This window comes from Camelus dromedarius, unplaced genomic scaffold (genome assembly GCF_036321535.1).
Source record: "Camelus dromedarius isolate mCamDro1 unplaced genomic scaffold, mCamDro1.pat HAP1_SCAFFOLD_185, whole genome shotgun sequence".
NCBI classification, from domain to species: Eukaryota; Metazoa; Chordata; class Mammalia; order Artiodactyla; family Camelidae; genus Camelus; species Camelus dromedarius.
Window position 1 is genome coordinate 3,781,472 of NW_026989816.1, and position 137,403 is coordinate 3,918,874.

The 137,403-nt window shown below is 41.5% G+C and overlaps 1 protein-coding gene and 1 long non-coding RNA gene across 2 annotated transcripts; one reads left to right on the top strand and one right to left on the bottom strand.

Moving 5' to 3' along the window:
• The first annotated feature begins 11,575 nt into the window (after positions 1–11,575).
• On the top strand, positions 11,576–73,740 carry LOC116151314 (trafficking protein particle complex subunit 9-like). Its single transcript, XM_064483899.1, has 11 exons — positions 11,576–11,757; positions 16,083–16,317; positions 16,450–16,655; positions 18,039–18,208; positions 38,449–38,634; positions 41,105–41,329; positions 44,363–44,534; positions 46,526–46,709; positions 47,466–47,665; positions 47,968–48,091; positions 71,688–73,740. The coding sequence occupies exons 2-4, from the start codon at positions 16,093–16,095 to the stop codon at positions 18,046–18,048; spliced, it is 441 nt and encodes a 146-aa protein (XP_064339969.1). The 5' UTR covers positions 11,576–11,757; positions 16,083–16,092; the 3' UTR covers positions 18,049–18,208; positions 38,449–38,634; positions 41,105–41,329; positions 44,363–44,534; positions 46,526–46,709; positions 47,466–47,665; positions 47,968–48,091; positions 71,688–73,740.
• A 36,923-nt stretch (positions 73,741–110,663) lies between these two features.
• LOC135320834 (uncharacterized) lies at positions 110,664–117,972 on the bottom strand. The gene is made up of 3 exons (XR_010380182.1): positions 117,495–117,972; positions 113,517–113,760; positions 110,664–110,878 (listed from the first exon to the last, which is right to left on the bottom strand). It is a non-coding gene; the product is annotated as an uncharacterized LOC135320834 (long non-coding RNA).
• Between the last annotated feature and the right edge of the window lie 19,431 nt (positions 117,973–137,403).

A 137,403-nucleotide genomic window follows, 5' to 3' on the forward strand; every position in this document is an offset into this window, starting at 1 on the left:
TGAAAGGCAAGAGAAAGGCCACGAGTTGTGGGGTTCGGGTGCTCAGATTAAAAGTAGGTACACACTCCACAGACAGAGTGTGGGCCTTCTCGGAAGAGGGAGAGAGAGTGGTGACCGCGAGGTGGCGCTGTGTTGCTCGTTTTCTTGGGCTTGGTTGTTTCATATGCTAATAAGTAGACTGAGCAGCCTAAGGGCAAGGGGCTGGGATTCCCAGGGAGTTGGCCATTTCCCACCCTGTGACCTTTTGTGGCTAGCCTTGGGATGGCCATGGTGCCTTGGGGCATGTAAATTCACCATGTTACTATTACAATGGGTGTATAATGAAGCTCAAGCTCTGCTAGAAGTTATATCTCTTCATCTTGAGCCTCAAGGCCTATTGGGGATTGAATCCTTCACCATTTTGATGTTAATTGTTGTGGCCTTCCTTGAATGGCTGTGCTCTGCCCCCTTCCATCCTGTCTCACTGTGATGACACAGAGAGAGCAAAGGCCGGGCCCTACCCGTGCTCCTGTATTTAACAGGGGGAGGGGTGGTGTGGGCTGAGGATGACTCTGAGTGGTGAGAAGGATGTTTCAGATTTTCCCACGTGGGACATGGGTACCTGCCAGCAGCCACTGCAGATTTATCTCACGGGCATTATCGCTTGTGTCACTCATCGTTTCTATTTTTCTTTTATTGTTTTCTAGTATTTAATCTAAATTTAGTATCAGGTTTTTTTAGTAAAGAAATTTCTCTTTTTCTTTTCCTTGGGGATCTTTAGGGGGTAGGTAATTAGGTGTATTTATCTGTTCGTGGAGGCCCTGGCACTTGAACCCAGGAAACCTTGCACGCTAAGCACACGCTCTACCACTGAGCTCTACCACCAGTCCCATCATCTTTTACTTTTTGCTTTAGCTGCCAAGAATCTTACAGCTGAATTTCTAGTCGGCCTTTAACACTTACCCTAAATTCATGGCATTCATTTTTATGAATTTACCTTCCCCTGGTTTCATTTAAGTATTCAATCTCCATTTTGTCTTCACTCTCACTTTTGTCTTTTTGTTGTTATGGTTGTTAAGCCGTGTTTAAAAAAATTGTTTAATTTCTCTTTTAGCAGGAGGCTGAAAGTAAATAAATATGTAAACAAACTTATCACACTTAAATATTTTATACTTTCTAAGCTGTTTAGTAGTTACTTAAAAACCGAATTGAATACTAAAGTGATAAAATTTTTAAATTATTTTTTAATTTTTTATAAAGGTATAGCTGATTTACAATATGATATAAGTTTCAGGTGTACAATAGTTGCACAATTTTTATTTTTATGTTCCATTTATAGTTATTGTAAAACATTGGCTATATTCCCTGTGTTGTAAGATCCATCCCTGTAGCTTGTTTATGTTAGATGGAGCAGTTTGTATAAGAAAGCTGGGTAACGCAGAGTCTGGGGAGTGGCTCTGTCTAACCCATGTTCATGGTCAACCTTCCTGTCAGAGCCCAGGCCCTCACTCCTCTCTGCAGGGCAGCGAGTGGAGGCAGCCCTCATCAGCGCTGGCACCACCCTCTGAGTGGCAGTGACAACACTGACTCTCTGTGACATGCAAATTGTTGTTCCAGGATCTTTACATGCATTTCTGCATTTAATAATTAAAGCCCTCCTGTGAGGAATCATTTTATGTTTTTAATGAATAATACATTTTATTTTGATTTTGATAGACTTCAAACCTCCAGAAAATGTACTGGAATAGTACAATAAAAGCTTAGAGACAGTTCACCTAAAAGGGCACTATTTGCCCTTTTGTGTGTGGCTTATTTTAGTATAAACTTTCAAGGTCCATCCATGTTGTAGCCTCAATCAGTAATTTATTCTTTTGATTTGATAGTATCTTTTTTCTTTTTCTCGTTTTTGTCTATTTAAAAATATTTTCATTGAATTCTAGTCAGTTTATAATGTTGCATCAGTTTCTTGTGTACAGCACAACACTTCATTTATATAGAAACCTACCTGTATTCATTTTCATATTCTTTTTCAACATAAGTTACTATAAGATACTAAATATATTCTCCTGTGCTATACAGTATAAACTTGCTGTTTACTCTATACATACTATCTGCAAATCTTGAACTCCCAATTTATTCCTTCCCACACCCTCTCCCCTCTGGTAACCATAGTTTGGTTTCGATGTCTCTGTGTCTGTTTCTGTTCTGTAGATAAGTTTATCTTTTTGTTTTGTTGTTTTTTCATTTTTTGTTTTTTTTTTAGATTCCAAATGTGAGCGATCTCATATGGTATTTTTCTCCCTCTTTCTGGGTTACTTCAATTAGAATGACATTCTCCAGGTCCATTCATGTTGCTACAAATGGCATTATTTTATTATTATTTTTTATGGTGAAAAGTAGTCTATTGTACAAATATACTACAACCTCTTTATCCAGTCATCTGTCAGTGGACATTTAGGTTGTTTCCATGTCTTGCTATTGTAAATAGTGCTGCTGTGAACATTGGGGTGTAGGTGTCTTTTTGAATTAGGGTTCCTTCTGGATATGTGCCTAGGAGTGGGATTGCTGGGTCATATGGGAAGTCAATTTTTTGTCTTTTGAGGAACCTCTATACTGTTTTCCACAATGGCTCCACCAAACTGCATTCCCACCACAGTGTAGGAGGGTTCCCTATTCTCCACAGACTCTCCAGCATTTATTGTTTGTGAACTTCTGAATGATGGCTATTCGGACTGGCGAGATGTGATATTTGATTGCAGTTTTGATTTGCATTTCTCTGATAATGATATTGAGCATTTTTTCATGTGCCTATCGGCCATTTGTATGTCTTCATTGGAGAAAAGTCTCTTTAGGTCTTCTGCCCATTTTTGGATTGAGTTGTTTGTTTTTCTTTCTTATGAAGTGTAAAAGCTGTTTATATATTCTGGGAATTAAGCCCTTGTCAGTCTCATTTATTGCAAATATTTTCTCTCATTCCATAGGTTGTCTTTTTGTTTTGCTTACTGTTTCCTTTGCTGTGAAAAAGCTTGTAAGTTTAATTACATCCCACTTGTATATTTTTGCTTGTATTTCTATTGCTTGAGTAGACTGCTCTAGGAGAACATTTCTGAGATGTATGACAGATGTTTTGCCTATGTTTTCTTCTAAGAGGTTTATAGTGTCTTGTCTACATGTTTAAGTCTTTAAGCCATTTTGAATTTATTTTTGTGTATGCTGTGAGGGAGTAGTCTAACTTCATTGATTTACATGCAGCTGTCCAGTTTTCCCTACACCATTTTCTGAAGAGGCTGTCTTTATTCCATTGTATGTTCTCACCTCCTTTGTCAAAGATTCAATGACCAAAAGTTTGTGGGCCTATTCTTGGTAATTTTGTTTATCCGTTCATTGATGGATGGATATTGTTTGTAACCTTTGGCTACTCTGAATGATACTGCCATGAATATTGATGTGCAAGTTTTTGTGAGAATATGTTTTCATTCTGTTGGCTGTACAGTTGGCCCGCCATATCTGCAGTTTCCACTTCATGGATCCAGATGGCTGATTGTAAAGGGACTCGAACATCCTTGGATAATGGAATCCAGGATGGGGGGTTCCTGAAACCAACCCCTCGAGGATACTAAGGGATGACTCTACATGTAGGAGTGAAATTGCTGAGCCATATAACTCTAACCTTTTGAGGAAACAACAGACTTCTCCAAAGAAGCTGCACCATTGTCTCTTTCCACTGGCCGCATATGAGGTATCTCTGCTTCCTGAACAACACTTGTTATTGTGCATGTTTTGATTATAACCATCCTGGTGGTTGTAAAATAAGATCTCATTTTCATTTTGATATGGCTAGTGATGCTGAGCTTCTTTTCATATGCTTATTGGCCATTTGTGTATTTTTTTAAATCCTTGGAAATTTTAAAAATTGGATCGATTTTCTTTGTATTGTTCAGGTGTAAGCATTTGTTATATATCCTGAATACTAGTCTCTTATTAGATACATGCTTTGTAAAATTTTTCTCCTATTCTGCAGATTGTGCTTTCACTTTAGTTCTTTTAAACATTAAAACAATTTCTTTACAGGTGAGGTAATTAGATGTATTGATTTATTTTATTTTTCTTGCTAAGCACGCCCTCTATCAGTTGAGATACCCCCTTCCCCTGTCATTTCCCTTTCTTGATGATGTCCTCTGTAACAAAAAGGTTTTAATTTTGATGAAGTCCAGTTTATCTGCTTTTTTCTTCTATCACTTGTGCTCTTCGTATTGTATCTAGGAAACCAAAGCCTATCCTAGGACCTCAAAGATTTATACTGTGTCTTCTTTTAGAAAGTTTATAGGTTTACTTTTTACGTTTCTGTCTCTGATCCATTTTGAATTAATTTTTATTTGTTATATAAAATATGGGGGTCCAGATTCCAGATTCATTCTTTTGCCTGCAGATACCCAGCTTTCCCTGCACCATTTGTTGAATAGACAATTCTTTCCATGGAGTGTTGTTGGCACCCTTGTGGAAAACTGACTGTAAATGTAAGTTTTTTCCCCCTGGGATTTTATTGTGTCTCATAGATTTATTTATCCAAACTTATGCCAGTACCATACTGACTTAGTACTATAGCTTTTTAGTACACTTTAAAGTGAGTCATCCCACTTTGCTCTGCTTCTTCAAGATTGCTTTGGCTGTCCTGGGCCCCTTGCACTTCCATATGAATTTTGGGATAAGTTTTTCAATTTTTGCAAAGAAGTCAGCTGGAATTTTGATAGGGATTTCACTGAATTTGTAAATCACTTTGGGGAGTCTTAACATTTTTTAACAATATTGTCTACCATTCCATCAACATGAGATATCTTCCATATATGTAGATCTTTTAAAATGTTTTGGTGATACTTCAAAATATTCAATGTACAAATCTTGTAAATTTTTGTTAAATGTATCTCTCATTTAATTTTTAATGCTGTTGTAAATGGAAAGTCTGAGCTTCTTGAGGTAGGACTATATATCTATTTGTTTATTTCTAGGATTTCTACGCAGCAACTACCCTAGGTTTATATTTGCAACATAAATCTATCCACAACTCTTCCCACCCCCATGTTATAAGAAACCAAGACCCAGGTTAAGCTACCTGAACACCTATGTGGAAGTGAGAAATGAGACCCTTGGGTGGGGCTTTGTGAAGATGATACTGAGAGCTTATTTAGGATGGCTTCATCTTAATTTCTTTTAAACAATACTTTCGGTGAAGTCAGATATATTAAGAACATGCCCTTTTGATGTGCAGAGGAGGTAAGACTATTATCAAATAATTTCTAGAGAGAGTGTTGTACTTGAAATCTAATTTGCATCAATCTTTGAAGATTTATGTTTCAGGAGCTTTGACTGAAGAACACCTGTCTTTATTCATTAGTGACAATTAAATGCTCAAGCAACATGTAATAGTCTGAGAAACTGCCCCCGCCCCATAGTGCTGGGTGGCTGCAGCTGTAACCGGAGTCAGCGCTTACCTTTCCCAGTATGCTTGTGCTGATCCGCTCAAAGCGGTTCGTCCAACAGTGTGTCTGTAGTCTGTTGGACATAGCCATAAAACATTGAGTTAAGGTTGCTGGAATGCATTATATTCTTATTAATAATAAGTAAGCACATATTGAATGCTTACTGTATGTTGGGAATTGTCCCTCAGCCTCACATGAATATTATTTCTCTTAAAACCTCACATATTTTCTTGTTATTCTCACTTTACAGATAAGGAGACTGAGAATTAAGTCTTCTCTCTTTGGGTGGAGCTCATTATCAATGACGGGAAGTTGTAAGGAAAAAGATATTGATTCATCCTGAGAAAACATTTTTCTGAGAGTCAGCAGTGAAGAAGGTGGACACTGAAGAAGGTGATCATTGTTCGATTGAGACGAGCCCCGGGTTGTACGGAGTCAGCATCCCTGTCCTGGACACAGCCAGTGTAGAGCTGTGTGGTGGGTGAGGCGGCGATGCCGCGCAGGGAACGCAGATGCCGGGCCATTGGGCTGTGCTCAGGCCCGGTGGGGCTTTCTCCTAAGGGCAGTGGACAGTCATTGACAGATTTTAAGTAGGGGAGTGGGGTGCTCTCGTAGATCTCTTTTGTCTTGTAGAATGCTTAGAAACATTTAGAAGGCTCAGCTGGAGGTGATGTGATGAGTCAGATTAGGGTGGCTGCCAGGTGTAGGAGTGTAGAATTTTCAAGTGGTTTTCAGTCCCAGTTTTGTGGCTCAGTAGCCGTGTCACTTTGGATGATGCACTCAAGGAAGAGAAACAATTTATCTAATCAATAAATGCAGTGATGTACCGACCTCCCAGGACTGCTGTGGAGATCCAGTGAGATAACGTGTCCACAGTGTGCAGCATGGTACCCAGCACAGAGTCAGTGCTGAGTGAGTGCCAGTGAGTATCTGGTAGGACAGGTGTGGGTGGTTGGACTCGGTGACTGAGGAAATCTGGGCCCTGAAGGAGGGGTCCAGTCACACCTGTGAGTGATGGGCCTGAGCTCGGAGAGGCAGAGACACCTTGCCCCCCGACCAGGGGCCCTAGGCAGGACGGCTATGAGAGGAGCATCATGAAGTCAGCTCTTTGCAGGTGGAGTTGGAGTTGCCCTTGCGACATCTAAGTGCAGTGTCACGAGCTCAAAGAGGAGGTCTGGGCCCAGGCTGTGAATTTTCCTATAATCTTAATCCCTGAGGACGCTGAGGTAGTGATCACTGAATGTGAAGACATACTTTACAGGACAAGTGAATAGTAGTATCATCTCTGTCATCAAAGCTCACGTCTCTATATTCATCACCCACTTTGCTAATTGGGTACTTACAGAGCTCACTTCACCGTCCTCCCATGGGCTCAGGCTCCACAGTAAAGAGCTGGTGAGCCTCACTCCTTTCCAGAATACAACACATTTTGCTGGTAGCCTTCTGTACCTCGCCAGACTTAGAATTTTAGTTTGTTGATTTAATTCTATTTTCTATTAGCCATCTCCTGACAAGGGAGACCTTTTACCTCATGGTCATATTTCAAATAGCTGTTACTGAGAATTGCTGATCTGATCCATAGAGTAAGTATTATATTAACCTTGTAGAGTACTTATCATTTTTCTGTCTTTGCCCTTTAATTTTGTATGCCCTTTCTCTATCCTATTTGGGGCCTTAATTTTTTTTAATTAAAAGATGTCTGTTTGCAGTTAAGAAAACAAAAGAAAAAATACACATGATAGCTAAACATAGAAAATATCTAGTGTGTTTTCTGTCTCGGCAATGGAGGGATGTAGAAACTTGTGAAAACCTTCATTACACAAGTTTCTTAAAATGCGGATTAAGAAATAAAACCTTCCTTCCTCATCTTTCAAGCTGCACAGCTAATTGTCAAGAAACTGAGGGGAAATCCTCAGAAGCCAAGACAAACCAGAAAGCAGGGATTCTGGGTGATACATGAGACTTAGAAGCACTGGGGTGTCTGTTGGCTCCTGTACTGAGTTTCAGTTGCCTTGACAGTAGGGCAGGAGGTGAGCCCGAAGCCTCTCACACTGGGAGTTTAATGACTGATCATATGTAAGGCCAAGCCCATTCCGAGAAGCATGGTTTACTTAAGGGTGAACTAGGAAAAAAAAATTCCTCAAGGCAAGACAGTAAGGAAAGTCAATTTTGTTGGAAGAGGGGAAAAATTACAAATCCAAAGTAAGGATATAGTTTAAAGCTCTTCTGGCATGAGAGTGACCACAAACTCCTGGCAGAGAAGCACAGCTACTCCTGGAATGAGAAGCTGTGGTTTGAATGAATCAGTGAGCAGCCATTCCGAAAAAGGCCTCCAGAGTCTTATGGATCAAGATACTGGACGGCAAACACCTCTCTTCCAAGGTCTCATTCAAATAACTGGAAATGTTTTAAAGGAAAGAAGACATAATCATAGTTCTATTTATTAACATTACTATATGCTAGGAATTCAGAGGTGACTATGGAGTTGACTCCTCATTTATGGACCTTACTTTCTCTTTGGGGAGAAAAACTGACATAGTTGGGGAGCTTGGTAGAGGGAGGTGTTAGTCTGTTGCAATTAGCCAGGAGAGGAGATTAAGAAAGCAGTGAAGGGTGGGTGAACGTTTTAGCTGAGGACAGACAGTCTTGTTCAGTTGGCTTTTAATTGCAGGCTCAATGAGTTGTCACTGGAGGGAATAGATATTTCGGAGGATGGACTTAGCTCAGGCCTCTTTAGAATGGACACGTGAAACTGGAGAAAGACAGTCAAATCTGTGCAGACATTAAAGTTCACTTGAACATGCTCCATCCCTGAGCCAAAAATAGGACAAATATGCAGCACTTCTTAAGGACAGAGGAGCGGTTTCTAAGATTCTCCAAGAATGAATCCCAGGGAACCGGGATGGCCAGTTGTCAAACTGTGACTTTGCTCTTTGGACGGTGTACCCACCAAGGGTATTGGACTTTTATAAGTTTCCATTTCTCTTTAATACACGTCAGGTAATTAGGACGTGGGCACAAGTATTTGACACCTTGTCGAGGCGACTTTGGTTACCTGCCTAGAAGCACGGGCACTGCTATGGCTGCGTCATACATCTTGCCGCCCATCCCGTTCCCCGGCTCAGTGATCACGGCAGAGTGGTCCCTTGTTGACCTGTCCGTCTCCTCTGTGACATCATAACCCATGAAAAGACCGGAGCGTATTAACGTGGTTTTCTTAAATTCAAAGGAACAGATCAAATATGGAGTCAGATTTGTTTTTTCCTACTTCAGTAGTGCCATGGAGAAGGCAGTTTGGGCAGCTTTTTGTAGGGCCCTAGAGGCTTTCTCTCTCAGACTCTGGGCACCTTTATTGAAAACCCTTCATAGCTGTCTGGAGTGCTGTAAAACCACTCCGCCTGTTTTGTCCTGAAGATGTGTTCAGTTTATAACTCATCTCTACTCCTTGGAAAACAACTCAATAAAAACTCAGTTGGTTTCCCACCAGCCATGGGCAGGGGTTGGGGATACCGTGTTATTATTTCATAAAATAAAAATAACAATAATATTAATAATAGTAATAATAATAATAAATAATAATAATAAAAGAATTCTTAAAAAAGCACTGGGCACATTGGAGAGAGTCAATAAATGCTTCCTGGCTTAAGTCAAAAGTGATGACTCAGTGATTCCATGGCTGCTGTATTTGCTGAGCTAATTACTCTTTTGCCCCATTACACATTTTTTTAACTGAAAAAGAAATACATGCAAATGGTTAAAAAATATTCAGAGCACAAAACTACACAAGTGAAAGAAGTTTACCCTCATCCTCTGTTCTTCCAGCCCTCCCTGGAGATGCCACTGTTTACTATCCTTTGGATGCTTTTCCAGATATGGTATGCACATTCCCAAATATGTATGTAAATTCCTTTAAAGTTTTATTTATTTTTAACTTAAAGGGATTTAAATCCTCAAGTGGCTTCTGCCCGGGTAATAGAACAGAACAAATCTGACTGCATATTAGATCTTTTCATTTGACTTAAACCCTATGCTCTGTCTCCTAGGCTTCATCTTGCTTGTAAAACAATGTTGCTTAGAGCCTGAAATATACAGGAGAGCCTATTCTGAAGGCTCTGACCTTTAAGGATATTTAAAACTTTTTCATTCATAAAAAGATAACAAATTACAGAATAGAAAATAACGTTTGTTTTGTTGGAGGTTTACAGAGATTTGACCCAGGCAGATAGCTGCAAGAAATAAGGATTCTAACAACAAGGAATTCCTACACCAGGAAGATTGCAACAACCAAGCACGTAGGAAAGGAGCCTGAATTCTGACTTGGGGAGATGCTTTTTCAGGACATTAGTTTGCCATCTAGGTCTACAGAGACTTGCTATTCCTTGCCCCAACACCTGGTCTCCCAACTTATTGGCCTGTCCTGCACTGAGGAGAATGAATTTGGACTCGGTAACACTCCTATCTACCTAGCAAGCAGGGCACTGGAACTGAGTGTTATGGAAACAACAGGCCAGCCAAGAAACAAGCACCACTGGGAGGGTTGGAGTACTCAGATTTATTATGCCGGCGGGCTCAGAGGGGCTTCTGCTCCGAAGTTCTGAGCAACTCCAAGACATGCACATGAGGTTTTAAAGGGTTAATTACAAGTAAGGGGTATTAGCCAATAAGGCTCAAACAACATAAAGCAAGGAATCAGTACACTGGAGCTTATCAACTTGTAATAGATCACGTTACTGACACCTGTTGAGGTTGGATTTACGAGTTAGCTTGTTAGCCCAGTAAACTGACACTAAACTTCAGATTTACGAGTTAGCCCAGCAGAATTTAGATCAGTAAACCGACACTTATCACACTTAGATTTGTGACTTAGCTTGTTAGCCCAGCTGGGCTTTTCCTTTACATGAGGATAGCTCTCCCACACCCAGGGAACTACTGTGAGCCCTTGATGGTTCCACTAGTGTGGGGTGTGGTTTACCCAGGAGGGATGGGGACTGTGCACCAACACTCAGGCAGTCTGCTCTGTCTGGGGCTCTGATCTTGTACCACCACGCTCCCCGCCAGCCCAACACCTGGGAGAGTGGAACTAAGGCAGAGATCATGCCTGCCTGTTTCCCAGCGTGTAAAAGGGGAATAGGTACTCTTCCCAAGGTAGTTCTGAGCGACAACACCTGCGGGTGCTTGGTTCCCAGAGCAACAGAAAACCCAGCTCCGCGTGGGGGCAACGGGTGTGATACCCATAGGGGTTCTGCAGAAGCATCGGATGGAGGGCTGGATCCGAGAGGTAAAACATGAGCTGCGGGCCTTGAAGTGTAACAGAATGGTACAGAGGCAAGACTGCCGCCTCCTTCGGGGTGCCCCCAGAGGTAAATATTTTTCTCTCCATCTCCGCTACGACCCTCCCCTCTCCAGATCCATCCCTTTTCTCTGCTCTTCCGGTCCATCTGTCTCCCTCCACTTTTCCCCTCCTCTCCTCCCCCTCCCATCTTCTCCCTCCCTCGCTGCCCCACCTTCTCTCGCAGAACCCAGAGTGGATCGCTGGCCCTCCTGCGCATGGGCAGTCGGTGCCAGCTGGACCGCGGGTTGGAAGCTCCAGCTCCGAGCCGGGGATAGGCCCCAAAGGCTTCTCAGCTCTGTCGACCGGTAGGCCTTTAGCTCCTGCCCGGGGCCGGGGCCTCTGGCTGTGGAAGTGCAAGGTGGGGGGCTCCCGGGAAAGGGGTCAGGCGGCTGCAGGAGGGCGGTCGGCATGTCATAGCCCCCCAGGGCGCCAGTCAGCCTGTGTTCAGCTGAATTGCTCTGGCCAGACCCCTCTGCCCGCGCCACCTACCCCGGCGCCCCGGCCACACCTTTCCATGGCCAGGTGTGCACCTGCAGCCTCTCACCCAGCCGGGCTCCCCTCAGTCCGTGGCTGGCGTCCCCTTCCCCTCTCCCGCCCGCGAGTCCTTTCCTCCCGGGCTGCCTCTCCTCGGCCGCCGGCCCGTCCCCGCCCCTGGGCGGGCTGTGTCCCGGGCGGGTGGGGTCTGCGGACCCGAACGGGGGCAGGCGGCTGGGGCTGGGGCTGGGGCTGGCCTCCGAGCGGGGCTGCAGCCCGCGTTTCCACCAACCCCCACCCCGCTTTCCCTGCACCGCGACCCCGGGGCTGCCCTGCTCTTCCTTTCCTGCACCCTGAGGACAAGCTCAGCGGCGTGGGCGCTGCTCCCTGGGCTGAGAGCCTCCGGCTGTAAAGCGCAGCCTCTGGTGGAGTCGGGAAAGTGGATCCTCAGTGCTGAGCGAGCTTCTGTCTCCTCCCTCAGTGTTTCTGCCCCAGGTAAGTACCTTGAACACTTTCAGGTGTAATGATGGCAGTGCTTGTTGATGTCACGTGTTTTTATAGTGCCAGGGATTACAGTGTTGAAAGCAGGGCTTGGTTCAGTTAAAAACGAGCTGAAGGCATGAGGCTGTGACATGCTCCTTCCTTCCTACTCCCAGGGTGAAACGTGTAATCGTCGATTTTAAAAAGATAGTTACAGTCCCTAACTAGCCCAGCCCAGCTAGGGTGCGTTAACAGGAACAGCACCACCAGAGGCGTTGGAGACCCAGGGACATTGAAGCCCTAAAGAGCTCCTGCCACAGTTTGGTTTGTTTTGGTTTTTTGTTTTTATTAAATCGTGGGGCAGACTACTAGTATAGAGGGAAAAATAATTGTCAGGAAATATTTTTTCATATTAAAGCTTTATTGTGATATTGTTCACACACCATGAAGTTCATCCATTTAAATCGTACAATTCAGCAACTTTTAGCATACTCACAGTTGTGCAACAATTATTATTCCAGAACGTTTTCATCACAACAGAAAGACCACTGGAAATGAGTGACATACCCACCCCTCCCCAGTGGTGTTTCTAAAGAAGTTTCATGACTATTCCTGACCATAAATTAACTTGTTACATTCCATGAAATATCTGGTAGGAATTCTAATCAGAATTGCAATGAATCTGTGTATCAAAACAGGAAGAATTAATGTCTTTATGGCATAAATTTCTTCTACCCATGAATATATCTGGGACCGTATTTTTTCATCTCTCCAGAGCCTGGCCCATGGAAGTCCTCACTAAATGTTGGGCTTGTGAATGATGAGATTCTATACATCGTTAGTTGCTACTGTAGCCTTTCACAGAAGAGAAAAGTAACCTCAGTGAAGCCAAGTGACTGTCTGATGGTCAGAAAGAGTGACAGCCAGTGCTGGAGTGATCCAGTGGACTTGGTGCTTGCAACCAGGATTCTCCAGCACCTACAGCTAAGAGGATTACAGTATTCTTTTTTTTTTCTTAATGGCGTTGCTTTTATTTTTACTTAATTTTTTAATTTATTTTTTATTGAAGTGTAGTCAATTTACAATGTTAGTTTCAGGTGTACAGCAGAGATTCAGTTATCAACATATGCATATGTATATACATATGTTTTAGATTGTTTTTAGTAGAACTCATTACAAGAAATTGAATATAGTTCCCTGTGCTATATAGTAGGTCCTTGTCATTTATTTTATATTTATTAACGTGTATCTGTTAATCCCCCCTTTCCTGCCTGCTAAGCACAGTTTGCTTTCTATGTCCATGTGTCCATTTCTAGCAGCACCGTTTTTCCTAGTAATATATGCTCTTTGGCTGCTTTCAGTTACAGTAATTCCATGTTATCTGTGAGCGCTTTTCTTCTGGTGGCCTTTATGTGGTTTGCACACGTGGTAATAGAGATCTGTATTTGGGAGAACTCCAGGCTTAGTGTAGTCCCTGGTACAGAGTGCCCACTGAGTTGATGCTTGAACTGGGAAAAAAACAGTAAATGTTGGAATTTCCACTATGGTTGAGACTTCCAGGTTTTTGTAACCAGTTTACCCCACCTAATTATTGGCTGCCCCCATACTGGTTAATTTGGTGGAAATTCATTTTATGGTGGTGTAGAGACAGGGCCTTGTATGCTTCTTCTCTTTCCGTTTTCTAAGGCTCATTCTCCTGGGCCTTCCACATCCTCCCCCAGCAGTGCCCAGTGTTGGCTTGGTGCTGCGCTGAGGCAATATTTGTTAATAAGGCCCTTTCCTCATCTCTTCTGACCCTCCGTTTCTTTCTCTGCACAATGAGGGCTTAGACTAGATAAGTGCTTTTCAGTTTCTTTTAAGACATGTTTCCTTTGAGAAACAGAAAATGCAAATCTCTCCTCCCATCCCAACACTTTAGATTTTGTTAATTCCTGCAAGGAGGGACATAGCTCTTTGTGGAATATTGATGTGATTGTGATTCCAGGTGGCACAGAAAAGACTCTTCAGAGATTTATTGCATGGAGAGGGCAGAAAAGGGGCAGTATGTCACACTTTCTAGTGTGAGCACTGGAGCAGGGCCTTGGATTTAAATATGGTGTCTGTCGTGGCCTCTCTTTAATCTTGCACAATGTGACAAACCTCTCTACCTCAGTTTCTTGATGTGTCAATTTGGGGTGATAATATTTTAAGGCTTTTGTGAAACATTATACACATAATCTATTTGTGTCTCAGTAGAAACAAGACCTGCAAGGGATTCAGGGATTTAAAAAAAAAAAATCTTGCCCATAGCACTATGTCGCTGTGCATTTTAAATTTCCTGGAGGGTGATGGTTGAGTCTAAAGTCCATCGTGGGACAGGTGGCCCATAGTTTCCTATGCCCCAGATTGCCCCCTCCTCCCCAGTCCTCTTCCTCAGTCCAGGATGAAGTTCCCTATTAGATTTACACAGAGGTCTTTTGGAAATGGCTTTTCATTTTTTTGTTTCACCAAGAAGGGCTGCCATCATGATCTCTGTGGTCAGGTTTTGAAGGGCTGCCATCATGATGTGTAGTCAGGTGAAGTCTATGCAATTGGGAGTTTCTATTTAATAAAAAGGAAAAAAATTACAAATAGAAAATTAGAACAAGGGTGGTGACAGGGGCTCTTGTAATTGAGCACCATTAGCTTTGTTAGCTTCAGATGCAGTGGCCTCTTGCCACGAGGACCCATCCTCTTGCTCTGAAGTTCGAGGGACCACTGGGTTCAGTGGGAATTTTAACTCAGTGTATCTCATGTGCTGGGCATTTTCCTATTTTTTCTGTGTGTTCCTTTTTTGAGACAGTGAGCAAATTTAACCTCAATAGCTTCTTTAAAAAAGTAGAAATTTTATTTTGAGATATAATTTAGATTCCCATGTAGTTGTAAGTGATAATATGGAGAGGGCCTATGGAGGTAAGGACCTGCTATGTGTCCCCAACTATGCACCAAAGAAGCCAGAAGACACAGCATTCCCACTCAGTGAATTTATAGCTTGGACTGTGAGCAGCTCTTCAGAGGAAGAAACAGTGCCTAGTTTATCTCTGTGACCCATAGTAGGGACTAGCAGAAATTCAGTGCTCAAAGTTTTATCTGATTCAGCTGTTTGCCTACAACTGCCTCTGACACCCCCCACCAACGCCGCCCCCAGAGGCTGCTAAGAAAATTTTCCCAGTTTTCCTTAATGGTTCCATCTTTCAAAGTTGGGGTACGATTCATTACTGACTCACTAAAAATTTGAGGTTTGTGTTATTGCCATCATTTCTATTCACGATTAAACTGGGGCTTAGAGAAGCACACACGCCTGCCCAGGTCACCCACATGATTAGTGTAGAGACGGGTGGAACGTGGGCTTGGGATTTCCAAGCAGTACCATTATGATGGTCTGTGGCAGGGAGCAGCATTCACTTTGCTTGTTTATTCATTCATTCAACAAACATTTATTGAGTAACCTCTTTGGGTCAGATGCTTTCATAGGGTTATCTGATTCTTCAGCAGTACTGAGAATCATGTAATGTTTACTTTTTTTTAAATCTGAGAAAATTAGCTCTGAGAGGTTATAACCCCCCCGAAGGAAATATAGCTCATAAAGTAGGGATAGTAAATTTGTAGTCACCCCTTTTTATGCAGGTGGTACCCTAGGCATTTTACATTTGCAAACTTCCATAATCCAGATATATTCTTGTAAGGCAAGGATTTTTTTTTTAATTGAAGTATAGTCAAGTTTACAATGTTGTGTAAATTGCAAGGTGGTTTTTGAATTTTGAATTAAAAAGTATTTTTTGAGAAGGGTAATTAGGTTTCTTTATTTGTTTCATTTATTAAAATGAGGTACTGGGACCTCTTACATGATAAGCATGTGCTCTACCACTGAACTGTACCCTCCTCCACAAGGCAAGTTTTCTTATCCATTATTCTGCAGCTTAGGGGTTCAAATAAATTGGAATTGAAATCCAGATCTTTTGCTCCTACTATTGTACTTTTCTTTATATTCTGCTGAAGGGGGTGGCGGAAAGCAGTTCCTTTTTTCATTTCTTTATTACGCATTTTTGAGCAGTGACTTTGCATCAGGGCCTTGCTAGGTGCTTTGAAACAGAAAACAAGAAATGACCCTTCTCTGCAGGGGCAGGAAGCCTAGACCAAAAGCTGGGTAAAGTGATCCGAGCTACGGTAGCCATGTGCAGGCTCTGAAGGACAAACTGTACCCCTGGATTTGCTTGGGCTTCCCCTGCCTTCTGGCTGGTACACACCAGGTCACCGCAACCCAGAGGCGCCCGCAGCCCACAGCACAATATTTACCTCGATCTCCTCTCCCCTCTCGGCAGGGCCTGCAACATGAGCATCCCTGACTACGTGCAGTGTGCTGAGGACTATGAGACTATTCCCGTGGTGGTCAAACCAGTGGGGATCATCTCAGAGGAGAATTTCTTTTGCATCTATAAGCGAATCTCTTTGGTGAGCCAGATCAGCCCGTGCAGCTCCCAGGGCACACTCTGTATGCACTACAGGCACCACTATGCGCCCAAGAATGGATGGAGCGGCTTCCAGACCCATCTCAAGGTTGTGGGCCTTGCCACCATTACCGACTGCCTCTCGGCCAAGGCCTTTGAGAAGCTCCACGTGCAGAGGAGCTGTATGGCACCATGCTTAATGACTCTCATCTCTTTGTCTTTGTGCTGCATGGGGAGGTAGCTGAGCAGCCGCGCACCAACGTGGCCTTCAATCTACGAGGACTGCAGGGTGGTGGAGAAGAGGATTGAGGACTTCACTGAGTCACTCTTCATCTTGCTCAAGTCTAAGTGGCTGGATGTGGCCCCCGACAACTCTGGGGACAAGATCCCACTCCTCTGCATCCTGTTTGAGAAGGAGGACTTCATAGGATTGGACACAGACAGCAGGTAATTTACCTGGCGGCCCGTCCGCCCTGGTTCTGTGCCAGGTTGCTTCCCTACATCCAGAAAGGGATCAGCAAGGAAGAGGGCTGTCTAGTAGCCAAGGGTGGAGGGAAGTGCAGCCCACCATTTTAGAGACATTTAAAAGTGAATCTGCCTTTGTTTCAGAGAGATCCTTTTAGTGATAGTGTTAGAGCACTTACTCCTGCTTTTCAGCCAGGACCCTGGTGGGACCCCTGGAGTTGCTGTTCAATAGAGTAGCCACAGCCACTGATGCTAGGAGCACTGGGGAGGAGGCTGGTCTGAGCTGAGATGTGCTGTAGTTCAAATGCACATGAGACGCTGAGGCTTGTCTACTAAAAGCATATAAACTATCTTGTTACTTCCTCTATTGATTACATGTCAAAATGTTAGTATTTTACATACAGTAGATTATGTAAGATATGTTCTTAAAATCAGTTTCTAGTACTTGTTTTTTGTTTGTTGGTTTGTTTCTTTGTTTACCGTTTTAAATGTGGCAACTGGGAAACTTTCTTTACATGGCTCTCATTTCATTTCTGTTGGGCAGCCTTTCCTGGGACAGTCTCATCCCTTTGCTTATAGATGAGATGCTGAATCCCGAGAGGCAGAACGAGGCGCTGGTTTAGCTGGCTTGGAGCCAGTGTCTCCTGCCTCCCAGGCTCAGCACCTGTTCGGCTCAGGCACTCTCTTCCTGCCCGACAGCCAGCATGCCATGTTAGGACATCAGAAACACTGCCAGGGACCTCCGAATGAACTCCTTATGCAGGGAAAGGCGTATCACGGAGTATGGGAAAGAGCAGAGAAATCTTCATCCTCACTTTGTCCCTGTGATTAAGTCAACGGCCCCACTTTGCCACGGAATTATAGACGAGCTCTTCTGGGCTGCCTAACCCCGCAACATCTGCTCTGTTTCCCCGTGTATCTATTGTGCTGTCCCTCGGGCAGAAGAGGGTGAGATGCCTTTGCCGAGAGTTGGTCCCCCTTTGCTGGGGAGAGTGACGGAATCTGTGTACCCCTGGCCTACGGCCTCGGGCCTTGAGTCTGGAGAGGGCTCATGGCGGACCCACAGGTGATGGTCGGACGACCTGGCACATGCTGCCGGGCCCGCTGTGGGGGCGGTGCTCTGTGATTCTTGAACTTAACTAAGATCAGATTCTACTTTCTGGTTGTTGGTAAGTTGGAGGAGAAGATGCCAGAGAATTGATAAAAAGAATATCCAAAACAGCCCTGTGAATGATGGGCAAGAGGACCCGAGACCCACCTGCATGAGGTGCCTAGCGGGCTCTGGATGAATTTTCTGTTCCTCCCGGACATGCTTAAAGAAGGGGAAAGGCATGTCGTGGCCATGATCTGTTCTTGTCCTCACAGGGCCCTGTGATCTACATGCCGGCGCTCCCCATCTGCTCCTTGGAGATGAGGTGTCATGTTTAGGAGCCTGGGCACTGCTGAGGGCACAGCAGGCAGCACCGTGCTACACCGAGGCTGGCTCCGTTCACCTCACATGTCACCTCCTGCTGATCCCCCAGGCGTCAGTCAAGGTAGGTGCATCTGTGCAACGTAAGCAGGGACCATGTTCTCCCCCTGGACAGACTGGTGGGTGAGCAGTGGAAGCCTGGAGCCCTGCCCCAGCCCCCAGGCCAGTGCCTCCTCTTTTGTCACAGGAGGCACTGGTGAAAGTTTTGCTCAGCAACTGCTTGGCTCTGAGTCTGAGGACCCACCAGAGAATTCCTGCTTGTTTTTGCCTTTTGAAGTCTGCCCTTGGGATTTGGCGGAGTAGCTGGATATGTTCTTAGCCCATAGTGGTTGACACAGTCACCATTGTTTACCCAGAACCTCGTGTACCAGGCATGCCTCCCGGCATCAAAATATAGCAGCGCATTAAACCTCCCTCCTGGTGCGTCTGTCTGTTTTGGTACCGTAAGGTCTCAGCCAGCATCTTAACGTCAGTGAGATAACTCGGCCAGTGAGCTCGGGTCAAGCAAGTTCTCCTCCTGTCACTTTTAGTGCATTGTTGCTTTTACTATTCCACAGTCATTAATTTTTAAAACAATGCTTTGGTGCAGGAGCAGAGACTAATTCTCTCCTGCTACTCTTGGTGGAAGTGCGTAAAACTGTCCAGCCTGAAATGTGACCACAATTTGTAGCTTAAGACCTGCCTAGACCCATGTATATGGAGTTTTGGTTAGGAGCGCTGACCATGTTGGTGTCCCCCGGCAGCGCCGCTCCCCTCAGGCCCCTGCTTTCCCTGGAGCAGGAGGTGAGGTTGGGTCTCACCATCCCCGCGTCCCTGGCCTCACACACTCACGTAAATTCTTGTACGCGCTGTCAAAGTCATTTTTGTTCTTGTGTGTTTCTAATTTTCTCTTGTTCCTCTTTTCCTTTTTCTTTATTCCTTTTTCCCTTGTACTGCCCTGTGAGCATGTTGTTGCGTCTGAAATTGTGGGCTGTGCACACCGTGCATTGGAAATAGCTAGATCGCCCTCCGTGCAGTCTCCATCGCTTTAAAAAGCAAAAACTTAACAGCTGCCTTGATCCATGTATTATCCTTGTCATCTTTTTATTTTCTAATTTTTTTTAGCACATCACCCACTGGTGTTTGATACCTCTTAAAATCCTTGCTTTAAGGAACCAGGTTGGTCCTCCTTATATTTGGTGACAAATGCGCCCTTATTAAAATTCTTTGATTGTTTTGAAGAAGTGAGATGCGAATTCATGTATGCGGCTGCTGAGGGATGATTTTCATGGAGTATTTAAACTTGTAAAGTCAAATTCTGCAGCATCTTGCTCGATTCCTGCTTTTACACAAACGTGCTTGGCACTCGGTTCTTGGCTGTCGCTGTGTGACGTGCGTGACGGCGCTGCCTGGCTGGTGGTCACTGGTGAGGAATTGGCAGGCTCGGGGGTGAGCAGCTGTTGGAGGAAGCAGTCACCGTTTTGTTAATTAATTTTTTCTTTTTTTTGCATTTTACTTCCCGTGCCATTTACTTTACTTTGCCTTCATAAAGGGGCAGAAGTGGGTCTAAAATCCATGCCACTCTTTTCTTCCCTTTACGAGGCTAGTTTTTCTGAGTATCATGACAAAATGCCCTTCTCCTAAGTAGCTGGCTCACCTGGATCTGGTGGACATAGGGACTGCTAAAAGGGACCGTAGCTTCCACACGGCTCCAGCCAGTAGGCATTCAGAGCCGGGTCTGTGGTTTGCCTCAGCAGCCGTGCAGGCCTCACTGCACCGGCCTTTACTTTTAACCCATGTTGGCAGTAAATATCTGACTCCGTGTCTGTTGCAGCTGACGTCCACCACTGTCTGCCTTGTCGTTAGTTTGCGGGAGTGAGTCTCCAACACCCCAGTCAACTGTGAAGGAAAATGCTTTGGCCGACCTAGGACCTTGGATTCTCACCCCCACCATGGTACATCTCACCCGGTGGAAGTGTTTGGCCACCACCATCATGCTGAACATGAGGCCTTGTTTCTCTTTTCATGCTCTGGTCCAAATGTAGACACTTCATTTTTCACTGAATTTGTCTCGCTTGAGACAGGAGAGAATATCTGAATGAGTCCATCACATTGTGGGTCGGGAACAGATCAGAAGTAAATGTCGCAAGTAGAAGGAGTCTAGTCTGTCCGGGTTGGCAAATGCAGGCTGGGATCTGTGATGCCCGGGCTATGCTTTGGACACAGGCCTTTACCGTGGCTCCCGAGGGCCCAGGGGTCGGAGTGAGAACAGCCTTGCCTGGGTTCCTTCATCTTCGTCTGCTTACTGGCAAGTGTGTCTGCTAATTAGGAGCTCCCCCACACCTCGGGCCTTTCAAAACTCAGACCACGGGAGAACCTTGAGTCCCTTCTCCTGGGCCTCTTTTGTGAGAATACAGTGCCTTCTGAGGTGACCAGTGGCAGGAGATGCCTCCCCCTCCAGGGAGCACCCTTTGGAGGACTGTGACTCAGTGCACCATGCTCTGAGCTTGTGGGGTTCCGGCCGTGGTCCCTGCAGAACCAGACTTGAGATACGCTTAGCGATGGATATAACAGAACTGATTCCAGGGCAGGGCTTGGGGGAGGGAACAGTGGAAATTGAATGTGAGCTCAAACACATAGGTGGGTGCTGGGACTGTTACGAAAATGGGGTGTCTGGGAGGTACCTGCCAGGAATCAAATTCCAGAGTAAATGGCGGACATGAGGCATTTTTAAGATGCCATTTGTCATCCAAGTTAGGACTTCAAAGAGGCACTCGGGTCTATGGCCCTGGGGCTCAGGTGAAGGAGCCGGACTAGAGATACAGGTTGGGAGTCATTATTCTTAGCTCGTGTTCACAGCCACGCATGTGAATTAGATCATCTTGAGAGCTGCAGACTGAGGCTGAGGCGGGGCAGGGCTGTGCCTGGGTTGGAGGAAAGCCCAGACCATGCAGCTTTGGTGTGTCAGTCTGCGGCATTTGCGATTTTCAGACTAATGCCATTTATCCTTAAGGGGCCGGGGATTGGGCAGGGCCAGCCAGGAAGAAATCTGAAAGAAGGGTCGTGGCCACGTGTGTGTCTTGGGAAGATGCAGAGTCTGCAGGGTCCGGGAGGGTAGACTACTAAGAAGCTGGAGTTGGAGTAGGGAGAAAGTAGTCACACTTACCTGTGAGGGAGGGAGGAAGTCCTTGGGAGCCGCCACCCTACTGGACTCGCTTTCCAATGAACAGAAGTCAATCAGACAGAGGATCTGAGGTGAGAAGGGATGGGCGCTGGGAGGGGAGCCAACCTGGAGAATGGTGCTTGCAAAGTTCTGGAATAGTCTCCCTGAAAAATTGAGTTAAAAATACCCAGACTCTTAAGAACATTGATAGTGACTGGGGAGGAGGCAGTTGTTTTTCTGGCCTCCTAAGTTTAATGCATGTATTCAGGGATACACAGAAGATTCAGGCAGTCTTTTCCACTGGTTTGATCCTTACCAGGGGGACCAGTGCAAGTTTAAAGGGGGAGAAGGGCAGCGGAGGGAAGCTAGTCAGGCCCCGTGTCAGGTACCAGTCGGCAGCCCTACTTGCGTGTTGCGTTCTCATCCATGCCTCCCAGGTGGGCGGTGGCAGCCCCCTTTTGCGGATTGGGAAGCCTTCTCAGAGGGGTTAAGGAATTGGTCCGTTTAGCGGCTAGTCAATGCTGTAGCAGGATTCAAGCAGAGCCTTGTCAGACTTCAAGGGCATGTTCTCTCTACTAACTCCGGTACCTCCCTGTTGTACCTGGATTGGTGAATTGGGTCAGTTTTGGAGCCTTTCACAAAAAATACGATTTAAGTGCCTCAGGACAGTTTCACAAAGCTCAGTGTTCTTTGATGTTTCAGAAGCACCGCAGTGATTTTCGCCCCACAGAGGTAAGGTCTTACTCCTTGACGATGACGTGGTTGCAAATGACGTACAGGTGCAAAACCAGACTTAGCAGCTTCTGAAGGGAAACTCTCCAGTTCTCCCTTGATCGGCTTTCTTCCACGGGATGTAACTGCTGCAACGTAGGCCTGAGCTTTCCATATTGAGTGAGGGTTTGATATCCAAAGTTAGCATAAAACGGTCAGATGAAGAAAATCGACGTTGACAATTTATTTTTGGGTTACATTAGTGAAGATATTCTATCAGTTAATGACCCATATATCGAATGAAATTGAGTACAGATCATTGTATTTCTTACTTTCTATTTAGATTTCTCTTACAGAGTAAGGTTGCCTGCTTTGGAACATCAGCTCCACCACCACGGCACCTATCAGTGTTTTGGTGTGATTGCATTTACGCAGTGAATGTAATCTGGGCTTCCTCAGCCCCAAACACTCCAGTGCAGAATCACGGTCTGTAGCCATCTCTTAGTCACGCAAATACTTCTAAAATTATATGATGCCAGAAAAGAAAGTGGAGGGAGAGAGAGATTGCCTTTATCAAAGTTCCTTTCTATTCTAACTGCAAACTGTTGTTGAACAGCTCTGGTTTCCTTTGGATATGAATATATACATTTCTTTGCATGTAATCTGGGATTTGGACTAGAACACCAAGCTCTTGCTGTCCACAAGCCACAAAAATAGTAGCCAAATTTCACACGTGTGAAATATTTTATAATTTTTTCTGAGAAAGAATCCTTGAATTTGGGACTTGGGCTGTGATTTTTGCTTTTTGCTTCCCCCACCCCTCTTGTAATCTCTCACTCCTTCCCACATGGCCCCCAAGAGTTCGTGGTTTCAAAGGAGTGGGCAAACACACAGTTGGTCACCATGTACTGTTGCTATAGATGGAGCCCTGCCAAGACCTAAAGGACATTATCAGAGAGGACTTCCTGGAAGAAATGGGCTCTACATTCAATCGTGGGGACAGAGTAAGGGTCAGCCAGGAGAAGGAGTCAAGAGTGTGGCTCAGGTGGCAGGTGCAGCCCGGGCAGAGGCCTGGAGGCTTGTGGGGTGGGGACCTGGGGAGAGTGCCCTGTGTGGTCCAGGGTGGAGTGTTCCCCTGCTGGGGAGGAACCTGGAGAGAGCCTGGGGTGAAGGGCTTTGGAAGACGTTGGGTTTAATTTGAACAGACACTGGAGGCAGTGAAGGGTGTCAGCAGGAAGAGACCCTCAGGAAAGGTACTTCTGGTTTTGCTTCTGATATTCTACAGACAGAAGGGTCGGGACGGGCGAGAGCAGATCTGTCTGTCCCTTTGAGACCCACCCCGTCATTCATTTATTCATAACACGTGCACTTCTGTGTGTCTAGGGGAGAGAGTGTGGACCCACATTAGTAAGCAAAATGTATTTGCTTCTTGTGACCTTAGCAGTGTCAGAAGTTGACTTAGCCTAGAATGTTCTAGGAATAGAGGAACAAGTTGCGGAGGTTGGAGGGAGGGAAGTCTTCCTTGAAAATCAGTCAAAATGAGCCTGGAGGCAAGTGGGAATTAGGAGCAGGACAGGGGGGACCTGGGAACTGGGGTGAGGCTGGGTAAGCAGTGTCGGGGGCGGGGGAAGAATTCCACCAGGGAGCCTCTGAAGGGTTTGAAGTGTGGGTAATGTAATCAAGTTTGTGCTTTGGGAAGCCTGCCGTTGCCCTATGTGTGTGTGTGTGTGTAGCGGGGAAGAGGGGGAGGGTGCCACCAACTTGGGGGGCAACTAGAAGACCATTCACAGGCTGGGAGAGGGGCGTCAGGGCTGCTTGGGGATGGCAGGGGCAGTGTGGATGCCGGATTTCCTTATGGGGAGGGCTTGTTATCGGGGTCGCCCGAGAGGCGACTTTTGGCTGGAAGTAAAGAGATGGAGGCTGCCAGGTGGACTTTCCTCTTCTCTCCTTCCCTGCCTTGTGTGATGATCTTAGCTCAGCCAACTTTTGGAACTGAAGAGCTAAGTTCCAGGGTAGCCCAGGACTTTGTTGAGCTCGTTCGAATGAGATCTGATAGGATTTAGATTTCTGTTCAGATCGGCATGTTCACTTAGCTAGAAACCTCCCGTCATTTCGATTTCCATGGGGTATTTATTCTTGATAAAGATTGCTTTCTTGGTGAGAGGAAATTTAACACAGCTGTTGTCTTTCTCAAAAAAAATCATATATTATTAAGAAATTTAATATTCCAAAGAATAGCAAAATTTAAAAATGATAAAGTAAGGCTTTCGTGTAGTTTCTTTGGTTTCTGAGCTAATGTGGAGTTAGAGCCTTTGCATTACTTAATAGCACATCCTTGTCAGTATTTAAAGAGCTGTTAGTGAGCACCCCAGGCCCCAACTCTCAAAACATCATTAATGTTTGCTCTGAAATAGTGATGTCATAAAGGTCTTGTTTGCAGAATTCAAACAGTTTGTTGATATTATGCAGCATAGCTCCATTTATAAAATAATAATAAGTTCAAAATTAAGAAATTGGAAGATAATTGATTTTTTTAAAGCTGAAACATAAACTTTCTTGTGCTAATGTTGCAACTGGAAATTTTGAAAAGAAAAATCCTACTGTAGTATCATCTACGTGGAATACATATATGACTTCCACATTTGAAAAGTAACGGCGCAGTGTTTTTAGAAGTCAGGAGCATTCCAGCTCAGATACTGGCATTGATGGTTGCTGGCTTTCAATGGAAGAGCCTAAATTTGCCTTCTTAGCGTTTTTTGTTGTTGTTGTTGTTGGTTTATTTTTGTAGTGAGAGGGCTGAGTATTGCTTTGCCAGCATGATTTTGGGGGAATTTGAGGGCAGATGTCGTGTACCAGCAGTGAGATATTTCCATGCGTTTAATTTTCCGGACATCACCAGGGCACATGTGGGGTTTGTGCATGCAGGCTGGGATGCTGCAGGACTCCCTAATCCATCACCGTTATGTCCTGGAGCTGCTCCGGTTAGTGAATAATTTTCTGTGCCTTGGAGGTAAAGTGGTCTGATGCAGATGATCAGATATATACTTAAAGGGCTATTACTTGAAATAAGAGAAACCTAGAAACATGGCTCTAACAATACAGGATGAGGGAGGAGAATTGGCTGAGCTGCGTGCAGTGGGGAGTCTTCTCAGGTGACTCCCACGCCGTGATATCTGGCAATATCCGTCCCAGCCCTGCACGGTTGTCCTGCCGAAGCAAGCATGAACTTTGCTCAGAAACACACTGAATTTCCTTGCGCCTCTGTTTGTTGGCATTTTTTTTGAAAGCACATCTTGCCCTTTGCTTAAATGTCATCCCTGCAAGTCGCCTCTTACACTCAACCTTATGGACCTCGTCCATACATAGTTGCTGAATGGATGAACAGAATGTAGAATCTCCATTTAGTGAAACATTATTCAGACGTAAGAGTGAATAAAAAAGTAAAAGAGGAAAATGAAAAAGACCACCTTTTCTGGGAAGTCCACTCTGACTGCTCAACCCGCCCTTTTCCCTTTGAAACACAATCACTTATGCTCCACTCTACTCTTTTTGATATTACTTACAACCCTCTAATAAACTTTAACGTTTTCAAAAAAAAAGGGAGAGATGCTGATACCATTTCAACATGGACGATCCTTGACAACAGCATGTTAAATGAAAGGAAGCAGACACAAACGGCCAGATATTGTTGACTTCAGTGATCTGAAATGCCCAGAATAGGCACATGCAGAGGCGGAGAGCAGGTGAAGGTTGCAAAGGGCTAGGTGGAGGGGGGTTAGGGAGTGACTGCTAGTGACAGGGGTATTGTTTTGGGGTGATGAAGTGTTCTGGAAATAGATGGTGGTGAGGGCTGCACAACCGTGAGTGTGCAGAAGACGGCTGAGCTCTGTCTCTGGGAGTGCCTGTGGTTGGGGGCGGCTTTATTTTCTTCTCACCCTGCACTCTGAATAGTCATCTTGTTCAGTGGCCTTTTTACTAGTGTGAGTGGTGAGACTCAGAGACTTTGCAGAGTCTTGTTTCTTTTTCCCCCCCTGCTGAGTGTAGGCAAAATAAGTTTAAGCCTGAGAAAGTGCTCCATCTGCAGAAATGTCTTTCAGTTTTTCATGGTGTAAAAATCTTGAGAGATTTTTAATTGTTGAAGGCAGTCTGTGGGGAGAAATAGCCCGTGAAGCCTTGGGGAGACCTGGAAAACCGCGCTTCCCTCCCTGACACGGGTGGAGTATTCACCCCCGTTCAGGCAGTGAAGGGCCCAGACCCGTGAGCGGAGTTGACAATCGTGAATATTTACGTGTATCCGCTGCTTCATCTTGGATATTAATTTCAAGCTGAGTCAGTTTGTGGCGGCAGCCTCATCCTACATCAGGAATTTATAGTATCTGCTCTTGAGGTGAAGAACTGACAGACTTTATTATTTAACAGTCTCCCTTGAATTGATATCTCAGATTCCTTTGTCAAAAGCAAAACAGCAGAAATACAGACGTCCTTTAATGCCAATATGACCTGGAAAGGGTTTAGTCTCTCTGCCTCAGTGGCCTTATCTGCGGGTGGGGAAGATGATAACAGTGTTTCCCTCAGAGGGGCTGGTGAAGGGAGAGTGAGGAGCACAAAGGGAGGACTTACACGAGATGCTCATGAATGACCGAAATTAGTGCTCTGAGCCTGGTGAGGCCTCAGGGGCAGAGATGTCAGAACAGAGCATTCCTAGGCAGAGCTAGATCCGTGTTGGCAGCTGTTATGATCAGTATCACAACTGTGGGTTATCAGGTAGATTTAAGACTTGGTAATATGAATTCATGAATAATGTTCGAAGACTAGACATCCCAGATTCAGTTTACATAGTTCTCAAGATTTCCTCTGAGAAATGGATGGTTTTTTCCCCATCTTAAATCTGAGATGAGTCTCTAAAAAATTCTGTATTCCTCCATCTTTTTGCTTTAATTCTCCATTTCTTAAAAAAATGTTTTTAAATTGATTTAGTGGGGACTGAACTGAGGGCCTCATGCATGCTAAGCACATACTCTCCCAAATGAGGTATAATCTCCCTCCTGATTTTTTTTAAACTTTTCTTTCTTAGTATTCAGAGGTTAGAGGCCTCTAATTCTTTTTCTGGAGACTTGTCCATGAACCTGTAAATCTATTATTAATGAACAAAACTTTGTTTTTTAAAAAAATTAATAGAATATTCTGCAATCCATCCAAAAGGAAATGCTCATTGGCTTAAAATGTTTCTCCTTTAAGGTGATTTCTCCTTTTTGGTCTAGCTCAATTTATTAACAGACATCCTCATCATCATAATGACCAAACTCGCTCTGAGTGGACACATACCTAAGGCTAAAATGTTTTCCTCATGTTTTACTTCATAGCAGGTGTTTGACGGTAGGTATCAGTGTCTCCTTTTTTGCAGCTGAGGAATTGATAGATGGAACAGCTTGTCCCAAATCACACGCAGCTGGCGGTGGCTAGCTCGGTGCTGGAACCCAGGCTGCACAGGATGCATTCTTAATTGCTCCTCTAATCAGCCTCCCATTGAGTGGTTACCCGAACGCCTGTGACTCCATAAATGGCCGATTTTAGCGATCTCAGCCTGATGAGGGCTTCAAAGGGGAGACACCAGTGAGAATGTGAGACAGAGTGGCATAAATTAAAACTGTACATTTTCACAGATGTTTAATTCTCAGGTAGTTGCATAAAAAGTTATTTTTTATGTATTTTAGGGCTCTGTAAGTACTAAAAACAAAACATTAATAATAATTATAGTGCAAAAGAGAAGGGGGCTTTGAAAATCCAACCACTGCTGATGATGTTACTTGTTTTTCTCTAGTGGCCCTTATTGACAGAAATACTTACAAAGACTGAATTGGTTTTATGTAGTCTTAATATGGAAGAAAAGATTGTCAGCGAATATTTTAAGAAAATCTTTATTCTTTTCTTTCCTGATGATGTATATATAAGTTGTTTTCATGGCTTAAGTACATTTCCTGTTTTGAGAAATTTGAGTAATATCGTTTAACTTGTCTGACTGTGAGAGTTAGTAGCCTTGTATACAAAGAACCCAAGAGGTGCTTAGTAAAAATGTGCTGTCACAATGACAGATATTTTAGAAGGATCAACTCTGAATACTAAAGAGGGTGGCTTATTACTGATGCATATTTAATATGTATGTATATGATATATATGAATATGGCTTAAAGTAACAAGGATTCATTTATTTTTTAGTGCACTATGAAGTTTTAATGAACTCTGTATCATTTTAGTGAGACAGGGACTAGTTAAATTGCCTTAAGCAGACGACCTTGAAGATTATTTACACAGAATGTGTATTGTTAGAACTCAGATGTCATGTTGCCGTGTAACCATCCACTCAGACATTTAAATTCGTTGGATTCTGACCAGATTCATTAAATTTAGAAAAATCCACATTGATAATTTTCAGGGAATAAGCTTCTCTCTTTTGTGATTAAAGAAAATTTTGATCTTTTTTCCTGCACTCTTAACAGGTTTAAAATATCAAAACACTGATTTGACATGTAACTTTTTTAATAGAGAGAATAAAGCTCATGCTGTTTTATTATGTAAATAAATGTTTTTGTATTTCAACAAACATATGATTTCCTGGCTTTTTGAGAAGTATGTTGCAAGATACTTAGATAAACTACTTTCGGAAAAATACAGGCGCGACTTTTATGAATATAGGCCTAGTACAGATCTGTTCGTTTTTGCTATAGTGCAAGACATGTGGCCTAGGAGAGATTTGCTACCGATTGCAAGGAGGAGAGATCCCATGTCTCAGTCTCCCCTCCTGTAAAATGAAGTGGCAAGACTGGAATCTTTTCTCTTCAAAGATGAGTTTCCATGAGCCTGTGTCTTTTGTTCATATTCAGGAGTATTAGCAATATCAGATTAAATACTGAGTTACCCTCCCTTCCCCCGAAGCAAAGTGCAGTATGTGCTACAGAAGCTTTTAGTTATCTGATTCTCGTTTCTGATCCTATAGGCAATTTTTGTGTTGCATGCTTCTTGGCGACCTGGAAGGTCTTTTTAGCCATAGGTGGCGCTTGTTGCACCTTCTTACCGTCTTAATTTTCCTGTTTGTTAAAGAAGCCTTAAACAACGTTATTTTGTTTTGATATCTTTGCTTGATGCTTCAGAATAGCACAATGTCCATTATGTCTGTCTACATGGAAAAATTGTTCTGCTTATATCTTCGTTTTATTCTGTCATCTCGCTGTGAACATCTCAGACTTGCTGTGTAAACAATGGCAAAATCGGACTTTTCTTCCAGTGTTAGAAAACAGTGAGCCGGGAATTTATAAAACAGCTAGTAGCGGCCTCTGGAGCACATTAAAGCTGAAAAGTGTACTGAGTTCCCTGAGTATTGACCCCACCGCTGTGTGTTAATTGGTGGTAGGAGATTTGGTACATATACGTAGGGGTGTAGTGTTTTGAATTGGGTTTGCGTGCACGCGCTGCAACTGAGCCACGTGAGCCTGAGTCAGTTCGTTCTGAGTTTTTCCCTCGTCTGTGAGATTGGGACGTTGGTATCTGCTTTGTAGAATTGTGAGAATTAGAAATTATGTAAAGTGTTTACCACAGTGGGTATGTCAAGAGGGCTCATAAACTTTAGCTGCTGTTTGGTGTGAAGCCATCATTTTATAGTCTTTGGCAATTACTAAGAAACAGGAAAATAAGGAAAGCTGGTTTTATGCTGAAAGTTATTTGAGGAGGTTCCATAGTTCCTATAACCATAATTAAGCATCAGCAGAGTCAGAACTGTTACACAGTCGCCCTGAACCAACGTTAAGCCAAAGAATTTTTTGTTACTTCATATATGTTGGGGCCTAAGGGGATCCAATACTTATATGCATGTTGTCTCCAGCAGCCAACTGAGAGATGACACAAAAGAGTAGGCAGGCAACAAATGTCTTCTTTGTTACTGATGAAGCCACGTTCTCCATGAACTTCAGGGCTGTGGGAAAATGCGTGTCATGATACTGTGTCCCAGAATTAGAGACTCACTCTGTCCCAGGTAGCTCTGTGTCACAGCGAGCCTTCCCTTGAGAGGATCTGCCCCATCATGCACAGTGCTGTCCTGCCATGGAGCTGAGCATCCCGTGTGCTTCCCAAGTGTGGCCAGCACTGGAAGGAAAGGAACGGTTTCACATACCCTGCTTGTCTCTCTGGCCTCACACCTCACTCTGTTAGTGTGATAAAGGCTAGCTGTGGGCCATGGGTCTGTGGTGTGGAGAAGCACTCTCCGTGGCCAAGAGGAGTGGGGAGGAGGCATCCCCTCCCTCAGTTTAAACAGGTGGTTGTATGGAACAGAAGGTTGCTCCCCAAGTGTTTATAAAAGGAGAAATAATGATTTTCTTTGGGACTTAGTCTAGCCAGGAAATATAGAAGATGATTAGAAAGGAGACTTGTAAATCACTTTAATATTAAGTTGACATTTGTTGAGCACCAATAATTTGCTACATTCTTTTCTGAGAGTTTTACAGAAATGAATCCTTCAATCTTCTCAACAATTGAGTAAGGAATGTTTGATTTTTATCCCAGTTTTACAGTGTGGAAATTGAGGCACACAGAGGGTAAGTAAGTTGGCCAAGGTCACAGAGCTAGTAAGTGGCAGAGCTGGTATTTAAACCCTGGCTGTCTGGTTTTGAGGCTCCCAGGGATGGGCTTTGGGTGTTTAGAGGTATCTGCATCCCTGGATCTCTGTACCTCTGTGCATCAGTTTGCCCAATAAGGACAGGGAAAGGAGATTTACACAGGTGCTCACAGTCGTGTCTCAGCCACTGTCCACGAAGAGTGCACCGTGATTAGCGTTAATTGTTTTCCAGGCAGTAGATCTGTTGGGATAACAGAAATTTAGTCCTTTGAATTAATCTAGAAACCATTCCTGTTCTGCTTTGTCCATGGTTGCCATGTCACTGCCTGCCCATGATTAGGCCGTGGATGAGAAACCGTACTCATGGTTGAACTCTGATATTTCAGTCTTGTTGATAGTTTCACATATTCTGTTACATTAATAAGTTAAGTTTCTGGTTTTCTTGCATCAGTGTCTCGTGAGTTTGGTTAATGTGAAACCAGTCCATGGGAGGCCAGGGGTGCTGACGGTATAATTTCTGAGCACGTTGTGGCACTTCTACACTTGCAGTCCTGACGAGGATGTCCGCCTTCCTCACTGATTTCTCCCAAGAGCAGTGTCCTCTCCCACCCCAGTATGTGAGGCTGTCAGCTCTCTGAGTAGGCCAGTCAGAGGCCAAGTCCACCAATCAGAAAATGATGAAGTACCCGGAAGTGGGTTTAATAGAAGAAAAGGGCTTCCAGGTAGTCCGTTGGGCTGTTCGAGTCCATTTGGTGTAAGGCTGTTCACTGTCTGTGGTTTAGCTGATTCATTGCTGTTGAAAAGTCTGGATTAGATGAAGGGATTTTAAAAGCAGAAAGGAGTGATTTCAGGTGGTATGTCCACACCGGTGAGAAGTGATGGATGACCGCCTGTGTGAGGCATAGACAGAGTCTTACAACCTTCATAAAACAGCTTTAAAAGCTCTTCCATCTGAGTGCACTTCATAAGGTGTCCAGATCATCACTGGTCATGCTGAGAGGGCAAATAACTGATGACGGCATAAAGGACACGGAGGCATCAAAAAGATCTCAGTCATGTTCCCTGTTTAAAGGATGTGGCACAGTGTAATATATTTGAGCTGGTTTTTCACTGAACAATTTTTCGTGTTTTCTGGGACTCCCAGCTCCCGAAGTTTCCACGCAGCTGCATGTCCCCTCAATGCAGCTCTGTCAGCACTTGTCCTGGGCTGACGTGGTGTCATGTGGAGCAGGATGGTCAGTGTCCCTGGCTCCTCCGAGCTCCGTCTCCTCATCCGCTGTGCTGGGCTTCTCATCCGTGTCTACTTAGAAGGGTTGCTGAGAACCACACGTGATGGTTGTCAGGGGTGATTTGTCATTGTCCCTGTGTTTGACATATAGTCAGTATTCGATAGAAACACATGTTTTTTATTATAGTTCTGGCTTCTACATTGCAGTGGTTTTTAGTCTGCATTTTTTTTATAACTTTTTTCTTATTTTTAAATAAGCACTATTTGGGGGGGGGGATTACTGGGGATTGAAGCCAGCACAATTTGTGCATGCTAAGCAGGTGCTCTACAACTGAGTAATACCCACCCTCCTTGTCTGCACTTAAAAATAAATATTGCAATACACAAAATAGCTCTTAAACACCATCATGGGACCTATTTTCTGTATAGACAATTGAATACATATGCTATTTCAATAAGAATAAACGTTGGGACATACCTTTCTGAATCTGTTTACTTGTTTAAAAATGATCATATCTAGTGATAAACACGAGTCTTTGATCCAGTACTTCTTAGGGTCTGCTTTGACATCATTGGAAATTACATTCTACAGAGAAGGCAAATTGGGTCTCGTTGATATTTGGATGATTTAGCAGATGATCAATTCTTTCAAAACTTGACAGTTTTGTATTTTAAACTAACTGCAAAGTTATCTTCTAGAAGTTGGAATTCCAAAGCTTGTGATGTGCTCAATAATTCAGTGTGTATGTGTTTGTGTCTGTGTGAACGTGTTTGTGTGTGATTTCAGGAAGGTAGAAATAAGTTCCATGTAGCCCTCTGATACCTTCTTCCTCCAGTTCAAGATGTAGGCATATATTTACACAAGTAAATTGATATTCTTTAGACATTTGACATATTGGTGGGAATACGAGGTCCTCACACTTGTTTCAGAAGTGTTGGGGAGCATCAGGTTTGAAAACAGGAGGGGAAAGAGGCAGGGAGGCCCTTCACACTTTGTGCAAGATTTGAGAAACAGTAGCTTTTCTTTTTTCTTCTAAAGCAAACTGGCGCTGAATTGTAACATACTATTAATCAGAATTGCTTTTCTGATCAGATACAAGTGCCTCAGAGTTTTCAAGGCAACATGAATGATAAAATCCGTTTTAGGAGTTATCTTTAAAGTAGTGTTAATTTTCAAGTAAAAGGCTATAGCCTGTTCTTTCTTCGAAGGGTAAAAGACGTTCTCATTGATCCAAGTGCATGATCAATGTGCTTAGTTTCTTTGGGGTTTTTTTCTTTTTTCTTAAGTGCTTGTTTCATTGTGGTTTGAATGAATGTTTAAAATTTCTGAATTTTGTTCTTTAGAACATGCTGATTTATCAGAACTGTTAAAAACCTGATTGATCTTTCGTCTTTGTTTGGAGGGGCACCCTTTTGATTTCTGTTGTCTGTTAAAGAGGGAAATTCTTCCTCTAGCCTACAGATCATTAAGTGAATGGCTTGCAGTGTGCCTTTAAAATTCTTTGAATGCTTTGAGCATGCTTGTCTAGTGAATTTTGAATTGACTCATAGTATTGACTTTGCTTTGATTCTGTGGCTTTTGCTCCTCTCCACAAGAATTTGAATTCCTGTTGCATTTTGTATACGTGTTCTTAACAGGGGAAGAAATTTTACATTTTTTACAAAGGTGGGTTTTCCTATCCCCTCTGAATGCCTTCTGTAATTGATACAGCGAAAATCTGTTATTGCAGTGCTTAATTATTTCATAAACAAATTTTTGGCTTAATCAGAATCAATGAGAAAGAGTGATAATAAAAAATATGAAAACCTTCCTTCCTTTGGAGAATAGAAATCAGGTGGTCAGGCTCACGCATGTTTTGTGCTTGACACACTTAATTTCATATCATTGTGTATCATGATTCCGAGATGGAGTTGCTTCAGGTTTTACAGATTTTTGTTTTAACATTTTTGTTGAATTCTTTCTCCAGGCTGATGTTTCCTGTTGGGTTTGTGGAAAGCGTAGAAGGGAAACAAATTCTTTGTTTTAATTTCAGGAGGCCTGAGTTGCTGATGAGAAAAGAGTTGAGGGTGGGCTGAGGAAAAGAATGACACGCCCTCTCCTCCTGGCTGAAACTGATGAACAATGAAATCAATTAAGTGTATCAGTATTTGAACAATAGAATTCAGTGAGCCCAAACTGGCAAGTTATGCCCAATGGAAAGTACTGAATTCACCTGCAGAATTAGGTGCTTTGCCAATTAGAAGCAGCTTAGAGCAATCAGAAAAATTAGTTCATAGGATGAGATATAAAAGAATGTAATATCTTCTACTTCTGAAACTTTTCTTTGTTAAGTTGTGTAGAGCTAAAATTAAGTTTCAAGCGCCAGGATTTAAGAGTCTGGGTGGTTCTGTGGGATCGTTATTCAGGGATGTGTCTAGATCCTGCTAGAGTGTCTGAAGCTGGCAGGAAAAGACACAGAGCTAGGATTTGTTATCCTAGGGTGTCCTCCATAATGGTTCCATATTGGTTACATGTGGGAGCCCAAGATTAGGTTAACAAATTGTAACAGACCACAGCAGCATGTCAATGTCCAGAAGAAAAATGTGTGCTTAGTAACTGCTTTGCAAGCAGGAGCATGTGCATCCTCACTCTTGTCTCCTTGCCTTAAAAAGCAGAGACAATGCTTTGCTTGCATAGTTGATGCTTTAGATAGCACTCTGCTCATTTCAAAGCAAGGACCCAGGCCCTCAGCTATAAAAGCTGGGCTTGTGTGCTTTTAGATAGTCTATTATCCCCAAAACAAGGACCTGGCTGGTCTCGTGGTCTGCTTTGTAATTCACATATCTAAAGAATGTATCTTATTCCCCTCACCCCATGACTTCCGTAAAGATACACTAAGCCTTTGTACTCATTGTGGATTCTACAATCTCTGTCTCCTCCCGTCTTTCCTCAAGTTCCTACTTACTTTCACACAACTGTTAATGACTTTTTACTTTCGTTATACACAGTAAATATAGGAGTATTTGAGAGGCTCGTGGACTTGGCTCCCTACTCCTTCTCTTTTTCTGGACTTTTCCCACAGAGTCTTGAATAATCATTCCGTGTCGGTACGACTTCTGCCAGCCATAACCCACAGTTCCAGGTGAGAATGATGCAGGTTTATCTCTCCTACCCAAGGGAGAGAGAGAAGAGAATTGAGATCTGCTCCCTTGTGGTCCCTTCCTTCCACAGGGCCACTCCAGTTCACCTGCAGCCTTCTGGCCTCTGCTGTCAGGGCCTCTGTCCCAGGACTGACTGCAGCCATTTTTTCCCTTGCCAACATTTCCTCTGCCTTTCAGAAGTTGGTCTCTTCTCTGCAATTCAACCCTGGCAGATGTGATGGTGGTCAGCGTGCTGGTGGGCAGTCACCTGGGGACTCCCAGGAGCCATGCTGATTCTCCTGAGTCTCTCATTCGGGGTTACAGAACTGTCGAGCACCGGAGGAAGCCCATTCAAGCGAGGGCAGCGCAGCATTGCATCACTTTCATTTTATTTTTGGAATTTCAGTGGAGAAATTATTTGTAGCAAACTGTTCCAGTTTTTTGGATGACTGCTTTCCTCACTACCATTTCCTTGTTGGATGTGGTACTTGTTTTAAGAACCAGGTTTCTTCTCTGGTTATTTCTAGCAGGTGGGCTTGCCGAATCCTTGATCTGCATTTGAAGCAGAATGCTTCATCTTGATGTCAAACTGATTTTCTTCATTCTGAATATTTCGTATACACTCAGCAACTGTTTCAAGTGAACTGCTCTTGTCCAATTTCGGTTAACTCACATTTGCTGATCTCCTGCTTTCATGCTGAGGGCAGTTTCTTCTTCCTGTAATAAAAGTTAGCAATTTGCATCTTCTATGGGAAGGTACTGGCCCGAGGTACTTTTGTTCTTAACAGTTTTAATACAATTCACCAATTAAAATTTACACCGGTTTTTACTCTATGCCAAGAATTGTGCATCCCAGTCAATCTTAGAATATTTTCATCCTCCTAACAGGAAACCCCGTATGCATAAGCACTCATTCCCATCTTCCCCATCCTCCCCCAGCCCCAGGGAGCCACTCTTCTCTCTCTGTGGATTTGCCTGTGCTGGACATTTCATGTAAATCGAGTCAATTCTTGTAAATGGAACCATCTATTGTGACTGACTTCTTTTCACACTGAGTAACGTTTTCAATGTTTCTCCACGTTGTTGCCTGGGTCAGTACTCCATGCTTTGCTATTGCTGAATAATATTCCACTGTATGGCTGGGCCCCTCTGTTAACCCATTCATCAGGTGATAGGCATTTTGGTTGTTTCTTCTTTTTGGCTGTGATGAATAATGGCTCCGTGAACATTCCTTTAGGAGTTTTTATGTGGACATTAGTTTTCAGTTCTCTTACGTGTGTGCCCACAGAGCAGAATTGCTGGGTCATTCAGAAACCAACTGTTCAACACTCTGAGGTCCTGCCAGGCTGTTTTCCAAAGTAGCCACGCAGCGTTACATCTCACCAGCAAGGGCTGCTATCTCTGATTCCTGTGTGTCCTCATTAGTTCTTGTTATTCTTTTTTTAAATATAACCTAATGTAGTGAGTGTGAAGCGGTTTCTCCTAGTGGTTTTGAAATGATTTCCCTTACAGCTAATGATTTTGAACATCGTTTCATTGTGCTTATTGGCCATTTGTATATTTTCCTTGAAAAATACCGTTTCGGATCCTTTATTCATTTTTTAATTTAGTTGTCTTTTTTGTTGAATTGTAGGAGCTCTTTTTTATTTGGAGATACAAATTCCTAATCAGATAAATTATTTGAAAATATTTTCTCCTGAGTGTTGTTTTTTTCACTTTCTGGATGGTGTCCTTTGAAGCAAAGTTTTAAATTTGATGAACTCAAATTTATCTCTGTTTTCATTTTCCTTGTGCTTTTGGGGCAATATTTAAAATCTGAGGTATTTTATTTAAAATTTACATATAAAATATCTTAATTTTTAGGACCGTCCTAGGAGACGGGTGCTGTTGTTATACCCAGTCTATGGATAGGAGGCTGAGATGCAGAAAATTTCACTGACTTATGAGTGTCAAAGCTACCCAGTGCTGTGGGAGTTCAGAGCCTCATGATTGTCCCCAAGCATCTGTGCTCTTCACCACCATGCTCCACTACTGCCTGGAATCGTTAATGAAAAAGTCTTTCATTTTTTGGTTTCTTGTTTGTTTGTTTTCTCATTGGGAACCTCATCTCCTCATTTTCCTTTCGGATATCAGTGTAGGTTTATTTTAGGTCTCATGTAGGCAGAAGAATTGCTATCATTTAACTTCTTTATTACTCACTCTCCGGTGATGATTGTTGCTATTTGACCTAATCAAGTCATGCTTAAGTCTTTCCTGCTCATGACACTGAAGAGTCATGACTTACAGAATGCTCAGAGAAGAAAATAATTGATTGATTTTATTTTGCTACCCAATCAAACCAATCAAATAAAAACCCCGGTGTTGACGCAGACGGTAAGCCCTCCAGAATAGGGTCACTGTCTTCCTTGTGTTTCGTTTGTTTGGTCACAGTGTCTGGATAGTGACTTGCTGTCCAGCAATTTTGTGAGGATACGGTGTTCGTGAATCATTGTAAGGACAGAATTTTGACAACAGACTGTATTGGTCATTTCACGAGGGAAAAGATAATATAGAAATACTGCTCAGATCTATTTTAAAATTAAGTTTGGAATGTTGAGAAGAGTTCAAGAAACCATACAAAGATCTTTTTCACTTATTTTAGATCTATCTTAGGCATATTATGATTACATAGCAGAGTAACTTATCAACTAGATTTGACAAGAGGGGTGTATTATTGATTATTTGTTTTAGTTGAAATATTCTACCTGGGAAAAAGTAATCAGTGCCCATAAATGAACAAATATGTTTGTATTTCTATGTAACATGGGAGCAGACTTCATATGTTTCTATATAATATATATGACTGTGTGTTTTAATCTGTCTGTCAGTGTATTTATAGTTTTTCAGCAATGTTCTAACTTTAGAATTCTTCTAAGAAAGTCACCCCCAATTCTAGCGCAGTTTGTACTATGTATCCTGTCTTATGCATGGGATTCCACTGTCTCCTCAGGGAGGAATTTCCTCCCCTACTGAGGTAGTAGCAGAGTTAAAGGAACTGTGATTTCTAGGCCTTTGCTCTCCATGTGTTTGCATTTGGCTGTCAATCGCGAATTTCCATTTCTTGAGTTTTCATTGTTCAATTAGAATTTTTGAAAATAAGTGTTAATATGTTGTATTTGTCTCCCTAGAAACTTGATGTGTTTGTGCTTTTCAGTTTTCAATTTCTTAAAAATGTAAATGCACTCTTGTTTTTAAGTAGTCCTTTTTCACTAGATATTTGTTTACCTCTTTATAGTTAAAATACATTTTTTCCAATGAATTAATCGGTGTGCATGTTTTAAAAGATACCTTACTTTTTATTTTCCTTATTATAACAATTATATTCATTCTAGAGAATTTAGAAAATAAGGATAAACACAGTAATAACTTAAAAATGGCCTTTAATCTCACCTAGAGATACAGTTGTAAAATTTCAAATTGAGAATTACAAGTCCTCTCATGTTGTTCTTCTTTTTCAAGATCGTTTTGGTTACTGAGACCCTCGAATTCCCATATGAATTATAACAGCAGCTAATCAGTTTTTGCAGAGGAGACCGCTGGGATTGTGATCGAGACCACGCAGAATATACGGAACACTCTGGGGAGCACTGCCATTCCAAGAGCACTGTCTTCTGATCCAGGAATGTACGTGGAGTGTCTGTCCAGGTATTTAGGTCTTCTTTAATTTTTTTTCAGCAATGCTTTGAGTTTACAGAATATTATTTTACTTTTTTTCTTTGCCTTTATACTGAGGACAAGTGTGCAAGGTACCGGGATCAGAAGTGTATTTTAGCCCCTCCCGTTGCTGCCAACATGGTCGCTGCGCTCTTGCTTTGCCTTGTGTACAATCTTGCACAAAATAGGACCTCAGTAACTCTCTCTTGAATGAATGATTATATGATTGTAGGATGATGCTTGAGAGTCCTTGTGATTTTTTCCTCCAGCCTTTCCCCAATTCTTAACTATGCCCTTTCTCTTCCTATACTCCAGCCTGGGTTTCAGCCTGCCTGTGGCATTGATTTTCCCTATCTGTAGACTCTTCCTTTCACTGGTTCACGATAATGTTACATGTGGGCTGTGGAAACTTGTCAAGAAAGAACAAATCTATTGCATGCTAGTATTTTTACAGTGTGGTATTTTTTGTCGATTGAAATTAAATCAGGCTCACCCCCTGAGCCCTCCCGTGAGCTCTTTTCACTTTCCTACATCTGATACTGCTCTGGGTGCTACATATGCCCTTCCCCCAGCCTTGGTTTTTGGGTTGAGTAAGTCATCATCAGTGGAGCCCTCTCTTTAAAAGATGAAGAGAACATTGTCTCCTTCTCCCTGGTTGGGGACTTGGATGAGATGAGATACCAGATAAAGAATGGAGCTCCACCTCATTCTGACCCCCGCTCTTTCCGTTCCGTTCTCCAGAGGAAAATAGTACAACTCAACAGTATAAAGATTGATTGTGAGCTAATGAGATAGACAAGACAACCGATCATTTATTAAATATTCTTTCATGCCAGAAACAAATGTATTATACACACAAAAATCACACAAAGCATGATAATATCGTGCTTACAGACGTGTGTCCGAGTTCGAGTCCTGCTCTGGAGTGACCAGTACTGTGAGATGGAGAACTGGTAGGACGGCTTAGGCTCTCCAGGACTGGTTTTCTGTCCTGCAGTGATGGGGCTCGCTAGGCTTCCCTCCCCCGTAGAGGTGCTGTGGGGTGTAACTGTCACGCGTGCACAACTGCTCGTTCCTCCTAAGTGCAGGAGAGCATAGCTTTTGCGGTGATGGCTTTATAACAGCCCCGTGTAGACTCTCAGTGCTCCGAAGGGATGCCTTGTGGTTTGGAGATGGGATTCTCATTTCTGTAAATACCCAAGGATTGTGGTATTGAGCCCTGCTGATTTGAATCTATTCTTTAGAAAGTACATATTGTAGATATATTTTTCAAGCATGTGTGCTTTTTTTCTTTTATTATTTATAGTTCTACCCTCTCATCACTTGGTGTGACTTTTCATGGAATCCAGGAAACAGTCCTAAGCTACCTGCCTCTTCACTCTTCTCCGTGGTGGTTTCCTTCCCTGACTAGAAGAGGGTTTTGCACAGGAACTTTTATTTGTTCCCCTTTTCTTGGAGTCTCTCTTTCGGTCTGCCCATCTCTCATCTGTCCATCTGTCCATTTATCTACCCACTCATTCTTCTGACTTGTTCCAAAAAGCATTATAGGCAGCTTACAGAAGAACAGATACCAAATAAACAGGTAAGAAAATGGGGCCAAGTTCAAAGTGTGAGGCTAGGAGGCGAGCCTGTGTGAGGGTTGCAGCCGTGAGACACACGCCTCTGCCCTGTGACTTATAAGATCGACAGCAAGAGTGTACATGATGCTCCCAGCAGACACAGGCTAACAGGGTTTGTGGGAGATGCTCACTGGCTGTGAAATAAATAAGTGGCTCAGGAGAAGCCCAACCTTTCCAGCTACAAAGGCTTAGGAGAATATTTTGAGTGTCTTCCAAAATCAGGGTATTGCATTGTTTCTTTTGTCAGAGTTCTATGTATAGTTGGTTACATTCTATACCTGGAAATTTCTCCAGAACTCCTTACCAAGTGAGTGCCATTGCTCGGGAATGGGGTGGTTCTGCTCATTGACGGGGGTTGGCCAGAAACCGAAAATGACAGCTTCAAAGGAGCCTGGGATTTGTCAGTTATGTTTTGTCAGTGCTGTAGATTTCAGGAAATGCTTTCACACTTTCTCTCCATCTGAGGCGGCAGCGTGCTCTCTTAGCAGCATCAGGAGCTCAGAGCCACGGGATGTTGGGGGATGACTGCACTGCCTTCAAGACAGCCAAGCTAGTCACTGCAGGCGTGGTCCTTTCACATAGTACATTTCATGTTCTTTAGTAGAAGGTTTCAACAGGGAGTTAATTAACTGAGTTAATTAACATTTAATAAATATGAAGCTTTGATGAAAAGACGGTTATAGGCGGAGTATAAGTTGTGAACACTTTGAAAACGGTTTCATTACTGAAATTTCAGTAGGGAAGATACACAGTTTATCTTATTTATGCCTCTCTTTTAAAGTAACAAAGAAACAAGACAGAAAAGGCAGAGGATGATTTCTGTTCTTCCTCTCGGCTTGCAGGTGCCCTCACATCCAGTGGCATCCATCCAGACACCAACAGTGACACTGGCCATGCTCAGAACTGCCTCAGCCCTAAAGACACAAGTGACAAATAGAAGGGGTCTGCGCCCTGTTACATCAGGTTCTCTCACTTTTTGGGTCCTTATGTAACTGCGCGGTGTTAATCAGGATCGCCCGTTCTACATTGTGTGGCGCTGCTGCGGTGTTTCCTAGTTATTTGTTTCTGTAAGTACTCGTGTATTATTCTCCAATGTGTGGTACTACACATCTAAAAATGCTTTTTTCAGATGAAAAATAATGTATATTTAATATAATATGTCTGAAAAAAGGGACAAAAACGGCTATCCAGTTCCCACTACTCAGAAATAATAATTAAAACTTTAACATCTTCTTTCTGTTCTTTTCATCAGTGTGTATCAGCTCTGTCATAAAAACCAGTGAGCACTCTGTGCCTGTTTACTGTGTGGAGACCTCCATTTTCCATTCGGCTTATTACATGTTTTTCTACAATATTCTATCTCCCCTGGCATGATTTTTAATGACCAGTATAGCATTATGTCTTGTGGAGGCATCGTCCATTTTACTTCGGGCTTAAATAAACTTTTAAATTCCAAGTGTACTTAACTGAAATACTGAAAAGAGACCTGTGGTGGTACCGAAAGAGCCCTACCTCCCTTCCCCTTATTTCCTGAGTGTAAAAGCTGTTGCCAATGTGGTGTATATATTTCATGACCTTTATGCCTATGACATATATATATACCCATACATACATACATACATATAAGAAATCTATGTATATGTGTGTATATATGCTTTTTTGAAACATAAGGCCATACTATATGTTTTCTGCAGCTCGCTTTATTCACTCAGGGGTATATCATAGACGTCCTCCCACTCCAGACTCACCCGGTCCTTTCAGATAGACTGGAGGGGTCTCCTGATATGCAGGTGTGGTCTCTTGTGCAAGGACACCTTTGGTGGGAGAGTGCTGTGGACAAGGCCCTGGGCCACGGGGAAACGCCGGCCCCCTCAGTGCCCACAACTCGCCGTGATTTACCGCATCATTGTCTTGAGGGTGGACACTTAAGTTTTCTCCAATTTCCACTGTCAGAAAGGATGTTTTACTGGCATCTTTCTTTAACAGACATTCCTGTGATCTTGTATGAGCATGCCTTTAGTTAATTCTTCTGGAAATTTAGTCCCTGGATGTGACATTTACGTTCATCACAGGCTACTTTCAAGTGACTAGAAATTCCTTCTCCAATGTGGAATGAAAAATGTAGAATTACTTATGTAACCAATTCTCTATTGCTGGATATGATTTCACTTCAGCTTTTCTTCCCACCAGTGTAAACAGTACATTTATTTGAACTGATTTTTTTTCTAAACGAAACGATTCCTAGAAGTGGGGTTGAATCAGTGTGTACACACGTTTTTCAGAGTTTACATATCCATTGACATGTCATCCTCCAAAAAGGTCGCTCACAGTTTTTCTCCCACAGATGGACACTAGCTACAATATCTTTTAAAAATATTTACCAATAAGATGAGCAAAAGTGCTTTTTCATTGTTTTAGTTTGCATTTGATGACCAGTGAGGTATTGAGCATTTTTCACTGATTAGCCATCTGACTTTTGAAAAGTGAATGATCCATTTTGTCCTTTGCACAAATTTAAGTGAGGAAGCTTCTTTTTGCTTTGTGACAGCTCTTTGTATGTTATGAACATTAATCCCTTGTCTTCATCAACATCTATCACAGAGTTTTTCCTTGTCATTTCTTTCGTTTCATTTTGTTCAGTAGGTTTATTTTTGTTGTGGCTCAAAATATTCTTAAGATAGTAAATGTCTTCCTTTTGGGTTTTATCTTTGTTATTATTCTTAGAAATACTTTCTTATAATGGTATAAATCTCTTATGTAGGTTTATTTAATGTCTAAGATGGAGATGATAATAGTACTTGTTATAGTGAGGGGAAGTTGAATTAATGTGAGCAAAGAGTTGTATTTGCTGTTACTAGTATTTTAATATTTACATCACTATCTGTAATTTTTTTTGTGGTCATTATGACAGGAATAGAATTTGTTCTTTCCAGGTGATTCTCTGATTGTCCCAGGACAATTATCGAATTCATACTTTGCTCTTTGATTTGAAATCCCACATGTATAAAATACTTATGTAGAATAGAGTCTCTTTTTGAGCTCATGCTTTATTTCTGTCAATCTTACTTCCTTACTCCAATGCTATATTTTACATATTGTAAAAATTAATTTTTATCTGACAGTGCGATTTTTTTTTTGTTCTTTTCTTCCATCCCAAACTTTCTTGGCTATTATTATGACTTTATTATTCCTGAAGAATTCTAAAATATACTGTTCAAGTTAAAAAAAAAAGTCTGATAAGAGTATTCATGGGAATTTTATTAAGTTTTGAATTATTTTTAGGAGAACTTCCATATTTACAAAACTGTTTTCCTCCATGCAATATGTTGATGTCTCTACATTCACAACTCTTATTTACCCCTCAGTACAGTCCTGTAGTTTTCTCCATGTACAACATGGGCATTAATTTTGAGTTTTTTCCAGATTATTGTTGATGTTTTTGTTAATTTTTTAAGTGAGAATTTTTTGCTATTATATTTTTTAACTGTTTAAACTGACACCTAGGAAGGCAGATTCGGTTTGTAAATACTCACTTTGTAACAAATCATTTAAAATTGTAAGTATTAAGTAATTGTTCCAGGATCCTTTCTTTTGTGTTTTTAAAAATTTGTTTCCAATATTATCAAAATGGTCATAGCTAAGAAGTATAGGTGTGGAGACAGATGGAGAGAGGTAGTGTGGTTCATGTACAAACTGTGAGCACTTTCATGGCTGCCTTTAGGCTGGAGAAGCCCCAGAAGAGCCCAGGTTAGACCAGGGGTGGCTTTGTATGCACTTGAAAGCCAGCTTTCCTACCTGTATGGTGAAGCCTGGTAGGCGTGGCAGGTAGATGATCAAGGTCTGATCAAGGTCATTGGCTGCACAGAGCGCTGTGTCTGTGAGAACTGGAGTCCATCGCCATGGGAAATGCTTGGTGCCAGGAACACTGCAGGGGAGCTGGGGAGTCTGTGTGTTAATGATTTTCCAGTCCTGGGAGTGGGAAGATCAGACTCTGCATTCAGATCTGAGTTTGAATTCATCCTCTCTTATTTACTGGTCCTCTGACTTTTGACAAGTTATCTACCCTCTTTGAACTCCTATTTTCTTGTCTCTCAAAATAGGAGAATTACGGCCTGCTGCTAGAGTGTTTGATCAGGATAAATGATTTGTTTCTATAAGATGCCACGTACAGTCACAATCTCAGTGAGAAATGGGCTGTCACCTCTTCATCTGCAACTCAGTGCTCGACAGGACATCGGGGCAAAGCCAGTCCGTAATTTGTTTGTGATGCAAGTAGGAACAAAATTAATGTCTTGCCTTTCCCCTGCAGTATTCTTACTCCTTTGCTTCATTTACTTCTTTCCTCCTTTCCTTTCCCCTCCTCAACCAAAAGATCCAGAGACTCTCTCAGAACGCTAGATTCAAATTACTTTAAAGGGTGTCTCATCCTCATGAAATGACAGTAACTTAAAAAAAATCTGTACAGATCCCAGACGTCATTGTATTTGATTTACACACACACACGCACACCCACCCACACACACAGTCAGCCTACCTACAACTTGCTGAGGGAGAAGGACCAATTTTTCTGAGTTTTCATTCACTGAGAGTGAGAGCAAAGTCTCTTATGCAGACTTTCACCTTGCTTAGTGCATGGTGTTTTTAATTGGATTTCTGCTTTGTGGCCATAGAACTATTCTTATAGAAGAGAGGATGTGGAGATATAGACATTCTGCTGAGATATTGGTGTCAACATATTTGAGTTGGAAAGGACTTAGGACAGCATAGAATCGTAACTTTTTATGGGTGAGAATCCATGATGGTGTAACTTGGACAAGAACCCGGGTCTTCTGTCTTCGTGTCCACTTGGATGAAGAGGCAACAGGGCGGGAGATGGCAGGGATCCTTCTTGCTTGAGTTCCAGGGTCTTGCTAGTTTTCACTGCTCAGCTGCCTTTAGTTTAGGTCCATGTGGCCTCTCATGGGAAGGTCACTCTGTCCTGAAAGACTGAGTTTCTAATCAGCAAAAAGCCCTGGACCCATTCATATTTCCCAGAGTTTTTCTGCTGTCCTGCTGACAGTTTATATAAATGATACCTAAGAAACTACTGGATATAAAATCCTTATTGTTATCATTTGCCCTCAAGTTCCATAGGAATGGGGTGCTGTCTCAGGCTGTCTAAGGCTAGATCTGAACAAAGATAGGGTGATAGGCTGTGCTGCTGGACCCTCCCCAGTCGAAAGGGATTTCCACCTTAGTTTTTAGAATCAGACAGATGAGTTCAAATCTTGCCTTTACCAGTTATTAGCTTTGTGAACTTGGGGAAGAAACTGTACTTGTTTGTGTCCAATTTTCTATATCTGTAAATAAGTTCAGTATTTATTTTAGGGTTTTTGTTTTAGAATTGAATGAGCTAATTCCCTCATTTATACCTAAAATACTGATCGCGTGGTTCTATGCTGGTGCCTTGGTAGAAGATTACTGAGGGACTCAGCAGTGAGAATGCAGGTGGGGGACCCCTGGATCATAGAGCTTATATTCCAGGATATGCTTGTAAAAGATTGGATGTGCAGTGGATTTTTAGTAAATGTACATTCTTTCCTTATCCACATTGATTGTGTATATATCTTTGTACAATATATGAACAATTTTTTATTGCAATTTAAATATCTTTGTAGTATTTAAATTATGTAGCTATAAGAAAATACGTGAAATAAAATGATTTGTCTTTTATTTTCTTTTCAACATGCAAAACAAAATAAAATAGATAAGAAAAAAAGGTTTTGAAGGAGTAGAAATAATTTTATTTCTGTGGAATCAATTCCCTATGTTAGGTTTTTTAGTTGTGTTGTTAAACAGCATATAAAATTGATAGGTTTTGACTTCAGTGTTGATAGCTAGGTGAGTGTAGTTTTTTTTGTGGTTGTCTTTGATGAATTATTTGCACTAGATCATAAATGATGTGCATGTTACATATTGGAAACGAGGAAAGAGTGGAGACATACTACCTCCAATGCATTCATCTTGTTACCAAGTCGAAACTCGTACTGCTTGCTGTATGACAGGCCAATAAATCAGGAGATTGAGGTGTTGGAGCAAGGAATAGTGACTTTATTTGAAAAGCTGGCAGACCCAGAAAATGGCTGAATGACATACTGGAGAACCATCTCACCCAAGTCAGAAATCAGTCCGCTTTTATACTAAAAAGGGGCGGGGATGTGGTTGGTTGTTGCAAACTTCTTGCGGTACGAATTGTTTCTCCTTGGAATTCTTTGTTCTTGCAGCTGTCCACGTGGGTCAAATCATGGTGCCACTCTAAAACCTCCAAAAAAAACCAAAGTTGATTTTCTATTTTGCAACTTGCCATCTCAACATAAGTGCAGAAGAGTTAACATCGTGAAAGCTCAGAGCCCGGAGAATAGGCTTTCCTGGATATTTCATGCTAAAGGCAACTTTCTCTTACAAAAGGTACAGAGATACCAAGTCTGAGCCTAGAAAACAGCAAAGGTTTAAAGCCAAAGGAACAGATCTAACATGCAGTCAAATTTATTCTTTTCTATTATAATTTCTTTTTCCACCACATAAATAATTTTAGTAAGAAACATGAGCAATTTTTTTACTTTTGCTTCTTAGTAACGGATAAGTGGGCCAAATACATTTATGAGAGCAGGGATGCTGTGCGGGCATTGGGGTCACAGCAAACTCTTGTTGGGGTGGTCGACTCTGCAACATGTCTGATGCCCCGTGGGTGTTGGTGAGGGACCCCATAACCAGGGGCTCTCTTCAGGAACCAGCATATGGGCATTGACATCTGGAGACCTCTTTTTCAGCTGCCGGAAATTTTTTCAGATACTGTGACTGAAAAACCACTACAGCTGGTGATAATTAGGGAATAAAGGAAGAGGAAAAGGGCTTGGATTAGATTAGAAGAGAAGGACAGAATATCAGGGAACCTGGGGGCTTGGCAGTGGGTCCTTGGGAGAGAGGGGAGCAGAGGTGGGGAAAGGCACGGCTCTGGAACCAGCTCCTGCACCTGTCCCAGGGCCCAAGTCACACAGCTTTTAATTGGCCCAGGACGCTCTCCTGTCTGGATGTCACCCTGGGCAGAACCTTGAGAATCGAAGGTAAGGGGTGGGCAGCACTCACCTAGGGGATCACTGAGGACTTCGTTCAAGTCCACGGTGCCTTTACTGGTCATGTGTCTTCACTTGCCCTTTATCTTAGGATCTGAGGAGCAGGAGCAAGGAACGCAGGGAGAGATCCAGGAAGACATCTGACTGTGTTAAGAGACGACAGTCACAGCCACACGGGGAGCGATGACACTTGCAGCAAAGTAAAACGACTTCACAACTATTGCATCAGAGCTGCCGGTGTGAGAGAGCCTAAGCCTGTCTCAGAGTGCAGGGGACAAGTGGAAAGGAATGGTAAATTTCCACTGACAGTTGAAATTGTGTTAAATAGCCTGCTACTGTTGCTTGTATCACTTGAATGAATGCAGGCATATTTCTATGGGCATTTATATGTTTACTCAAACCCACCAGCCACTCTTGCCCCCATCGGGGATGGGCTTTCTCAAGCACAGTGCACCTCCTGGTTGGGTGGGCCATGCTGCGGGTCCTCGCCTGGGGCCGGGCTGCTGCAGGGCAATGAGTCCCCGAGGCACGGCCTGCGAGACACGACAGGAACACCTCTGCTCTTGACTGAGGGCCTCCGTTTCCCCCTGCAGTGTAAGAATGCTGGTGACTGAGTTAGAAGCACGCTTCAAAGCTGTCCATGTCCTTGCCATCCAGAAGCGGAGCCTGGGAGCTTCAGAATTTCTCCAGAATGCGGTTTACTTTCATCTTCGACAGGTGAGTTTATGTCCTTTTACAAGTGGAGGAATTACTGCAGTTTTCCTGGAACTTACTCACCACTAGTCCATCTGAATTTTCTGTGCTTGGATTCAATATGGCATGCTAAAAATTCTGGAGTCAGATCTTGAATCCCTGATGAAGAGGATTATTTTATTTCTTTATACGATAGTATTTTACTTTCAAAATTCAGAGTTTTCGGTTCTTTCAAAAATTTTTTGGGGGGTTGGAGAAACAACTTTGCTCTTACCATCTTTGTGACCTGTTGCTATATGCCTCTCACCTGTCTTCTGTCACTTGTGAGGCGGTTCCTTTTGTGACCCTGTCAGCATTGTTCATGGTATAAAACATAAAGTCTGTAAAAGTACAGTCCCTTTTACTCCAAAGACATTCCACAAATACTACTTAAATCTGGGTGTGGTTTTAAGAAGACAGAATCATTAGAACATGTACTTGCAGGTTGCTAGTGCAAAATCCCCAAATCAATAGTCTATCTCAACATCTAAAATCTTTCTAATCTACCTTGGATTTGTATGGATAAGTGAAGCAGTTTGCTAAGAACTCAAGACCAGGGTTAGAATACAGGCTGGTGTAGCTCAGCAGGTCCTCCCATGCTGATGCTCTGCCAGAGGGCTGGTCCTAGGGGAGAGGGCGTGTCCTCCCCTCCCTGAGCTGACAATTTGATGGCAAAGACCTTCATCAGGTGAAGACCTTGACGTTCTTCTAAAAACAGTGGGTTTGAAATCAGTCCTAAAAGCGTGGGAGTGACAGAATCCCATTTGTCTCAAGTAGGGGAGAGTGGCTTTGGGGCCACTTGGGAGACTCGTGAGTCCATGTGGGCAGTGTTGGTGGCTTCCACTTGACCGTTTGGACGGTCAGTGTGTAAAAGCGAACAGATTGAAGGCATGTTTAGATGGTAAAAAGGAAAGGATGAATGCTGTCTGTGAAGGTAGGATGGAGGAAGGAACAGGTTTCTGGGTGGATTAATGAGGTAAATTATGGTCCTGATGTGCTCTGAGGAGGGAAAGCTGTAGAGGGATTTCTGGGGGATTACTGATGAGTACAGCTGTGGGTAAAGTGAAAGGCTGTTATATGTGTGGTTTGGAAGCTCAGGTGAGAGCCAGTAGTGAGTAGGGGGAGGGGAGAGAGACTTTCAAATCAGTTTGTCTTGTGAACATACAAATAAGGATGAGTAATGACACACTTAAAACCTCTATATTCTGTATTTAAAGCCCAGTAACATTTTGCTATATTGACTGCAGAGGTTCTTAATTTTTTTTTAATAGAAATAAAATAAATAGAAACAAAATAGTGGAGATAATGAACATCATAGAGTTGATGTGTGTTCTTGTATGTATTTTCATACCTCATCTGTTTATAACCATAATCTACAAATAGATCGCTTGCTTAGCATAAGAGTTAAACAGAGGGACGTGACACACAGTGTTGGGGCTTGAAGCTGATCTTCTCGGGCAAATTAAGTCACCTCTCTGTGCCTTAGTTGCATCTTCTGTGACTTCCCCCCGGCCCCTCATCACAGCTGATTTCCTAGACTAGATGTTGGGAGGGAGGCTGCTGAAGGGAATAAGAAGTGGCAACTTCTAGGGATATTGAAGAGAGAGACAAAAACAGATTAAAGCCGATAAACTGAGTAAAAATACCCTCAAAAGAGAAAGATTCCCGCAGTGTTTTGAGCCCGTTAGCGTAAGGGAAACAAAATCAGGTAGACCCAAATCTCTTGAGCATGTGAGTATTGTGAGTGGGAGGGTGTCATCAGAAAAGTGTTAAGAAAAGGCCTTTTGGTTTCCCTAGACGTTTCCAGTAAGGATGGGGAGCAGAAGAGAAAACCCCCTGCTTCACAGTGGAAGCTGCTGTTTTTTGCAAAACTGACCAAAGTTTGGAGACCATTCATCAGCGGTGCTGGCAAATGAAGAGACTTCGGGATTGGGTGGGGCACTTGCTGTGACTTCCAGGTGACCTGCTGGCTGGGGGCTGTGAGGCGGGCAGTAGGTTTGCAGGGTGACCCGGGCATAATCCCTGGCTCTGAGGCTGCTGGTCTGACTAGCAAACCTGGGCACCCGCAGTCCTAATGGGGCAGCTCGGGATGTGGCCTGGGACACCTGCTGAGCTGAGGGTGAGAAGAGGGCTTCCCTGAGGGGATGTCATGCGGAGAGTGGAAACGTCCTCCTGCAGGGGAGGAAGAGCCTCTGAGCAGGGTGCTGGATGCACAGGCAAGACCAGCCTGAGCACGGAGGCTTCTGGGAGCCAGAAGTCATACAATGGCCCGAACCGCTTGTTCCTGCAAGACTGCAGGGAAAAGATGCTGAAAAATTAGGCTAGGGTCAGACCCTGTGGTGTTTTATGAATGCCAGTAAAGGACTGGTCAGGCAGGCATGAGAGAACCCTGTGGGCGTCCCAGCTGGGGCGTCACGCCGGAGGGAAGAACAGAGTTATAGACTTTGCCACTTATTAGCTGTGTGACTTTGAGCAAGATCACCCCGCCTCTCTCTATATATATATCTTCATCTGTAAAGTGACAGAGTGACAAGCTCGTGTCATCAGAAGGCTTAGTTTCGCTCTGATCCTCTTTGTCCAGTCCTGTCAGTGCTGCCCTGTGAGGTTCTGCAGCGGCTGCTCTTACCCTGAGAAGGGAGGGCGTAGAGGGACATTGTAGTGCCCGAGGGCAGGAAGGGGTTGCTTTAAAAGCTGACATGTTGCCGCCTGCAGCTGCAGGCCTGCAGGCAGTTTGGTTGAAGGTCCTGCAGGGGACTATGGAGGCCTTAGGTCGTGGAGAGTACTTTGGATGCCTTAGCTTCGTCTTAAGTCTTGTTTTCCCTTGCGGACCGGATTTGCCTTTCCAGATTGATGCTGAAGATTTGGGCTTCTAGTAAAGCTGTTTTCAGAGATGGGTATATACGTAAAATATCGTATAAAATAAAATGATTTATTTAACTTGTGGGACTTCGCAGCTGTTGGGAACAGCTCTGTTGTCCTGGTCTTCACGGAGGACACCAAGGGTCAGCAGAGCATGCGGGAGTGCAGGTAGCCTGCAGTGCTGCTGCGGGGTGTTCTCCCGAGTAAAGCACTCTGCTGAGTTGACTCTTCTCTGAGTTTGGTTGCCAGATGAGCAGACAGCAAATTAATGAGTTCTGGTGGGATTGTATAATGACAGGAAGAAAGAGGAAACCGTAGTTTTTCCATACTAAAACACGCTTTTGTTTCCTGATCCAGTGTGTTCCATTACAGAATTGATGAGTTGTGTCTATTCTGGGACTTCATTGAAATAAACGTTCAGCCTAAATGTTAAGAGTTATATTTTATTTGGCTGGAGGACTCGAGCCGGTATGGCAACCTCTCAGATCACTCTGAGGGACTGCTCCCAAGAGGTAGGGGAGGAGCTAGGATATATAGAAGTTTTACAATAAAGACCAGGTAGTTGGAACAATAAAATATTGCTTGTTATCTAAAGAAAACCAGATATCTCAAGATCAAGTATTTAGTGCTTTTCTGTGTATGGGAGTAAGCAAACATTTGTGTCATTGAATTCATCCCTTTGGCAAGTACCTAGCTATCTAAGGCCAGTATCCTGTCCTTTCTTACTCTGATTCCGCTCAGAGGGCACCACTGTGAGTGGCTGAGAGGCTGGGCTGCAGGCATGCACTCGCTGGGGGTGGCAGCAGCAGCTGATGACTTGGTTTCAGCATTCTTTGTTTACTGACATGGTTGCAGTATTTTCATTCACAGTGCTCCCCCTTGGTCCTAAATTCTGCCAATATTTTGAGAGACATTTCATGACCAATTTTGTCCCATGGTGCTAGGATGGCTCAATCCTAGTTCAGGTGAAGAATCTTCTGAATTGCCATTCAAGGTGTTAGTTTTTTATCAGGCCCTGTTGATACTAAAAATTCTCTGGATCACCTGTCTTACTTGTTTGTTATTATCCAGGAAGTGTTTTCCCTTCATTGCTCATTCCCATACCTAGAATCACACTATTACAATTACTTTATTCAGGGTTATAAATTTTATCTATTTCTTCAAGATGTTTAGCCATCATCAATTTTGTAGGCCTAGTTACACTTTGGGAAATGTAACAGACAATTCTATAAAATAGACAGGATATAAGTAATACAGCTAGTAACGTTAATAAAGTCACGATTAAGAATTTAATAGTCGGGAAGTTGTATTTTGGGGTTAAAATTTTGCTTGTGTTTCTGACTGAGTTTGAGTGATCTTATGAGAAAGTTCATATTTATGGTCAGTCTCAGAGCAGGTATTAATTGGTCAGGTGAGGTCTCCCACCTTGTAAGATCAACAGAGGCCTAAACAGAACTATAATTTCTTTTTAGAATAACGTTTCTGAGGGCTATAAAGTTAGAGCTTGGAGTAGGGAAACCCACCAAGGTAACACAGAAGAACTAGAGATAGGTAATTTACCATAAACTTAACAATTGGAGTAGTTCATAATCAAAGGTAGGAGAAATTATCACAGTAATTTTTATGCAGCCCTGGTACGGTGTCTTGGGTCAGCTGTCTACCTCAGATATCGTCTTCTTCTCATCCTGGCCTGGTAGCTTTTTCTCCATTTGGGCATTGTTTTAAGGTGAGCAGTGCTCTATAGGCCAGTGCATTGCAGTGGCTATTTCTGATAGGAAATGAACCCGAAAGTCCGTTTCCTTCAGCTTTGGTGTGTATGGTCTATTTAAGAGTACCTGATAAAGGGTCCTTCCATTCAGGTTGGAGACAGTTCTTTAAGTCATGCCTGTTCCAGTTTGTATAATCCCCTGGCTGCAGGTCATGGGGCATTGGAACTTTACCCAAGGATAAATTAGTAAGCTTCAGAAACAAAGGTAGAGTATCCTATTAATAATTCAGTTAAACTGTACAGCAATGTGACATAACAGCAAGGAATGATTGGGAAGTGTGTTAGTAAATACGGACGTCAATTAACAAAACTAGAATTTAATATCCACTAAAATATAATCTTTTTTCTCTCTAAAGTTACCCTCATTTTTCTCAAATAAAGCCATGTCAAGATTAATTTATTTACATGTTGTCTGATTAATTGATCATATAGGCTTTTTTAAATTGGCTGTGTTGGAACTTTTAATTAGGAGTCTCAGGGTAGAATGTTAATAATGTTTGCTAAGGCCAGGAAAGCCCCGTCAACGGCTTGTCATGGATTTCTGCCTTACAAATTTAGGTAAATTCTTTTCTCTTTAAAATCCTTAAAATACCTTGAGATTCCTATATCTGTTAGGAGATGATCTTCCTCATTTGTCTGATAGAGCCACTGGGGACCTAAGAGTTTTTAGTCTATTGAGGGATCAGGTAGAGAGAAAAGATAACTGTTCCAAGTCTGATTACATAGGTATAATTTATCAAATTGCTGTGAATCATAGCTAGCTTAAAGAGAAGAGATTCTTTATGTCTGGGAAACAGGTTAAAAGACAGTAGTATTTTAAACAAAATCAAAAATTATAACCATATTCACCAGTTTACTCAGTCCCATGTAACTAATTCTTTTAATCACAGTTTTCATTGGAAATTTAAAATTTCTTACCCAGTTTAGTTCACTGCTATAGTTTGAAATTTATTAGAAATCAGTAAATCTCCTTGAAGAGCAAGCATTTTGCAAAACCATCAGAAGACAACCATTAACTGTCTATAAATGACAAAAGATTTAAAATCATGGTTAAACACCGTTACACTATAATCGATAAAGAAACCTGGTCACTATACCCAGAATTATCACTGGTAACATTTCAGATATACCAGAATTTTAGGGAGTCCATATAATTTCTACAATATCTATATTAATAATATTTTCTCATACAATATAACCTTAGAAGTTTTATTATTCATTTGACAATACCGTGTTATTTAACATGCCAAATGAAATTTACTAGATTAAAATTTCTCTTTGGGATGTTTCAGGGGCCCTCTGTAGCATCCCAAACTTAACTGGAGATTAAAAGAACTTTAATTAGAAATTGATATTTGGGGAACTTGTTAAAGGTTTTCAGAACACTTGGTCAGATAAACATATAGATCACTGTAACGTAGTACTAATTCATTAACAAGAAAATGCGTCAAAGGTAATGGCAGAACAGATCAGTTAAGTGGTATAAGAAGCTTTACAATCTGTTACTGAAGGTGGATTAACATTTTAAGAAAAATTTTTCCTCTTAACAGCGAGAAAACCAAATCTAGTCTTGTACCTGCTTACTTCTAAGATTCATTTACTTTGCCCAAGTTGATTCTAAACTTAGCCAATTCCGACCACGTATGAAACTTTCCTCAGGGTTCCTCTTCCACAAGACTTCCATAGCTTTCTCTACTCATATTAGTGTGTCCCTTATTTTCTCTTCCATTCAGAAGTAACCAGCTTCAGGAGAAATTCACTATTTTTCATTAACAAAATATAATTCCATTCTTATATCTTCCTTTGCACATTTATCTTACTTTCCTAGGATACTGAGATCATTCCCTTAATAATAGAGACTGTTTCAGGGTGGCATCATCCATTTATTAGTAATTCTAAACACCTTTATTTTCTCTGTAAGAGGAAGTTACATGTTAATAATTCATATTTCAATCTTATTTTATCTGAAAATGGCATAGCTATTTAATAAAATCCTATCATTTGACTTAATTTAGCACAACTCTAGAATTTAAAGATACCAAACATTTAGAGATTATCTTAAGCATACATTTTAAAAATATATTTTAAAAATTTACCCAAAGCTCTCATCTCATTTGCATTTAATTTACTTAAAATTTTACCACACCACATTACTGTTTTTTTTTCTTGACAAATCTGCAACAGATATAACAGGATCTTATTTGACTTTCGTTAAACCTAGGTACAGTAAAAGCATTATACTTAATATTGATGTCTTTAAAGATGTCTATATTAATTAGAACATTCTTAAACTAAACAATATCAAATATTATCTTAATATTGAATATTTTCCAGTTCACGTGACACTGAAAATCAATTTGTTCAGTTTTTATTTTAAAAATACTTAATTTTCAAGCTCTTATTTTTTACGTCAATTAAGCAGATCTCTTTGACTTTGATTTTTTTTTTTTAGCTGTAGAAATATCTCACATCAATAATGTGTACACAGTCTTATAAACAGACAAAAGCTAGAGATCTCATAGCTTCACTTTAAAACTTACTTATAAGATAGGTATAATAATAGTTGGAGTAAAGTGAATTTGCTTGCTCAAATCACTAAGGCTTGCTATTTATGAAACAGACATTTAAGATTTCTTGACAAAGTCTGAAGGACACGTCAGAGTTCTGAGTTCTAAAATGCCAAAAATTTCTTGGGCTTAAGTTTTATTTCGTTGAGCTAATTAGTCTCAGTCCTAGGTCACTGTTTGCTGTATTTCCATTTCTGATCTGCAAGACAAAGACACAATCTTCCAATTCCCCAGAGAACTGCTCTGTCACCCAGACCCAATTATCTCTCCTTAATTGGCATTTTTTTTTATCAGTGAGAAGAGCTGTAAACAAAGAATTCCGTGTTTTAAAACCTTAAGGTTTAATTTATCATGTTTTCCAAAGCTTGCATAAGGCATTTAGTAAGGTCTCTTTTCCTTGAGTTATAAGTTAAACCCAGGGTAAACCTCTTATTATATTTTTTTATTAGCCACTGAATATTAGTTTTTTGTTTTACGTTATACTGGACGGCTCATGTAACTCTGTTGGTTTCTTTTACTTTGTTCAATTAATATTTTCTGAGGGACAGATTTGTGCCCAGAATTATAACACCAAGAAGGGGAAGCGTTTTTCCATTGAAACGTATCTATCCCACAACATAATTAAGCAAAACTTTTATATAAAGACCATTTAAATATACCAATTTTACAGACTTTTATCTCAATTTTATTAAATCTTATACCTTTAATTTTTATATTTATGTTTTAATCAATAATTCTTATTTCTAGAAGTAGTGCCAGAAGCCTTTTTTTTTTTTTTTTGGTGCATTGTATCTAATTTTATAGAAAAGTCTCTAGGATGCCCAAGTTTCAGCCAAAGAGCTTAGACCCTTCTCAATTTTTAATTTGATTAATTGGTCTGTTGTCCCAATCATTGATCAAGTATTTCAGTCTATATATACATATATTTTAAACTGCGGCAAATAAAACGGACTTGTTTGAACTTTAATGTTGGGGGGCAGTAGGTGATCTCTTTGGCCCTTTTTTTTACTTTATGTAGTGTAGTATCAAAACCTTGTACCTAAATCCAAAAATGTCCATTTTATTTATCTCATTCAAAATAACCATATAAAAATATTTATCCACTTGGGATAAGCCCCTTATCTTTTATTTTTTGACCTTTTAACAATCCTTTTTCCAGTTATTCAACCTAATTAACATTAATTATTCTAAGTTTTTATTAGCATCCCTAGAACCATTTATCGGAAAGGAAAAACACAAATGTAGCTTTTCAAACCAGTTTTATTTTTTTCACTAAGTTCTTAGCTTAACCATTAGATATATTTTTCTACCTTTAAAATTGATTTTAATAGATACCAATAAAACAGCTGTTTATAATGAGATCTCTTTCAACTTTCACCAATTTAAAAGTTTTTCCAAATTAAAGGATCCATCATATGGCCATCAATTTATATATATATATATATATATATATATAATAATATATATATTATTATATATATATATATAGTGATTTTAAACCAATAAGATGAAGAGGCTCTTCCACATGAGAGTGGGGGTGTTGCCTAAATAAAATTCAAAGGTTTACTCTTCAAAAGCTAAAGGCCTTTGTGGTCCAGGCTGATGAAACAAAGTTTAAGATGGCAAAATATCTGACAATTGGTACAAAGAATTGCTTAGAATCCCAATTTATTTGCGTGGCCACCATATGTACACAATACTTGAACCTTTTGTATGGCAGAGTCCAAGGTTTCCTTAAAAAAAAAAATAAACTTATATATACATACATACACACACTTAAAACACCCAGAGAAAGATAAAACGTTTACATTTCAAGGACACAGGAAGAGAAATCCAAGTTCCCCCTAACGGGGATTTTGTTTTTATAAGTTCAGAATTCCAAAAAATGTTTTTTATCAGGCCTGGTTAGTTAATTTCATAGTGAGTTTTTTTTTTTTCTAACTCCCAATTAATGCTGTAAGTTTTGTACGTACATAAACCTGGCTGGGGTAATAGTTGGAGGCTGGCAATCTGTCATTTTTTCTTTTCTTTTCTGTTTTTTATTTTTTTTTTTGAAAGTTCTATGCCACATTGTAAGGTCGGGTTCTCAGAATAAATTTGCTAGTAAGATTTCCCTCAGGGACAACTCTATGGCATGAAGTCTTTGCCTCTACCACTCCTGCAAGATTCTCTGTCACCAGAGAAAGCTGTTACCAGCCAGGATGAGGATCCCATTTTTGGAGTTGAAAGGTTACTCATAAGAGTTTTACTTTTATCCTGAAAAATTCAATGGAGGTAACCAAATTGAGGAAAACATTAGAACAACCTCTTACCTAACCACTCAGCCCTGAACCCAGTGTCCTTCAACTTGGACACACTCGGGACGTCTCCACTGGGTGAGTATTTTCCTGGTATGTTTCCACCAGCCCCACTTCGGACGTCTCCGCAAGGTGGGTATTTCCCGTTATCTTTCAACCAGGCCCCACCCAGTATGTCTCCACTGGGTGGGTAATTCACCCCAGTATCTTTCAACTGGAGGGCCAGTTACCTGGAAACACCACCAAATAAAACTCAGGATCATCAAACAATATGTGATTTCCGAGAACCAAGAGAGACTCACCCAAATTCATCTGGACTCCCCGAGGAGGCAGATGGGCACAAAGGGCCACTTATGGTACCAAGGTTCCAGATACTTGGAGAGTTCAGGTGGAGAAAGTCTGCTCTGGGTCCCTTCATGGTGTCCAAAACTGTTGACTGAAATACATGTGCAGCCTAAAGGTTAAGAGTTATGTTTTATTTGGCAGGACGACTCGAGCCGTGATGACAGCCTCTCAGATCTCTCTGAGGGACTGCTCCCAAGAGGTTGAGGAGGAGCTAGGATATATAGGAGCTTTACAACAAAGACCAGGTTGTTGGAACAGTAAAAGATTGCTTGTTATCTAAAGAAAGCCAGGTATCTCAAGTTCAAGAATTTAGTGCTTTTCTATGTATGGGAGGAAGCAAATATTTTGGACTCCCTGAATTCATTCTTTAAACAAGCACCTAGCTACCTAGGGCCAGTATCCTGTCCTTTCTTATTCTGAGTCTGCTCAGAGGGCACCATTGTGAGTTGCTGCAGCTGCTGGGCTGCAGGCCTGTCCTCGCTGGGGGTTGGCGGCAGCCGCTAATGACTTGGTTTCAGCACTCTTTGTTTACTGACATGGTTGCAGTATTTTCATTCACATTGTAGTATTTTCATTCAAGGACTGATTATGGATAATCTGCAACCTTGGAAAGCAACCGAGATGGAATTACTGCAGGTACCTTCTTCTTTAATAAGCCGTGTGCAAACATAAACATGGAAGAAGCATACATTTGGATTTGGTGGTGTAGGGAAGGGTTTCTGCACATTACAGGAGATCGCAATGCAGAATTCCTTAAGTCCACCTTTCTTTTCTGTAGTGGTCTCTGAGAACAGTTTATGGTAATTAACCAACAATGACAAATGGTGGCACACATTGCATTTAAGAGCTGGCCGGCTGCAAACTTGTGTATTGGACAGGTGGAGTTCATAGGCAAATTGTCAGGTGGATGGGAGAGAGATGGAGCCTAGGCCTGGGCCCAGATTCCAGTTTAAATAGCCATTTCCTCACCATACGGCTTTGGACTAGAATGCAACCTCTCTTAACCTGTTGGTGAATCTGTGAAATGGGCATGATAATACTCGTTTCTTCCTGGGATTGTTGTAAGTTCTAAAGAGTATTGTAGCACTCATGAAGCACTTAACACACTGGCACTTAGCAGTGTTCACAGTGTGCGGCCGCCCCGCTTGGCGTGTGTCAGAGCCGTAAAGGCAGCATTTGTCTGTTGAGGGCGCACTGGTAGCCCCTTGAATAGGTTGTGAATTTGGTGATTCCCTTTAATCTTGGTAACTCTGTGAGCCATGGTAAGTTATTTTCATGGACAGATGAGGAATCTCCGGGTAAAGAAGACTGTGTAATTTGCCCAAAGTCAGACCATAATTTTGGGTGCAGGGGCCTTGGTTCAGCATGGGCCCCAGGGCCTTCTGCCCTCTCCGATCAGCACCAGAGCCAGATGTGTGGTCGGCTGATTCCCAGCCCAGAATATCGGGCAGGCCGCAAGACACACCTGGCCCTGCACTGCTTGAGCAAAAACTCCGGAGGAGAGGAAGTTACAAAAGGGATAAACATAAAAACAGATGACAGCAAACTGTGACCAGCACTGAGAAGGAAAAAACACGCCTCGTAATGCAGAGCTGCGAGGTTTCCCGTCGGGGCTGCTCTGGGGGCTTTCATCTCAGCTAAACAAACTCTGCTGCTCCACCAAGGCAGGAAGGCATGGAGCGTGTGGCCAGGTAGACAGGGCCTTGTTAATCATACTCATTCCCCATTAAGCTGCAGCTGTCACGGGCACTTACCTAGTAAACAGATGTCTTCCATAATCATCACGCACTTTTCTTGGTAGTTTTATTGCCCCACCTTTGAGATGAGTTCATTGAAGCTGGGGAGTTTGCTGCATGCCCGTAATCACCATGGAAATAACCCCACTGGTCTTTCAACCTAGACTGGTGTGGCTGTCATGTCCCAGCCCTGTGAAAGGCATCGTGTTGCTTCTCCCAAGTGGCCCAAATGACTGTCATTGATATTCTTAAATCGTAGGAAATGGTATGTGACAATAGGGGAAAAAGGTAGTAAGTATTTGTTTGGAAAACTAGAACAAAATCCAATTCTTCCCCAGTTGGGGGAGCGTACCCTGTGTCACTCACCCCACTCACTGCGTGTCACGTCCTCCCTGCCGCCTCCGCATTCAGAAGCCAATCTGAGCCTTTGAAGAACATTTTGCCTCATGACACTGTTGACTAGGACCTGCGACTTCTCTGTCCCTGGTTATCTCTCTCTTCAAAGCCATTTAAATTTTTGCAGTCTCCTCCGCTCAGATGTAAGAATATCCTCTTTCAACTTCTTGATGAAGCTCCTTAATGAAGATCTCGTGAAGGAAACTTAGTCAAAACCTGGGAGGTATGCACACAGTGACTGCAACCTCAGCACTTTATGAAGTTCAGAATCAGATTTGTGGGTGACTCAGGAAAGGCTTTTTTATGGTAACAAGGGGAAAGTGAAAGGATGCAGGCTGTGTGAGACTGAAACATCTCGGTCCCAGCCAGCAAGGCACCTGCGTTCAGGATGGTGTGTGGGGAGTGCAGAGTTCTCACAAAGAAAGAAGTGTTGGGATGGGAGGGAGGACAGTTAGGTACTTTACTGTGGAGGGAAATAGTGGGTTAAGCATTTCCTGGTTGAAAAAGAGGACTGTGACATGATGTGCTTGTATTTTGGGGAGAAGGGTTTTGTGGAGACAGGCCTAGGGAGAACGCTCTGTGGCTGGGGAGTCAGCACAACAGAGAAACACAGAGAACCGTGCAGACCCCAAGGCCCCTGTTGGGAAGAGGCTGCCCACCAATTCGAGCCCTGGGGGCAGCTTCTGTCCCTTAGCTGGGGCCTCAGAGCTCCCTTCACAACCCAGTCCTGTTGATACAAGGAAAAAAACGTGAGGCATGAGAAGGGCTGTGTCCCAGGCTTTGGTTGAGCCCCTGGGATGTGTCCCACCAGATTTTGTTCCTTGGCTTTGTGCAGTAAAGTATTCAAGAGCAAGCCAGTGTTGAGGAAAGGTAGATTTATTCACAGAGACACATTGAAAGGCAAGAGAAAGGCCACGAGGTGTGGGGTTTGAGTGCTCAGATTAAAAGTAGGTACACACTCCACAGAGTGTGGGCTTTCTCCGAAGAGGGAGAGAGAGGGGTGACCGCGAGGTGGCGCTGTGTTGCTCGTTTTCTTGGGCTTGGGGTTTCATTTGCTAATATATAGAAGGACCAGCCTAAGGGCAAGGGGCTGGGATTCCCAGGGAGTTGGCCATTTCCCACCCTTTGACCTTTTGTGGCTAGCCTTGGGACTGCCATGGTGCCTTGGGTCATGTTATTCACCATGTTACTATTACAATGGGTGTATGATGAAGCTCAAACTCTGCTAGAAGTTAAATCTCTTCATCCTGAGCCTCAAGGCCTACTGGGGGTTGAATCCTTCACCATTTTGATGTTAATTGCTGTGGCCTTCCTTGAATGGCTGTGCTCTGCCTCTTCCATCCTGTCTCACTATGATGACACAGAGAGAGCAAAGGCATGGCCCTGCCTGTGCTCCTGCATTTAACAGCAGGATGTGTGGAGTGGGCTTATGATGACTCTGAGTGGTGAGAAAGGTGTTTCAGATTTTGCCACGTGAGACATGGGGACCTGCCAGCAGCCATCACAGATTTATCTCAAGGGCATTATCGCTTGTGTTGTTACGGAAACAACAGGCCAGCCAAGAAACATGAACTGAGATTTATTACGCCGGCTGGCTCAGAGGGGCTTCTGTTCCGAAGCTCTGAGCACCTCCAAGACCTGCACATGAGGTTCTATAGGGTTAGTTACAAGTAAGGGGCTATTAGCCAATAAGGCTCAAACAACAAAAAGCAAGGAATCAGTACACTGAAGCTTATGAATTTGGAACAGATCACTTTACTGACAATTGTTGACCTTGGATTTACGAGTTAGCTTATTAGCCCAGTCAACTGACACTAAACTTCAGATTTACGAGTTAGCCCAGCAATACTTAGATCAGTAAACCGACATTTATCACACTTAGATTTGTGACTTATCTCGTTAGCCCAGCTGGGCTTTTCCTTCACAGTGTCATTCATCTTTTCTATATTTCTTTTTTTTTTTTAAGTATTTAATTGAAATTTAATATCAGGTTTTTTTGGAAAGAAATTTCTCTTTTTCTTTTCTTTGGGACTCTTTTGGGGGGGTAGGTAATTAGGTGTATTTATCTGTTAGTGGAAGCCCTGGGGCTTGAACCCGGGACCCCGTGCACGCTAAGCACACCCTCTACCACCCCCCCATGATCTTTTCTTTTTGCTTTAGCTGCCAAGAATCTTACAGCTGAATTTCTAGTCGGCCTTTAACACTTGCCCTGACTCCAGGGAATCCATTTTTATGACTTTACCTCCCCCAGGTTTCATTTAAGTATTGAATCTCCAATTTCTCTTCACTCTCAGTTTTGCCTTTTTGTTGTTATGGTTGTTAAGGTGTGTTTAAAAAATTGTTTAATTTCTCTTTTAGCAGGAGGCTGAAAGTAAATAAATATGTAAACAAACAGCACACTTAAATGCTTTTATACATTCTAAGCTGTTTAGTAGTTACTTAAAAACCGAATTGAATATTAAAGTGATAACATTTTTAAGTTATTTTTTAATTTTTTACAAAGATATAGCTGATTTAAAATATGATATGTTTCAGGTGTACAATAGATGCTCCATTTATAGTTACTGTAAACATTGGCTGTATTCCCTGTGTTGTAAGATACATCCCTGTAGCGTGTTTACATAACTTGTTGCAGTTTGTATAAGAAAGTTGGGTAACGCAGAGTCTGGGGCATGGCTGTGTCTGACCCAGGGTCACGCTCACCCTGCCTGTCAGAGCCCAGGCCCTCACTCCTGTCTGCAGGGCAGCGAGTGGAGGCAGCCCTCATCAGCGCTGGCACCACCCTCTGAGCGGCAGTGACAGCAGTGTCTGTGTGTGGACGTGCAAAGTGTTTTTCCAGGAACTTTACATGCATTTCTGCATTTAATAATTAAAGCCCTCCTGTGAGGAAGCGTTTTATGATTTTAATGAATAATACATTTTATTTTGATATTGATAGACTTCAAACCTCCGGAAAATTTACAGAAGTAGTACAGTAAACGCTTAGATACAGTTCACTTTAAAGGGCACTATTTGTTCTTTTGTGTCTGGCTTATTTTCGCATGAAGTTTCAAGGTTCATCCATATTGTAGCCTGAGTCAGTACTTTATTCTTTTGGTTTCATAATATCCTTTTTCTTTTTTTTCGTTTTTGGTCTATTTAAAAATATTTTCATTGAAGTCTAGTCAGTTTATAATGTTGTGTCAGTTTCTTGTGTACAGCACAACAATTCAGTTAAATAGGAACATACCTGTATTCATTTTCATATTCTTTTAAACATAAGTTACTATAAGATATTAAATATATTATCCTGTGCTATACAGTATAAACATGTGGTTTATTCTATACATAGAATCTGCAAATCTTGAACTCCCAATATATTCCTTCCCACACCCTCTCCACTCTGGTAACCATAGTTTGGTTTCTATGTCTCTGTGTCTGTTTCTGGTCTGTAGATAAGTTTATCTTTTTGTGTCTTTGTTTTTTGATTTTTTTTTTTTTAAGATTCCACATGTGAGCGATCTCATATGGTATTTTTCTTTCTCTTTCTGGCTTACTTTTCTTTGAATGACATTCTCCAGGTCCATTCATGTTGCTGCAAATGGCATTACTTTATTATTATTTTATGGCTGAATAGTAGTCTATTGGAGAAATATACTACATTCTCCATATCCAGTCATCTTTCAGTGGACATTTAGGTTGTTTCCATGTCTTGCTATTGTAAATAGTGCTGCTGTGAACATTGGGGTGAAAGTGTCTTTCTGAGTTAGGGTTCCTTCTGGATATATGTCCAGGAGTGGGATTGCAGGGTCATATGGGAAGTCAATTTTTTGTCTTTTGAGGAACCTCTATACAGTTTTCCACAATGGCTCCACCAAACTGCATTCCCACCACAGTGCAGGAGGGTTCCCAATTCTCCGTAGCCTCTCCAGCATTTACTGTCTGTGAACTTCTGAATGATGGCTATTCGGACTGGTGAGAGGTGAGTCTTGATTGCAGTTTTGATTTGCATTTCTCTGATAATGATATTGAGCATTTTTTTCATGTGCCTATTGGCCATTTGTATGTCTTCATTGGAGAAAAGTTTCTTTAGGACTTCTGCCCATTTTTGAATTGAATTGTTTGTTTTTCTTTCTTATTAAGTGTAAAAGCTGTTTACATATTCTGGGAATTAAGCCCTTGTCAGTTTCATTTATTGCAACTATTTTCTCTCATTCCATAGATTGTCTTTTTGTTTCCTTTTCTGTGCAAAAGCTTGTAAGTTTAATTAGATCCTACTTGTATTATTTTGCTTGAATTTCTATTGCTTGAGTAGACTGCTCTAGGAAAACATTGTTGAGATGTATGTCAGATGTTTTGCCTATGTTTTCTTCTAAGAGGTTTATAGTGTCTTGTCTACATGTTTAAGTCTTTAAGCCATTTTAATTTATTTTTGTGTATGCTGTGAGGGAGTGGCCTAACTTCATTGATTTACATTCAGCTGTCCACTTTTCCCTACACCATTTTCTGAAGAGGCTGTCTACTCCATTGTATGTTCTCACCTCCTTTGTCAAAGATTTAATGACCAAAAGTTTGTGGGACTATTCTTGGTAATTTTGTTTATCCGTTCATTGATGGATGGATATTGTTTGTAACCTTTGGCTACTCTGAATGATACTGCCATGAATATTGATGTGCAAGTTTTTGTGAGAATATATTTTCATTCTGTTGGCTGTACAGTTGGCCCGCCATATCTGTAGTTTCCACTTCATGGATCCAGATGGCTGGTTGTAAAGGGACTCGAACATCCTTGGATTATGGTATCCAGGGTGGGAGGTTCCTGAAACGAACCCCCCGAGGATACTGAGGGATGACTCTATATGTAGGAGTGGAATTGCTGTGCCATATAATTCTAACCTTTTGAGGATACACCAGGCTTTTCCAAAGAAGCTGCACCATTGCCCCTTTCCAATGGCTGCGTATTGAGGGTTCCCATTTCTCTGCCTCCTGACCAACACTTGTTATTGTCCATGTTTTGATTATAACCATACTAGTGAGTGTAAAATCAGATATCATTTTGATGTTGATTTCGCTAGTGATGCTGAGCATCTTTTCATATGCTTATTGGCCAATTGTGTATCTATTTAAATACTTGGCATATTTAAAAATTGGTTCGATTTTCTTTGTATTGGTCAGTTGTAAGCATTTGTTTTATATCCTGGATACTAGTCTCTTATTAGATATATGCTTTGCAAAATTTTTCTCCTATTCTGCAGATTGTCGTTTCACTTTAGTTTTTTTAAACATTAAAACAATTTCTTTCTAGGGGAGGTAATTAGATTTATTCATTTTATTTTTCTTGCTAAGCACGCACTCTATCACTTGAGCTACCCCCTTCCCCTTCATTTCACTTTCTTGATGATGTCCTTTGTAACAAATGGTTTTAATTTTGATGAAGTCCATTTTATCTTTCTTGTTTTTCACTTGTGCTCTTGGTATTGTATCTAGGAAGCCATAGCATATCCTTGAACCACAAATATTTAAACTATGTCTTCTTTTAGAAAGTTTATACATTTAGTTTTTACGTTTCCGTCTATGATCCATTTTGAATTAATATTTTACTTGTTATATAAAATACAGTGGTCCAGATTCCAGATTCATTGTTTTGTCTTCAGATACCCAGGTGTCTCTGCACCATTTGTTGAATAGACTATTCTTTCAATGGAGTTTTGTTGGCACATTTCTGGAAAAATGACTGTAAATGTAAGTTTCCCCCCTGGATTTTTTATTGTGTCTCATAGATTTATGCATCCAAACTTATGCCAGTACCATAATGCCTTGAGTACTATAGATTTGTAGTAACCTTTGAGTGAGTCCTCCAACTTTGCTCTTCTTTTTCAAGATTGTTTTGGCTGACCTGGGTCCCTTGCACTTCCATATGAATTTTGGCATCAGTCCTTCAATTTTTGCAAAGAAGTCAGCTGGAATTTTGATAGGGATTCCATTAAATTTGTAGATCACTTTCGGGAGTCTTAACATTTTTAACAATATTGTCTACCATTCCATGAACATGGGATACCTTCCATATATGTAGATCTTTTAATTTTTTTTTGGTGATACTTCAAAATGTTCAATGTGCAAATCTTGTAAAATTTTGTTAAATGTATCTCTCATTTTATTTTTAATGCTGTTGTAATTGGAAAGGCTGAGCTTCCTAAGGGTGGGACTATATATCAATTTATTTATTTCTAGGAATCCTACACAGCAAATACCCTAGATTTATATTTGCTACATAAATCTATCCACAATTCTTCCCACCCCCGTGTCATAAGAAACCAAGACCCAGGTTAAGCTACCTGAACACCTATGTGGAAGTGAGAAGTGAGACCCTTGGTTGGGGCATTGTGCAGATTATACTGAAAGCTTATTCATTATGGCTTCATCTTAAATTCTTTTAAACAATCCTTTCAGTGTTTATAGTCAGATACATTAAGAAAATGCCCTTTAGATGTGTGGAGTAGCTAAGACTATAATTTTCAAATAATTTCTAGTGAGAGTGTTGTACTTGAAACTAATTTGCATCAATCTTTGAAGATTTATGTTTCAGGAGCTTTGACTATATAATACCTGTCTTTATTCAATAACTACAACTAAATGCTCAAACTACATGTAAGAGTTTGAGCAAACTGCCCCCGCCCCGTAGTGCTGGTTGGCTGCAGCTATAACTGGAGTCAAGTCTTACCTATCCCAGTACGCTTGGGTGGATCTGCTCAAAGGGGTTCGTCCAATAGTTTGTCGGTAGTCTTTTGGACAAAGCCATAAAGCATTGATTTAAGGTTGCTGGAATGGAATCTATTTTATTAATATTAAGTAAGCACATATTGAGTGCTTACTGTATGTTGGGAATTGTCCCTTAGCTTCACATGAATATTATTTCGCTTAAAACCTCTCATATTTCCTTGTTATTCACACTTTACAGATAAGGAGTCTGAGTATTAGGTTTTCTCTCTTTTGGGGGGAGCTCATTATCAATGATGGGAAGTTGTAAGGAAAAAGATACTGATTCATCCAGAGAAAACATTTTTCTGAGAGTCAGCACTGAAGAGGGTGATCATTGTTTGAGTGAGAAGAGCCCCGGGTTGTACGGAGTCAGCATCCCTGTCCTGGACACGGCACGTGTAGCGCTGCGTGGTGGGTGAGGTGGCGCGGCCGCGCAGGGAACGCAGATGCCGGGCCGTTGGGCTGTACTCAGGCCGGTGGGGCTTTCTCTTAAGGGAAGTTGAACGTCATTGTCAGATTTTAAGTAGGGGAGAGGGGTGCTCTCATAGATCACTTTTGTCTTGTAGAATGCTTAGAAACATTTAGAAGTCTCAGCAGGAGGTGATGTGATGAGTCAGAGTAGGGTGGCTGGGAGGTGTAGCAGTGTTCAATTTTCAAGTGGTTTTCAGTCCCAGGTTTGTGGCTCAGTAGCCGTGTCACTTTGGATGATGCACTCAAGGAAGTGAAACAATTTATCTTATTAATTGAAGCAGTGATATACCGACTTCCCAGGATTTCTGTGGAGATCCAGTGAGATAACGTGTGCACAATGTGCAGCATGGCCCCCAGCACAGAGTCAGTGCTGAGGGAGTGCCAGTGAGAACCTGGTAGTTGAGGTGTGGGTGGTGTGACTCGTTGACTGAGGAAATTGGGCCCTGAAGGAGGGGTCCAGTCACATCTGTGAGTGATGGGACTGAGCTGGGAGAGGCAGACAGACCTTGCCCCCCGACAAGGGGCCCTGGGCAGGACGGCTATGGGAGGAGCACCGTGAAGTCAGCTATTTGCAGGTGGAGTTGGAGGTGCCCTTGAAACATCTAAGTGCAGTGCCACAATCACAGAGGAGGTCTAGGCCCGGGCTGTGCATTTTCCTATAATCTCAATCCCTGAGGACGCCAAGGTATTGATCATTGAACGTGAAGACATACTTACAGGACAAGTGAATAGTAGCATCATCTCTGTCATCAAAGCTCACGTCTCTTTATTCATCAGTCACTTTGCTAATTGGGTACTTACAGAGCTCACTTCACCATCCTCACCTGGGCTCAGGCTCCACAGGAAAGATCTTGTGAGTCTCCCTCTTTACCAGAAGAAAACACATTTAGCTGGTAGAATTCTCTACCTCGCCAGACTTAGAATTTTAGTTTGTTGATTTAATTCTGTTTTCTGTTGGCCGTCGCCTGACAGGAGAGACATTTTACCTCATGGTCAGGTTTCAATTAGCTGTTACTGAGAACTGCTGATCTGATCTATAGTGTATTCTTTCTATTAACTTTGTAGAGTACTTATCATTTTTCTGTCTTTGCCCTTTAATTTTGTTTCCTCTTCAATGTTCTATCCTATTTGGGGCCTTATTTTATTTTTTAATTAAAAAATGTCTGTTAGCAGTTTAGAAAACAAAAGCAAATAAAAAATGCACATGATAGCTAGATTTAGAATATATCTAGTGTGTTTTCTGTCTCGGCAATGGAGGGTTCTAGAAACTCTTGAAAACCTTCATTACATAAGTTCCTTAAAATGCTGATTAAGAAATAAGACCTTCCTTCCTCATCTTTCAAGCTGCACAGCTAATTGTCAAGAAAGTGAGGGGAAATCCTCAGAAGCCAAGTCAAACCAGAAAGCAGGGATTCTGGGAGATACGTGACCCTTAGAAGCCCTGGGGGCCAGTTGGCTCCTGATTGTGTTTCAGTTGCCTTGACAGGAGGGTAGGAGGTGAGCCCCAGGCCTCTCACACTGGGAGTTGGATGGCTGTTCTTATGTAAGGCCAAGCACATCCTGAGAATACTGCTTTATAAATTGTGAATTAGAAAGAAAAGTAAAAAAGCATTCCTCAAGGCAAGGAAGTAAGGAAAGTCAATTTTTTTGGAAGCGGGGAAAAATAACATATCCAATGTAAGTATTTAGTTTAATTCTGTTCTGGCATGAGAGTGACAACAAACTCCTGGCAGAAAATCACAGCTCCTGCCGGAAAGAGAAGTTGTGTTTTGAATGAATCAGTGGGCAGCCATTCCGAAAAAGGTCTCCAGAGTTTTCTGGATCAAGATACTGGACCCAAACACCTCCCTTCCATGGTCTCATTTAAATAACCAGAAAGGTTTTAAAGGAAAGCCATAATCATAGTTCTATTTATTGACATTAATATATGCTAGGAATTCAGAGGTGACTATGGAGTTGTCTCCTCTTTTATGGACCTTACATTCTATTTGACATAGTTGGGGAACTTGGTGGAGGGTGGTGTTAGTCTGTTGCAATTAGCCAGGACAGGAGATTAAGGAAGCAGTGAAGGGTGGGTGACATTTTTAGCTGAGGACAGTCCTGTTCAGTTGGTTTGTAATTGCAGGCTCGTTGAGTTGTCACTGGAGGGAATTGATCTTATGGAATTTGGACTTAACTCAGGCCTCTTCAGAATGGACAAGTGAACCTGGAGAAAGACAGTCAAATCTGTGCAGACATTAAAGTCCACGTGAACGTGCTGTATCCCTGAGCCAAAGATAGGACAAGTAGGCAGCACTTCTTGAGGACAGAGGAGTGGTTTTTAAGGTTCTCGAATAATGAAGCCCAGGGAAAAGGGATGACCAGTTGTCAAACTGTGACGTTGCTCTTTGGACGGTGTACCCACCGAGGTTATTGGCCGTTTATAGGTTTCCATTTCTCTTTAATGCATGACAGGTGATGAGGACGTTAACATACACTTTTGACACCTTGTCGAAGTGACTGGGTACCTGCCTAGAAGCGCGGGCACAGCTATGGCTGCACCTTACATCTTGCCGCCCATCCCGCTCCCTGGCTCCGTGATCACGGCAGAGTGGTTCCTTGATGACCTGTCCGTCTCCTCTGTGACATCGTAACCCAACAAAATACCGGAGCGTATTAGCTTGGCTTTGTTCTTTTCCATCCTTCCCTTCAAATGATGATGACTGATAATGGACCCAGTTACTTTTGCAGATGATTTACACGTAGGGCTTTCAGTACAAACCTCGTAATCCCTACTGTGTGATCTAGAGAAGAAAGTTACATTCTTTCCAAATTGTTTTGATGCACTTATGTGGGAAAATGATGTATGTTTGAATATGTATTTCCTCTCTGAATCATCATGGCTACAGATGAATATTTGTAGACATGGAATGAGTTTACTGTATTTGAACTGTATGGTCCCCTAAATTCTCCCCAGCTTTTTAAAGTCATCACTGGAGTGCTACCTCCAGAGTGTCCCAAAGCATCCACCACTGCCTGTTCTTCGGACACTGTGAGTTTCCAAGTTGGAGAAGGCTGCTGGCTGTTGAGGCATTCTCTGGCACATCTCTGGCTGGCTGATGTGAGCTTAGCACACAAGATTTGGCAGACAGTATCTAACCATGGTCACGTCCATTTCTGGAACACTCATTTAGGATTTTACACCTATGCTAGGGGCATACGTTATTTCATTTAGTTTTCCCAACAATCATAATTAGATTTTATCACCAGTATTAATAAGGAAACTGTCAAAGCGAGTGATGTGCAGACTTTGGACTGGAACACTGGTCTTTCTGATCCCTATCTCTGTTCCCTCCCCAGCCTATCCTTCCAAATGGCCAGGAGACTCTTCCTCAGTCTTGAGTTTCCCGCTGATGTTACCACTGTCTTTGTTTCTGGAGAGGAAAACAAGTCTAAACTTACTTTCCAGTTGGAAATGGAATGGAGAGTTAACGTTGGAAGCCGGGAGAGTCTGTCCTGTGATGAAGCGGTCTCCGAGCCACTTCCATAGGGACGTCACGTCACTGTCTGGGCACCTTGCACAGCCTGTGCACAGGTGATAAGCCAGATGTGCCGAGCAGTCCTACCGGACAGGGAAGTGCGTTGGAAATCAGTTAGGGTATTTGGTTTCATTACATAGGTTCCTGAGGGCCTTGGCCTGGCACTTCAAGTGGGACCACTCCCTGTCCCACTGACTCATGCTCTGGGCCCGTGCAGACCTAACGTGGCCTCAGCCTGAGGCTCAGGGCCCGTGGTGATGAGGAGCATTTTAGTCCAGGGTCTGCCGGAGGCTCTGACACTTCTTGGCCGTGGGAATTTGTCCAGGATGATAATAAATCCTCCCCGAGATTCAGATTTCCTTGCCTGTGAGCCGGGGTAGTAATAGTTTCTGAAATGATTGTAATGATTCAGTAACGGGCACACCGTGTGCTGGCAGGTAGCTTGTGTTTAAGGAGCAGAAGTCGCAGTCACTCTGTCAGCCTCTCACTGTGTGCTCTGTGCTTTGAGAGGTTGTGTGTTTGGTGAAAGTCCCGCCCAAACACTAGGGTGTAGATGAACCGTTGTTCCTTTACTTTCCCGTCCTTTTCCTCTTTCCCTTCTCTGTGTCCCATGTTTAGGTAGCAGATTCCTCTGTTTCAGGGAATACGCGCCTTTCTAGTAAAAGGAGAGGCGGAACGTGGAAAGGTGGGGCCCAGAGGAGGTCTGGAGCGTCTGCACAGCGCTGCTTCCCTGCATTTCTGCATCCGGCCCCATCAGTGCACGAAGTCAGCCTTCCTCTTCCTTCCTGTGTCATTGGGTCTCTGTTTTAAGGGAAAATTTTTTACGGGTCTTTTTTCACTTACATGTTTCGTTCAGATGCTTGTTGCTTTTCTCCCTGTGCTTCAGCATTCCTAGGAGAGAATTCAGCAGTGCAGCATCCTCTCCGAGCTCTATGAGTTGATCGGCTTCCACCGCAAGTCCGCCTTCTTCAAGCGGGTGGCCCCCGTGCAGCGCGCGGCCCCCGGCATCCCGGAGCCTGGCGGGAAGGTCTTCTACCGACTCCTTCTGCAGACGCTTCCTGGCTACAGTCTGTCGCTGGATCTGCAGGACTTCAGCAAAGGTGTTGGAACTAAAACATTGCTTCAGTCCCATTAACCATGCCTGGTTTGGGCCCTGCTGTCCTGTCTCATCAGGGTGAATTGTGATTCGTTTAGAACAGGGCTCAGCAGAGTTTTTCTGTCAAGGGCTTGGGAGTAAGTATTTCAGGGTCTGCAAACCTCCTGATCTCTGGTGCGGCTGCTCAGCTCTGCTGTTCAGACGCCAGAGCAGCTGGACATTCCACACACCCACAGAGTTTTATTAACAGCTTTGGCTGGGGCTGGATTCGGTGTATGAACTGCAGTTTCTCCCCAGAGCTCCTCACTATTGACGCCTGCACCAGAGCGTGCATTTGCGACAATGGGTGAACTTGCACTGACAAGTCATCATCACCCAGAGCCCAGACTTGACACTAGGATTTACACTTGGTGGTGTGCACTCTGTGGGTTTGGACAGATGTGCAATGACATGTATCCACCGTCACAGCATCATACAGAGTAGTCTGTCTTAGTGATCTTAAAATGCTCCGTGCTGCACCTCATTCATTGCTCCTTCCCCTCTAGCCTCTGACAGCCACTGATCTTTTAGTCTCTGTGGTTTTCCCTTTCCCAGAACACCATACAGTTGGAATCAGACAGTTGCGGAACCTTCCCAGATTGGCTTCTTTCACTTAGTAATATGCATTTAAGGTTCCTCCATGTATTTCCATGCCTTGATAACTCATTTCATTTTAGCACCAAATAATAGTCCATTTTCTGGCTGGACCACAGTTTATCCATTCACCTACTGAAGAACAGCTTAGTTGTTTCTGAGTTCTGGTGATTATGAATAAAGCTGCTATTAACATCTGTATGCAGATTTCTGTGTGGACATAAGTTTCCATTTCATCGAGTAAACACCAAGGAGCACAGTTGCCGGATCATATGTTAGGAGTACGTTTAGTTTTGTAAAAAATTGCCAGACCGTCTTCCAAAATATCTGGGCCATTTTACATTCCCACCAGCAATGCATGAGAATTCCTGATGCTCCACATCCTCACCAGCATTCGGTGCTGTCAGTGTTCTGCTTTTTGGCAGTTCTGACAGGTGTGCAGTGGTACCTCGCTGTTTCAGTCTGCATCCCCTTGATGACAGATGCTGTGGAGCATCTTTCCATAGACTTCTTTGGCATGTAGATTTCTTCTTTGATGAGGTGTGTGTTCAGGCATTTTGCTCATTTTTTAATCAGGTTGTTCATCCTTCTTGTTGAGTTTAAAGAGATTTTGGTATATTCTGGATATCAGCCCTTTATCAATGTGTCCCTGCCCTTCACCTGCAGCACCGGAGTTGTCCTTTGGGTCTCAGTGGAGTGTCAGCTCTTCAAAGAGGTTCCCTGTCTTCCCTCAGCCTAAATACTGTCCTTGTATTTTTCACTTTCATTGACTCATTTTGTTCTTTTTAAATAGCATTTCCCATAATTTGTAAGTACATTAAAAAAAAGGGCAATGATTGAACACCACCTCCCCCACCAGGCTGTGTGCTCTGTGAGAGCAGAGGCCCTGTCCCCACTCACCGTTTCCCATGACAGCACATGGCACATGTCCATGTAAAAGTGTGTAACGTGGGGCCAAACCTGATGAGCAGCTATGATGACATGTGTTGGCTTCCATTTATTGAGTAGACTTTGTTTCTGATCTTAATTATTAAATCATATGAATGAAACTTGTTTGTTTTGAAAAATAAACAACAAAGCACACCTCCATTTGATTGGTAGTTTTCACTTAGCTTTCTGACCCAGGAGGGGATGTTCACCATCATTTTGTGGAGGAGGTTGGGGAGGTAAAGTAAGAGAGTGAGATTAAATAAAGTAAAAATGATAACTATCCATTGGCTTTATTTTCACTAAGACATAAAAGTTACTTTAAACCCTATCTCAGGTGTTGTTCTGTTGTTTTAAACATTTCTCATAGAATTAAATGGAAGCCCACTAAACCCTGAAAGGGAAATTGTGTGCTCAGGTCCTGAAAAGTGTTTATGTCTATTTCTTGAAATGCACATTTTCCCTGCTGGTTACAGAAATTCGAGGCGGGAACACAGCCGTCTGCTGTGTGTCTGCCGGCTTCACGGGCTGCTCACTTTCATTTTCATTTTCTTGTGTTGCAGTTTATGAAGGTTTTCCATGAGATATATTGCTCAGCCTTTTCCTGAATGAAGGATTGAATTTTCCACAGGAAATCTTATGAAAGAGGGTAACAAGGCACATGGGTTTCCCAAAAAGGAGTACTTGATGTAATAAACTCTCACTATGGTGAACTTTTTTAATACAAGCCAGTTGAAAATTTTATCACTAGGTCATAGGCCACAAATCTGTCTTAAGAATAAAAAGATTCAAATTTTATAGAAGAAGCAGTTTGAATCAAGTAGAAATTATGATTTGTACACTAGTTGGTGTTAGAACTTATACTCAGTCTTATCATAATTGCCTGTGGTAGGAACTGGATCATTATTTATTTATTAAAAAAAAATCCACTAGGTGCTATTTGCCCCATTCTTGATGCAGCAGTGCTGAGGTTAGTTATGTTGGGCCATTTAGGATTGTTAGCTATGTTTTCCGGACATTAATTTCAGCCTGTTTATCTTTTTTACAATCTCTTCTTTTGTATCGGCCTTTGGTCTTTTGACAACGTGGAAATACTGCACGGATCTGCCTTTCCCTTTTTTCCTGTCTTTGTGGGAAAAGATTTCTGAAAGACAAACTACTAGGATATTAAGGATTTTGTGTGGGGTAAGTTTATTCAGTTCTAAGGATTTCAATTAATACGTATTAATACTTGCCATTCAGCTAATGACAGTAAAATTATAAACTAACTTATGTATACATCAGTAAGTATAGTACAATCAGCCCATCACCCAGATTAAGGATTTCACAAACTTTTCCATATTTCCTTTATTCAGACCTTTGTTCTTTTATTTGTCCTTTGTTGAAGTATTTGATAGCAAATCCAAGAAGACATGTCATTTTACACTATGTGTTCAAGTAGGCATGTCTGAAAAATGAGGGCCTTTTTTTGATCAGGTTTTTCCATTTGACCCATGTGCTTGTTAAGTATCAGCTTTATCAGGCATCTCACTAGGAATTAGGGATCCTTGGGGCAATGAGACAGTCCTGGCTCCCAAGGAATTTAAGGGCTGATGGAAGAAATCAACACAGGAGCTTGGGTGCCTCACTTAAGGTCCCTACTGGATGACACCAATTGGACAAAATTTGTGCACAATACAGTAGGATTCACAGAAGGGACTGGTCAGACTTGTAGGGCAGGCCGTGAGAGAGGCGGTCAGCAGGGCTACAAGAGGAGGACTCATTTGATCAGAATCTGAAATCCTTTCTGCAAACCTTTCTACCAAGCCCCCAGGGCCCATCACACACAACCCTGTGCTTAAACTGTTTTTGATTCCTGTTACCACATCTCCTTCAGGAAAGATTTTAAGGTGGAAAATATTTAAAATCCATAATTGTTGCCAGAAGGGACATAGAACAAGGAACATGGAAACAACACAAATGTCCATCAGCACATGACTGGATAAAGACGAGGTGATACATATATACAATGGAATACTACTCAGCCATAAAAGATGCCATTTGCAGCAATATGGATGGACCTGAAGACTGTCATTCTAAGTGAAGTGGGGTGGAAAGAGAAAGAAAAATGCCATATGACTTCATTTATGGGGAATCTAAAATTAATAGCAATAATAATAAGACCACAAATGAACTAAATATTGTTTTGATTTTTTGAATATATGCAAGCACATCTGACTGTCCTTTGTGATTGGATTACCATATTCTGTTTATTCTTTTGTAGATGTCCTTAAACCTCTGGTAACTAATTTTAAAAATCTAAAGCTCTAATCTGTTCTTAGAAATAATAATTAGTACATATATGTAAACAAAAAATGCAGTATGCTCTATACATGTATTTACATGCAATATGTGTATGTGACGTTGAACTGTAAAAATTCTACCTAATAAAACTGAAAAAGGAAAAAAATAAAAAATTTATTTTAAAAAATCACCCCTCTTTAGATATTAAAACGTTCATTTCTGGGATTCTGTGAAAGACAGCATGGAAGTAGGTTTTAAAATTTTCTCCTTGTTCCTCGGTGAGCAGCCTGGGCTGCACAGCTTGGCCGCCACAGGCCCCCAGGACTTGCCGGCTTGCTCCTCACTTGTTGGGAGGAAGATTAGCTGCTTCAGGAATATTTATGTTCTTAGAAGTTGCTGAAAACCCCACAGAGCTTCTGTTTACATGGAGTGTATCTGTCAATATACCCCATTATAGAAATTAGAACAGAAAATTTAAACCCAAGAACTGACAAGCACACGCTGCCCCAGCACGTGGTCAAAGCAGTGCTGCCGCGGTGGCGTGTGTTGGTTCTAGAAAAAATGCACAATACACTCAAGAATGAGGGTGAACCCACAGATCTCATCTCAGCAATGCTATGAAGAGGTGGGAACCAAAGCCCCTAAAACAGTGTTGAAGTCCCCAGATGTCTCAGAACACACAGAGCCATGGGTTCAAGAATCCAGTGTCTCACGGATCATCAGCTGTGGAGACCGCGTCCTGGGTCAGGAGAAGCAGAATTAGGGACAGAAAGCACACAGTCCTATTGACAGCAAATTTTTAAATGTTTTGAATTGACAAATTTTGGCAAAGATTTGCATTTAGACTACTACATTTCCTCTCCTGGAGACGTTAGAAGGATAACACTGATTAATAGAGGATGATTGTAATGGATTAATAATGATACTGATGACATGGGCTGCGAACACTAACCCTGCACTCAGTGTATAGTAAGACTTTTATGTACACAATTCATTAGGTATCCACACCCCTGCAACGTGGCATTAAGCACTCATACAACCATGAAACCAGTGACTATAAAACAGTCACAAGCCTTCCTCTCCAGCATGAGGTAGCAAAACCAGCAAGGATTTTCAATGACAAAAGCCAAAATCATATATTTTTGGGAAAGAAAGCAAATGAAACACTGAAGAACAATAAACCAAAAGAGCAGATGGAATGGAAAATTTTATTGTAGAAAGCAATGATTGATTCAATTAAAACAGCTAATGTCCCTGGTATAATTGAACCATCAATCCAAATTTTTGGAAAAGTGGGTTGTGAAATTACTGTCTCATTTAATATTGGAATTCCTATTTGGACCAATTTGATATGCACCACTGGTGTGAGGTTAGATATTTAGGTAAATAACAATATTCCTATTTTTTAAGTTAACAGGAAACATAACACAGGACTCCAGATTTAGGGAGAGAATGCAAAAAACTACTATCATACTCCATCCAGTAAGGACAAGTGTCCCTGAGTCACCAAACAATGAGAATTTGCACAAAGAAAACACAGTTCTCCAATTGTGACAAATACTAGACCGTGAGCCATGAGTTACGAGAACAAGCAACTGTTTAAATGCCATGGGCAAATTTTTTTTATCATCTTGAAAACATCACTGATGTTCTAGGTAAGAAAAAGAATTGTTTTACTAACAAATCCAACTGACACAGGGGTTTTTCCAAGTGAGAAGGTGATTCCAAAAAGTGCAGTAAAATGAGTAAAGATGATCTGCACAGTGACGGAGATGGTCTTAGACTAACCAGCACCACGATTCCTGGTTTTACACTTGCTTTCTGCTCGTCACCTCTGACACAAGAACTCATCAAATGATTGTTTTTTCTTTAGGGAAAAAAAATAAATAAAATCTAACTGCAAGATGTGGTATGTAAAGCGGTAATGAAGTTCTCTAACCTTACGATGCAGCCAGTGTAATGTAGCACTTATTCGGGCACTAGAATTTTTAATTTATTTCTTTTATACCCTATTTCTATCCTAAAGGAGAAACTTAAAGTTTTCTTCTTTATTCAATGTATCTTGTGAGGGTTGTGATAAACACTGGTATGGCAGTTTTCAGAGAATCAAAATCGCCTCTGTGGTTGAGGTCAGGAAAGGCAAGGCTCCCTCACTGCTGCGACGGAGAAGGAATCCCCGGAGTCAGCCCCCGGGCAGCTTCCCAACCGCATTTGCTTGCACTTAGCACAGGACACCATCAGCAATTGTAACTCTGACAAGGAGATTTCCCTGGGGACATGGGAGGTGCTCTAACATTCTGAAGCCACTTGTTTCCCATTTAGGTAAGGCTTGAAAAAATAGTTTATTAAAAGTGACTCTCTTTGTATGTGCCTTTTGTCCTGAGAGGTCACTAATTAGCATAGAATATAAAATACCCCATAATATAAGAATTTAGGCACCACATCTTTCCATCTACCTATTTGTTTATCATATTTATAGTTAGGTTACATTTTCTATGACGTTCACTTCCGGGCACCAGAAAAGAAAGGTTACAAAATATTTATTATAAATAGGGGGGACTGGGTCTAAGGGTTAAAAACCACTCCTGCTAACAATAAAAACCATATAATAATTTTAATCTCAGTTGCATCAGACCTTCCAGAATTACTCCCTCAATTTCACTGTTAAAACAGTAATGGAATCTCTGTTCTTCCAAGACTCTGGCCTGATCACCACCCATCCAGATATCTGTCTGTGGGTCCCTACTTGTTCTCGAGGCCCCCGAACACACCATATGGGGTGAACTTTCTTTAGTGTCCCTACTGTAGGGGAAACCTGGAAGTCCCAGGCACTGTCCAGGAGTCACACCTACCAGCAAAAATCAAAGTCATGTGACTGAAACGGGACAACACAGGTGGTGTGATAGGGCTGAAAGCTCACCAAAACAGGTTTGGGGGCCTAACCCAAGCCCTCCGGCTCCTAACATGAAGAAGGACAGGGAGTCCCAATTAGCCACGAGACTGGGGGGCTTCATTACTCCATGAATAAAGGATTTGTGCCAGTGCCACCTTTATACAGGGAACCCCAGAACCCAGACTTTGAAGCATCCTGTCCCCTACCCTCTGAACAAATATTCTCTCAAGATACGTAGTGAGAGATGGGAGCCCCAGTGAGCTCTGGAATAAGATGCAATCTGAAAGACTGCTGGTAACAAATGGTGTGGAGCTCGGGCAGCCCCCAGGGCCACCAGACATTCTGGTACCACTGATGCCCACACTTCCATCCACAACAGCTTTTTCAGGACACTTACGCACAATAACCATCACACAAAAATGGTTGCTTAGACATGTTTTAAGAGAAATAACATTAAGAGAATGCCAAATTCATGACAAGTCAGAGAAAAGACCCCAGAGTATTTACTGAATGAGATCTCACGTGTGCTCCGCATGAGCTTTAAACCCTTAGGACACAGTCATGGAACAGTAGGCATTTTCTTTCTTTCTTCCAAGTTGGCTTTGCTGGAGAGCTCCGTAGACACAGGAAGACTCTGGATCCCACCTCTACTACTTACACAAAAGGCACAACACGTAGAGAGGTATCAGCGCTGGTGCGACCGCCTCCAATGTGCGCACTCCAGTGCCCAGCTCCCCGAGGAGCAGAGCTTCCCCCACAGGAGCAGAAACCCCCAGGAGCAGAGCTCCCCCAACGGGCACTGCAGTGCCTGCGAGAATCAGGTATCTGATGAGTGAGCCTAGGGCGGGCAAGACAGGAAGCAAGCACCACTCCCTCATCTCTGCAGGTGATCTCTGTGTCATCTTGAATAAATACAGTCAGCATTAAAGATGTTTGACCAGAGGGTAAAAGGTAAGGCCTCCCCAAATCTCGCATTCCTTTAGTGGGAGTCCTGTTAGAACACATGGTGACAAGAGATGCTGGCTTTACATGCGCACGTTGCCCTCAGGGCTGCAGGGGAGGCCACGGTGCTGCCTCTGCCCCACCTCCTGCCTTCGTCCCGCAGACCTCACAGGGGCCGCTGACTCGTTCCTCTGACTTTCTCTCCTTGGTTGTGCTGCTCTTCCAGCTTTTAAGAGCTCATAAGAACCTCACCAGAAAATCTTTAACAATGAACGCAAATCAAATGAAATCAACCAAAGAAACACACTGCCTTCATCATTACTTTACATTTTAGGATGAAATTCTTGACGACGACTCCCTGACCTGAAGGGATGGATGGAGGAGGAAAGAAAAGAAGACAAGCATCTTTGGCCCATAAAAAATGAGAGGTAACCAGATGGTGGCTAGTTTTCATTGCACCTCTCTGCCCTCCTCAATTTCACATGCCCCTCCCAACTCAACTCATCGGAACTCCACTGAAGGAGACGGCTTTGCAAATTTATTGGTAGCCAAAGAAATCGCTTGAGAAATAGTCTCCCAAACCCAACGAGAACACTGAAAGCTGACCAGTGCCAGGATATGAATACAAAAACACACAGATTCAAACTCCGACACCCTCCCTGGTGGGTGTACTTACAGTGGGGGTGTGGCCGTGCAATTTGTCAGCATCCAACATATAAAAATGAAAGGGATACCAGTTTTCAACATCACAGTCCCTCTGAAACAACTGGTAGTCAATTAGCGTTTGTCGGCAGCCAAAGTCGATTTTCTCCCCTGCACGTGGAGGTGAACACACAGAAGAGACTGATGATCCCCGCTGCGAGTGTAGCTAAGTGTGTCCAAGCAAACTGACTCCACCAGCCTTCTGATGAACAGGGGAGTGTGTGAGCCGTGTGGCTTTGCAGACTGATGGCCAGGCAAAGAGGGCGCTTCCTTAATTTGGGGAGAAAAACGCGGAAGCAGCACTCGCTGGAAATAAATTCTAATTAAAATTTCAGTTGCGCTTCCTGCAGCGTAACCCACGCCAATAGATGAGGCTCCCTCCGTGCTGTCCAGTCATGTGAGCCAGGCTCATTACTTTACCTGTGTGTTTGGTTTAGCAAGTGAAACATGTCTGTTTTCTGGAAATTACATGAGGGTGGAAAACCTTCCAAACATGTTCATTTATTTGCTGTGGAATTTGTTTAATCCTCTTGAGAGCATTTACAATGACAACCTTCTTAAATAAGCATCTTTGCCCGAGAGACCTTCCAAGGCACATGCGCCGAAACCTAGGACAACCCAGAAGCAAAATCAAAACCGTTAATAAATAATAATATGTCATAGCACTAACCACCAAAATTATATATATTAAAAAAAAAAAAAGCCAGGGCTTTATGCTGTCCAGGGTTTGAATCATTTATTTAATGTGTCAATTATTACAAGAATAAACTTTTCTAAATGTAAAACCTCCTCAGAAATCTTCAACTACTATTCAAGAAAAATATCACAGAAAATTTCTGAAAAGCATTTAAAGGAAAATCATTTTTAACTGAATCTTATTCTAGGCACACAGAATAAATTCTCTTTAGAGAACTCCTACATTTTTTTTTAATAAATGACCTATAAAAATACAACCAGCATTAATCAGTAAATCTTCATTCCTTATTTTTAAAATTTTTAGGGCATGCTATTTTTTTTAAATCAAATGAGGAGGTATTCGCAAGCCAATGGACAACGGAATTACCTAAGGAGTCATTATAAAGCAGCAAGAGCAACTAGCATTTTGACAAGCATTCTGCCTGAGAGTCACTCGTACCATCTCATTTTGACCTGGCCACTTGGAGGTGAGCTCCATCAGCCCACTTAACACATGAAGAAACTGAGGCTATGGGTGGTCATGTTTCCAGTACTTAGGGGAGCCAGGATCCAAACAGGGATCACTGTCTATAGAGCCTGTGCCTTTACCAGATCACACTTACATTTCTCACACTTCAAATGCACTCAGTCCCCGAGGTAACACACCTTCCTTGTGTTTCTAAGAGTTTTAGGAAGTACTGAAATACAAAGACTTATCAGACATTTGTGTGGGCTAATTTTTTATTTTCTGATTTTCCTGAATCAGTTCAGGCTGAATTCATACTACTTATGAGGAGAAGTCCTTAGGCCGAGGAGAGAGGGGAAGATAGTCCAGACATAAACAATTTCAAGAGATCCACTTCATCAAGGAAGCAAAGTATTAAATAAACAACTTCAACAACAAGCTTGTCAATAAACCTTGGTGTCTCTGTCTCAGCCTGAAGGAGGGTAAGCCATCCAGCCCATCTGCCTTCCAGCCACATACCCTGGATGATCTTGGTTCCCTCACCTGTGACACGTGTGTTCTCCAGGGAATCTTTGTAGAGATTAAACGATAAAACTATATGCATAGGTGATACTTATTTGTTAGGCAGTAGGCACTAAACAAATAATAAAATTATTTTATTTCATGAAAATGGGAGATAGGTCTCCCAATTAAACATTCCTGACAGAATCCCAACAAGCACTTTAATTTATCTGCCAGAAATTGTAAAATAACATTTCTTTTTAAAGGCTGTATCCATTCTCCCTACTTTTTACCAATCCTGGCTGTTATCCTGAAAATCTATTCCCAGAACTTGGCATCCATCTCCCATATTTAAATCCTTTAAGTTTGAAATTATGATGAAGCTTGGGCACATAAAGATTCACACCATAATTCACAGAATAAACAAAGACCACAGGAACAGGGCCACTTCCAGACCCCATGTGCTCAGGACAGGCTCCAAACTTCATAAAATCAGATGCATGCTGTTTGAAGGGAAAGAAAATTGAATGTGATCAAGGAGGCTGACATAGAGCACTGGCTTGCTCAAGAGACGACTCCTTCAACCCCTCGTCTGACTTAAGTCATCTAACAGTTATCAGGTGATCTCTAACTAAAAGTAAAACAGGGGTAGTGTTGAAAATTAAATTTTTTCCTACAATATATACATATTGTCAACTAAAAATTGGCACGTGCCATCTGCCTCTGATTTGATTAAGTCATGAGCCACTGCAGCTGCTGACCTTCAACACCCTCTGAAAGTAGATCTGTGTGGAGATCAGGAATGGGGCGCTCTGTGCTCTGGGAAAATGGGCAGAAAATCTTTCAGATATTTAGACATTTTCAGGAAATTTTATGAGCCCAAATTCTTGCATCTCCTCCTATCTAGAAAAGCACTAAAATCATTAACAGAGACACCTGTTCCTCGACTAGCAGCAGCCTCGGACTTAACGTATACTTGACTGCACGTCCGCATACAATGAAATCTCATATAATGCTGAGCTCCCCCTCATCGTCAGAGCAGTTCCTCCGAGCTCTCTGAGATGCTGTCACCTGGGTTCTGGTCCTCATTTTGCCCCAGATAAAACTTAACCCAGAACTCTCACGTTGTGTGCCTTATTGACAGTACCACAAAAATTAAGCTTACATACTTGAACTCATAGTAAAGATTCAGTATCAAATATTTCTTGACTTAAATTATTTTTTAAAAGTAAATGATTATTCCATTTCTTAAATATAGCATCTTTAAATATAAATTAACAGATATTTGTGAATCTTAGAATAATATATTCTGGAGAAATTTTTAGCTACTTAATAAAAAAGCTATTGTGTGGAGTTTTAGAAATTCAGAAGTGGAAAAGAATAGTATTGTAACTCAAGTTCTTGTTTTAATTGCAGAGATCCTGAGGCCTCAAAAGACATATAAAGTTTCCTGATTTTATACACTGTCCTTTAACAGAAAGCCTAGAACTAAGATCCTGGTCTTTGAGAAACCAAGACTTGATCGGCTGGTGCAGGGCTGAACTTTATGAAAATGGGTCATGAGAAAGAACCAGAATGCTGGGGCCTGGGCGAGGCAGCGGAAGGAAGGAGGGTCTCACATGGTCGTGGGTGAGAAATAGGCTCCCGCAGTGCTGGTGTGATGGGCATCCCTCAAGTGCCTGAAAACTACTATTTAGCACACCTGCCACCGAAAAGCACACATGCTGTTTAACTAGAAGGCTGACCAGGAGGCTTTCTCAGTGACACAAGGTGCTATTTTCATGTGAACTCTACAACTACAGGAAGAGAAAGAATAGAAAGCTGATATTAATTACTAATAATTTACACCAAGAACCAAGGAATTTCCAGGAGAAATATAAAGAATTGTTGGAAGTTTCATTATGTGAACTTACTGCCAATTCATTTGTCTTAAAAATTGTTCTATAAAATATATTGTCCTTTGCTGTTCCAAATCACATTTGAAAGAATAATGTTTCTTAAGGGTGTTTCTGGAATTTTCTTCTATTTCCTAACACCAAATCTCAGAGCTTTAGAGAAATGGAGGGTTGGAATTTCGTCCACTCTTCTCTAGGCAATTTATTGTTCCTGCAAAGAACAAGGGGGGAATCACACAGAAAAGCATTTGAGCATCAGGCTGCTTACATTTCCTCTGGAAGTCTTGGAAAATAACGTGGAAATGAACAGCAGGACAGAAACCTGGCGGGAGGGTCACTGGCTAGAAGGTGAGAACAAATGTGTTTTCCAACGTGCTCTGGTCGCCACTAGTTTAAATGAACCGAGCAATTGGTCCAGCATACACGCACCTCTATGTGAAAATCTCAACCGTTACCAACTGCTCAGTGCAGCCCGAAGCAATGGACGGACTGCAGAGGCCCCCGGCGGCTCATCGTGGTGTCTTACACAATGTGTAGGATGATCGGTTCCTTCCCGCCCACTCCCTCCCCTCCCCTCCAGGGAGATGGCTGGTCCTGAATTGAGCTTACCTCATAGAAAGCTGTCTCTCAGCCCTCTGTCTAAAGCAAAATAAAAGCAGGAAAGCCAGAAGGGACTTTACAGAACCATCCCAAAAGGGAACTGAAGCACATTTCTTCCCTCCTTTCTGCTCCTGGAATGTGGACCTGATGGTTGACCCTCAGGCAGCCAATTTGGGCCATCATGTTGATGGGCTGAAGATAACAGGCATCTTGTTCTCTGACCCAGTGACCATCATGCAAACCAGCCCTGGGCTACCGATTGCTTGACTTCTTTATGTAAGAGGGAAATACAATTTTAGCATGTTTAAGCCACTGCTGTTTTCTGGGGAACTAGGTGTTGTACATTGCCATGGTAAGACCTAATAATAAAGTTCAATATTCACCAAAAACTATTTACCAAATAGTTAATAAATGATAAAGAGATCTTGATTTTTGTTTTAATGCTATGAAATGTAAATCAAGTTTCAGCATATGCCAATAAAACAAGACACTGTGGAGATGAAGCAAAACAGAGTTTGTAGAACAGAGACCAAAAGCATCCTCCTCTCTAAGGCACAGGAGTACAGCCGTGACTATACATGCCAAGGCTGTGGTCAAATGGGCTCTCTGTTTTCCATGTCTTGGGTTGTGTTCTGTTTCCAGCCTTGGGAAAAATGGATAAGGCTGCTGGTCAAATCATTTCAGGAGCAGTTTCCATCATGTAGAACCCATGTATCTTCCTTTCCTCTGCCTCCTGGAATGTTCTGACACAATTAATCAGTCCAGCCTTCTAAACTGAGCAAATGGAGCTCAATCAATCTGCTTTTAGACAGAGCTAAAAATAGACATTAAAAAGCATAACTAGGAAATCTTACCTTCCAGAGGTCATTGCACAGATGAAATAGGAGAATATCTGTGAATCACTCTGTAAACACTAAGTACAATACAAACAATATTAGTACTGATTCTATGTTACATTCATCAGTAAAGGAATACAGAACCCTTTCTTACCAGAAGGAAAAGTGCTTTGAAATTTTCTGTCACTTTAATTCTTCAAAAGTTTCTATAAAATTGATGTCCTTAAAAAAATCAGTATTTGGAACTAATTTTAATTCCTTCATCTCCCCCGGTTTAACACATATCAAGAATGTTACCATTTCTAGATATATTATTTAGGAAAGCCTTTGGTATTCATGAGGCACAGAACACGGCAAATTGTCAGTATCACTCAGGATAGGAAAAGCATTTTTGATACCCGAACTTGAAGACATGAAGAAGATGCCTGACATGTCCCACTGACCTTTCAAACTATTCTTTTTCAAACACTTGCTTCTTCTTGGTCCAGAACAGACACGCATTTGTTGATGTGAGACTCTTTAAGTGAAAAGGTCAACCCATCATTACCACTTTAGAGACTGAAATCTTACCCTCCTCATCCATGTGGACATAGCATCCTTACTGATTCCTAACATGAAAAATGACCATCGATGACATCTCAGGATGCTCCAATGCAGTGGTTCTCTGCTGCAGTGAGGAAGAAAGAGCCGTATGCTTCAAGACTCACTTCCTGTCTGTAGCTCACTTGGCAAGACGCTACAACTTGTCTAAGCTAAAGCTTAAAATTGGAGAATACAGAAAACATCCATGGCAAAGGGCAATCGGAGGCTAATTCCTTGGCCCCAATTCATCGCTTCTCAAGAGCCTTGGGCAATACCTTGAGAAAGGCAGCAACATGGTACCCAATACATCAAAACCTGCACCTCCTACTAGTTGACAGTAAAGCAAGTGTCATCTGGCTCAACAGATCTCCCTGTGTCTCTACAGTGTACGGCTACATTTTCTTTATTTTCTCAGTTGGGGGACATTCCATTTCTGAAAATCCCCCTCCCTGCAGTAGAAGTTCTTAGTTTCCCAATCACAATGCAGGCTTGAAGGGGGGATAAAAGATCTGACAAAACATAGATCACTATTTATTCCTTGATATATTTTGGGCACATGGACTAAAAATCTTTGGGTCAGTTGGGCACCAAGAACATATCTAATTTACACAATTGTCAACTGTCATTTTATTACCAGCTCCTGAAACAGTCACGTGGTCACTAGTTTTTTTTTCCTTTTCTTACCTTGACCCATGGATTTGATGATTTCTAAACAGACACAATAGATTTTTGAAAAGAAATCTGTTTCACCTTTTGCTTTTAAACCTAATTTGTGTACCTGACCCTGACTTCACTCTAACATTCACAAAAAGCTATCCAAAGACACCCCCTTTTGACATCATCACTAGATGTCTTGAATATACTGCTGAGCTGATTCTTCCAGATCTTTAAAATATATATGCACATTATGCTGTGGTCCTCTTCAATTTGTGGTGTTTTCAGTAATCATTACCTCTTTGGATACTTTATTACACATTTAGCATTTCTTTATCCAATTCAGTTACATTTGTATATAAGATTTCAAAAGAACTGGTTTCTCAAAATGATGATATTTAACATCTATGGCCTTTTCTTATTCAAGTAATTCTATAAGGCTGTCAAGGGCAGCAGTGAACTTTGTGTGTGGTGATTGCTGCTTCAGAGTCTCCGGTGCTGACCCAAGATCTTGCAGGTGTTTATGCATCCTTGTGAATGTCAACACATCAGTCTATTAGGAGCTGAAATTAAACTACCTGGATGCTAATTTTTCTTTTTAAAAACAATAAACTCATTTCCCCTTACTAATTCTTTATTGTTTCTTATACTGAGTCTCAACACTTTTCCTAATATATATGTTTGGTGGGGAGGGGGGCACAGCCCTGAATGCCTGCAGACAGCACCCACTCTATAAGATTAGCCAGAGGTGGCCGTGGATGTTGTGTGACTTCAGCCACTGAGCACGAGCACCTGCTGTCCCTCCAACTGTTCTGCCTCCATTGCTGACAGCCCTGAAGGTCACTGCCTCTTGTAAAATTCTACAACATTACAGTTCATATATTTTTAAAAGGTATCAATTTGTGAAAGTCATCTGTGTAAAATGGGGGGTACTTGTCTTTGCTCATTTCAGGCTAAACTAAGTTCAGAAGGACACACTCACACACACACACACACACTCAGTTCTGAGTGCCCCCAAAGAAAAGTATAAAAGGCTTCGGGACAGTGGTGGCACTCAAACCTTTGGAATTTTGAGCTCTATGAAAGTATCACTTATTCAGAAATTAAGCATTATAATTCTAGGCCAAGAGAATCAGTATCCCCCACAAGTTACTTACCAGAATTTTTTTAAAGAAACTATCTTCCCTAAAATCCAATGATAAATCAAATATCCATGGAAAGAATATAGATCAGTAATATCAAGCAACAATTTCTACACTAATGCTGATTAGCCATCAGCCCAAACCAAAGGACATAGAAATAAGACAACTGGAGATAAAGAGATGGAAGAGAGGTATTAAAAAGCAAGAATATAAAAGAAGAAATGGCCCTATGGAAACCTGCTCATTTTTTTGAAATAATTACTTGGTTAAAGGAACTCACTCTTGAGGATTTGAAATGCACCAAGGGGAAATCTAGCAGGGAAAAGAAGCAGAAGCAGGTCTCAGTTTTCTCCGAGGCTGATCCTAAATGAAAAAAGAAATCCTTGGCTTCCACAATACACAACCTGCATTGATGTCTAAGCAGAAGAGTGAGGAGGAGAGAAAACCGAAAGTGTGTGGAAGCCATCCTTCACCAACACTGCTGGAAGCACAGAACTGTGGTGTTGGGGCACTGCCCGACCGATATATATAACAGCAGGAATAAGCTCTAACTAGGTTTCTGAGCGAAAAATGCTTTTAGCTTTAAATCTACTCAAGTAAACATGCAGAGAAATCATGGTAAGTGCTTGAGATGAAGCCTTGCTGTTTAGGTAAGATAAAGGAATGCTTCTACACTTGTTCCATTTTGGAAACATATGTGAGTAGAAGCCAACCTTCACCTAGGTTTTTGAGAACCCAGAGTTTCTGGCCTCGGGGAATTACGGTACTTACATATATAAGGGGAGGCACAATCTCCAGGAGGCTTTTCCATTCCAAAGAGCTTTCACTTGAAACCGGCTTTCAGAATCATGCTGAGAAATCAGAGTTAGTGTTTCTATATGTCACTCCATCTTTTATGCTGTATGAAAGAACTCCACACCACATGCTCAATTTTTAGATATGTATGAGTTTGGAAGCCATCCTTCAACTAGCTAATTGGGAACCCACAGTTTCTGGGATAGGGAAACTACGCTACATACATATCTATTGGGATGCACTAGTACCAAAAAGGTTTTACACTGCAAACCGCGTTTACTTGCAACCGGCTCTGAAAAACATACTGAGAAATCAGTGTAAGTGTTTCAGTATGTCACTTAACCTTCAATGCTGGATGAAAGAACGCCTCTCCACATGATAACTGCTGACATTTGAATGTGTGTTGGAGCTGTCCTTCACCTAACTTGTTGGAAACCCAAAGTTTCTGGTCTAGGGGATCTACGCTACTTACATACCTAACCGGAGGCACTCGCTCCAACGCGGTTTTCCTAAGCAAACCACTTTTACTTTGAAACCAGCGTTAGTAAACACGCTGAGAAATCAGAGAATGTGTTTCTACATGTCACTCTGCCTTTTATGATGGATGAAAGAACGCCACTCCACATGCTCTATTTTCAAATCTGTATATGTACGGAAGCCGTCTTTCACCTAACTTTTTGGGAACCATAGTTTCAGGACTAGGGGAACTACGCTGCTTTCTTATATTTGGGGACGTCCTAGCACCAACTCGCATTTCCACTGCAAAACGTTTTTACTTGAAACGGATTTCAGAAACATGCTAAGAAATCAGAGTGAGTGTTTCAGTATGTCACTTAACCTTCAATGGTGGAAGAAGGAACGCCTCCCAACATGCTCACTTCTGACATCTAAATGTGAGTTAAAGCCATTCTTCACATTACTTCTTCGAGAACAAGGGTTTCTGGTCTAGGGGAACTACGCTGCTTACATATCTAAGCAGAGGCTCTCGCTCCAAAGCGGTTTTCCACAGCAAAGCACTCTTCCTTAGAAACTGGCATTAGGAAACATGCTGAGAATTCAGAATAAGTATTTCTGTATGTCACTTAACCTTCAATGCTGGATGAAAGTACGCCTCTCCACAAGATCACTTCTGACATTTGAATTTGTGTTGGAGACGTCCTTCTCCTAACATGTTGGAAAACCAGAGTTTCTGGAATATGGGAACTACCCAATTTACATATCAAAGCAGAGGAACACGATTCAAAACAGTTTACCAAAGCAAAGTAATTTTTTTGAAACCAGCATTTCACAGTAAACATAAAAGGCAGAGTGAGATGTACAAACACGTTCTCTGATTTCTCAGTATGTTTCTTAAACCCGGTTTCAAGTAAAAGCGGTTTGCAGTGAAAAGCTGAGTTCGTGCTAGTACATCCCCATATATATGAAAGCAGCGAAGTTTACATTGGACTGAAAGTCTGGGTTTCCAACAAGCTAGGTGATATGCGGCTTCCACACTCCTACATTCCTGAAAATTGAGCATGTGGAGAGGCGTTCCTTCAGCATAAAAGGCAGAGGGACTTCTAGACACACATTCTCTGATTTCTGACCGTGTTTCTTACGCCGGTTTCAATGTAAAAGTGGTTTGATCTGGAAAACGAAGTTGGAGCGAGAGCCCCCCCTTACATATGTAAGTTGCATAGTTCCTCTATACAAGAAACTCTGGGGTTCCAACAAGTTAGGTGAAGGACGGCTTGAAGAGAAATTCAGATGTCAAAAGTGAGCTTGTGGAGAGGTTTCTTTCACCCAGCTTTGAAGGTTAAGTTACATACAGAAACAAGTACTCTGATTTCTCAGCATGTTTCTCAAAGCCGTTTTCAAGTAAAAGCGGTTTGCAGTGAAAAAAATCGAGTTCGTGCTAGTACATCCCCATATATTGGAAAGCAGCGTAGTTTACCTTGGACTGAAACACTGAGTTTCCAAAAAGCTAGGTGAAGAACGGCTTTCACACTCATACAGATCTGATAATTGATTATGTTGAGACGCGTTCCTTCATGCAGCATAAAAGGCAGAGGTATTCGAGACACAAATCTCTGATTTCTAAACATGTTTCCTAACGCCTTTTTCAATGTAAATCCAGTTTGCTGTGGAAAACCACTTAGGAGCGAGTGCCTCCCCTTAGATATGTAAGTAGCGTAGTTCCCCTATACCAGAAACTCTGGGTTTCCAACAAGTTAGCTGAAGGACGGCTCCAACACAAACTCAGATGTCAGAAGTGAGCTTGTGGGGAGGCTTTCTTTCATCCAGCATGGAAGGTTATGTGACAGAAATAATTACTCTGATTTCTCAGCATGTTCCTCAAAGTCGGTTTGAAATAAAAGTGGTTTACTGTGAAAAACCTTGTTGGTGCCAGTACGTCCCCATATATATGAAAGCAGCGTAGTTTACCTTGGACTGAAACTCTGGGTTTCCAACAAGCTAGGTGAAGTACGGCTTCCATACTCATACAGCTCTGAAAATTGAGCATGTGGAGAGACGTTCTTTCATGCAGCATAAAATGCAGAGGTATTCTTCACACACACTGTTATCTCAGCAGGTTTCCTACCTCCGTTTTCAATGTAAAACCGGTTTGCTGTGGAAAACCAAGTTGGAGCTTGTGCCTCCCCTTAGATATGTAAGCAGCTTAATTCCTCTATACCACAAACTCTGCGTTTCCAACAAGTTAGTTGAAGAATGGCTCCAAGACACATTCAGATATCCGAAGTGAGCTTGTGGAGTGGCGTTCCTTCATCCAGCATTGAAGGTTAAGGGACATACAGAAAGAAATACTCTGATTTCTATGCATGTTTCTCATAGCCGGTTTCAAGTAAAGGCGGTTTGCACTGTAAAATCGAGTTCGTACTAGTACGTCCCGATATATATGGAAGGAGCGTAGTTTACCTTGGACTGAAACTCTGGGTTTCCAACAAGCTGGATGAAATACGGTTTCCACACTCATACAGTTATGAAAATTGAGCATGTTGAGAGGAGTTCCTTCATGCAGCATAAAATGCAGAGGTATTATAGACACACATTCTCTAAAATTTCAGCATGTTTCCTAACACCGTTTTCAATGTAAAAGCCATTTAGTGTGGAAAACCACGTTGGAGCAAGTGCCTCCCCTTAGATATGTAAGTTGCGTAGTTCCCCTATACCAGAAAATCTGGTTTTCCAAAAAGATAGGTGTAGGACGTCTCCAAAACAAATTCAGATGTCAGAAGTAAGCCTGTGGAGAGGCGTTTTTTCATCCAGCATTGAAGGTTAAGTGATATACAGAAACAAATTTTCTGAGTTGTCAGCATGTTTCTCAAAGCCGGTTTCAAATAAAAGCGGTTTGCAGTGTAAAACCGAGTCCGTGCTAGAAAGTCCCCATATATATGAAAGAAGGGTAGTTTCCATTGGACTGAAACTCTGGGTTTCCAACAAGGTAGGTGAAGGATGGCTTCAACACTCATTCAGTTCTGAATATTGAGAATGTGGAGAGACATTCGTTTGTCTATAATAAAGGGAATGGTTTGCAGTAGAAACACCTACACTGGATTCTCAGTAAGCTTCCTAGTGCTGGTTTGAATTTCATGCAGTTTTCATTGTAAATCCCAGTTGGAACTAGTACCTTCACATTTACACAAATGTAGTGAATTTACCCACTCATAAGAAACTGTGTGTTCCCAACAAGCTAGCTGATTGAAGACTTTCACACAACTTAACTCTCAGAATTGTGCAAGTGGAGAGACGTTCATTCATCTAGCATGAAATAATGGGTTGCAGTCGAAACACTTGCTCTGGTTTTTCAGTATGTTTTCCTAGTGCCAGATTGAAGTTCATGAAGTTTTCACTGTAACACCGAATTGGAGATAGTACTTCCCATTATATATGTAAGCAGTGAATTTCCCGGCTTTAACGAAACTGTGTGATCCCAACAAGCTAGGTGATTGAAGGTTTCCCACACACTTAACTCTCAGAATTGAGCAAGTGGAGAGACATTCGTTCATCTACACAAAGGTAAAGGGTTGAAATAGAAACACTTACCCTGGACACACAGTATGTTTCCTAGTGCCGCTTTGAAATTATTGCAGTTTTCACTGTAAAACGGAGTTGGAGCTATACCTCCACACATGTATTCATGTAGTGTAGTTACCCACTGAAAACAAAATGTGTTTCAAACAAGTAAGGTTTAGGATGGCTTGCAAAATCATTTATCTCTCAGAATAGAGCATGTGGTGAGACGATGTTTCATCTAGCAAAAATGGAACTGATTGAGGTAGAAAAAATTTCACTGGTTTCTCAGAATCTTTGCCTAGTGCCCTTTAGAAATTCATGAAGTTTACTCTGTAAAGTCGAGTTGGAGCTAGTAATTCCACATATATATGTATGCAGTGTAGTTACCCACTGAAAAGAAAATGTGTTCCAAACAAGATAGAAGATAGAAGAATTCCCACACACTTAACACTCAGGATTAAACATATAGACAGACGTTCGTTCATTTAGCTTAAAGGGAGTGGTTTCTAGTAAAAGAAATATTCTGGTTTCTCAGTCTGTCTCCTAGGGCCTGTTTGAAGTTCATGCGGTTTTCAATGTAAAATCGAGTTCGGGCTAGTACCTCCCCATATATATGTATCGAGTATAGTTTGCAACTGAAAACAATCTTTGTGTTTCCAACAAGCTAGGGGAAGGACTGCTTTCATACACCATTATCTGAGAAGTGAGCATGTGGAGAGAAGTTTTTCATCTAGAAAAAAGGGGACGAATTGCAGGAGAAACACCTACTCTGGTTTCTCAGACTGTTCCTAGTGCCGGATTGAAGTTCCTGCAGATTTCACTGTAAATCCGAGTTTGAGCTATTAAATACCCTTATAGAGGTATGTAGTGTAGTTTCCAACTGAAAAGAACCTTTGTGTTACCGACAAGCTAGGTGAAGAACGGCTTTCACACACACTTATCTCTCAGATCTGAGCATGTGGAGAGACGTTCGTTCATTTAGCGCACAGGGAACGTTTACAAGAATATCACTTACTCAGTTTTCGCACTCTGTTTCCTTGTGTCTGCTTGAAGTGCCTGCAGTTTTCAATCTAAAACCGAGTTGAAGATATTACCTCCCTATATATACGTATGTACTGTACTTTCAAACTGAACAGATTATTTGTGGTCCCAACAAACATTGTGAAGTTCGGTTTTCACACACAATTATCTCTCAGAACTGAGCTTGTGGAGAGACGGTCGTTCAACTAGCACAAAGGGAACGGCCGCAGGGAAAACACTTAATCTGGGTTCTCAGTCTGTTCCCTAGTGCCGGTTTGAAGTTCCTGCAGTTTTCACTTTAAAACCGTAATGGAGCTATTATCTCCCCAAATATATGTAAGAAGTGCAGTATCCAAATGTAAAGAAACTTTATGTTCCTATCAAGCTAGGTGAAGGAAGGTTTTTACACATACTTATCTCTCCGAAAAAAGCACGTGGAGAGACGTTCGTTCATTTAGCACAAAGGGAACGGGTTGCAGGGAAATCACTTACTCTGTTTTCTCATAGTGTTTCCTAGTGCCTGTTTGAAATGGCTGCAGTTTTCCCTGTAAAACCGAGTTGGAGCTTGAACTCACCAATATATATGTATGAAGAGTAGATTCCAACTGAAAAGATATTTGCGTTCCCAACATGCAATCTGAAGGACGGCTTTCACACACACTAATCTCTCATAACAGAGCATGTGGAGAGACATTCGTTCATCTAGCACAAGGGGAAGTTTTTGCAGGATAAACAATTACTCTCGTTTCTCAGTCTGTTTCCTAGTGCAGGTTTCAATATCCTGCTCTTTTCCCTGTCTAACTGCGTTGGAACTTGTGTCTCCCTGTATATATTTATGTTTCGTAGTTTCCAAAGGGAAAGAAATTTGTGTTCCCGAAAGTTTGTTGAAGGACTGATTCCACACACAATTATCTCTCAGAAATGAGCATGTGGATCTACTTTCGTTCATCTAGAACAAAGGGAACGGGTTGCTGGGAAACAATTACAGTGATTTCTCAGTCTGTTTCTTGTGTCTGTTTGAAGTGCCTGAAGTTTTCACTGTAAAATCGAGTTGGAGCTAGTACCTCCTCATATATATGTTTGTAGTGTAGATTCCAACTGAAAAGAAACTTTGTGTTCCCATCAAGCTAGCTGCAGGACGGCATTCACACACACTTAATACTCCGAAATGAGCATGTGGATAGACGTTCGTTCATCTAGCAAAAAGGGAATGGTTTTCAGGGGAAACATTTACTCTGTTCTATCACTCTGTTTCCTAGGGCTTGTTTAAAGTTCATGCAGTTTTCCCTCTATAACAGAGTTGGAGCTAGTACCACCCCATATATATGTATGAAGTGTAGTTTCCAAATGAAAACAAACTTTGCTTTCACAAAAGGTTTGCTGAAGAACGGATTCACACACAGATAGCCCTCAGAACTGAGTAAGTGGAGAGAAGGTCGTTCAACTTGCACAAAGAAAACGGGTTGCAGGAGAAACACTTACTCTGTTTTCTCAGTCTGTTTGCTAGTGCCGATTTGAAGCTCCTGCAGTTGTCACAGTAATGAATACTTGGAACTAGTACATCTACATATACATGTATGTAGTGTAGTTTCTAAAGGAAATGAATCTTTGCGTTCCCAACAAGCTTGGTGAAGGCGGCTTCCACAAAAAATTATCTCTCAGAACTGAGCATGTGGATAGACGTTCGTTCATCCAGCACAAACGGAACGGGTTGCAGGGAAAATACTTTCTCTTGTTTCTTAGTCTGTTTCCTTGTGCCTGTGTGAAGTTTATGAAGTTTTCAAACTTAAAACGTGTTGGAACTTCTACCTCCCCATATATATGTAGATAATGTTTTTTATCTGAAAAAAATTTGTGTTCTCAACAAGATATATGAAAGACGGCTTTCTAAGAAACATCTCTCAGTACACAGCATGTTGACAGACGTTCGTTCATCTAGCACAAAGGAAACGGTTTGCAGTGGAAACTTTTTTCTGCTTTCTCAGTTTGTTTCCTAGTGCCCGTTTGATGTTCCAGCAGTTTTCACTGTAAAATTTTATTGGAGCTAGTACCTCAATATATATATCCATATAGTGTACTTTCTAACTGATAAAAAATTTTATGTTCCCAGCAAGCTAGTTGAAGACGGCTTTCACAAAAAATTTTCTCTCAACTGAGCATGTGGAGAGACGTTTCTTCATGTAGTCCAAAGGGAACTGGTTGTAGGAGAAACATTTACTTTGTTTCTAATTCTGTTTCCTAGTTCCGGTTAGAAATTCCTGCAGTTTTCAATGAAAAAATGAGTGGGAGTTTGTACCTCCCTTTATACATTTATGCAGTGTAATTTGAACTAAAAATAAACCTTGTGTTCCCAAACAGCTAGGTGAAGTGTGGCTTTCCCACACAGGTAGCTCTCAGAACTCAGCAAGTGGAGGAAAATCGTTCATCAAGCTCTAAGGGAAAGTGTAATAGTACAAACATTTACACTGGATTTTCAGTCAGTTTCCCAGTTCCCGTTTCAAGTTCCTGCAATTTTCACTGAAAACAGAGTTGGAGCTAGAACATCCCCAAATATATATGTATGTAGTAAAATTTCTAACTGTAAAGAATCTTTGTCTTCCCAACAATTAAGGTAAAGTACGCATTTCACACATACGTATCTCTCAGACTGGGCATTTTGAGAGATATTCGTTCCTCTAGCATGAAGGGAACGTGATAAAGGAGAAATATTTTGCTTTCAAAGTGTTTTTCTTTCTGTCGGTTTGAAGTTCCTACAGTTTTCAGTGTAAAACCGAGCTGGAACTTGTACCTCCCCACATATGTGTAAGTAGTGTAGTTTCAAAATGAAAAGAAAATTTGTGTTGCCAACAAGATATGTGAAGGGCTGCTTTCACATGCACTTCTCTCTCCGAAAAGACCATGTGGAGAGACGTTCGTTCATCTAGCACGAAGGGAACAGTTTGCAGGAGAAACACATAGTCTGGTTTCTCATTCTGTTTCCTAGTGCCGGTTTTAAATTCCTGCCCTTTTCACTGTAAAACTGAGTTGGATTTAGTACCTAGCCATATATATGTATGAAGTGTATATACCAAATTAAAAGAAACTTTGTGTTCCCAACAAGCTAGGTGAAGGACGGCTTTCACACGCACTTAACTCTCAGAAGTGAGCGTGTGGAGAGACGTTCGTTTATTTAGCACAAAAGGAACGGTTTGCAGGAGAACACTTACTCTGGTTTCTCATGCTTTTTCCTAGTACCGGTTTCATATTCCTGCCGTTTTCACTGTAAAGACGAGTTGGAGCTAGTGACTCCCCATATATATGTATGGAGTGGAGTTTCCAACTGAAAAGAATCTTGTGTTCCCAACAAGCTTGTTGAAGGACGGTTTCCACACAAAAGTATCCCTCAGTATTCAGCATGTTGAGAGTCGTTCGTTCACCTATTAGAAAGGGAACGGGTTGCAGGAAAATATTTTTCTCTGTTTTCTCAGTCTGTTTCCTAGGTTCTGTTTGAAGTCCCTGCTGTTTTCACTGAAAAACCGTATTGGCGCTTGTACCTCCCCATATATATGTATATATTGCAGTTTCCAACTTAAAAGAAACTTTGTGTACCCAGCACGCTAGGTGAAGGACGGCTTTCACACACACATATATCTCAGATCTGAGCATGTTGAGAGACGTTTGTTCATCTAGCACAAAAGTTAAGTTTTCAGGAGAAACACAATTTTTTCTCACTCTGCTTCCTAGTTCTTGTTTCAAATTCCTGCCGATTTCACTGTAAAACCAAGCGGGAGATAGTAACAACCCAGATATATGTATATAGTGTAATTTCTAAGTGAAAAGAAACTTTATGTTCCCAACAAGCTAGGTGAAGTACGGCTTTCGCATAGCTTTCACACACACTTATCTCTCAGAACTGAGCATGTGGAGAGACGTTCGCTCATGTAGTAGAAAGGGAACTGTTTGAAAGATAAACATTTACTCTCTTTTCTCCGTCTGTTTCCTAGTGCTGTTAAGAAATTCCTGCAGTTTTCAATGAAAAACCGAGTTGGAGTTTGTACCTCCCCGTATATATTTATGCAGTGTAGTTTCCAACTAAAAAGAAACTTTGTGTTCTCAACAAGCTAGGTGATAGTCGGCTTCCCCACACAATTATCTCTCAGAACTGAGTATGTTGAGAGACGTTCTTTCATCTAGCACAATGGGAACGGGTTGCAGGTGAAACAATTACTCTGTTTTTTCTGTCTCTTTCCTAGTGCCGGTTTGATATTCCTGTATTTTTCACTGTAAAACCTATTTGGAGCTAGTACCTCCCTATATATATCCATGCTGTGTTGTTTCTAAGTGAAAGGATACTTTGTGTTCCCAACAATCTATGTGAAGTTCGGCTTTCACACACACTTATCTCTCAGAACTGAGCTTGTTTAGAGACTTTCGTTCATCTAGCACAGAGGGAACGGCTTGAAGGTGAGACACTTACTCTGGTTAGTCAGTCTTTTTCCTATTTCCGGTTTGAACTTTAAATTTTTCACTGTAATACCGTGTTGGAGCTAGAAACTCCCCATATATATGTATGGAGTGTAATTTCCAACATAAAAGGAGCTGTATGTTCCCTATAGTCTAGGTGAAGTTAGGCTTTCACACAAATTTAGCTTTCGGAACTGAGCCTGTGGAGAGACGTTCTATAATTTAGCAGAAACGGAAGGGGTTGCCGTAGAAACACTTACTGTGGTTTCTCAGTATGTTTCCTAGTGCTGGTTTGGAATTAATTCAGTTTTCACCTTAAAACCCTGTTGGAGCTTGTACTTTCCCACATATATATATTTTCTGTTTTTTCCAACTGAAAATAACCTTTTTTTCCATCCAACTATGTGAATGTCGTCTTTCACACACATTTATCTCTGAGAACTGATCATGTGGCGAGACGTTCGTTCATCTAGCACAAAGGAAACGGGTTGCTGTAAAAACACTTACTCTGGTTTCTCAGTATTTTTCCTAGTACCGTTTTGAAGTTCATGCAATTTTCAGTGTAAAACCGAGTTGGAGCTTGTACCTCCCCATATATATGTATGTCGTGTTGCTTCCAAATTAGAGAAACTTTATGTTCCCAACAAGCTAGATGATTGACGGCCACACACACACGTATACCTGAGAACTGAGCATTTGGAGAGATGTTCTTTCATGTAGCACAAACGGAATTGGATGCTGTAGGATCACTTACTCTGGTTTCTCATTCTGTTTCGAAATGCCGGGTTTTAATTCATGCAGTTTTCACTGTAAACCCGAGTTCGAAGTAGTAACAATAAATATATATTTATGTAGTGTAGAATCCAACTGAAAAGAAATTTGTTTCCCTAATGAGCTAAGTGAATGTCTTCTTTCACTCACACTTATATCTCAGACCATAGCATGTGGAGAGATATTCGTTCATCTAGCTCAAATGTAGTGAGTTTCAGTAGAATCACTTACTCTGGTTTCAGTATGTTTCCTAGTGCCTGTTGAAAGTTCATGAAGTTTTTACTGTAAAACAGATTTGGAGCTAGAACCTCCCCATATATATGTATGTAGTGTAGTTTCCCACTGAAAAGAAGCTGTGTTCCCAACAAGCTACGTGATTGACTTTTTCACTCACACTTATATCTCAGAATTGATCATGTGGAAAGACATTCGTTCATCTAGCTTAAGGGAAATGGTTTGCAGTTAAAACACTTACTCTGGATTCTCAGTATGTTTCCTCTGCCGATTTTAAGTTCCTGCAGTTTTCACTTTAATTCCCAGTTGGAACTTGTTCCTCCCCATATGTATGTATGTAGTGTTGTTTCCCACTTAAATGAAACTGTGTTTTCTCAATAAGGTAGGTGACTGACGGCTTTCACACACACTTAACTCTCAGAATTGAGCATGTGGGGAGACGTTCGTTCATCTAGCATAAATGGAATTTGAAAGTGATGATCATGACCTGTGCTTGTAAAAAAACAGTTAAGGGAGCATTAATTTATAGCCTTTATAGTTATGGCCATGAGACATTACAGAATTTCGTTTTCAGCAGTTGATTTCTTTTTTTTAAACTTCAGAAAACTTAAGTCTTTCCTGTAACTGGATATAGATAGTGAATATCTTAAAATCTTGAGCGACCGCTTCAAAGTAGACTAGTTATTTGCTTTTGGTCTTTAACCTAAAGGAATATCCAGAAGTCCAGTGGCAGTTCGTAAGCAAGGGCATTATCCTTGCCTTTTCATTTTTTATGTGGAATAGGTATAACTGTATACTAGGTTACTGTGTTTATCTGAAGAGCTTCTTGAATATGTATATGTAAGTTATATTTTCAAAAATTATAATATTATGAAAATCAATTAACCTTGGAGATATATTTCATATATTTTATTCTTTAATAATATAGATTTAGATAGCCCTGTTTTATGTAATACTTATGAAAATAAGTTGGCTTTATATAAATCCTTTTTCGATAAATCATTTAAAAATTGTTTTTTTTATCATTTGCTTCTTAAAAATAAGATATTAATTGCACAATATTTATTTTCCTTCAAGTTCATCCTTTTTTCTCTATAATATCTTGAGTTGCTTAGATAATTTTTCCCACAGTATTATTTATTTTAAACACTCAGTATGTGCTTCTGTCTGTTGCTTTATTAGAGAGCAAGAATTCATTATTATTTTTAATAAAATATACTTTAAGGAAACTATACTGGGATTCTTTCATTCACACAGTTAAGCAATGATACCTGTTTTGTTATATCAATTGTCTAAGCCTCTCAACTTCCAAAAGATTACATGGACAAAGTTTAAAACGTCATAAATGATTGACTAACAAAGTTTATTGTGTTCCTTGATTAAAAGTACAAATATGAGTCAGTCTTAAATTCGGATGTAAACGTCTTATAAATTACATGAGTCTTCTCCAAAATTCTTTAATTTGGGCTTTAAATCCTCCAGTTAAAACTGGTTTGAAGAAGAAGAAAGTCGAGAATAGATTCAATCCAAATTCTATGGGAATAAACCAAGCTAAATGTTTCAGTCATTTTTTTGAAGCAGAATAGGTATGTTTTGTGCACCATATGATTTTAATAGTATTCATCTGAACATACGGTTTTGACACCATGAGACCACAAGCCAGCAAACAAGATCTCAGGCAAAGCAAGAAAAACAACTGAGGGGATTTTCTGCTGCAAAATTTCCCCTAACTAAAACTGTAATTGAGAACAAATCTGACGCCATATTGGATCTGTTCCTTCAGTTTGAAGCACTGTGCCCTGTTTTCCAGGCTTAATCTTGCTGGCTTTGCACCTTTTGTAAAACAACGTTGCCTTTAGCCTAAAACCTACAAGAAAGCCTATTCTCGGGGCTCTGACCTTTAAGGATGTTAGCACTTCTGCACTTATGCAGAGATGGCAAGTTGCAAAATAGAGAATAACCTTTGTTTTGTTGCAGGCTTACAGGGACACAATAGCCTGAGCCACATGGATGGCTGCAAGAACAAAGAATCCCGGCAGCAAGAAGTTTGCAAAACCAACCACACCCCCTCCACTTTTTAGTTCAAAAGGAGCCTTAATTCTGACTTGGGAAAGATGATTCTCCAGGACATTAGTCCCCCATCTTCTTGGTCTGCCAGCTTTCTGAATAAAGTTACTATTCCTTGCCCCAAAACCTTGTCTCCTGATTTATTTATTTATCACTGTTGTGCAGTGAGCAGAACAAGTTTGGCCTCAGTAACAGAACCAGCTTTGTCATTCCCTCTGATGTGAAATCTCTCTGGGTGTACAAGTGCTTGCCTGGTGGTGGTGGTGGCGGTGGTGGTGGTAGGCAAAAATATTTCACATCTCCTGATTTCAATAGGCTAAAATTTACTGCTATTTAAGTCAACTCTAGACTTTTACACAATCACCTGCAGATGTGCTTCTGGGAGCTACAAAAATTCCAACAATGAAAATAATTCTATTGTCTCCAGACAAGATAATTTTCCTCAAAATTGAGCAGCTCTGAAACACACTTCAGGAGTACAGATAGATGCAGTGTTCTTCATTTCCCATGCTGTTCTGACACAATTTTCCACTTATATCAAAGTAAATTAAAATCAGTCTTCAATAGCAGATGCTCTGGCATGATACAACAATGTCAATTCCACTTATTTATTGAGCCAGAGCAGCTTTAGAATAAATGACTTTATACCAAAATCCTGCTTGATATCCTGTCTTCTCCATGGTGGCTAATTCCTTCTTCTTACTTCCTAAAAGTTCTCCTGTTATGGGAAGTTAGCCTTTACTGTGCACATTCAATTGGGAAGGCACAAATTAAATATGTGAGGGGATGACATACATATTTAATTCTTACTTATACATAAATACAAGCACACAGGACCTGTGTCTTGGAAGATGTCACTTTCTAATGTGGGCAAAAGGATGGTCTATAGTTCAATCAATGATCTAAAAGCAGTTTTCTAGGATATAATAAAGCAGTGCTTGAGTTATAAGACAGAACAACTCCTGGATATGAATCAGTGGCACCAATCAGTGGGTGCACATGTGTGCATACACACGCCTATGCACACGGAGCAGCCTTGGAGACACTCCATCTGTGCTGATGGAGCAAAGCCATGCTGGGGAGATGAGGAAAAAGTGCCTAATACAATCAAACCAGGACACCTGAGTAATGGGTAATAGGAGTCAATTGAATTTTCTGGTTAGCTGAAGGCCAAACAAAAACACTTTTAGTTTCAAACGTCATTGTTAAAAACTTTCTTAAAGCACAGAAGCCTGTTTTCCTGCTTTGCTTAGTGTCACATGGCATATTAAACATGACAGATTTTTAGTTCTCTGACTGTGGAACGGGAAAGGCCTTGCTGTCATATTTCTGAACATTAGTCTATGTTTTGCAGCACAGTGGATACTGAAAATGGGGCAATTTGAGTGAATGGGAATGGACATAACCTAGCAGTCATTGACTGTGTGTGATTTGCCAACTTTCTCCAAAAAGTAGGGGTAGCAAGCAAATCAGATAAATTGAGGGATCCTGGGGTGGGGAGTCAGGTGGGCTGACAGCTGGGTGGTCCCAGGTAGTTTGTTTTACTGTGTAAAATTGTGACTATGATCCAGACAGTAACACACTGTCAAATTCTTGTGACTGTAGCTTTGATACCTGGCCGAGTCTGTGAGCCAATTTTATCGATGGTGCATAATGAAGATAACTAACATTCCCTGAGGACCAGGTTGTGTGACTTCCATGCATTGACTCACTGAATTCCCTAAGCACACTTTGTGGTACATAACAGTCTTAAAATATGCAGCAGGGGATTATTCTGTTTGCAGATGATAAAATGAAACTCTGAACTGTTGAAGCCTGGCCCAAAATAATGCAGATGGGAAGACGCCGTGTTGGGAGCTAAGCTCGGCCAGGCTACAGAACCTGAAGCTCCCAGCAAGTCCCCTCACCCAGGAACCTGGCCCACAGCCACTGCCTGGCCCTGTTCTATTTCTATGAGTGCTCATAGGAAAAAGCCAGGTACTCAGGGTCAATGAGACTTGATTAAGAAATTCAAACTGGGATAGCCTTTTGTTGGGGACTGTAACCTGGGAGTGAAACTGGCAGTGAAGTAAGGGAGGAAACATCTCTGGTTGTAAGAATATTTCTAGGGAAGAAGGTTCCCTGATGGGCTGGCATGGGAATCGCTGTGGTTGTGAGCCCCGTGTTGCACTGTGGGGTTGTGGGCAGGGAAGGAGAGAGGCTGTTCATACTGGTCATAGTCAATACAGTTTGTAAACAGCTGAGTTCTGTTCCCTCACAGCTCAGACACATGCAGGACATGAGGATGCTTAGCTAATGACCAACAGTTGGTATCAAAGGCCAAGAGTGGGGTGGGGAGGAGAGATGGGGCCACCTTCTGGAAGAACCGCTGCCCCAGGGGACCAGGAAGGTAGTGAATGATTGGGGATGCACAAAGGGTTTCTATGGCCTCATCAGGTAGTTCCTATTTTAAACTGATAGTCTGGAATATATGGTCAAATGCGGTGGAATGTCTGCTCTTATTTTAAGTTCTACAAACACTTAAACGGATAGATTTCTATCTCCATTATACAAGCACTGCTGGGTGACCTTTATAGTCAATGTGAGGATCAAAAGAGTGAGTACTTATTAATGCTATTACCATGCTTCTACTGAATTAACACTTCAGCAACAGTATAACGGCCACGCTCCTTAACAACTGCCTCTGTAAGGGTCTTGTAAGTCACAAATAATAATTATAAAGAAAATATATTAAAAATAATAACAATTACAGTTACAACAACTATGTTGTTTATAACGATGATAGTGTTAGCATCTCCCTCTCATATTAAACAGTACCCAACACTAGATTCCTTAGGAAACAACGCCAATGCATTTTTGGACTTTTCTAAGTCTTCACCCAATGAAGCCTTTTTATTCACATTGGTCCACCAAAGCCAGAATTGCTGTTCCTTGCATGGTGGGCTGCCATGCTGTGATGTTCTGGGCTTTTTCTGGCACAATGCATCTATACTGGGTAGTCAAGGTTCCACGTACCCACTCTGATTTCCAATATATTGTTCTCCAGAGCCAACAGAGGGGCCACTGGAAAGAGGCCACATATACTGTGGTGAACCCAAACTGAATACCTGTTGAAGGAATGGACACAAAACATGGAGTGGTGGATGGATGGAATGACAACATAAATTCTTTTACTCCTGTAAAGAGAGAGGAGAAAATGGTGAACTAAATCCCAAAGAGAAAAGAAGTTCATGGTAATAATAATGTTCAACAGTGAAAGAATCCAAACAAAAGGCAAATATAAAATCTCTGGGAAGAAGACTCATTACAACCTGTTTCTTTCACATATATACCCTTAGTAGGAATAACATACTTAAAAATCTTCAACCAACCATAATTATTTGCTCATAATAAACTTGGGAATCTTGAAGCATATTATTCACTCTCAGTGTTGAAATAATACAATCTTGGAAGATGATTTGTATTTGAGGATTAAAAAAGAATATTGTGGATGTATCTAACAATTTAAATAGAAATAAGAAATGTACCTTTGGGAAAGCTATGCATAGAGAATGTTGGAGGAAATACCCTGAATATAGGCAAGTGAGCAAGCTCCCTTGAGTCTGGGAAAGTGAGTGCAGCACATTCAGAGGGTCTATGAAGTTATTACAAGTCACAGAAAGGTATGCAATTAAAGTGTCTTCCTAAGCAAAATATTCTTCTTCAGGAATTTTTATCTTGATATTTCTATGGTCTGTGTGGTCACAGGAAGTCAAAGTTATGGTGGTGGCTTAGAAGTTCTTTTCTCTCTGTGTGTAATTTACAGGGCAATGCTACAGATAGGGCAGCAGAGATCTGTGGTAAGCTGTTCCATAGGGTGGGGGAGTGGTTAGAAATGATAAGGTCAGAGATCTAAAAGACTTTTAGACCCTCCCCTCCTAACTGGCAGACCTTTAAAGTAAACTAGCACAGGTATGTAACTAAGACAGTGGATGAGAGGCAAATTTATAGTCCCTTTAGTGTTACTGCTCAGTCAAGGGGTAGGGACAACTCTGGCCAGGAACGGCAAGACCGTGAATGGGGTGGATGGGTAGGAGGAGCTGACATTTGCTTCTGACCTGAGAGGCAGGCGTGTGTTGCAGAAAAGCCGACAGTGCTGGAAAGATGCAGTAGGTCCACAGCCCAAAAGGAGCTGTCATATTCAGGGAGGTCAGAGAGAAAGAACCAGAGTTAGTGACGCCACAGGGTCAGCAGCGTGGCAGCATTGATGTCAGTATCTGTGTCCATAACCCACCTAACCCTACATGAGCTCATCTGCCTACGGGGGCAGGTAAGTAGCAGAAATGCTTGGAGTGGGTGCAGCCACTGGCAAATTGGCAAGTGGACATCCTAAGGAAACGCAATGCTCACCATCACCATATTGGAAATAGGGCCTCACAGTGTCAGATCTCCTTCTTATTCAAGAGAAGCCAGAAATTAAGAGTTTATTAGCAATCAACCCAGATCAAAACCCAGAAAAGATATCATTTTATAATGACAAAGCAGGCACAGACTATTCAGAAATAAATTAATGAAAAATATTAAGAAGATTCTGATAAATGATTTAAAAAAAGAAAAAAAAAGATGATTGAATGAACAGTAGAATGCACCACCCTCTTCAGTGGGCAGACTCAAATTTGGGGGACATAGAACATTTTTTCTCCAAAATAAATTTAGTATCTGAATGCAAATTTAGTTAATATTCCCAAATGGATTTAAGAAAAAAATCTGAAAGGTGATCCTAAATGTATTCCAGAAATATACCTATATATACAAATAAAGTAATGAGGAGGGATGTTTGAATTTGTAGTATTAGGGATATTCTGGAAAAGGATAAAACAGGACCAACTCTAGGAGGTATTAATCTATGTTCATGGAAACAGTATAGAAATAGTGCACTGAGAGTATGAATGAAATACATTACATTTCAAGAATAGACGTGGATATTTATGAGATTTTAGTAATATTATAAAACTGACACTTCAAATCAGTGGATTCAAGTTCTGCAGTAATTAGCTAAATCATTGGAAGGCCTGGTAGACTGTCCTCATTTATGACATTAAAATAAATTCCAGATAATTTTTTAATTAAAAAATAAAACACCAGAAATAACCCAACATGATTAAATCTGTTCAGATTTTCAAGCGAGAAGAACTTTCTAAAAAGCTTTTGGAACAAAGACCAAAAAGAGCAAAGGCCTAGCAACTCAGCAAGGCCAGAAACGCCCACTGTAAAACAAAACGAACCCTCGCCCAACCCTCTCTCATGGCCCTGTATTGCTCTCTGATATGTTCTACACTTTCTTCTTCCCTTTAAAATCCAGTTTCTTGGAGAAGTACCTGCGCTGAAGACTCCTCATGGCTCAGAGCCCTGCATCCCCCACAGCCCTCATCGCAGCACTGAGACAGGAGTTGTACTGCCGGTGGCTGCGTGTTTCAAACTAGTCAGCATTTTCAGCTCGTGTTTATTTGATTACCAGTTAGCTTTTGCCGTGGACAAATATCTTCCTCTCAGGGGGATGTTTTCCCCCCTTAATTTTTGTTTTATTAAATAAACTTAAAAAGCCCAGACAGAAAAGTGTGTGTGCACATATGCACACACACAGATACACACAGATCTGTTTTTTAAAGTCTACCTAAGTATAGTCCTCCTCCTCCTTTTCCCCAGGCTTGGCAATTAAAGGTGGGCTTTAGCTCTTGCTTTATTGCCCCACACACCCCCCCCTTTCTCACTATGCTCCTTTTAGTCAGTGTTCAAATCCCTCTTAAGCCAGGTTACAGCCTTCTCTGTGTTGCCTCAACTAGTTTCTCCCAACAGCTCTGCTATTCTTCTTTCTCTTGGTGGATTTATCTTCTCCCATGTGCCATGTACATGGCCATTTTCCCCAGGGCCTCGTCCTCAATCCTCCACTTGGCAGGAATGAATCGCCCCCACGGCCTCACCCACAGCTCCTCTGAGCTCCTGACTGTTGAATCCAGCTTAACAACGGGCATCACTCCTCAGATGTCCCATAGACACTTTGCAATCAAAATGCCACACACAGAACCATCTCCTCGAAAACATCTCCTCCCCTAACACTCCCACTGCAGATCCACTCTCCAGATGGGTCACTGGAAAGTCACCTCAGCAGCTCTGCAGCCCGCCGCCCCGGCCCTGTAGTCCCCTCTGCAGCAGTCACCACTTCTGCCGCCCACGACTCTCTCCCTCTGCCCAGGGCCTCTCTGCAGGGGTGTGCCACTTGTCTGGATTACCTGGGGTGGCCCCCGAAATATCTTTTCCCCCCAAAATATGGGCCTCCCCCCAAAAATGTTATTATCCATTCTGCTGCCACTATAACCAGATCTACTTTAACATAATAATTATGCAATTCTCTTGCTTACATATATTCCAATATAGCCCTGTTTCTTTAAGGATACATTCAAGTCTAATCACACAAGACCCATCGTGACAGTGGCCTTGTGCACCTGATATTCCCACCTGTGGATACTTTGTTCTAACCCTACTTGTTGTTCTTCAGTCTGGCCAAGCCGCTTCATGCCGTGTACTCTTATATGTCTCTACCTCTCTGCATGAAGTGTCCACTCCCTCTACCACACATTAGAGAGCTAACTTCCTTTCACCTTTCAAAATTCAGTTCAAATATTCCCAGCTCTATGAAGTCCAATGTGTGTTCACCTGCTTAGGAATCCATCAACTACTCGCCAAGTCTCGCCTGCCCTGCGGAGTGCAGACACCAAATCTTACCTGTCTTGTTCTCCCCAGCAGTTGATACAGTGTTTAGCATAGCAGGTGCTCAGTGTTTGTTGGATAGATAAATGAATGAATCAGTAAAGAGATGAGAGGTCTACAATCCCCCCCAGTTACTCAGCTGCCATTTTGGAAAGTTCATTCTCTGGAGTTAAGGAAATGTCAGTGCAGGTGGTGGGCAGACAGAACAGAGGTGAGGGCGTGGGGGAGAAAGGCCTGGTCCTGGAGAGCGCAGGAGAGGCGTGGGTGGGAGAGCACTAGAGAGAGAGGGAATGGAGGGGGCCGGTGCAAGGAGATGTTGAAGAACAACTGATATTAACTGCAGTAAATTAAATGGAGAACATAATATATGAAGGGAAGATCAAGTTAACACAGCAAGGGTGGAAAAGGCAGTACCAGAGACGAAGAGCTCTCACTTCATCACTCACTGCATTTCACTTACGGCACCCGCCCTCTGGGAAGGCAGCGCCAAGTTCTTGAGAGACTGGTGTTTGTGCTGTGGGTGCTCTAAGTACAAAACGGTATCTTATGGCTTCCAGATTTTAAGACTGATAGATTATTTCTCTTATGTCCCGTGTCTGAGTTCTCAAACAGCATGATCTTTTGCTTCTGGGGGTGAGTTATTGTGGTTAATAACTAAGGGTTACTCCAATAATCTCAAAGGACAGTGGGGAAATCACTAGAACAAATAAAAGAGAAATTTCACTCAGAAAAAAACATATGCCCTATAGAACCTTGTGGGGGCCTTGGGGGCAATGTTACCGCCAACTCATCTAACAGTTGTATGTGAGCGCATTAAAACTCCAAGCTCAAGTCACTTAAACACATATGAGAACCAGGGTCCAGGCTGTGGTGCTTCAGACATGCACGGGAAGATGAAAAGCCTGACTATTGCCTCCGACAGGATCAGTCCAGCCGGGGAGAGCAATGGACACAGACATGATCAAGCACCATCAAGACAAGAATCAACTGCAATTCATGCTTAGAGAGGAGAGCAGAAAATCTCTAAAAAGTTGAGGGTTTGCTGCCAAGGCTTGGCAAGAGCCCTTCCAGGCAGAAAAGCAGGGAAAGATACTTCTGGCGAAGGAGTCTAGGGATGGTGGCAGGGTGCGAGGCCTAAAGAAGCAAGGGTGGAGGGCTCCAGGGTCATCTGTCAGAAGCTGTTCCCCTTCAGCAGCTAAGAGGCCTAACTAAAAAGGCAGGTGGGGTGTCATTAATGATCATGGGGAAAACTGGGAGGAGAAAACTGAGGTCAGGAGATCACCACCAAAGGCACTTTATTTGAGAGGAACAAAAATAATTCAAAAAGCACTTGAAAATCCTATCTCCCATGAACGAAAAGAACACAAAATAAGTTTCACTCCAGTGTTGAATACAGAATAACAGACTGCCTACTCTCAAAAATGGATTGAAATTTCTAATTCGTTAGGGATTATTTAGAGAATAGGAAAACGAATAAATCTGAACAATCTCTCTAGAATAGCTGTTACTCCATCCTGTTATGTAGGGTAGAGTTAGGCTGAATTATTTAATTAGTATTTTAATGAGACTATAAAGTTGTAAAAGTCCTATCAATTTCTCCCAAAAGCGTACAACTTTTCGTTTCAATGACCTTTATTTGACTTAACTAGAACAATAACTATTTTCCAAGGCTTTTTTCGTGTGTGTTAAAATACTAAATGATATGCTGCCCTCAGAATGTTGTTGTTATTATTAATGCTGATAATAGCCCCAATAAGAAATATTTACAATTATGACTCATTTTGGAATAACAGGTCATTGGATTAAAGTCCTTTTGAAAATAAGCAAAAAAAAAACGAACATAATTTCTACACCAGGGACAGGAGCTGCACCCTTAATCGAACCTGGTCACTAAGCACAACAAAAGCAAAGATGAAACTCAAATCAGACACCAGGCCACAAAGCATAGCTGACTGAAGATGCCACAAAATGACCTTTCATTCACCTAGGGAATCAGATGCGTTTCTATGTATATTATATATTTTAAAAGCAATTATTATATATATAGCATGTAATTTAGGAAAAAGAAAACTCCCTCTTTCTGTAGACTTATAAACAGGAAGCCCAATGGGGTGTCTTGCAGACATGAACCCGCATGCATAAATGCAAAGCCTATTGACAAAAATACTTTCCTGTCTCCTAAGCTTAAAAAAAAAAAGTAATTCAAGGCAGTGGTGAGCTCAAAGGTCTCAGATACAAAACGTGCACATCATCAGCCTTCTAGTAGATAAAAGTGCGCCATGCATAATAGAAAAGATGAAGTTTCCTATGGAAATCTATTTTGAGATGCAACAATTTAAAGGCAACCGAGAGCTCAAAACCAAGTTCAAACAAAGAGAAACAAAGGCCAAGCAAATGTACAGAAATGGACAAAGACATTGGAGAAGGAGGGGATCTGTGTTCTACCAATACTCCAGATCAGCAAATTCATCCTGAATTCAAGCCAGTGATGTGCCATGAGGTCACTCAAGGAACCAGGCTGAAACCATCGGCCAGAAGAAATAGGAAAAATGTCAAAGGCAGGTGTGAGGTGTGGAAGGGGTGACCCTGTGACCCTTGCTGCCATGAGGCAGGATGCTCTTGCGGGCTTTCTGCACAGGTTGGCAGGCTCACATGACTCTGTTTAGAAGGATATCAGCCAACAGCTGTGCCACACGGGCTGCAGCCCGTGCTGAGTCACATCTAGTAACGGTTCTGATTTCATCCTTAGACGACATGACCAGAAGGATCTGAGAATCAATGATGGAGAATTTCCTGAATGAGTATTCCATTTTATTCCATGGCAGTAAACCTTCAGCTTTGTACAACATAAATATTGACAAAGATATACACAGGCAACCTATTTGAAAGCCTGACTGCATAATTGCATCTAATTGAGAAAAGCGGGCTCCGTTTCGGTATGCTAGGTCTTTGTTTGGCTCGGTAACCGATGCTTCTGAGACCCAAAGCATATTCTAGTATAACCGACAGCACAGAAATCCCCACTGATGACTTACTCATTTCAGGGTATTCATAAAATAACCCCAGTTTGCCCGTTGGATACAGATGGTTGTCCCATTCCCATCGTGGGGTGGTCTGTTCTGCTCCCGAAACTGTGGCATCATTAGATTCATGACCCAGCTGTCAAACAGATCAAATTATAAGGCAAGATATTATCAGACCAAGGTCATAAAAGTATTACTGACATTTCAAGCTGAACACATCATCTTCCCAAGAATTTAATTTCTTGTTCTCAGGATAAATTTCTTTTTATTGCTGCCTCCCTACCCTCAAGTATTGTGAAAACTAGTCCTGACTACGTACCTTGGGTTTACCAAAATTGTAACGACTACTACTACTTTATCTCCTACCTCCTTTTCAGGTGGGCACTTTAGCTTTTAGAAGATACCTACCCTCATTTGTTTTTTCCCCCATTTCTCTGCTATTATCCACCATGGCATTTTCAGTCTGTAAATTGTCAGAGAAAATAAGTAAAAAAGAAATAAAGGGTCGGTGAGCTGGTGATAAGTGCTGCAGAGGAAAATAAAGGAGGGCGAGGAATGTGTGGTAGGGAGGAGTGTGGATGGGGCAAGTGACCTTTGAATAAGGCAAAGACGGAGGCAAAGGGGTGGGCAGAGGGAACAGTGATCACAGTCCTTGAGGTCCCTCACGCTGGACAGACAGCATGGAGGCTGGTGTGGGCCAGAGTGAATAGGAAATAAGTGGTGGTTTTGGGGGGTGGAGCCTTAGAGGCTGCCGTGAGGATGTGGGCATTTTTCCCTCTGAAGGAATTGTGGAACAATGGAGGAACACTGAACAGAAAAGTGATACTCTAACGTTGGATCGAACAGGTCCAAGACCCTAATTTAAGCTGAACAAATCAAGGGCCAAAGAAGTGACATGCCACCTCAAATTCAGTGCAGAGCTTGAAAGAAACAGCCTCGACTCGCAGCCCAGTGCTCTGCACCCTTCTGGATGTTGTCCCACAGAGATGTCTCTAAGGTTAAATTTTTTCCTCACTCAGAGGCTTGTGGGACAACTGAATGCTTCCCCCTTTTTCAAATGGCAATTTGTCATGAAAGGAATTTGGAGTTGGCAGTGAAACAAGGCATGGACCTGTAGACTACAGAGCTGTTTTTCCTGAAAGCAACAGCTGGCGCGTGGTTTACTCGTGGAGTTCAGCAGAAGAGACAGAGCAACAACAGACAACTTAGCATCTGGCGGAGCTTCGGCTGACTGCACTGCACGTTTGGATGGATTTCAAATTTGGACAGTGAGGCGGCTTCACACGAAAGGCAGGTGTATACATCATACATGCCCACACGTCTGTATGCACACACACGTGGACACACACAGAGTATATGATGTGACTTGTAAAGAGCTGCCCCTGCTAGGTTTCCCACTGCCTCTGATCTCAGCGTTAACCTTTCCCTGGCCATGCTCCCAGGGTTGCTACGAGAATTCTTTGCAATGGAACATGCCCTTCGCTTCACAAACTTTCCCCAATTCTTTCAATGACATTAGGGGAAGAGCAGGGAGCTCTGTGAGGGGGTGGGGATATGGACTCGAGATACCCCTGAATCTGAATCCACACTTCATGGCTTATTTGTTATTTAACTTTATTTACATTCAAAATGCAATTGTTGCAGATCTCAGAAGTTGATTTACACTCACTGCTGTGGCAGAATGTTGCGGTCAGTAGACCCACCACTGGATCCTCTTATTCAACACGTCCTTCCAATAATTCAGATATTACTGTATCACAAATGCCCATTTCTATATTTTGATACCTGCTTTTCAGTATAATTATCTTCCTTCTTTATTCTCTAAATCTTATGATTTTTAAACATTTTTCTGAGAAGTGTTCCACAGGCACTTTACATATGATAAGTTGATAAAGAGATCCTGGAGCTCAAAACCACATTTAAATTCTGAGATAAACTCAACTGTGCCGTATACATGGATAGGTTTAGTCTGCTTCCTTTGTTACTTTGTTTAGTAATTTTTGTTTCAAACAAGATCCTACTGTATAGCACAGGGAACTACATTCAATAACTTTTAATAGCCTATAGTGGAAAAGTATATGACAAGGAATATATATATATATATATATATATATATATATATATATGTATGTATGTATATGTGAATCACTATGCTGTATACCAAGAATTAACACAATATTTTACACCAACTATACTTTCAACAAAAAATGTTGAAATAAAATTGGGAGGTGAAACTTCGACTGCCCAGGCTGCTGTCAAGATGAAACGATTCAAAGCAGGCCAGGTATTAGCAAACCCCCTAACACATCAAAACCCCATATGGGATCTTCTTTTTGAGCAGCACAGGCTAACCAGCTGTGGTCACCTGTAAATAAGGTTGAAGTCACTTAGACCCTTGGCTTGGGAACGCCGTGGCCACCGGGGTGGGGGTCACTGCAGCACCTACGAGAATGACGGGGACAGCCTGCTCCTGACGCCGCTCCCCAGGCTGCAGCCCGGAGCACTGCAGTCAGGTCTGAGGTCCGGCCGGGAGCGCACAGCTCCACAGCCACTCGGAGCCCTGCGGTGCGGGTGGAGCTGGGACCGCGCTCGTCCATCACCCTTCCAGGCACCCAGACTCGGGAGTCCCCTGGGGGAATTTTTCTCTGCCTCATAATTCCTGTCTCAGCCTCTTGTGGAATGCGGTCCATGCCCAACGGAAGCAGGGCTTTAACCCTCCGGGACCCAAATCCATCACGGTTTGGATCCAGGATGTAACTTCCATGTTAACTCACCTGGTGCTCGCTTCTTGTGCTGAACTGCCCTACCCCGTCGATGACATTAGGTCGTATTAGAAGTCCCGACTTGCTTGTCCTTAGCTAAGACTCTGAGCCTCTTGCTCAGTCTTCCTGACTGGAACCACTCTTCTGTGGCAGAAAAGCTTGGGCTGTCGGCAACCCATCATTGTCCTCGGTCTTTTGGGTTTTCTGTTGGTTTATGGTTCTCATGCAGGGATACCAATTTGCACATGAGAAACACCTGTAGACATTTTAAAAAATACAGACACTGGATCCTCCCTACTCTTCAGCCAAGGCTGGAAGCTTTCTCCCTCTAGAAGGGGTTACACAATAATTTGCTTGTGAATTGACCACACATATTGGCATAATCATGGTAAATTGCCCTTTACTCAGTGCTTGCCACGTGGCATTTTCTACTTCATGTTGTCTTTGTACGTTCATTATCACATTTAATCCCTGAATTATAGATAATCACCTTTTCTTTTGAGGACACTCCTACTTGCTAATCTTGAATACAAGTATCTTTGATTCTCTTAATCTATTTCATTCCTGAGTTTCCTGTTCCTGGATTTAAAGAGTGAATTATGGACACATGTATTTAAGATTCTCTTAATATATCTATCTGACTCATCCTCTAACCAAATCATATCTGGAGAAGAGAGATTTTCTCTTTTAAATATTTGCATTTTCTTACTATATAGTAGTGGGTACACACGGTGGAAAATGTAGAAAGCATATAAAGTAAGAAAATTACAGCCATACATTATCTAAACACCAAAGGACAGTGCTATGTCATGTTGGGCATTTAACCATTTTTCATAATATTTTATCATAAAATTTCCCTAGGGCAAGTTACTTAACCCTGGAATTGTACTAGACTTTTGTCAAGTACAGAATAACATTCCCAGAAATGACCCCAACATCAAAATAGTACGTGAGGCTGGGAAGGCCATAGGGCACTCAGCTTATTCTCTGAGTCCTACAAAGAATGCTGTTAATTCACTGATGTTACTCATTCGATGCCTGTGAGTCACTCACTCACTCAGCTGGCTCGGACTGAGACCTACTTTATACCAAATGCCGATCCAAGTGCTGGGGAGACCCCAGAGAGAGCCTGGATCACGGCATCACTGTCCTTCTTCATTTGCTCCCAGAATCCTACTCAACAAACCCACATGGGATTGGGGGGTGGAGGCAGGTGAGATATGGTAAAATTCATTTCATTATGTTCCTTTAGACATATTTAAATAGCATGAAAATAGTCACTAACTTTGATAAGTTTTCTTTTCCCTTCCTATGTATTTTTGAGGATGGGTATAGTTTTGGGGCAGCAAGAGTAATTGATAGATCTATAGTATGTTAGGATTTTATATGAAAAATTAAGAAGGAAACTGGCACCTTATACAAAGAGAAGAGGTAGTGAGGAAAACACAAGCCACCCTCAAACTTGGCTACCATTCAGAATTTCTGGTATTCAAAAAAGGGAAACATAATTCAAAATATTTTCCCTAAATATTTTAGCCCAGATTAGAAATACATGTAGGCAAAGTTCAGCTCACTGGAACCTACAACAATGTGCTTACTTAAGCGAAGGTATAAACAGACCACAGATACTATAATGCATCCTTTACTTTAAACTAGTTCATGTGAGCAAGTTTCATTTCACATGAATTGCTCAGTACCAATTTAGGAAATATATCCTTCTTGATTGGTAAAAATAGCTCACTGATAACCAGATTCAACAAAATTTAGTGTTAAATAATTAACCTATTTCCTTCAGGAAATGCTTTTGAGTAATCTGAGTTAAGTATTTCCTCTATCTGATCTATTTCTTTTCACAGAGAAAAGTAGTATTATTTGTACATGAGCTACTTTTACTCCTCTGGAGAAATCTGATTGTGAGCTCAGGGTAAGAGTTGTCTACTGCACAGTAGGGAAAAAAAAGATTCATTTCACAGCAAAGATCAGAATCTTTTTTTTGAGGGGCATGGTGAGCTGGGGGACAAGGGAAATGCCTTTGTTTAGAGACAGACCACAGTAATCCATCCTGAAGCTGAAAGATGAAGACATTGTGAAGAAATGTGGAAGGACACACTGACACACAAATGTGTTCACTCTGCAAAAACAGAAAGAAGGAAAGAAAAAATAATTTAACTGCCCTATAAAGAGAATGGACAGAAAATTGGTAATAAGGGAGAGTGAAGGAAAGTTAGGGAAGGGAGGAGAAACAGTGAAAGGGAACTTGGATGCGGTGGGCAGAATAGCAGGTTTCTGGAGCTTACAATGAAGGATGATAAGAAAAAAAGTAAAGTTTAAAAAAAGTTACAAAGTTTAAAATAGTTTAAAAATTAAAAAATGAAGTTAAAAAATAATTTTTTTTATAGTGGCATGGAAGATTTTAAAATGATGGAGGTTTTTATTTCAAAATTCAAGTTGTTTGAGTTTCTCCTCCATGCTCCAAACAACAGTAAGAATTGCTTGTGTAATTGGTTTTGGGGGACACCACAGAGAGTGGTGAGCAATGCAGTTCGGTTGGCCAGGAGCAGAATGATTTTGTTGAAGGCAAGACAGAAGAGAGATCAACAGTTTCATGAGGACAGAAACTCAAAGCCAGAAATTATCTTAAAAAGCTTAGTGTGGTGGGCAGAAAAATGTTCCCCCCCAATATGTCTATGTCCTTATCACCAGAAAATAGGAAGAGGTCAGTTTCCCTTGCAAAGGGGGTCTATGATTTCAGATGCGGTTAACGTTGCTAACCAGCATTCTCTAAGAGAGACGAGCTGGATTATAGAGGTGAGCCCATTGTAATCACCAGGGTCATTAAAGTAGGAAGAGGGAGACAGAAGAGGGGAGAGAGGAGAGGAGATTTGACCACAGGATCAGAGTCAGAGGCACACAACCATGCTGACCTTGAGAGAAGGAAAAGAGGTCACAGGCCAAGAGACGTAGGTGGCCTCTGGAAGCCAGAAAAGTCAAAGATACAGTTTCCCCTGAGGCCTTCAGAAACAGCCGTGCCAATATTTTGACTTCAGCAGGCTCCTGCGTTCAAGAACCCTACAAGGTTAAATTTGTGTTGTTTAGTGGAGACTATTTCTTTTTTCTTCCTACTACCATGTCATTTGGGGATACTTGTTACAAAAGAAAGTGAATACACTAAGCTCCTTGAAATGTTCAGAAATTGCAGATAACACTGGAATGTCCACTTTGATATGGGATAGGGCTTATGTGAAAATCCAAAGGACAGTGTGACCTTTGCTAACATCTGCTTTTCTCATTTTTAGGAAGAGAACAGTAAGTCAAAACCTCTGTAGTTATTATTTTAGACAAGTGTCTCTTAAAACATTATGTAGCCCTGTGCCTTAGGACACCAAGAGAGTCTCTGTTCTTAGAAGAACATGAATTCCATGAGATAGGGTCTTACATCTGAGTCCCACAGTGGTCTCTTATTGGCAATGAGAACTTGGGCAAATCATTTACCCTCTTTAAGCCACAGGATCTTCATTTGAAAAGGAAGATAAGAATAAGGATTGTTTGGGTGATTAAATTGTACACACACACACACATATATGTACAACATTTAATACAGTGACTAACACATACTAGGCACTCAACAAATTCCTGTTATGGATTTTTAAATGCATGTATAAAAGGAGGAGAAAGTTGCGGGAAGTTGTGGGAAAACTTAGTTCATGGCCCCAAAAAGGGCCATCTCTCAACGGGCTCTGATCAGTCAGTCCCCAGTGATGGGCTAATAAGCAGAAACTATAGCACTTGAGGATTTAATTTAAACATAAAAAGGAAGGAATTTAAACATAATTATTAAACAGGAGGTATGTTTACACTGTTGGCTGGATCATCTTATCTGGAGAGCTTTAATAAGCAGAGAGTCTCCCCTGTTTTAGAGATGGGTATGCAGGAAAATTACTTGGATGGGTGGGCTGTTCTCACCCCAAGATCACATGACTTAGTACTCACGGAAGTAACACCTCTTGTATGTTATTCCAGATGGACTGTCCTCCCATGATTATTGTCAGCTGCATCATCAGTTCAAGGAGACAGCCACCTGGGTCACACTGGAATATTAGAAAGAAAATCTCATTTAAATTTTAGATAGCTCTAACATGAAATAAAGTCATTATTTTATGCCTAAAAAAATCTAAGGAACAGAGAGTAAAGACACTCTTCATTGGGCAACTAAGAGAAAACATGAAACAGGTTAGACTGTCCGAACACAAAGCTGTATTCACACGTCTTCATTTCTGTATTTTCACAGCCAATACACCAGATCTCCAGGATAAGTCACAAATCTGCCATTAAAGAATGTGATGTAGAAACACGAGGAGTAGTATTTGACAAACTGGAAGAAGAACACCTTCATGGCTAGGTTGTTCCCACAGTCAGTCTGGTCCTTGGGATCTCTGCAGCTAGAATAAAGAAAAGTTAAGTCTGTAAAACTGTGAACAGCTTTGAGACCATAATCAAAGCCACGGACACATGAGTTAACAAGCTAAATATGTATATATATATATATATATATACACACAATTCACACTTTTTTCATATAAGCTGTTTTGAATTCCTTAAAATAACTACTATGTTAATTCCAACTGTACACACTGTTGTAAGAGTTTCTCCCACTATGAATGCAATATCACACAAGGCAAAAAACAAAGTCACCCGTTCCTTAAAATTTATAAGCACAACAGTATCCAATGGGCAAGAACTGTCCTCTGTCAGGTGTAAGTTGAAAGAAAGCTACTTCTACACATCCTGCTAAGTGAAATTCTCTTGTCTCCCTGAACGGCAGGAAGGTAGGACTATTGAAGAAAACAAACAAAACACGGGGCAACTTGCTAGAAGCATTTGGGGAACATAAAACATCCTGCTAGTTCAAAATTTGAATTGGTCTTAGTGTTTTCAGAAGATGACCACTGAGCAGACAACTGGGAGAACGACCCAGCCACATGCAGTGTGTGGGAAGCAGTTAACTAGGGCCGCTAAGCCGCTGGCTGGGATACAAGCCAGAGAGAAGAAACATTTGTTATAGAAGCCACAGCTGATGAGAATGGAGCTACACTAACAGGAACAGCATGGGGGGAGGACACATAACAGTGTGATTACTTGTCCTCTCCGTAACGCACAAGCAAATCTGCCACAGGAACCACGACCCTCTTCCACTTATTTGCAATAGAGAGACTATTTACTTTCAACAATAGGGTACATGATCTAATGTAATTGAAATTATTATTAAGCACTGACATATTTACACAGAGCTTGGACATTCTAAAGCTTTCTTTGTCCCTTTTACTAATGCATAGCTGCAGCTAATTCACTTCTCATATAGGCTAGAGAAAATACGTTTACACTTGAAGTTTTCTAAATACTGTAATGTACTGGAATTGAAGTGCCTAAAAGATAAAGTCTCTGTTTTGACCTGGTTCTAAAACTGGTGTAGAAATGACCTCAGCTGCAGAAGGAGCTTAACAGACTCAGTCATCTTGATTGCCACTTTCTCATATATGGCGTTCAGGGTCACGATGATGTTAAAACTGATGAGGGAAGCAGTGATGGGCGTGGCCCACCTGCACAGTCAGGTACTTCTGGATTGGGTCTCTTCCATTCAGGTTCTTGGGAAGTTCTGCTGAAAATACAATGAACACTGAAAGTCCGTAGACAATGATCCCAATAACTGAAGCAATGGTCAACAGGACCTGACAACCCAAAAGCCCAGCAGCATAAGGCTCACTAATGATCATATTTTTACACAGAAAACTTGCCCCCAATCTACGCTTAAACAGACAACATGCACGTGCTGTAAACCTCACATAAACCTGAGAAGTGATGTAAATCGCATGTAAATGCCACAAGAGACGTGAATATCCGGCATGTTAAATTTTAGGGGAGGAGGAATGAAGGATGTCAAAAAGAATGAGTACATCCACTAATGTAACATGCTGACAGCAGGAGCAGCTGTGTGCAGGGCATAAGGAATATATGGGAACTCCACTTTCTGTGAATTTTTCTGTAAACCTAAAACTGCACTAAAGAAGGAAGCCTGTTAAGTATATCTTTAAATGGCTGAAAATGGAGTAACTGGTGGCATGTTCTTTTGGAGACAAGTCTGTGATAGCAGAACCAATGAAAGTATCCCTTCTACATCTATAGAATTATTTAGGTTATGAACTAGTTGTAACCCATGAAGGGGATATGCTTCCTTTCAAGGGAGAACCTATCACTGATTCAGGGGTCAGCAGGTGCTAGCTGTCATCTTCATTCTGAATAGGACCAGTGAAGCTGTGGACATGCCCTGAGGGAAATAGTGGAAGTGACTGCAGGTCTCTGCTGATGAAAGCTTCACATGCTTTTCATACTCCTTGAGATCTTAAAATGGCAGGTACTCCTACTCCCTGCATTTGCACAAGATTCATGTCCCTGATCCATTGTAGTTCTGACTGTGTGGACTCAAGGGCAACGGGAGTGTCTGAAGCATAATTTGCACGTGGCTGGTAAGGCTTCAGTTCCTCACTAGGCAGGTATTTTTCTGCCCACTGAAGAATGCACATTAAAGGTACCATTTTTAAACTGTTTTCCTTCCATCTACCTTCTTGGTCATAGTCCAGAAGCATGTACTCAGGGTCCCTGGCTGCTCCTGATGGCTGCCCCAGAGAGAAAGCTACAAAGAATGTGAATTTCAAGACTAGGTGAACCACATCATGTTATTTACAGTAACAGCGGGAGGCTGGCTTGCACCTGCAGGGGAGAGCAGATGGAGTGTTTACAAGCCCCTCCTGGAGCCACACTCCTGCATCTGGATCCCAGCTCCGATGCTAGCTGTGGGGCCTTGTGCAAATTTCTTAACTTCTAGGGGCTTCAATCTCCTCACCCATATAATGGGGGGATAATAATAGCAATTTATAGGACTATTGTGATGAGTCAATGATTTACTAATTGTGAAAACAATTAGAACATTAACCACAGGCATGTGAAAAACTATACCTAAGTATTAGCTACGAATATGGTGACCAAAGTCTTAAAAAGGTGTTTTTCTTAGTTTTTAAGCCATCACTTTGTAGAGAAAGCATTTTATTTTCTCCTCTACTCTCTTTCATCATCCTTTACTTCACAGTAAGTCTTCATGATTGTGAAAGGAATAACTTTTTGGTGTGTGTGTGATTAAATGTGAAAATTAGTTAAGGCTGTGAAAAATGTATTATACAAGGTATATTAAGCCTTCCTCTCTTGTACAGCACATATAGGCTATTTAAATACTATGCATTTTTAAAAAGTCTGCATAATAATTTTTTAATTATGTATTAAGTAAACTTAATAGTTAAGATTCTTTAAATGCTTACTATTGCTTCAGCACACATCTATTTTTCTAAATCCTCACAATCACCCTGATGGGAAGGTAATATTATATCTCTTTTACAGATGAGGAAATAGAGCCACATGGAGATGATGCAATTTGCCCCAAATGAAGCAACTATTAAGTGAAAGAACTGAAATACTCAAAGAGCCCAAAGACACACTAACTGTAGAGCACTGTCTACTACATGGTCTGTGAAATCAATTGTAATTCATTTCAGAACTTTTACAAACTTGACACATTTCCATTTTTCTTCCAAGCACTTAATGGGTTCAATATTTCTTATGAAACAGGAAAGCTTTCCATTCCCCTTCCTCAAGTTTCTTCTTATTTATCATCTTTTCTGATCATAATTTTAACATTTGCTCATTAAAGATAATTTGAAAGTACTCAGTCCTGGACAGAACTGTTGTCCTGGATCTGTCCCCAGTCTTAGAAGAGGGCCCAGAATTTGCTTTAGGATAAATAACCTCCCTTTTGTTTTTAGTCCTGTGATTTAAGCTCGATTAACCCACTCTTTCTGAAGCACCAGAGGTAGATCTCAGTTGGTTTAAGACAAATAATACCCCTCATTGTATTGGCCTCGCACATGATTGGAGAATTGGCAAATAACCCAGTAAGAGCCACTATTATGTGAGGAGATACGTGCTTGTGCCCATGTGAATGATAAGCTTCCTCTATCAAGAGAGGAAGCTGCCAAAGAGACCTCTCTTGGTTTGGATGGATGATCTGGGATGCTGAGTGCCTAGAAGCAGCATGCTGAGACATCATTGGACACAGAATGAAGACAGGACAAGACCAGCCCTTGACATCATCTGGGCTACAGTATCTCTCCTTGACTGAAGCCAGACCTCAGATTTGAGGTTTTCATTTACAGGAACCAATAAATCCCATGCATCCCAATTTTTTGGGTGTTGTTTAAACACATTGGAAATTGATTTTGTCACCTACAATGAAAGGACTCCAACTCTGAAAATGAATAAAAAATAAAATAAAGAAAATGCTTCTACCTATAGACATAATTCCTTCAGAAGGGTACATTGTTTGTATATTACAAATCATTTTATATATTAATTTTATTCTCAAGCCTATCGTAAGTGTAACACTTTGACATGTCATAAAATATTTTCATGGACACACTTTTTCATGGCTGCAAACTATTCTACTTTGTGAACGTTTGGAAGAATATTTTGGCTGAGATTTTATATATATATATATACATATAAAAGTATGTCTGTGACTTGCATCCGTACTGACTTTTCCCTGCCATTTTGAAATACTTCCTGATTAAAAGTTTTTCAAAGCTGAATTAGTTGATTAAAGCATAGGAATATTTTTGACTCTTGATATCAACTGCCAGACTGCTTTCTAAGAAAGCTTGAGGAGTACACCAGAAATTAACACAGCATTGTAAATCAACCATACTTCACAAAAAATATCCAGTAACCTAGGCATGGGATTGGTGATCACTGGCATTTCATCCTCATAAACAGAGCTGTGTCACTTGAGAGGTGGAAAACTACTTCATTTTGATGTGCACTGAGTGAATTACCATTGGAGTGTGACATCTATTTTTCCTTTGTGAATGTGTGTTCCTTTTCTCTGCCTTCTACGCTCCTGAGATTTTTTGATGTTACCTTTGAAGTGATCTGAACTCTCTATGTATTGAAGGAATTAGCCCCTTGTTGGATTTGTAAACAAATAACATCCTCTGGTGTTTTGTTTAAAATTAGGATGCTTCTGATGCATGGAAATCTTTGTATACTTTCCTCAGAAACTTACTGCTCATCTAGAGTTTGTGTAAACATCCATATTTATTTCTAGTTTCTTTCTAATTGTGTAACTTTTTAAATGTTTCTGGAATTTATCACAATATATGGTTCACTGTATGATTTCAATCTTTTCTTTTCCCCCCAAGTAGCTAACGAGTGTTCCATTCACTGAATAACCTTTATTTATCTCCCTGATTTGTAATGCCTTCCATCTCTTATATTAAATTATTATTGATATCAGAGCCCATATCTGGACTTCCTGTCCTATTTTCTAATCTGGCTATTCTTGAACTACTAAAAGTCTCATTATCTTATTAATTATTATATTACTAATATGATTTTATTCACAATAAACCCCAAATCAATTTTATAACTTCTGATATTTTGGAGATATGATCTTTTAATCTAGAATCATGTGATTAAAGCATCTTTTATATCTTTCAGTAGTTTTTACTTTTATTTTTTGATAGTTCCTACTATCCTTTTCTTAGGTTATTCTTAGACATTTTACCTTGGTTATTACTCTTGGAAAATTTTAGAAATCTTAATGCCTCCATCTGGTCTCTTAATCAGACCCTGGAGAATCCTAAACCACTGATCTGATTTGAACAAATGAGGTGAAAAGAATAGGGGGAAGCACTGTGAGCAGAAGAGACTGTGGAACCTCCAGAGTGGAGCCCTGCATTGGCTCAAATGTTCTCTGGAAAAAGTTTTCTCTATGAGACTTCATAGTTCCCAGCTTGATTTTCAGTTTTCTCAGGATTTCACATTAGATTTTAAAAAGTCTGTGGCAGGTTCTTACCCAGAAAAAGAGCACTTGCACAACGGGTTATATGTATAAACTTTCCCCAGGTGGTAAATGGAAAACTCTCTTCTTCCTAATTAAAAAAACAAGTTAAGTCAATCAAGGGATTACAACAATGAAATGACTTTTCTCCTAATTGGTCAATAAATCCTAAACATAATTTAAAAAAAATAATTTTCAGACATAGCCTCATTATTTGTAATTGCATGGGTTTTTTCCTTTTTTTTGTTCTTTTCTTTTCTGTTAACGATGTCAAACAAACAACAAAATACGTACAGTGTTCATTTTAATACTATTCTTTGAAAATGCATATGTGAACGGTAAACTATTTCCCTGCCATGGTCTGAGCTTGGGGGTCTGGGTACCTGACGAGGCCTGAGCTTGCCTTAGATTTCAGAAGTGACGGTAGTGACAGCATAGAGTCCGTGCAGGACAGAATGTTTCACAGGTGTCGGCAGCTAACTGGTCTCCACTGTGTGTTTCTTGGTTGAGCTTTATGTGTTAATTAGCTACAACTATGAAGTTTTAGAGTTTACATTTTAGAGTTTATATTTCGAATTTTTTTAAGAGATGAAATCAGTAAGAATCAAGATTTACCTGGATTATAAAAACAGATATAGTATAATAATAGCTGTCCCTAAGTACATGGCCCTTCCTCTGTGCCAGGAAGTCTTCCAAGTAGATTCTGTACATTACTTCGACCCGTCATTGACACAGTCATGAAGAAGCAACCCTCTTATTCTTATTTTATAGGAAACTATGGCACAGAGAAGTTAAGTTGTCCAAGATCACTCAGGAAGCAAGCTGCTGTGTTCAAATATGAATTTAGGCAACTTCATTCCCAAGCTCTCACTACCACAATGCTGGCCTCTCTAAACAATGGAGCATACTTTCGCAAGTAAAGTAAAATGCTTCAATTAAAAAACTAAACAAAAAAATATTAGGCAATTTTTTAAATAAGGAAGTACGATAAAGTGAAATGAGTTTTCATCTTCAATTTTTCAACAAGCATGTTCTAATGAAAATTTAAACTTATTAGCTGGCAATTTTAAATTTAAAATTGGCAGTTTAAATGACCAAAAAACTTTTCTTCAGTATTTTTTGTATGCTGCCAATATGATACGTTTTTGTTTTTCAGGACTCAAAAGCATTATGAACATCTAATTTTGTCTAAGTTTCAGCTTTCAACTCTGAATGTACAGTCTTTTACCAACATAGGCTTTGACCCCCATCTTCAGTTGTAAACAATGGGAAATATTCATAATGGGGATTATTAGAAGCTTATTACATTGTAAAAGACAAATGTCACTTTCTATTGGTAGCTGAACCTCATTTTTTTCCATTTATAAAAAGAGGAGTTTTACCTGCTCCCTCCAGAACTTTTCAGTGCCAACATTCTGTAGATCTGTGATTCAATTTATTAAATCTATAGTTGGAGACATTTTCAGATGCTCCTAGTAAAAGCATTTTCTTTCCAAGAGTTATTCATGTTCACAACATACTGTCCTGCTGCTGCTGACTGCAAGTACCATCAGCTCTAAATTATCTCAGCTGATGGAAAGAAGCAATAATACAGATGACTCAAAAAATCATCTTTTCATAGCTCTGGAACGTTGATACAAAGATATATAGTTTTATTTTTTTAATTTTGCAGCAGGAGTGGCAGCAATAAATTTACATTTCCAATTATATAAAATGCCTAGCTCAAACACTGCTCAAACACTGATGGCATCTCAACAAATGTTTCCCTGCTTCTCCTACCCTTTCTCTGACTTTAGGATGAGAGTCATGCTGCTTTGTGCACATCCCAACCGGAAGTGGGAGCAGTGACCGGGACTTAGTTAAAGACAAAGGGGCACCTAGTCTACGATGAAAAGGAGGCGGCAATAATGAAGGCACATGTGAAAAAATGGGAGTCAACTATAAAAACCAATGTGTCTTTCCTCCTACATCTATGTCATAGCAGCTAATTTATATTTTGCATTTATTTATTGGTGTTATGAAAGGATAAAAGTCAATGCCTCTTTTCTTATACACTTATACCAGACTTTTTCTTTTCCCCCTTTTTACTGTTACTATGAATGAAGGACCACACTTCTCTTCTGTGTACACCATTCCAGGCAGTGCTCCTTCAAATTGGCTGCACATTAGAATAACCAGAGGAGCTTTAAAAACTTCCCTATGCCAGAATGCACCACAGGCCACTAAGTACCATCTGAGTTAGCAGTGATGGAATCCAGGCACCAACATTTTTTAAGGTACCCTGGTGATTCCAACATGCAGCCAAGGCTGACAAGCCCAGAAGTAAACAGACTAAAGTGCATCTAAACAGCGCCTGCTTTTCCTGGGTAATCTCATCTGTCTCCACGTGGGGACACCGCGCCTCCTATTCTAGCTGGACTTGTTCTTCCTGTTCAACCGTGTCCCATTTTTACTCAAGTTCTGCCTGGCGCCGCTTCCAGAACTCCAGAAGTAAGGTGACTAACAGAGAGAGAGAACAGCAGAATGTGGATCTTCAGTGATGACTGATGCTTCAGAAACCAGTACTTAATATTTATTACCCTTAACACTTTGGTAAACGGTTAATAAAATCACATTTATTTATAGGCGATACTAAAGAGAAACATGAGTTAATGCCTTTTTTTTAAGAAAAAAGAAAATGTAGATTATTTATTGAACTTTTGGAAACAGACTAGCTCTCTAGCTCATGAAAAAGGTATTAACGTGATGGTCAGACGCAGGTGACTGTGTCTGATGCTAAAGTACCTGCTACCAGCACATTATGCCCACTAAAAACACAAATATCAGGGGGATGGGTATAGCTCAGTGGTAGAGCACGTGCTAAGCATGTACAAGGTCCTGGGTTCAACCCCAGTACCTCCATTAAAAAAGAAAATTAAAAAAAAGTAAAATTAACTGTCACAATTTAAAAGCAGTGCACGGTCCACCCTCCAAGCCTTCTCCTCACATCCCTGTCTCTTCTGTCCAAAGGACCTGAGGGTGGGGAAGGGGATAACAATGCTTTAGTAACCCTTGCATTTCTATTTTCCACCACCCCAGTCACACAAAATTAAAATAATATTCTTAAATATGGAAAACTGCCATTTTCCTCAATCTTCGGTAAAGTAATTTTTAGAAATCGTCAATCTGTTTTAAGACTCGTAACTTCAAATAGTAGACAAAAACAACATGAAATGTTTATTGAAAAATGTGGCTTCAGGGTAAATCCCCTAAGCCCTTCTTCCAACCAGACTGTTACCCCTAGGCCCTAACTCTAGAGAAATTCCAGAATAACCACTGTTCCCTCCACCATTATACCTGAGTCTCTACCATGCCCTGAGAATAAAGAGAAAAAAGACACAGTCCCTGCTTCCGGGAGCTCCTAGGTGCACAGGACTCATCATGAAATGATGGCTGAGGAGGCGTGTTAAGACGGCTTGGATAACAGTCAGCAGTGGGTGCTCGGGGCAGAGAGCCGGAACTGTAGCCAACGCTCTCCCAGAGGAGGAAACCACTGTGGTGAGTTCTGAGATGCCCTAGAAGTGATCAGGTGAAGTTATAATGTTAAGGCCATTTCTCCCTGGGGAGCTGCACATGCAAAGGAGGGAGGCCAAAGAGAGCCAGGTCACTTCCAGGAACTGCAAATAGTCTAGAAGTGAGAACAGGGTGTGGGAGGCAGGTGAGGCAACCAGGTGGAGATCACAGGTGCACATCACACAGGACTCTGTGTGCCTTCAAGGTAAAGGAGACATGCAAAGTGATCTAGAAAGAAAAAAGATAGAGGCAGGGAGACCTATTGGCAGGTTCATGTGAAGGCCTGCTGAGGCCCCGCTAGGAGGAGAGAGAAGAAAACATTTCAGCAGGTGGACAGATTGGCCACAGATGTGATGGAAGGGCAGGAAGAGGTCAAAGATGCCGGCCAGCTTTCTGGCTTTGGCAGTGTGCCAAATTATAGTGCCATTTCCTAAAACAAGAAGGGCAGGAAGAGGAGCAAGTCGTGAGAGGAGACAACTGATTCAGTTCTGGCTGGGTGCCTGTGGGCTCCAGGAGAGATGTCCAATAGGCAAATAAAAGTCTAGAAATCGGGAGAAAGTTCTAGGCTGAGCCAAGTAGTTCTCCTGCTTCAAGAGGCTAATGGTTGTGAGTGGACAAGCTCACGAGAAGAGATGTAGAGGGGTAGCTCTCACCGTCCTGCACATGGGAAGCATCTGGGAGCCTTTAAAACATAGTGCGCCCCAGCCTGGTGTGGGGCCTTTGTACTGTTTATTGTTTTTTAAATACTTTCCTTTTTTGGGGGGGTAGTTAGATTTATTTATTTTAATGGAGGTACTTGGAATTGAACCCAGGACCTCTTGCATGCTAAGCAAGTGCTCAGCCACTGAGCCATACCCTCCCCACCATTTTTTTGTTTTTAGACATTAGCTCTACTGAGCAGTCAGGGTTGAGAATCAACCTGTAGAGAGCAGAGAGCCTTGGGGTAGAGATCAAGGAGAAGCTTCCCAGAGCCCTGCAGACCCCAGCAAGGGCAGCCGGAGATGCAGGGAGCCTCGGATGGGCTGTGAGGAACGTGAACTCAACACTCCCCAATGACAAACATGTTTCAAGCACCCACTTCCCAGCAGTGTTTCTTCTGAGTTTACTAATTTTCCAGTAATACTGGGTGAGAATAGAAATAATCTGGACAAAGGGATCAAATTCAAATGCTCGTTCTGACCATTCTTAGCTGCGTGATTACTGATTAAAAGGTTACCGGTCTGCCACGTGTAAACTAGGGGACCTAGAACCGTGCTCGTGGGCTGCTGTGAGCGTAATGAAATGACAACTATAAAGGCACTCCTGACTCTCAGAGGTAATTGCTACTATTGTCCCCATTTGGGACACCAAGAAACAGAGTCACAGAAAGCTTCAAACATTTGCCCAAGATGAAGGTTAGTGTCTGGAATCAAGCCAATGACTTCGTGGATCCAGAGCCCAGGATCTTCTTATGAATAACACGGCACTGCCCAGGTTCCCTGCTCCAAAACCCGCCTCCCTTTGGCTCAGTTCCATGGGCCCTGCGCTGCACAGATGTCGTCACTGCCTGCCTGCCCGCCCGGTGTCTGACCCCGGCACTGCTCCCTCCATCTCACACACCGCTTCCTTGGGCACACCAACCCTCACGAGGCCATTGCTGTGGGTACTCGGATGTTTACACGGAAACGCAGGTGGCAGCCCAGCTTTTTGCTATAGATGCTGCTGTCAGTGGAGGCAAAGAGCTCACAGTTGGTGGCGGAGGCCACTTCTGGTATCCTCCTTGGCTGGAGAGCTGGATGGAATCCAGTTTCCCTCTGCAACTTAGACATCCAGCATGAGAGTTATGTAAGGCCATCTGGCCTCTCAACATAGAAATGATGCCCCCGCAGTCGTACTTAATATTGTAATCTCCTGGCTCGACCAGGGAGCAGAGGCCATGGCCTGTTGTCCAACAAGTTTTGTTTCCTTACACGACAGCTACAATGGGGTGAGTAAACACCGGACCAGAAAATCTACAAAGCCCTCGTGTACTATTTCCTGACACTTGCAGGTCACCCAAATACCCCAGATCCTCCAAGTAAACAACTAGTAAGAGGAACTGAGCTGGCTCGTCTGTCAGATCCCTGATGGCAGGACGGATTTGTCCTCTCCTGCTCTCGGGATCTTCCGTTCTCCTTCTGTGTGCCCTTCCCCGATTGAAGGAGACTGTTCTTTGTTTATGGGCTATGGAGTATTTGTGGCTGTCTGACGAGAACCTTCGAAACTAGAGCTCTTGGTGAGAATGGAAGCATGGCACCCACGTCTCATGAGCTCAGCTACCGAACAGCCTCATCTAGCCAAGACTGTGGCCAACACCAGGGGTCCACGCTGTTGAGTGTTGGGTCTGGAGAGCAATGCCTCCACCACTGAGAAGCTGCCCCACCACTTGTGCCCTTGTCCCCATCCAGGGGGAGGTGACGCATCCATGGGGTGAAAGCCTTGAGGGCACTAGGTGACTGTGGACCAAGCTGTGACTGGCTGGTCCTGCCCCCCAAGTGACCCATGTTATCCTCACATGCAGAAAATCCCCAAAGAGACCCCTGCTTGAGGGAATGGGTCACCTATAAGCCAACTGTCCTCGGGCCACCTAAGAAGCAACACAGTATACACAGTGAGCCACCCACTCACTACAGTATCCAAGGCTCACAGTTCCCTCATGTGACACAATGTACCCCCAGCAAAAAGAAGACCGTTACTTTGTAATTGACTTGAGAATTCTACTGAAAACACTGCCTTCCACCTTCCACTTATGAAGTTCTTTCCACTGTGTCCCCTGCTCTGCAATTGTGCAATCAGTCCAGAGCTCCCTCATGAGAAAGGAAGGAAGGGGCCGGGCAAATCCAATAAAGGAATGGCACAGCCTTTAGCACCAAGATGGTGGAAAAGTCAACTCCCAGTAGATCTTGAGCTTCAATACACACTCACCGAAATACAGCAGGATGTTAAATGGCACTCCCACAGGTCCCAGGACAGGTTCAAGGCTGACCATAAAATGTCAAAGGGTGAGTGGTGGCCCAATTTCTGGGAATCCCAACACCTTTCCCAAAGCAGTTGGAATATTCCTCCCACTTATTAGCATATGAAGATACTGAGTGCATAAAATCTAACAATCCCACACCTCGTGGTTGCTCTCTCTGCTGAGATAGACAGCCCACACACTGTCTGTGGAGTGTGTATCTACTTTTACTTTAAACTGGAGAACCCAACCCCCATGCCTCATGGCCTTTCTGTTGCCTTCTGAAACAGCCCACTCTGTCTATGGTGTATATATCTCTCTGAATAAATCTACTTTTACTGAACTGTGGCTCTCGAATTCGTTGCTGGGCAAACCAAGGACCCACACTTGGTGAGGTGCATCCCAGGGACCCAAATACGACCTGGGATATGGCCATCCTCTCCCCCACATTTTCCTGTATCATACATTCCTTCCCAAAGGATCTCACCTTGTGCACTCCAAAATAGACAGCACTCATGTGTCCTGACCAGGATCTGCTCCTGTGTGTATCATTTCTTATTTCCACTAGAACATCAACTTCAGGAGGACAAGGATTTGGTTCTGTTCACAAAGGAAGCACCAGCACATCACAGGTGCTGGAGAAGTATTAGCTGAATGAATGAGCTTTGGGAAGTCCTGGGATTTCCACCTGGAACTCCTAGCCTCTTGGGTCCCAGCTGACTACAGGTGCTCCCTGCTACTCATGGCTGACCTCTTGCCACCACTCTCTGCTCTGCCATCACCTGAGCTGGGATGAGCTGAGATGGGCACACACCCCGGAGAGCATGGCGCATGGTTCATGCCGTTACAACACACTCGCCCCTTGACTGTTAGAGGTTACTTAGGGTGGACAAACTGAAGGCAGCACCATGTGCACCGCCCTACCCCACAACTCACTTGAAGCACCAGGACTGCACACAGGGGAAACGCTGGCCCTTTGCAACCTAAGGAGAGGGACTATGGGTGAGAAGAGGGTCTCTGTCAACTAACAGTCTCTTTACAAGCCCAGTCTTAGGAAAGCTCTTTAAAGATACTTTTTGTATCATCCTTGTGTTTCTGTAATCCCTCTAGATTTTGTCATTTTAATCTACACATCAGAAATACAGATATTCTTGAAATCTCTATTGATTTTCAATGAAGAAAATCCTCAATTTCCTACACTGCTAAGAAAATTACTGCACTTTATTTAAAAAAAGCAGCTTCCTTTCATGACTTCCTATCTTCAAACACCTAATTTCACAAGAATCAGTGAAGCAGGACATGAAAATCATGCTATGCTTTATCACCTACAGGTGGGCAGGGATGAAATGAATGAGTACTGATCTCATGAGACGGGTGAGGGTGAGGAAGGACCAAGGATGAGAAACCAACATTTTCTAACCCATTACTCTTTTTCAGAGTCCCAGACAAAACAGTGTGATTGTATCAACTAAAACAAGAATATCTGCACCCTTCTAAATGCACGCTACAACTTTACTACTACACACGGCACTCTGTCACTGACCTAAAGGCTGATGACAGCCAAGAAATTTGCAGGGATCTTATTCTGTGCTCATCCCTTTTTGTCTTTGGAACCTCAGGATATTTGCCTCCTCTCCCTGAGTGTCATTTTCCTCATCCTTGAAATGGGAGTGTAACAGTCATTCATTTGCTCAGGGTCTATTCGACAACTGGAGACGGCTTATGAAAACAACAACAACAAAAAAAGCAAAACAGAAATTCTGATCTGTGCTGTCTTCCTCCTCCTCCCTGAACATGAATGGCATCTTTCACTGAATCCCGAACTTAAGGAGTAGTTCTGATGAGGAAGTCACAGGACTGCCGTGTAACTGAGAAATGACCTGGTGTAAAAGAATGAATTGCCAGCAAATCCTCAAAACCCATAAGGGTGGAAACCCTGGGAGCTACAGGCATGGGTGGGAGTTCCTTAGTACCCCATTTCACAAATGGGGAGAATTTTGCAGGGTCCATGAAAGACACAGATAGCCCAGTAAAACCACACCATGTTTTGGAGTACACCAGGGCCATGTCGATGCTGACCTGTACTTCTTCGTGTCCCAGAGCAAGAGTCCTGGGCAGGGTTGACTGTGCTTGAGGCTGGACAAGAACTTTCTGTTCTGTCTCTTTTGCTCTCTCTCTTCCTGCAATAAAACAACTGGTAGGACTCTGGTGGGGAGCAATATACCCACATTCTCTGGCAAGCCACACACCAGGCAGCTCTAGCTGATCTGAGAGAGGACTCTTCAATGAACATATATACATCAAAGTCAGGCAGAAGGCTGCCTGTGACCTTGGGAATCCAAACCAGCTTGTCCTCTTAATCAGGATATTAGACATCTAAAGAAAGTGTGCACCAGATGAAGACGATGCATTAGACAGCGTTGGTGGTTATGGCCAGCAGTATCTAAGGACAAGTCATGCTCTGGCAAATGGGAGCATTTTGGTTGCTTTAAGAGTTTGCTACTGAAGGGCTGGGACATTTCATTGGGCCTTGAATCTCCAGACCTCTTTACTCACAAAGGCAGAAAAGTTAGGTGAGCCAGCTCAGCCTTTATTCCAACTTCCTAACCAAAATGCTATGAGGTTGAAAATATATTTCTCAGACTCTTCTGCAGCAAGGGTTCCAGATGTGGCTTTAAAAATGCCCATCAGAGATTGAGATTTACAAATATTAACTACTATATATAAAAATAGCTAAAAAAACTAAATTTCTTCTGTATAGCACAGGGAACTATATTTAATATCTTGTAATAACTTTTAATGAAAAATAATATGGAAAGGAATTCATACATATATATGTGTATATGAATGACTGGAACATTGTGCTGTACATCAGAAATTGACACATTGTAACTGACTATACTTCAAATAAAAAAAAAAAATATATATATATAATGCCCATCAGCAGCTTCTGAGTGTCACTTAAAGCAGAAACCCAGATGATTGGAGGCAAAGGTGGGTGGAGGAGCTACGTTATTTTGCTGGGGTGGATGCAGCGGGCCTGGCAGAGATCTAGAAGGAATGCTCACAACAGCCACTTACTGATCTGCAAGTGAGTTTTGGTAATAGCTTCCTGAAATCCTCCCCACCCCTCCTGATGAGCCAGGTGTCTGGCGTTTCTCTGGAAATCACTAGGCACAGCCTGGGACTCAAAGGTAAAAATTAAAAACTGCAGTAATGTAGCGAAGAGGCTGGCAGGACGTGTTGGACAAAAGTAGGTCAGAATCAACAAAGAATGGAGAGGGGATACAACGTGGGCTGAGGACCCTGACTACAGTTGTGGATTGTCTGTGTTAAGGACTCTGAGTCAGTATGAGTAGATGGATTGGTGTGGACTAAGATGGTGGCCATTGTTCAGATAAATATGTGATTTGGACTTTATTAATTAGAGGAGGGATTTTTTTCCCCCTTCAACATTGATCATTCCTAGGGAGCAGAAAAATACTCTGCCACACAACATCTAAGTGCAAAAGAGATGCTACGGGATGGTGGTGGTGTGAAAAATTTTAGTCCCGCAGTTCCAAGGTTTCCTTAATGAGGTTCACAGCAGTTGGTACTTAAAATAAAATAAGGTACTTATAATAAAGACATCATCATATGTACATATCCTTAAAGATACACATATGGTGCTATAAGTGGGCCTGAAATGTGTTCTACATTCTAAAATCCGATGAAATAAAATCAGTAGCTCAATATGCCTCTCGGCTCTATAAACATGATGTAGCTAATGCTCACAGAATACAAGATCAGCTAGTAAATTTGAAATTTGTCTTTTCCAGTGTCAAAGATAATATTTTTTGCTTTACTTAAAAAGCATTTTTTTAATTAGGACTGTCAGTGTCCATTGGTATATGGGGTTCAGTAGATATGTTCAGATGTTCTAGACAGTGAATCAGAGCAAAGACTGAGGTTTAGACAGTAGTTAAATGCCTCACCCGTGTAATCAGCATCCACATATTGCTATACTGAAAATCCTTAAAACTGAGAACTTCATTAAAACAACTAAAAGAAAGGGAAAAAAATAGCCACAGTCTAGTGGAAGATTTGTAACGTGTAAAAATGACAAAGGGCTATTCATGAGCATATTCTTAAAAACCCCTACACTTTAATAAGTAAAACAACAAACGGACAACAGGTTGCACACTTCTCCCTGTAGGAGAAGCCATGCAGATGGACTCTTATTTGAATGGGGCTGGAGCTGTAGAATTAGTTACTCTTGCAAGTAACTCAGTTAAAAACAAATGCAAATGGGATACACTTCTACAATATCTGAGTAAAAATCTTGGAAAACTTACTCCTCTGTTAAGCAATGACAATGGGAAAATTTGTTAAAATTAACCTCTGCAGAACTCTGGAAATTTAACCAAGGCTTCCAGCAATAAGGGGAATGTTTATTTGAGAAAAAATAACAGCTAAATCTCCATAAAGCTAGTCAGTTTTGTCATATCGTAACTTGAACTACCCCCATCCCCGTATCCTCACCTAAATGGTGGCCTTTAAAAGCAACAGTCTCACAATCAAGGAAGGGGCAGAAGTGATTTGAAGTTACCCAAAAAATCCGCCCCCAGAGAGCTGTCACTTATTCACCTATCTCAAACTCATGCTGTGCAAACAGCCTGTCCCCAGAGTGTTTGTGGAAAACAATCAGCAGTGAGTAACTTTACAACTGCATGAGGCAGTGGTACCAGTACAGGCTAATTAGATGCTGACTAGGAAACTTAGAAGGCAAAATTGAGTATTGAGACTTTCTGGGGGTGGAGGTAGGGTTAAATAGCTCCAAAAAATTCTGAGAATTGTAGAAGTCCGTACACATGAGTGGCATATGGCAAGGAAAGATCTGAGAAAATCTTAAGCCTTCAACTCTGGCTGAACTTGAGGTTCTGCATAAGCAAGAACTAAAGGCTACAGAATAGCTGCAGACTGCCTGCCGGTGCTGAGGGCATCCCTCAGCACGCAGGCACACAGCCACCTGGCAACAGCTCAAACGATTGGCTCCAGGCATTGAAAGAATTCACTGTCCAATCATTATTACAGTGATGACAACTAGGCTTTCTGCACACATACAGATCTCATGGCCATGCATGATAAAGAATACAGACTTTACAGAATTTGTTCAGGAAAGTAACTAAATAAATATCTGCAGCAGCAATGACAATGGAAACAATGATAAACCCTGGAGATGAGGAAAATCTGGCTTTCAGATCTGCCATATTGTAATATTTTAAATGTCCAGTTTTCAACAGAAAATTACAAGATGTACAAAGAAACAGAAAAGTTTGGCCATAACACAGGAGAGAAAGTAGTCAATAGAAACTCCCTGAGGAAACCCAGACACTGGACTTACTAGACAAAGACATAAATAAGGAATTACACATATGATCAAAGAGCTAACCGAAACCATGCCTAAAGAATTTAAGTATGTGAACATCTCATTGTACAGAGAATATCAATAGATAAAATTTACATTAAAAACCAACTGGACATTCTAGAGATACAAATATATTGACTAAAATGAAAAATTCAATAAGAGATTTCTCTGTAGATATGAACTTGTTGAAGAAAAAGTCAGTTAATTTAAAACTACTGAGATTATCCAGTCTGTGGAACAGAAAGAAAAAGGAATGAAAAAAAATGAACACTGTGTCAGAGATAGGTTGGACACCATCAACAATACCAATACACATATAATGTGAGCGCCAGAAGGAAGGAGAGAAAAAAAGGGGTAGAAAAAGTATATAAAGAAATAATGGCTGAAAACTTTCCAAATTTGATGAAAACATTAATTTGTACATCCCAGCAGCTCAACAAACTCCACGTGGTATGAACGTAGAGACATCGAAAATAGGCACATCAGACTAAGTGTGTCAAAAGAGAAGAACAAAGAATCTTGACAGCAGAAAGAGAAAAGAGGCTCAACATATTCAAAGGCTCCTCAGTAAGACAGTTGATTTCTCATCAAAAACCATGGAGACCAGAAGGCAGTGGGATGGTATCGTCAAAGTGATAAAAGGAAAATACTGTCACCAAGTATTTTATAGCCAACAAAATGATTCTTCAAAAAAAAAAAAAAGAAGAAATTAACACACTCCTACAAAGTCTGAAAGGATCAATTGCTAGCAGGCCTGCCCTACAAGAAATACTAAGGATAGTCCAGCAGGTGTAAATGAAAAGACACTCACCTGAAAAATAAAGAGCACTACTACATGAGTAAGAAAATAAAACAGTATAAATACAGTATTACATGTACGTGTTTTCTTCTATTTGATGTAAAAGACAACTACATAAAACAATACTTATGAAACAGTGTAGATGCACTTATAAATGCATAAAGGTGTAACTTGTATGACAGTGACAGCATGAGGAGGGGGAGGGAAAAGATTGATATCAAAGCAAAGTTTTTGTGTACTATTGAAATTAAGTTGGCATTCATGTGAACTAGATTGCTTTAAAACAAGATGTTAATAATAATCTCCAGGGCAATGGAGGAGAAGGAGGAGGAGGAAGAGGAGGAGGAGGAGGAGAAGAAAAAGATAAAATAAACAACAAATTAAAATGGCACACTTGAAAATGCCTACTTTGTACAAAAAAGTGTAGTAATAGAGCATTGGGGAAATAAAAAGACATATAGAAAGCAGATAGCAGATGTAACTTCAACCTGATAAGAAATTACATTAATGTAAATGAATTAAATATTCTAATCAAAATAGTAAAGGCAGAAATAAATGGAATAGAGAATAGATGAATAACAGAGAATAATCAACAAAAAGAAAAGTTGGTTCTTTGAAAAGATCAAGAAAATTGACAAATTTTTAGCTAGTACTGAAGAAAAAAAGGGAGAAGGTTCAAATTACTAAGATGAGAAATGAAAGGAAGGATGTCACTACTGCCCTAACAAAAATAACAATGAATATAAGGGAATACCATGAATACTTGTATAGCCAATAAATGAGATAATCTAGATGAAATGGATAAATTCCTAGAAGGATATGTGACTAAATCTAATTCAAGGAGAGATAGAAAACTCAAATAATCCTACAATAAGTAGTGACTGAAACAGTAATCCAAAACATTCCCACAAGGAAATGCTAGGCCAGTATGGCTTTGCTGGTGAATTCCATCAACTACTTAAAGAAAAAACAAAAACAAAAAACAAACAAACAAAAAATACTTCACAAACTCGTCTAAAAATAAAGAGGTGGGCACACTTCCCAATTCATTCAATGACACGAGTATCACACTGATACCAAAACCAGACAAAGGCATCACAAGAAAACTAAAGACTATCTCTTATGGATATAAATGCAAAAGTCCTCAACAGAATAAAAGCAAATCCAATCCATTAACATATAAAATAGACCACAATTCAGTGGGATGTATCCAGGTATGCAAAGGCA

What these genes read in the sequence shown, in the direction of transcription:
- LOC116151314 (XM_064483899.1), top strand. Translation starts at nt 16,093, where the DNA reads ATGAGCATCCCTGACTACGTGCAGTGTGCTGAGGACTATGAGACTATT. An exon ending in GCTTCCAGACCCATCTCAAG is followed by an intron (nt 16,318 to 16,449) that starts GTTGTGGGCCTT and finishes ATGGGGAGGTAG; the next exon opens with CTGAGCAGCCGCGCACCAAC.